This window comes from Hakea prostrata, chromosome 10 (genome assembly GCF_041222555.1).
Source record: "Hakea prostrata isolate BN-2017 chromosome 10, UWA_Hpros_2, whole genome shotgun sequence".
NCBI lineage: Eukaryota > Viridiplantae > Streptophyta > Magnoliopsida > Proteales > Proteaceae > Hakea > Hakea prostrata.
In genome coordinates, this window is record NC_142609.1 from 43,863,066 (window position 1) to 43,993,646 (window position 130,581).

General features: G+C 37.2%; 10 protein-coding genes and 2 pseudogenes across 15 annotated transcripts in view; 9 read left to right on the forward strand and 3 right to left on the reverse strand.

Moving 5' to 3' along the window:
* Positions 1–3,651, reverse strand: part of LOC149003263 (tryptophan synthase alpha chain-like) — a 7,261-nt gene extending 3,610 nt beyond the window's left edge. Inside the window, exons 1-5 of the mRNA XM_089137568.1 lie at positions 3,369–3,651; positions 2,733–2,879; positions 2,573–2,638; positions 1,933–2,041; positions 842–918 (exon numbers count right to left, since the gene is read on the reverse strand). Of these exons, the coding sequence (XP_088993694.1) occupies positions 842–918; positions 1,933–2,041; positions 2,573–2,638; positions 2,733–2,879; positions 3,369–3,554 (585 nt within the window). The 5' untranslated portion in view covers positions 3,555–3,651. The remainder of the gene's footprint in view (positions 1–841; positions 919–1,932; positions 2,042–2,572; positions 2,639–2,732; positions 2,880–3,368) is intronic.
* Positions 3,652–5,314: 1,663 nt separating this feature from the next.
* PNSB5 (NAD(P)H dehydrogenase 18) lies at positions 5,315–7,800 on the forward strand. Its single transcript, XM_089138936.1, has 5 exons — positions 5,315–5,605; positions 5,693–5,753; positions 6,471–6,533; positions 6,617–6,675; positions 6,772–7,800. The coding sequence occupies exons 1-5, from the start codon at positions 5,333–5,335 to the stop codon at positions 7,000–7,002; spliced, it is 687 nt and encodes a 228-aa protein (XP_088995062.1). The 5' UTR covers positions 5,315–5,332; the 3' UTR covers positions 7,003–7,800.
* A 327-nt stretch (positions 7,801–8,127) lies between these two features.
* Positions 8,128–16,282, forward strand: LOC149003265 (transcription factor UNE12-like). The gene is made up of 7 exons (XM_089137435.1): positions 8,128–9,201; positions 9,487–9,582; positions 10,156–10,281; positions 10,997–11,062; positions 13,502–13,567; positions 14,708–14,785; positions 15,318–16,282. Exons 1-7 carry the CDS (start codon positions 8,914–8,916, stop codon positions 15,546–15,548), a joined length of 951 nt encoding a protein of 316 aa, XP_088993561.1. The 5' UTR covers positions 8,128–8,913; the 3' UTR covers positions 15,549–16,282.
* Positions 16,283–20,880: 4,598 nt separating this feature from the next.
* On the forward strand, positions 20,881–25,803 carry LOC149003266 (protein WHAT'S THIS FACTOR 1 homolog, chloroplastic-like). Its single transcript, XM_089138359.1, has one exon. It carries the CDS (start codon positions 23,809–23,811, stop codon positions 25,078–25,080), a length of 1,272 nt encoding a protein of 423 aa, XP_088994485.1. The 5' UTR covers positions 20,881–23,808; the 3' UTR covers positions 25,081–25,803.
* Positions 25,804–32,697: 6,894 nt separating this feature from the next.
* On the forward strand, positions 32,698–40,074 carry LOC149003267 (uncharacterized). The gene is made up of 8 exons (XM_089138150.1): positions 32,698–33,064; positions 33,409–33,538; positions 33,647–33,774; positions 34,079–34,217; positions 34,765–34,879; positions 36,263–36,326; positions 36,417–36,797; positions 39,516–40,074. Exons 1-7 carry the CDS (start codon positions 32,921–32,923, stop codon positions 36,744–36,746), a joined length of 1,050 nt encoding a protein of 349 aa, XP_088994276.1. The 5' UTR covers positions 32,698–32,920; the 3' UTR covers positions 36,747–36,797; positions 39,516–40,074.
* A 1,957-nt stretch (positions 40,075–42,031) lies between these two features.
* On the forward strand, positions 42,032–83,850 carry LOC149003268 (Glycosyl hydrolase family 47 protein). 3 transcript variants are annotated; one of them, XM_089136668.1, is made up of 17 exons: positions 42,032–42,372; positions 48,712–48,831; positions 48,916–49,008; positions 58,921–59,007; positions 66,277–66,367; positions 66,580–66,635; positions 68,713–68,785; positions 69,657–69,766; positions 76,781–76,831; positions 78,143–78,231; positions 78,324–78,405; positions 78,519–78,632; positions 80,244–80,323; positions 80,674–80,809; positions 81,489–81,559; positions 81,704–81,938; positions 82,039–83,847. In XM_089136668.1, exons 1-17 carry the CDS (start codon positions 42,247–42,249, stop codon positions 82,255–82,257), a joined length of 1,833 nt encoding a protein of 610 aa, XP_088992794.1. In that variant the 5' UTR covers positions 42,032–42,246; the 3' UTR covers positions 82,258–83,847. The 3 variants fall into 3 exon arrangements, with proteins under 3 accessions (XP_088992794.1, XP_088992796.1, XP_088992795.1); XM_089136670.1 differs by having other exon boundaries at positions 81,704–81,927; positions 82,039–82,156; XM_089136669.1 differs by lacking the exon at positions 58,921–59,007 and having other exon boundaries at positions 82,039–83,850.
* Positions 83,851–84,876: 1,026 nt separating this feature from the next.
* LOC149003269 (auxin-induced protein 22D-like) lies at positions 84,877–86,815 on the reverse strand. Its single transcript, XM_089136671.1, has 3 exons — positions 86,442–86,815; positions 86,124–86,326; positions 84,877–86,012 (listed from the first exon to the last, which is right to left on the reverse strand). The coding sequence occupies exons 1-3, from the start codon at positions 86,651–86,653 to the stop codon at positions 85,840–85,842; spliced, it is 588 nt and encodes a 195-aa protein (XP_088992797.1). The 5' UTR covers positions 86,654–86,815; the 3' UTR covers positions 84,877–85,839.
* Positions 86,816–94,728: 7,913 nt separating this feature from the next.
* On the forward strand, positions 94,729–97,094 carry LOC149003270 (auxin-responsive protein IAA16-like). Its single transcript, XM_089137650.1, has 5 exons — positions 94,729–95,223; positions 95,346–95,569; positions 95,663–95,798; positions 96,048–96,109; positions 96,652–97,094. The coding sequence occupies exons 1-5, from the start codon at positions 94,922–94,924 to the stop codon at positions 96,687–96,689; spliced, it is 762 nt and encodes a 253-aa protein (XP_088993776.1). The 5' UTR covers positions 94,729–94,921; the 3' UTR covers positions 96,690–97,094.
* A 3,187-nt stretch (positions 97,095–100,281) lies between these two features.
* Positions 100,282–101,228, forward strand: LOC149003271 (pathogenesis-related protein PR-4-like; annotated as a pseudogene). Its single transcript, XR_016170291.1, has 2 exons — positions 100,282–100,699; positions 100,795–101,228. The product of XR_016170291.1 is annotated as a pathogenesis-related protein PR-4-like (transcript).
* Positions 101,229–105,390: 4,162 nt separating this feature from the next.
* On the forward strand, positions 105,391–106,183 carry LOC149003272 (pathogenesis-related protein PR-4-like). The gene is made up of 2 exons (XM_089137687.1): positions 105,391–105,727; positions 105,810–106,183. The coding sequence occupies exons 1-2, from the start codon at positions 105,461–105,463 to the stop codon at positions 106,017–106,019; spliced, it is 477 nt and encodes a 158-aa protein (XP_088993813.1). The 5' UTR covers positions 105,391–105,460; the 3' UTR covers positions 106,020–106,183.
* Positions 106,184–107,814: 1,631 nt separating this feature from the next.
* Positions 107,815–116,055, forward strand: LOC149003273 (TMV resistance protein N-like; annotated as a pseudogene). The gene is made up of 5 exons (XR_016170174.1): positions 107,815–108,668; positions 111,145–112,252; positions 112,924–113,202; positions 113,290–114,561; positions 114,653–116,055. The product of XR_016170174.1 is annotated as a TMV resistance protein N-like (transcript).
* Positions 116,056–116,572: 517 nt separating this feature from the next.
* Positions 116,573–119,867, reverse strand: LOC149003274 (P-loop containing nucleoside triphosphate hydrolases superfamily protein). 2 transcript variants are annotated; one of them, XM_089136549.1, is made up of 12 exons: positions 119,517–119,867; positions 119,166–119,293; positions 119,022–119,071; positions 118,812–118,889; positions 118,378–118,567; positions 118,077–118,107; positions 117,922–117,980; positions 117,727–117,800; positions 117,400–117,486; positions 117,218–117,279; positions 117,081–117,109; positions 116,573–116,982 (listed from the first exon to the last, which is right to left on the reverse strand). In XM_089136549.1, exons 1-12 carry the CDS (start codon positions 119,569–119,571, stop codon positions 116,884–116,886), a joined length of 942 nt encoding a protein of 313 aa, XP_088992675.1. In that variant the 5' UTR covers positions 119,572–119,867; the 3' UTR covers positions 116,573–116,883. The 2 variants fall into 2 exon arrangements, with proteins under 2 accessions (XP_088992675.1, XP_088992674.1); XM_089136548.1 differs by having other exon boundaries at positions 118,378–118,570.
* Between the last annotated feature and the right edge of the window lie 10,714 nt (positions 119,868–130,581).

Consider the following 130,581-nt stretch of genomic DNA (forward strand, 5'->3'; position numbering starts at 1 on the left):
AAATCAGTCAGGTGCACATGAGATTTTTGTTTTCCTTCATGTGTTTGCCTGAGTGAGTAGATAAGTGAGAGAACAAAATAGAACAAGAGAAGGTGATCTCTTGGGTTCCTCATACAAGTATTATGGCATGATTGGCATGACGATGTGCATTCTGAAAAGGGAAGAAATGAAGGTGCCACTACTTTGCGCTTTGCGCATTTGGTAAGGTGTGCCATCTTGGTCTTTAAGTGTCTAAAAGGGGTAACCATTCTTGAAGCTTGGCAGCCTTTATTTTGACCATACAAGATACCTGTGATCCCATTATTTATCATAGGGTTGTTCTCATGAAGGGCTTTTCCCTCTTGCCTTGAGAAGGATTTTGCAGCTTAAACTTGGTATGTTCTTTTTCAGTGACTTGATTTATATGTGTTAAAATTGTGCATTTGTTTGGCATCTTGTTTCTCCATTAACCTGCACAAAAAACGGAAAAGGGTTTCTTTTCCCAACACCTATGTATAATTTCACTGCTTTAAAAGAACAAAAATATGAAGTTAACTACCAAAAATATTCAAGTATCATCTAAACAGTTATGCCATATTGATAATCGCACATACAGCCAACATGGAAGACGAACTGATTGGTTGTGTTACCCACTTGTTTGCAATGTAAGATTAAGAAAACTAGGAATAAATATGAGTTGCTTAATTCAGTAATATTGCAAGATAATTAGCAATTTTAATTTTCTAAGCATGTATTTAAAAAATTAGCAACCTTATAAGCCAAAGATTAGTGTTAAATAATTCTTCCTACTGCATAGAAAAAATCTGAGAACCTTAAAATAAATGAAAATTGGAGGACCTACTAATTCAATATTGTTCTTAGCTGCCTCTTTCCTCAATTGTTCAGTCTCCTCCAGAGGAACATCTGGAACTACAAGCCCTGAAGAAAAAGAATGGATAAACAAAATTAGATTTTCAATCAGGTGAAAAAGAAAACAAAGTACAGGGAGGGATGACACCTAGTTTCAGAGTTTTAAGTAATTCATATGTTGGAAGAAACAAGTATGACAATATTTAAAAACTGTAGCCTCTACAAGCTATAGTTAGCAGAAAGAAGAAAATTTAGTTCTTCCCCTTTTTCTTGTTTCCTGTAACATAAGCAAGGAAAACACCAAGGAAATTGTGAAGGAGCATCATTGCACTAAAAACTACTATATTTGGAACACATATAGCTGCATTCCCATATGCTACAATCAGCAAGTCTCCTAAATAAAAATTCAAATCTGATGGAAGAAATTGAACAACACTTTGTCAATCAAAGAGGAGACCATAAGTAGTTATTCATTCCTTGAGTTATACTTTTGTTAAACATGTACAGGAAGGATAATATTCACGTAGCAATAAACAACGTAATGGATATGGTTTAGCTCCCATTTTGAAGTGCTCAGGTAGGGCATTCACCATTCACTGGTTAGATTGTGGATAAAATACCCGATAACATACTGCATAATAGAGTATCAGCACAAATCATTGAATGCTCTAGACCAAGCAACTTTTTTTTTTGGGGTTCGAAGGGGCTTTATTAAACCGGGGGATGAGATATTAATATGCCTCAGTGAGAGTCGAACCCACGACCTCTTCACTAAGAGGTGTTGGTTTCAACCACTAGACCAAGCAACTTAACATCATAGTTGTCTATGCAGCACCTTGGCATCCATGTGCTTTGCTTCAATTTGGTAACCTAGGTGTGCAACTAGCATTACAACTTGGTTTGCCTAGGCAACGCAACAACTACACCTACCATCAATTCTGCTATTAAAATATCCAGGCCTATAGGAGAGAAACTGCATATATCTGTCAAGGTCCATCTTATATGTATATAAACAGATGTAAAATGTACTCAAACATTCAACAAAGCATTAGCATCTCAGACAGGAAAGAAGAAAAGCATTACCATGTGCTCCGGCATCTCTTATAATGGACATGAACTTCGCAGTGCCACGTTTGAGTATTGGATTGTAATATGTAAATAATGCAACTGGACAAGATAATTGTGGGGCCACCTAAAAATTTGTAAGAAAAAAGGGAAAATTTCTAATAATGTTTCTTTCCAAACACCATAATAACTTTGTAGATCACAAATTCAATATAATATATAACAATCAATAAATAAATAAAAAGAACACCATAATATAACCTTTACTTTTGGACAAACCATAACCCTAGCAATTCTAATACATGCAATTGTATCTAAAGAAAAATTGCATCCCCACATATGTTCATGCATAGACCCACATACATGAACTTAAGCATGTACTATATGCTTACTCCACTCATAGAATAAACTATGTAGTAATCAACATTCTAGAAAAATCCCTACCCTACTAATCATGATATACTACTATACTAGTAGTACATCCAATGCTGTTAACCAGATGAGGAATAGAAACGTAATTTTGAAGTTTAAGTCAGGCTAGTCAACCACTTTGAAGTACATGAATTGACAGGTTTATGTCGGTGCATGTCATGTTATATTGAAGCAGTGGGTAAAAGAAAGAATAAGGGGGAGAAATGCAGTAATATGGGTGACTTACCTCCTTTAACATAGAGATGACTGAATCAAAATCAGTCCCTTTCGCTAAAGCACGCGTAGCAGCAGCCTATAATATCAAACAGAAGGCAATGCTATGAGAAAGAAAACTGTGATGTAAATAAGAAATGAACAAAAAAAAAAGGTCTATCGTTTCATTAAACCTGGATAACTGGGCCATCCGCCAAAGGATCAGAGTATGGTACGCCCAATTCGATTATGTCTGATCCACAGGAATCAAGCACTTTCAGTGCTTCAGCTGTTGTTGATAAATCGGGATCCCCAGCCGTGATGAATGGGATAAAAGCCACCTTTGAATAAAACACACATCTCTGTTATTTAAAGCATTATGAAAAAGGACGCAAGATTTTTTAAAAGTATCTTCAGATTGCATTAGACAATGTAGACAACTTGGGATCAGCTCGTTTCATAGCGATCTATTATTGGATATGACAAGTGGATGAAAACCTATCCAGAAAAGAATTTGCAGATGTTGGCAGGCAAACTGATTACAACAAAGAGGCAATGAGATAAGTATCAACCGGCTAATTCAATCTTCTATTTTATAATTATATACATTCTGTGTATGAAATAGCAGACACACAGATAGAAAATGTCATTTTCTGAAAGACATCGTATTTATATTCTCCTGGAAAAGGGTTCTAAACACGAAGATTAATCACGCAAGTTGATACAAAAACAAACAATTTCCCGAGAAATGGAGACGGGAAAATATGAAAAACACATAGAAGAATAAGGATTTGAAAAGGAAAACGAAACTAAGAGATTGCAGTTCTTACTTTGCCCTGCTTTTTCAGTCTGGAGAACGTCTCAGAAAGTCCAACAGACGGAGCAACACTAAGAGTTGCCATTATTACAGGTCGAGACTTGTAAGAGACGGTGAATCGTGGAGCTGAAAACCGAAAACAGTCGCTCTGAGATTGCCTGATTTGCAGAAAAGAGGTTGTTCTCAGAGCAACAGCCATTACACTTCTCCCAAAGAAATTTTTGTTAATGCGCGAAGGGAAAAATGGGTTCTTGTTTTGGGTTTACGTCAGCGAAGGGCTTAGGCAGGGTTCTTGTTTTAAAAATGAAGGGCTTTTAATATAGACGAATTACAATGAACACCACAGATTTAAAACGCTTCGTGAAATATGGACCGACCATGCCAGCTGGACTGGTGGAATCTCTGGACAGTCGCACGGAGTACAGCAGGGGTAGCTTGCTAGCGAATTAGCTTGACAGGATCATCAAGCCGAAATTTTGATCTTGACCGTTGAATTTCGACGGTCGAAATCGAAATTTCGATCCCACCGCCCTAAAGTGAATGGCTTGATGGTCCTATGCATTTTTTGCGCAGGACTCAAGCAACGTCCGCTTGCTAGTGCCATAATAGGAAAATCTCGTCTTTATTCTATTTATGGTAAAAGCAAGCTAAGTCCTAGAAATCTACCAAACCTACAAACAAATAAGCATGGAGCTAAACAATCATAACAATACCAACTCAACACTTTATTTTCTATCTTAGTTAATTTTTTCAATTAACCCATTCCCAATAAGAGTGTCCATTCGATACGGTATCGGTAATTCGGTATGGTACGGTATGAAAACGATATTTAAAAAAACAAGACGGTATGAAAATCGGTACGAAAAAAAAGCATAGTTCGGTTTTGTTAAGATATGAAAATCGGTATAAAACCCACTCTTTTATTATGCAATTTTTATAGAAGAAAACAAATTAAGAAAAGAATAAGGAAATTGGAAACTATTAAAACAATTCAAGGGGCACCCCTCGCCCCTGCCCCTTAGTGGCTCCGCCTTCCAGATAGAAGTTTGTACTTCCCTCGTACATCTCTACCGCATAAGGGTGTACATCTCTACCGCATAAGGGTGTCAACTGCATACCAAAACTGTAACCATGCTGTCTAAATCCGCACTATACCGCACCATTATAAATTCAAGACGCTATGTATCGAAACCGAATTTCTTTGGTACAATTCTGGTTTTAGGTACTCATACCGTCGGTATATACCGAAACCGTACAGAATTGGTACCGTACCAAATTAAAAGATATAAATATAATTTTACAATGAAAACATTTTACCTTTATCCTATCCATAATTCCCTATTTCAGTTTTTTTGTTTCATCCTTCACTCATTTTCTTATATTTATTTGTTATTGTCTCTATTAATTAAATTTACTTGTTTTGTCTTTGTTAATATCAAATTCTATCGATTGTTTGGTCACAATTTATTAGGATCATAATGAATTAATAACAAAAGTGGCATGAGTTTGTTCGAACCAAAAGTGTACCGCATTAGATACATTGTTTAAATTGTTTTTCCATACCAATGTAATATTGAAACCGTACTAAACCGTTTTTACAAATACCGAAACTATACCGTACCGTGTAAATTTGGCACGGTACGGGATTGGTTTTCGGTATTCAAAGTTGGTACCATACCGAAATCCGATTGACACCCGTACTACCACACAATGGGGGTGTAACTTACGTGGAGTTCAATAAGATCCTATCTCTCATTCATTTTGTTTTGGTTCAGGTTTATTCAAATTATAATTAAGTGTTGAACCGTGAATTTGGGCCAGCAATACATTAAACTGGAGTCAGCCCGGTTTTGGTTCGGAATCGAGTTAGACCCGGTTTGTTGGACAATCACCATTTTTTTTTTTGTTGGACAATCACCATTCATTTATAGGATAAGAGGAGAACGGCTCTATTTCGTTGCTAAGATTGAAAATAAAATGGCGGGCAGTGGAAGCGCTTATCAGAAGGCGATAATGGCGATTTCTTCTACACCTTCGGTACTCTCCAACAATTCAGTCCAAAGAGTCTTCTCAAAACCCGCTTCTGAAGTTCTGGCCAGTGTTCCTTTCAAAACCTTGAGAGCTTTTCACCTCAATTTCAGGCAAAATAGCAACGGTTCCGCAAGATTGAATGCGGCAGGATTGTCGGAGATAGAACCGGATCTCAATGAAGACAAAATTGATCGTTGGAGAACAAATGGCGTCAGTCCTGTAAGTGAACGGTTCATCTGTAATTTTTTTCTTTTGCATTCTTTTGAGTGGAAATGTTTAGATTGTTTTTTATGTTCTGAAATTCAGGAAGATTTCATTTACGGAGAGTACGATGATCACCACACTTATCATGAGAGTGATGAAAAAGGTTTAACTTTCGACCTCAATAGTTTTTATTGATGAAAATTCTCTTAACTCTTTTCCTGGTATCCTGGAGTTTGTAGTGTTACAAAATTTCAATGAAAGCTCGTTGTAGCATTCATTGAGTTGGAATTTCCATCAGGGCGAAGGAAAAATTTTCATTTTGTGTAACCTAAAGCGTAAGAAATTCCAATTTGTGTAAGTCAGTTCTTCAATTTCATGACTCGGGAGATAAAAAGATTTCACTATAAATCTCACCATACTACCTTTGAAAATGTCCTTTTTTTCTACTTATGAAATCTAAAAACTTAGTCTTCTTATAATTACAATTTTATCCGGGAAAAGCTTTCTCTTGCTCAACAATATATTTGTCATTTGATCCAACAGCCTTCCGTTAGATAGAAACAGATTTGATAAATACTGATAACTTTCTGTTGGAGTATTAGAACGGAAATATCATTAGATAATGAACTATTGGTTCTCCGCCATCTCTGGCCACAGGATCAACAATTCGAAGTGCTTTTCTTGTTTATTATTGATGAACCAGAGTTTATACATAGATGTAAGAGGTTTTGTTTGGGAAGTAAGAAACCCTTTGACATCTTTTCATCTCCAAAGAATTCTCGATGTGTTTTAATTACAAATAAAATAAATTTGAATTATATAAATACACAAAGTACAAGACTTACCAAACCCAACACAATTTTCTTTCTTTTGAGTGCAGGAACTTTCTGGGGAGCAGTTGCTGAAGATTTTGCAGCTGTAGAGCCTCCTACGGGTTTCCAGGGTAGTAATACTCAGTAAAATTAATGGCTGACCTGCAAGTGATTACAAATGGTGCTCATTTAAATCCCTTCTTTTCTTTGGTAGGGTTCATTTCATGGACTTTCCCTCCTGCAGTAGCTCTTGGATATGCATACCATGTTCCGGTAACAAAAGAACTAGTTTTATGGAAGAGTACTGAATCAAGTTTATGAAACATTGCTGCTATATATTTTTTAAAATTCTGATCTGCTGTTTTGCAGGGAGACTACATTTTCATTGGAGCAGCTATTTTTGTGGTGGTATTTTGTATCATTGAGATGGGAAAACCAGATAAACCCCATAACTTTGAGCCCCAAATCTACAATATGGAGAGAGGAGCTCGTGATAAATTAATGTCTGATTACAACACAATGGACATATGGGATTTCAATGAGAAATATGGTGAACTTTGGGATTTCACTGTGAAGAATGATAACATAGAGAAAATATAAAACATTCTGCATTGACAAAGCTTGGATGTACTACTGAGGCTGTTTCTGCAGATGAATACAGATGCACTGGGGAGCAGTTTGATTTAGATCACGAAGGTTCATTGTTACATCTGTTAATATTGAATGATCTGTTAAGGAATTGTTGCTGGAGCTGCTAATGTTGAATAACACTGTTCATCAGCTGTATACAGAAATTCATACAGTGAAAAGCATTGTAAATTATGACAGGCAAAGACTGATTCCCATTCAGTTCTATTAGTCCAAGCTTCCATCACAGATGAACAACAAAACACACACCTGTCGGCTATGGGATGAATTAAATTAAAGATCCCCACCCCCAACTAGTATAAAAATTGGAGATGATTGAATAGAGAAGTTAGTGGTTGGAGATATGGGTTAGAAGGCGATTTAGATAATCATCAAAATGAAGCTAAGTGGATTAGAGAGGTGGAGGGTTGTTGTATGATATAGAATGGAAAATTGTAGGTGAGAAAGTTAGTACTGAGATGAGTGTCTGCCAAAAATGGGGAGCAGGGGAGTGAAGGGGAATTATTTTACGAATTAAGAGAGAATGTAGAGTAGGTGGTGGATGCCATGGATAGAGTAATAAGAAGAAATAAGCTCCAAAGTTTGGTTTGGGGCATTTATAATTGAGAGAAGGAAAAGAAACCACAAAACTCCAAAACCCATTTCATTTAGAATCATATATGTGGTTGTTACATTCTTTTTTTTTTTTTTTGAAAAGATGGGTTGAACTGTTCTCTTGTATCCTTTGTGTTCCTTACATGTTATTAATGAAAGCTTGGAAATTTTTTCTTCTAGGTTCTTCTTAAGATCAGCATGAGGCATTGGTAAGATATGAGAAAAATCAAAGTATAAATTAAACAGAGTCAAAATCATATTAATTATTTTTCTCACAATAACAATTTGAATCTCCCAATAACACCCAATTTGGCCCACCACAAACGAACAACACGGGCCCCAACTAACATCAGCGAACTCCCGGGAAAAGTAAACAATACAAACCCCCGCAATAAGCTAACAGAGCCAGGCAATCCGCCTCGGATCACCATTTGGAAACCATGCCAATCATTTGATTGACGAATACATTTGGTAAATTAGACTTCAATTTTTTATTCCAGGATTTATTTCATACATATGCATTAATAACTTTTGCATAGAATAATGGCAATATTGATACCCCATCTCAACCGTCGGATGGCTTGCTTTATAATCGGTTGGTTAAGAAGGAAACAATGGCAAGATTCGTAATTTTGATACAACTTGCATTTATTTTTATTTTCTTTTAGCTCCTGAAAATATTAGATTCGCTTTTAGATTCTTCCCCTGGCCCTTCATCTCTCTCTGTGTCTTCCTTTGCACTCAACTAGAAGCGCGAGTAACGATTTCAGAACAAGGCGATCGAAGAAGAGAATAATTGAGAGGCTTTCGAAGGCCACCGAGCCATCGCCAGCAAACGCTTTTGTGTTTCTTCCTCTTTTTCTTTCTGGTTCAACGCTTTTGTTGTCTCACTCCCTTCCTCTGTCTCTGAATCCCATCATTCGAGTTTTTGAGCTATTGAGAAGGCTTAAAATAAGCTATTTTTTTTTTATAATATACAAGATGGGAATTATGTAGAGCAATCCCTCGAAAACATAAAATCTCTCCGGTTTATCGGGCGATGTAGCTGTAACCTCTTCCGCCGACAACCTCGCTTTTGGGTTCCTCAAACCTTCCTCCACTGTCCAGGCTCCGCACTAGCTCAGACGTCTCCATCCCTTGCACGTTCTTTCTCTCACTATATATATATGTAGATTGTAGATGTTCTTTATAATTACAAGCTCTTGCAGAAGAATCCAGTCTTCGTATATCTGCTGCTGCACTTCATCATCACACTAGAACATCTCCGTCATGACAAACAATCCTCCAGAAGCCTTAGGTGACGATTTCTTCGATCAAATCTTAGGGCTTCCAAATTACACAGGAAACGAGTCTGCTCTGTCTGGAACAGCAGCAGGGTCATCCTCGATGGTTCTGCAGTTGAGTTCCGGTGGTGGGTATCAGGGGACAACTCCAGTTTTTCCCTTGGGGTTGAGCTTGGAACAGGGGAAAACTGGTTTTATGAAACCAGAGGAAGCTACTGGAAGCGGTAAATTGTTCAGAGAAGGTGTTGATGCAAAGATTTCTACGGGAAAGGACGTAAGTCCTCTCAATCTTTGATTGCAGTTGCAGGAAATTCTCATGCATGTGCATGTGAAGATGCTAGATTGCATTTAACATTTCCAGTTTCGTTGTCGGAAATTGTGTGGGAAAGTGTGGGAATTTCAGAAGTTATCTTTTTTTTCTTCTTCTTTTTTTCCCCCGGGTATTCCGGGAGAACAGCGGCGACACAACTGCGTGAACGATGGAGGGGCATGTCTGTGAATATAATGTAAACGAGGGTGGTGTTGGGTATTTAACTGCTTGGGTTTGTTGTTTTTGCAGGAAAGAGACTCTGTGCAGTTGACGACGAGTTTGTTTCAGGGGTATGGACATGCACAGGCACATTCGTTCTGGCCTGCTTCATCTCAGGTCCATCAGGTGCTTCATTCATATTTTCATTATAAGCCCAATTTCCTTTTCCTTTTCAGTTGGAAAATAATAATTCTTCATGACCTTTCTTATCTCCCATGGGCAACTTCACTTGGAAAGTGTCCTGAAAATTTGTTCTGGGGCAGGCATGAAAATTTTTCCACTAATCTGAAAATGCTTGCGACTTAGTACACCTTCTTGTAGAGGAGAATGGATTTCCTTCTCGTCAGGTTACTGTGGCCTGGAGTTGCTTAAGCGGGAGATTTGACTTAACCTAACCTAATGGTTACAGAGTGATTGTTAGGTAAACCCATTTGCCCTTTGAATGATTAGACCTAAATGTGTGATGGCCAATTTATGAACTTGTAGTTGGTAGTAGTTGCAAGTGAAGTGCTAGGTCTGACGTTGAACAAAGGTTGTAAATTTGCCTGAACCCTTGTGAACATGGTCATTTTCCTGTGATTCATGGGAGCCCATATGCTCTGGTGTCTTGAGTATGAACATGTTTTTGCTTCTTTCAGTAGTAAGTTCTAGCTCGAATGAAATCCTGTAAGTTTATATATTCTTTCTTGTCTAATGCAGCCCTTCCACGGTCAATCTACACAGCCTGTGGTTCCTGCTGCACCCCCTTTACATTCACCCGGAATCCGTCCAAGAGTGCGGGCTAGACGAGGGCAAGCCACTGATCCCCATAGTATTGCCGAGCGGGTAATCTTGAATCCCATGCATTATGTGATACTTATGAAACCTATCGGATAGAAGCTGCTGAATCTGGTGCTTAGTTGTACAAATTTAAGGTTTGACTATGGTCTACCATAGGAAGGCACAAGCAATGAACTGCTTCTAGTGAGCAGGTCAACCGATTTCAACTGCTCATTAAATATTGTTGAGAGCAACCTACTGAACTTATACGTATCATAAAACTGGCAACCTCTGTCTTCTTTTTCAAACTGTTTGATTTAATGAAGCCATTAGATTTGCAAACCAAACCCCCAACCCCAACCTAAAGAAAAAGAAAAAAGAAAAAAAGAATAATAGTAATAATAGATTCCAGTAATGTACTCAAGTAAGTACAACATGAATCAACTCAATATGTGGTGGGTAAGTTGGAGTTGGACCTTTCGGTTGTCTCTTCCTGCTTGGAAATCTCATAGCTCTTGTTAATAATTGATGGTTAAGGGAATCAACACACTCTTCATGTTTCTCTGGTTCTTTACTATTGAAAGGATTTCTGTTGAGGAGAGATGCCCTTTGGAAAACCTTCAGCATTGACTAGGATCATAAAATAGAATTCTATCTAGAAATATTTAGTTTTTAGTTGGTTACTCCATGAACTACCCTCAAATTTGTTGTTTTTTATTTTATTATTATTTTTTTTTTGTGGGAGATGCTGTACACCTTTTTGTTTTTCCTTTCAATGCAGTTGCGTAGGGAGAGGATTGCAGAAAGAATGAAGGCTTTGCAGGAACTTGTACCTAGCTCTAACAAGGTCATTGTCTCATCCTTTTTATTGCTTCTTATGTGAACAGTTGGTTTATTCTCTTTCTTACAATAAATTGCTTTGCGTGTAAAAGTTGGTTACAACTAAAGTTTACCATCCAATGAGTGATAAAGGTGTCTCAATACATCCTAATTTTCTTTGACTAATGAACCATGTTTGTGGACATTTCTCTATGACTTTTAAATAATCAGTTGCTCAGAGAGGGAGGTCGAAGACAAAGCAGGAAATGAAAGGGTCAGATGTGTCATTCAAGGATTTTTCATGATATATGTTTTGCTTTGTTTGTCTCCAACTTTGAGTACACTTATAGCCTTTTTATCATCAGATGGGCCTCACAAATTGCTAATATTGGAGCCACAAGTTCACCTCTGAAACTTTCTCATAACTGTCAAGCCAACATTTGACTACATATGTGCATGGATTTTTTTTTACTAGCAATTCCTTTAAAGAATTTGAGGAATTTTTCATTTAGAAACTATAGGCCCCAGTGGATGAACTAGGTCCTGAAACTTCTTGGATCCCTCTTTTAGGCCCTATGAAGTCAATGGAATCCTTACATTTAGAATAAGAATTTTAAGAAGAAACATAAAATAAGAACAGCATGAGCAATAAACAAAACAGAATTGGTTTTTCTGAAGGATGTCAAGTTAGAAGTTTATAGGCGAGATTACTCATAAGTGTACCTAGTCTAAGATCCCAAAGACAATGTCCACAAGGGCTAAGAGATGGGGGGAAAAGAATCCTGTGAATCAGAGGTTTGAGTGTAAAGAATCATGTAAGAATGCAAATTGTGATGTTATTTGTTAAGATTATTCCAATTTTATGGAGGGCTTTTCCAGCTTAATGCAGTCATGCTGGTATATCAACAGAATAAATGTGTTTGTGAATCAAAAAACTTTTGGTGCATCCCATTCAGTGAGATTGTTGGCCAGTGATAGTTTTTTATGTTTTTCCTTTTGACTTCCCTTAGTATCTTTGAATTAGGATTGGATGCTTTGACTTCTTTGATTTGGTTTGGAAAGTTGGTACTTGTCATTGTTGTCTTGGTGCCAAGGCAGTGTCTGAGGAGCAAGGCAAATAGTCAATTTTCTGTCTGCAAATGGGGATTAATAACAGAAAAGTGTTAAAAATGTCTGAAGGGAACAGAAGAGGTTAAGGAGCATCATCTTCCGCTGAAGAAGATTGAAGCTGCAGCAGCCGTGGTGCCACAGAAGAAAAAGTACTAGGAAGAAACAAAAGCAAATAGCGGCAGAACTGTTTAGCAGTAACATGTGAATTATGATCGGATAGTTTGACTTCTCTGTATAGAACTGTTTAGTTAGTAATAATATATGAATTATGATCAGATAACTTGACATCTCTGTTTCGATTTGAAAAGTCACTGCCGGTGTCATAGTTGTCAGGGCATCACCTCAGCACCAAGGCAGTTTGTGAGGGGCAAGATCAAATCCACTGTTCTGTCTAGGGAACATAATTTAAAAACAATGAGCTCAGGAAACAGGGCCAAAAACTGGAAAAGGTTTAAAATGATGGAAGACATAAAAGGAAGAGAGGATTAAGCAGCAGAAGCTTCTGCCAGAGAAGATTGGAGCTGCGGCAGCCTTGATGCTACAGAAGAAAAAGGAGTAAGAGGATGCAGAAGCAGTAGCAGAAAACCAACAGCCGATGACAAGGAAGGTTGCAGGGCTACTGCCGCTGCTGTTGAGTAAGAGGAAGAGGGCAGACCTGCTTATGTATTTTCTAATGCTGAGGACCTTGTATCCCTTCCATACAGCATCAAGAGGAAGAAGACTGAGTTGCTGCAACTCATCCTCCCTATCCAAAGCTGTGAAGTCCTAGACACATCTAGCTTACAGTTTCCACATTAAATGTCTAAAAGTGACTCGCTTATAGTCTTTGTATTTAGAACCAAATAGAAACAATTCTTATATTTACACGTAAGCCCTTTCCCTATATGACAGACTAAAATAAGTTTTCTATGTCATATATAGGTGTTTATCTATGTCTTTCTTTAAAATTGCATTGTTTAATAATGTGTCACCTAGGCTCCTAGCCCACCATAACACTATGGCTAGTGTAGTCCTTTGGTGATCCTACAGCTTAAAGGCCAACAATGAACATCTTAATCTGAGATTGGACAATTTTCATGAGAAATTAATGCTTATTGCAGCAGTTCTGCCTTGAACAGGCTTCCTCAACATGTATTGCCTCGGATGGCTTATGTCCGACCCTTTTATAATCATATATTCATGTATAAGAATATAAGTAAGAAGATAGCATAAGGCAATATTTCAGAGATTTGACAGATATATGATTACCAAGTGCCAAGCTTGCAGCAAGCTCTTGATGGGAAATAATAGGCTTATTTGTAATTCAACTCACCATTTTACTATCTCCACCCGTTAACAGTCTGATTTGATTTTGCAGACAGACAGGGCAGCCATGCTAGATGAGATTGTGGATTATGTAAAGTTTCTCCGACTCCAAGTAAAGGTAAACAAGTCATACTTTTCTACCCCCCTAAAAAATTAAAAAAAAAAAAAAAAAAAAAAAAAAGGAGAGAGAGAAAGAGAGAGAGAAAGGAACAGGTTTCACTTTCACAGTTGAGCTATAATTTATTTAAATCCATTCACAGGGACAATTGCTTAGAGGTAAAAGGTTTGAACTTGCCCTGGTTTGAGTGTTGAGGGTAGCCACTCAGCACAAAAGTATCAAAGGTTGGTTCGACACCAACTCTAAACTTGCCTCTCCCAGGGCCTCGCATAGGTGGAACCAACAGTAGGGAATGGTCCATTATTTGCCATATGCATTTGTCATGGTGATTGATTAACTTTTCTTTTTTCCAACTCCAACATTTGTGGGATATAACCTCCATGAATGTTGATACTTGTTTTTACACATTTACACACAAAGACCTCTTGACGTTTTTGACTAGAGATTTGGAACCTTAAATGGTTGTAAAAAGAAAATACAGAGAGTAAGAAACATTTCTCACTACTAATGAAACTTACATCAACCAAAACCTCCTTATGGGCTCATGATGTGCATTATATGCATTCAGTATGAGTGTAAAGCACGACCTATGATATAACTACCCAAAACTCAGGTTTAGCTCAACCAATTGGAATGCTGAAAGCACCTTGTGGGCCCAAAGGGCTTGCACTAGGCCTCATATGTGATCATGTTGATCCAATCAGTATAATGCAAATGCATCAAGTAGTTGCTGTTAATGTTTTGTTCAGTCATTGTCAACTTTACTCCCTTGGGATTTATCCAAAATTGTATGCCTTTTGTTTATTGCCATGCAGTTTATAGGAAAACCTTATCATGGGTGGCTACCTGGAGTTGTTGTCTTGCTTTAGTCTGTGGAGGCGGACCCCCACATAAGTCATGCATGCAAGTTTTGGTCACCTTTAGGAGCTATTAACCTGATTCTCAGCTATTTGAATCTCTAACATGTTAATGTTCTGAAATATGAGCTAATCATCTTTGAATTGGAAATTGGATTCGATGATTGATGAGAATTACTATCTTTTGCACTCCTTAGAATATGCATCTTTGCATCATCAAATAACTTTATTGTGGTGCTGGTAATTGGTGAATCTTTTTCCCCCCTTCTGACCCTATTTACAGGTTTTGAGCATGAGCAGACTTGGGGGAGCTGGCGCAGTAGCACAGCTTGTAGCTGACATCCCACTAAACTCAGTCGAGGTACTTTCTTCTTTTTGGATGAATAAACCACCACTACCAAAAAAACCCGAAGGGCAAGAAAGGAGAGAATTTACAAAGGGAAAAAAGAAAAAGAGGGGGGGGGGGGGGTTGAAGAAAACAGTCTTTAAGAACTAGGCTGAAAAGAAGAGCTAGACCCTAGGTAACAACAATGAGTCTGTTCCTTGGTGAATCAACAACTGGGGGTGTGGGGGATCTACTCGAGTTTGGAGGAGATATCAAAGTAGATGGCTTTCAAATTGTGTCTAAAAAAACTCAGTTGAGGTATAATAATGAATAGGGTTCCATATGTTGTTGTAAGAGCTATATTGATGTAGCTTTGCAAGTTGCAACCGTGCATTCCTAGAACTAGTTTTGCTTTAATTTGTCCCTTAACATCTGTATGAATTAGTAAATTGTTTCGCTTTGTTCCATCAATGTTTATTGCAGTCATTGAGTTTCTTTGACCTCTTCTGCAAGATACCTTTCTTTTCTGTTATCATGGTAACTTGACTATTGACTCTTTGGGTTGAAGGGGGAAGGCAGTGAAGGTGGAATCAACCAACAAACGTGGGATAAGTGGTCAAACGATGGCACAGAACGGCAAGTAGCAAAGCTTATGGAGGAAGATGTTGGGGCAGCAATGCAGCTCCTTCAATCCAAGGCACTCTGCATCATGCCATTATCACTTGCTTCAGCCATCTACCACATGCATCAACAAGACGGCTCATCACTAATGACAGCCGAGTCCAACACCCCTTCATAGGTTTAACGGCAAGGCAACACAACTGCACGTGCCCTTCAACGCAATTCCCAACATTCTCCCATGGCCACTCATCCCTTATAATGGTCTTATTAAGCCTACCAACTTTATTTTCTGCTGGGGATGGTTACCACTGCACCACTTGCCTGCGACATTGCAATCAAAGTCAGAAACGATAAGATCACTTTTGGGTTCTCATCCTATATCATCAACCCGGTTCTCATGTCATGCTAGAAGGGAAAAAGTTGCAGGCGCCACAGGTGGCATGCGGGATTCGAGTCAAATGAGATTGTCAAGGCTGTCCTGTCCTATCTCTCAGCTATGTTTTTGTCTTTCCTTTTTTTAGTTTATTATCAGTGTAAAGGTAAAGTAGTGGTTTGTAGAAGAAAAGACCTTTGCGGTAGGGACCTATCCTTCTTTATTAGCTGTTTTCTTCTCCATTCTTCCCTGTGTGGTGGTTGTGTGGGACATTCTGAAAGGGTTGGAACCCACATATGATGTATTTGGATAAAGGAATCGGAAAAAGGATGGTTGTGGTCGCTTTGGAAAATCCTGCTGGATGGTTAGTCTTGGCAGAAATTCATTGTGCTTCACTAGTGGCTTGGTTTGTGTGATGGAGTTGGATTTGGATGTCCGTTTGTATATTATTTTTGTCCCTCCATTTTGGATGTGTTTAACACTGATTTCTCTAGGGGACCAATCTACATCATTTCCTTTGGTTTTAAATGGTGAGGTAGATTTTACCCCTAAGCAATCATTTATAGAGGGAAGGGGAGAAAGGTTAAGGCTGCGTTTGTTTGTTGGAATAAAGGTGGGATGAGAAAAAAGGGGTGGGAAAATTCTTGAAAAGAGTGTACAAATTTTTTAATTTTCCCTTAAATCCAAAATGGTAGATTGTTTGGTTGCTTGGGGTAGAAAAGTGAGACAAGGGTAGAAAAGTAAGACATGTCTGTTGATGTGGCAGTTTAATTTTCTCACTTCAAGCCATTTTAAAATTTCACATATTTTGATGGGATTTTGTGGGAAAGTTGGAAAAAGTAAAAAGTGGGACCCATCACTATCACTTTTTCACAAAATTCTTTTCTTTTTTTTTCTTTCTCTCACCCCACTACATCACCCCACTACATGGGACCAACATGTTTTTTTTTTTCCACCCTAACTTTACAAACAAACGCAGCTTTAAAAAATGCTATTATTACTAATATATTATTGGAATTCACTTAAATCCCAATGATTTTCTGACATAATCTTTTCTTTGAGGGACAATTATTGTTGTTCTTCCATATTATAGCTTAATTTTTATTTAGTAGAAATATTATAGCTTAATTACTAAAGAGATCTTAGTACTGTTGTTTTCAGTTTTAACGGTGTTAAGTGATTCTTAAGGTTGGATGTTTTGTGTTTATTTGCCCTTCTAGAATTAAAAAATTAAAAAAATATATATTATCATTATTAAAAAAAAAACATATGAAATATTAATTTTATACTTGTATTGTTATGATTTTGAATTTCAAATTGGTTACATCAAATTTAGAAAATAAATAAATAAAAATCTATTGCAAGCAGGGTAAAATATGTTGTCGAAATTCACCAAAAATTTGACAAATTTTGTCCAGTTTGAATATTATTGAAATAAAAACTCACCGAAGTCAATATTCACAAAAATCATTGAAAAATGAACTCGCGAAAATTCTGAAAATTTTGCAAAACTTGAGATCTTTTGCGTAGCTACCACTGCCTCAGCCCTTGCCGGCATTTATCGCAGGTGGAAGTGCAAACATTGTTGGTTGTGCTGTTGCTTCTTCGTTGCCGTCGCCATCACTGGTGAGAGATAATATGGTTTCGAGTCTTCTCACAATCGCTCTCATATTGATTGCCTGTTCATCTTCTCCATCATTCTCCACCTCCTCCTCTGACACCAAAGAGGTTGTTGTTGCAACAACACCAGGTCTTCCTCTGGAAATCACATGACGGTCACCGATCACTCACATTTCTCTCATCGTGTCTCTAGTAGACGCATTTCTCTCGATTCCTATACCTTGATTAACTGACTCCCTCTCTTCTCCTTCTACTCGGTCACTGGACTTAAAAAACTATCTCTGCAAACTTGATAACCTTCAAGTTTCACGTCACCTACAACGATATTATAGGGCTAATATCAGCTGAAATTTTAGCGAAGGTTGTTGTTTCTTGGGTTCCGCCACAGGGTGAAACAACAAACTTCGCCAAAAAGTCACACCTGATTGGAAGTAGGAATTGTTTAAATTGTTAATGTTAAATTGGAAAAAAAAAAAAAAAACACCGAATTGGAAAGTAAGTAAAAGCTAGGGGGAAAAAGGAAAAGAATTACCATCTTTTTATTACCTTATATTTTTTGGATTTTCAATTTTGGGTTAAGTGTAAGGAGGGGGAAGGAATTAGGTTTAGGATCACTGAGAGTACGAGAGAAAAAAAAAGACCCCTTTTTTTTTGCAGGGTATTGGAAGAAAACAAGATTTGTTTTTTTCCTCTTCTCTTTGTAAATAGTTCTGTTAATTTTAAATTTTATTTATAATATTTAGATAAATCAAAGATGCCATATTTTTACTTAACTAACGAAACTTAACGACAAATGAAGGATCAGTAATTACATGCAAATTCTAAGGTTCAATTAGTAATTTCAAGAAAAATAAGAGTAAAGTCATAATTAAGCTATAGCACAGGAGGCAATAGTAATTATCCCTCTTTTAAAAACAAAAAAAATATTTTCTTTATTCTCTCATTTATTCCTGAATACCATACCCCCTTTGCAAATAGAATCTTTTTTGTATTCCTATGTTTTAGGTTTAAGGAGTTATATTTTGGATGGTCAATTTGGTCTCTGTAAAAGTGGTGTTTAAATACCTGAAGAAGAGTACAATTGTCTATCCCGATTCACCTTTTTCATATTGTTGTTATTGGATTGCTTTGTGTTGCTATAAATGGGCATGTACACAAGATTATCTTATTATTATTCTTCTTTCCTTTCTTTTCTTTTCTTTCTTTCTTTCTTTTCTTTTTCTTTTTCTTTTCTCTTTTTATTGTTTGGGCGGGGGAGGGGGAGCGACTGCAATTTGCCCGAGCCAACTTCTGCGCACCTTGACTCTTTTTCCCTATTCTGTCATGTGTTGATTAGTTTTACATAATGCATGATGTATCATGTACTTAACATAGTTCTGTTTGTTCATTCTATCAAGGGTAAATATCACTTACCTCCCCTTTTAACTAGACAAATAGCACTTACATCCTCCTCTTAGTTGGATAATATCAATTATCTCCTCTCTTATCTAGTAAATATATCAAACACCTCCTCCTTTGTTAACTTTCTTGGTTATATTTAACTTTTACCGTTGACTAAAAATATTTTTTTTATTTTAAACACTAAATTATTTTTAGATAAGAGGGGAGGTAAGTGATATTATCCAACTAAGAAGGGGTGTAAGTGCTATTTGTCCAGCTAAGAGAGGAGGTAAGTGATATTTACCCTTCTATCAATGATAATGACCAACAAGAGCAATCTAGTCTTACCAATTGACACCCTCATGTTAAACCATTGGATTGGTATATGTCATTAGTAAATCTTCTCCTAACTAAATAAGGTCGTTGTGGATTTACTTCTAGCACAATAGTGACACTCATAAAAATACACAATATAAGTCCTAACCGTCCGAGGAGGGCAAACCTCTGTTCTTGCACACCTTACCGCCACTTTCCTCTCACCTATGTCTATGCCATTATGGGCCTCAATCAAAACTCCATATAGAACGACGAAAACATGGATATTGCAATATTTCTATTTAGCTTAGGAATCACTTGCTTTCAATGGATGAGTAGCCTTTCTACTATTGTGTGGTGAAAAAGTGACAAGAAAGAAAGACGCGACACACAAATGGAGCTATGCGGCTATATGGAAGCAAGAAATGATTATATTTCAGCCAAAATTCCTAACTTCAAAGTTAAGCTCCCAAAGTAGGGAATGGATGCAACGGCCAGGGTGACCGAACCGGTAGATAGCGAACAGCCAGGAGCTCGATGTCCCGAACATCAGCTGTCTCCCAAGGTGCCAAAATACGGATGGTCATGGGAGGACAAGGGGGGAGGAAGAGCGGATTATGGCAACCAATGGCGCCTAGCGGCAAAAATCAAGCGGCGCGATCCGCAACCGGGTTGAACTAGAGGCATAAGGGATATAATCAAATTGCATGGACACGGGATTAAGAACCGTACACGAGCGCGCGAAGTCTCTTAGGAAAGGAGAACCATTAGATTGGGTTTGTCTTTCTATCTCCGAGAGCATTAGATCCTTATTAGTCGTTTGACTTGTAGAATATGTTTTGTTCCTAGATCAGCTAATAGTAATGCTGATTTATTGGCTAAAGGATCTAGATTATTAGGTATTTCTAAAGTTTGGTGGTTGCAACCACCTTTTTGCTTGTTCAACAATGTATCTTATTCTGCTGGGTACTTTAACCCAGCTTGGTTAATTTAATGTCATTGTTTGATCAAAAAAAAAAAAAAAAAAGTTGACAAGAGCATAAACATTCCGGATTCAAACTCCTATTTTTACATGGGTAGCCCAGGATCCGGCAATCAAGTGCTTCGCTGGCCCTGAACTGTGGATTGGAGTCCGGTCCAAAAATACTACAAAGCAAAACCTCCAATTTGATCGAAATGGAGGCAGAGCTGAAACGCAGCGTGTCTTCTTGTGGACGCTTCTGGTTTTAGCGGCAAAAACATGTATGGTAAATTTGTTCTAACTTTTCTCTTCTGGTTTATCTGCAAAAACGTGCTTCTGTTTAAAACGCGCGGGCAGAAGCTTGTCGTTGACGGTGATCAACGCTATCGATGTCATTTCCATTAAAACCCTAATGTGTCCTCTCTCTGCACTGTCGTCTCTCATACCTCTCGTTTCTCTCAACTCTCTCGACTCCAAAACGAGTCTCTCCAACCGATCTCTGTGTGAAGCATCTCTGCAATCGATCCTCTATTTGGAAGCGTCACTGCAACCGATCCTCTGTTTTGGCGTCTCTGCAACCGATCTCTTTGTTTTGGAAGCATATCTGCAACCTATCTCTCTACCAGAAGCCGAAGCCCTCCTGTGCAAGCAAAGCCCTGTCTTCTGCAACTGATCTCTCTTCAACCCGAAGCCGTTTGCAATCCACTTCTTCATCTTCGTTTCACTGTGCTTTTTGTTCCCAGTTCAGGTAATCTGGAGCCTATTAATGGTGACTCTGTTCATCAATTGCATTCTTCTCACTCTACTAATTCTATTTATTTTATCAAAGTCTCATCAGCTGCGTGTTTTTTTTTTTTTTTTTTTTTTTTTTTCTCTCTCTCTAATTCTGTTTGTTTTCCAATAAATCGACCTCCACCGATTCGATTTATGGAAATATAAAGTTTTGGTGTTCATGATGAGTCTTCGAAGGTGAGCTTTTAGTTAGCAATATATAAGGAGGGGCTGCTGTTATCAGCCATGAGAGAGTCTTGGCCCTTTATTGTTGATTCTGATTTCTTAGAGGCGATTTCATGCCTCTGCACTACAGTAAGGGTTTATTCGGCTGGTCTGCTGTTAACCCCATTGATTTTCTTCTTGGCTTGAATATATAATTATTCAATGTGGAAATTTACCTGGGTGATTTGGGGAATAATGCAATCTCTGATTCAATTAGATGATTTGATGCTGTCTTGCTTTAACAGGTTTCTCTGTGTCTCATTTATTGAAAGAGTTTCAGTTTTGGTGAGGGTTCTGATTTTGGGTTTGCTGTTCTTGAACTTATCTTCGTTTCTAAAAAGAGGTGCCATTAGATTTTTCACTACTAATATTTGTTAAAAGACAAGACAGATGGACTGCAGAATTGATCCTCCTATGTCAATTGATTGGGAGAAGGAATTGACATGAATGGCATTGGACCGGTAGTTGAAAAATGTTGCCGAGAGTTAGTAGAACTAATTATTTGGTAAACCACATTCTTTCTTAAAGATCAAAGTTGGTTTCCACTAGAAACAATACATAAAGTGAAAATTAGTATATAAAAATGAACAGAGCAGTTCTCTTCCTAAGAAAAGTAATTTGAACTATTTTCAATTCTTGGCTTGTGGGATATTTGTATTGATAAAAAAGTAAGTTTGAGTCCACATCCTTTGCCTGCAAGGGAAGAAGATTGTGCACCTCTACAGTTTCTAATTACACAGTTAGAAGAGTTAGAAGGGTAGAGGTTTCAAACTAAGTTTACTAACTGAAATCCGAAGGTGCGGTTCAAAGCTAGTAGCAATTTCATGCCTAAATCAAATAGTGATGAAACACTATCATTGCAATGCTTGATTGATAATTTTGTGGGTGTGGGTAGAAATATAGGTTTATGTAATATTGAGTTTGTGGGCTGTAAAATGTTTGATGTAGAAGAATAAATTAGTTTTGTCGACTTTGAAATCCATCATTCATTACCTCTTCTTGTTGATCTCCACATTCCTGAAAGTTTCAGAGACTGACAATGTGAGTACTCTACAGACTACAAGACATTTTTTTGAGAATCAACAGTAGTATTGAATGTTCATCAGAAAAAGAAATCAGAATAAAATGTTGAATTCTATTGTTACTAAACATTGATGTGAGAGGGTAATATGTCTCACATTCAATCATTTCCCAGTTTCTTCCTCGAGCAAAACCATTAATTTCTTTGTTGAACAAAGAAGAAGAGGGGTAGATTGGTTGGTTATAGTCTAACCTAGTCCAGATTTTGTACATGGGATCAACTTCAACAACAAACCTCTCACATTTCAGCCTTGGGTTTATAACCTGAGTGAGAACATGTCATCTAGGTTGACCTTAAAAGATGTTTATGAGTTCATGACAAATTTTTTATTCTCTCTTATTATGGTCGATTAATCGATTAATTATTGGACTTATGATTGATTGTTCGAACTGTCAGATGTTCAAGCTAGAATTGTCATTGCTTATTGTGCTATTCATAACTTCATCCGCGATGAGCAAATTGCCGACAAAAAGTTTGAAGAATTCAGAAACCCGAATTGGATATCTGAAGAAGTAATATCGGATCATAGAAGAAAAACTATTTATTTTATGGCTATTTTCATAATAGGGACTCTTTTGGATTCATTCAACATGTGTTTTTGTAGGTGAGAATCCTTAGCTCAAATGGAAGAGCACCTAGAAAGTTTCTAGGGTGTGATGGTTCGATTCCATCAGAATTCATGTTGTTAATTTCGTTTTTGACAAATAATGAAAACCATTTTTCTATAAATAGATGGAGCCTTTGGTGATCTTTCCTTTAGTTTTGATGTTCTCATGTGGTATTTGTATTTAACTTAGTTTTCTTTTGGTTTTATTAAAAAAATAAAACAAAGCATGCCGATTTTGTACTCTGACTTTGTATATACCATACAAGATTCTGTGCCAAGATGAGCCAAAGAAACGTGCCCATCAGTGACCAACCATACAAGATTTCGGTACAGATTTTGTGGCAAATTTGCCCACTTCAGCACAGGAAGCATAAAAAGTGGATTCTGTGTCAAATTGAGAATTTTGGCACAGAATTGTTGCCATACAACCCCTAAAGCAAAAAGTTGAAAGAATCTCCATTGCCAGTGTCATCAGAAGAATACTTTCTTCGAATTTATATAGTTTTGAAACCTAGTTCCCCGCCACGGCATCTTATGCATCTCCGTTCTACTTGACAACAAATTTCCGAGGTTATTGAGTGCCTCCATCCTTGACTTCTCCGTGTCGATTCACAGTTGACTGCACCAGCGTTTTCTTTATCCATCCAACGCTATCGAGCTTCGTGCTGCATTTCGTCTTTTTGTCCCTAGTCGAGCTGTAAGTATCTCTCCACTTCACTGGTTATCTAGAATTTTTTGCGTGTTTTAGAAGTACTGTTACTACTAATTAACAGATGAACACCATTGTTCTTATTGAAGAATAAAACACCACAATTTTTATCCATCCGGATGAAATTCTTACAGAAATGAAAACCAAGCTAAGAACAACTTCTAATAGAGTATTCAATGTTGGTTTGTGAATTTGAGAACAAGGTTACTAGTTAAGATTCTAAAACAAGACATGGATCATGAGCAGAATCGAGCTTTTGATTTATTTCATCAAGTTATATGTTATACATTTGTCTTTGTTTTAAATATTGCTTTTAGTTTGATATTTTGCATTCTTTAATTGTACCAGTTTTGAATTGGTCTTGAGTTCGTCTAAGGTTGGCCATTGTGAGAAGGTATGCGTTTCCTCAATGGATCTTCTATATCTTGTTATCTCATGAGCTCAAGAGGCGGGGCTGGTCTGTGGAATTGGGTTTCTGCGAGAAGCTCACCATCTGTCTTAGTTGATGTGGGTTCCAGAGTTAGGGTCTGGAAGCAGTTTGCTGTTTCAATGTCAAACCTTAAGGTTGTGTGGCGTAAGGATCATGATTTGGATGAGGCGATTGAAAATGATAAGGAATGGAGGCTTTGTAGCAAAGTTGTGAAGGAGGTTTTGAATGAACCTGGCCAGGTTATTCCGCTTCGTTACTTGGAGAAGCGAAGGGAAAGGTTGCATCTCCAAGTTAAGGTCAAGACATTCCTCAGTAGATACCCTGGACTCTTTGATACCTACCTTGATCGTATCAAACCTAAAACTGAGCCTGTCCCATTCCTCCGTGCCAGCGAGCACCTCTCACGGTTTCTTGAAGAAGAGAAGCATATCAAAGCTGAGAATGAGCATTTCTTGGTGGCCAAGTTGTGTAAATTGCTCATGATGTCCAGAGATAGGGTGGTAAGTGCTGATAAATTGGTTCATGTCAAAAGAGAATTTGGGTTCCCTGATGATTTCTTGTGTAGTATGGTGCCCAAATACCCACAGTTCTTTAGGCTGGTTGGAAGCCCTGGTGAGGGAAAATCATTCTTGGAATTGGCCTCTTATAACCCGGAGTTCTCTCAGTCAGTTATAGAAAAAAGAGCAGAGGAAGAGTCCAGCTTAACAGGCATCCGAGTCAGGCCTGCCTTTAATGTCAAGCTTCCTAAAGGTTTCTTCCTCAGGAAAGAAATGAGGGAATGGACCAGAGACTGGATGGAGCTTCCCTATATATCTCCTTATGCTGATGCTTCGCAGTTGGATCAGGCTTCGCCAGAGATGGAGAAGAGGACAACGGGGCTTCTCCATGAGTTGCTTTCGCTGTCCATCCTCAAAAGGATGCCTGTGCCAATATTGGGCAAGTTCTGCCATGAGTATCGGCTCTCCAATGCATTTTCTGGTATTTTTACTAGGCACTCAGGAATCTTCTACGTATCCCTAAAAGGTGGAATTAAAACTGCTATGCTTCGGGAAGCCTATGAGAAATCTGAGCTGGTTGATCGTGACCCTTTGCTTGTTATTAAAGATAAGTTCACTGAGCTTTTGGCTGAAGGGCGCCTTGAAAGAGCTGAACAACTGAAACTGAGGAAGGAAGCAATTCAGAAGGATATGGAAATGGCAGCAGTTAGGAATCTGGAAGTACCTCCTGATGGTCTATGATGAGGACCTTTGAATACATAGTGCATCTTCACTTGCGTGGTATGGGATTTCTTGTTTGGTATGAAAGCCAAGATGCTTTTTCTGAGAATTTCCCACTGGAAATTCCTTTACTCCAATCATCCTTCTACCTTCAAATATCAAGCAGCCCAGTGCTACCATCCAAGGACAGACTTGGAGTACTGAAATGGGAAATCCCTTGCTTTAAACAGAGATGAGGTGCAGAAATAGTTAAAAGATGGAAAATGGAAGGAAGATGGGTTGCAGTTTCTTCCTCTGCTTAATGAAAAGTGCATCTGTGGAACACATGAAAACCTTGGCTATTGAGGTTGTCAAGCATCAGTACTTTTCCAAAGCTTGAAGCCAGTCAGAATCTTTTAGTGGGGCAAATTAATTTCTGCAAAGTGTCTAAGACAGAGACTGTCTGTCCAATAGGGACAATCTACTAACTGAAAGATCAAGCACTGTTGCTAATTATGGCTCCAAAAGTGTGTAATTGTTCCTGATCATGAAATGTAGTGTGTAATAGAAGAAATGAATTGAATTCACTGCCACAAAACTGATGCTGTACTCAATTTTATAAGTTTTGACCTATATCTTGCTTGAATTTCTTTTCAGTATCTCTCTTTGTGCTCATTAAAGTTTCTGGTTTTGCAAGGTGGTGGTTCATGTGGGTTCAGAATGCAGGTGGAGCACACTGTGTCAGTGTTCCCTGCCCCTCTTGGGTTCTATAGCCAATAAGTACTGTCAATGGCTTTGTCTATGTATTAAAAAGGTTGCCATTTCAATTGCTCATTTGTCATGCATGTCCCCCCCCCCCCCCCTTTCCCACAAAAAAGAGAAAATTTGAGCTTAGATCCTCATTGCAAGGAAAATGAAGAAGGAATACAATGGACTTTCTTGACAAACCAGACAGATAAATCACTTCATGTGTTGAAAACAGTTTCACAAATATAGAAATGACTAAACTCACAATCAGAAATCAGAAGTGAAGGACAGAAACTAGAGGTTTAGGGTATTGAGTCAAAGCAGCCACATGCTTTCTGATCAGGCCTGGTTTTAATGGAGCTTGTTTGTAGGTGAGGCACCTGTGCATGTTTCACTTGAATCTAATGGCTGGATTGGAAGTTATGACAATGACCCCAAATTAGAAAGTAGTTTCAGAAAATAGGAAGTATCAAAACCACCCAGCTGATGGCTCACAAACTTAAGAAATGGAGGTCTAAGGGAGGAGCTGCTATGCTGCAACTTTTTGAAATCATTGTGGTCATGGATTCTTAATTATGGGGGAATAGGGTGGTGGATTCTTAGTTATGGGGCGCTGAAAATAGAAAGTTCTGGTTTGATGGAGGAGCGGCTGGTGGATAGATTGAATGGTGGATTGAATGAAGGGGAAGGTGAGACGTATTCAAAGGTCAATACCTAGCAGTATTTCTGAGATAGAGGAGGAGGAAGAAGGTGCAGCAATTACAAATTACACGGTCACACTGCTGTTTGAATCAGAGGATCAGCAGCTGGCTTATAAGAATAGTTTGGGAAGGAAGTTAACACAATTTTTTAGGTCTTCACGAGCAGCATCGGCACCACTATAATAGCTTCCATCGAACTCCAGTAAGAGAAGAAGAGATGGACAGATGGATTTAGCCCTCTTAGCAAAGCTCCTGCAGCAACACTGTCCAGTGTTCAACAGAAAAGTTCCTCAACCCTTCTTATATCACAACTGGGGACAAGAGAATTGGAGACTTGAAGCAAAGATTCAGCAACAATTTCATAAACTTGTGGGGGGTTATAGTGTCTATACATATGTATAGATATAATTATTTAGCAAATCTTCTCAGCATTAACAAAAATAAAAATTTACTTAGGAACTACTAGGCTTTATAGTTCAGTGACTTGCATGAATGAATTGAAAACCTAACTAAAGTTTTAAATCACCAAAAAATAAAATCTTCATGTAATCTGATCTTAGGTCCCACATATATGTCAAAAAGCATTTCTAAACAAGACAAATTTTGGCTATGAAACTTTCACGTGAACAGTCTTCTGGCTTCTTTTGGTCCTTCTAGAAAACCTGATGGACTGGTTTGACCTGGTCCAGTTTTGATCCATCTGAAGGCGGGTTTGGTTCCGCCCAGGTTCTACATCAAATAATTGATCGAAATAGCTATCTCATACTCATTTATTGAAATTATATCTCTGCAAGTAGGAAAAACATATAAGGAAGCTTGGGGGCTTGCAAGTTCCAATTTGAGGACTTGAGTTGAAATCCACTAGTATTTAGAATCTTCTGTCGTATCTACTGAATTGTTATTCTTCACGACTAACTTAGTTGCATGGTAACATCAGTACCAAGTTTATTAAGGTGTTACTTTATGCAGGCTATGTTAGATATGTTTTTTGCATTATACGGGACAAAAATCCTAATAAAATTTTGGAAGTAGTTGCATAGTTGCACTAGAACTTTTTCCAAGATGTGCAAGACTTTCTATGTTTTCTTGGTTGTTTTTTGGTTAGTTTCTTATCATTCAAATTGCAGATTCATCCAATTCATGTTTATAATGTTGTGCAGTAACCTAGCATGAAATAAAATATCAACACTGATCATGATATTTTATAGAATGTTTCTTATTTGTGGACATTTAATTGGAAGTTAGAATGTGTGAAACTAATACCAGAAGCAAGCAGGTAATGGGGTGATTAGGGTCGGGGGTTTAAGTGATTTGTCTCATTTAACATTTGATGAATGGAAAAAAAGTTGGGATCAATGTCATCTGATATATCTGTGTTAGCTATTGATTGTGGTTATACTGATTGAAAGCCTATAACTTTTTTGTTGTTTAACTTCTATTTCTATGGGTAAATGACAGTTGGAGTATCTCATGTTTCACTGATTAAATTTGAGGTTTCTTATTTTTTAGATCCCAATCTTGCCCTTGGTGTCTTCTATGGAAGTGGGGGAAAGAGAGCGGGGGAGGAATGAGGAAGGGGCTATTGCAGGTTGTGGTGTGGTGGAGAAAGAGAAGGGCAGAAAAGCAGAATCTTGTGAAACGAAGCTACCAAAACTTGTGTTCCTCGAATCAACTCCAAGCTCCTCAAATTCTGCAGAGTTGTGGGTATGGTGCAGGTTGTCCATCAGGTATTGATACAGACTGAGGTGGTGAGGGGAGAACTGTGCCCAAAGCAGAGGACTGTGGGTTGTTTCTTGTTTGCGGGTTGTAGAGTTTTTTAAGTCATGGTTCTCAGCACTGTTACTCTGAAAGTGAGGTTGCTGAGCTTGGATAGCAAAGATTTGAGTGACACTTTGGTCTTTGACCTTCCTCCTTTTTTTTTTTTTTGGGGTGGGGGGGGGGGAGGTGGTCATTCAGCCAAGTGTGGTCAATACAACTCTGTGGACAAAGCAAAGCTTTGAGTGACGCTTGGTCTTTGACCCCCCCTTCTTTTTTTTTTTGGGGGGGGGGGGGGGGGTTGGGTTGTTGAGAAGGATGATGTTCATTCAGCCGAGTGTGGTCAATATTCTGACAACTCTGTGGACAAAGACTGCAACACTGGTTTTTCAAAGGGAAACAAAGAAGGTTTCAGCATTTTTGTTGGGCTTGAGGATTTGCTTCTTTACTGTTCAGGTGATGACTTCATTCCACCATTTTCTGTCATAAGAGATCCACTGTCATATTCTTTATTCCTTACCACATTCCTTCTCAGTGTCCATATGTTTTGGATCATTTTGCCTCATTCTTCTTGAATTCTTATATCAGTTATTCATCTTCACTGTTGGTTCTTATTTATTTTTTCTTGTTAGCAGTAAAAGTAGATAAGTGATCAGAAGTTAGAAGTTTGTAGACAGAACCTAAAGCTAAGATTCTGAAGTCACATTTGGAGGATTGTTGGGAATCGATAGCAAAATCAAGATTTAGATGCCCAAGCTTTTGGTGGTTTGATAATCATTATGGAAAAGTATTACAAGATGTTTTCTTTTTCCATACAATCATGTTCTCATTAGAGAGGCTCTAAAAGACACTGATTGTGAATGAAAAGATTGTTTATCGTGAAAAGCAAACATGGATTCGCATTTATGTACATGAAAGTTATATAGGAACAGGAATATTCTTTGATTTCCCTTGAGAACTAAGTTAAATGTATTTGTATTTCTGATGTTGCTCTTTTGGATGTCTAGATTTGGAAATGATGATCAGCTCATCTGTCGGTTCACTGAATTCAATACTTCTTTCACGCAGTTCATATTGCTGCTCTTATGACTTTGTTTTTGTTCTGGGGGAAATTAGAATTTTTGTACTTGAAGAACTATTTATGATTGATATAATGACTTCTTCAAGACTCCAAGTTCATTACAACTAAAATGTTTCACTGAAACTGTACACAGGAAGTTGGGCAAGCAAGTAATGCTTCTGTCTCTACCCCCCCCCCTCCCCACCCAAAAAAAGAAGAAAAGAAAAAGGTTTCAAATGCTTCTGTCAGAGTGAATTATTATGGATTGCTTTTGTTTGTGCATATTTACATGCATAACTTAATGAATTTTATTGTGCATGTATAGACATATCACAATGGTGATAACCGGCATGATATCATCATAATAAATGTCGATCACCCAAAAAAAAAAATTAATAAAAAATGTCTTTTCATGCTTACAGATCACGAGAATCAAGCCATCTCTAACATTGCTGCAGAGGAAGCATCGAGCCTCACAAGTGCTCAAGGTCTTCAGTTTTGACACTTTCTCACTATTGTGGATTTTTATGTTCAAAAAACAGTTATGAAGTCCACTTTAAATGACAGTGGCAGAGGCAATCTGAATGAGATTCTGGAAGAAATTCTTACTGCAGAGAGTCATGAAATATATGTGAAGGTAAATGGCTAGCCTTGGTTTCACTGCTCCACTTTCCCAATTTTTTTGTTGGCCACTAAACTTTTTACCTTTCATTAGTTTTGATGATCACGAACACGATTACATAAAATTGGAATCCAGTTTGTGATCCCCGGACACCTCCCTGCTTAACACGTGTCTCTGAAAAAAATAATAAATTATGTTTTAACGTTCCGTTTTTTGTTCCGTTTCCTTCACGATTTTAAAACGTCACTTGTTTTCTTATTTAAAAACTTCTTTTTACCATTTATTAATTTGGTTTCTCATTAAAATGCAAACTTTTCGTTCAGCTTCTTCTTCTTTGTCTCTCGTTCTCTCTTCATCTCTCATGGCTGAAAACCAAACCCAGCAGTGAAGGAACCCATATTTTTGGCTCCATCTACTACTTCTTATCTCTCTTCTCATGGTTGAGAACCGAAGCACCAGCGAAAAACCCATCTTCCAGTTTCCGTCTCCATCTCCTTCTCTGGCTGAAAGTCAAACCATCTACTTCTTCTATGTCATCTCTTTTCATGGCTAAGAACCAAAGCAGTAGCGAAAAATCTATCTTTCCATCTCCATCTACTTCTCTCTTTATGCCTAAAAACCAAACCAGCAGTGACAGAGTTGTGCTTTCATCTCCATCTACTTCTCTCTTCATGCCTAAAAACCAAACCAGCAGTGACAGAGTCGTGCTTTCATCTCCATCTACTTCTTCTCTATCTTCTCTTTTCAAGGTTGAGAACCGAAGCAACAGTGAGTTAGGGACCACTAAACCACCACCCCAGTGTTGAAAAGACATACTTAAATAGTGCAAAACTGAAGATTATACAAAGATGTCAAGACCATGCATTTAGCCTAAAGTGTATGGCATGTTGTAGATACATAAAAATTGCACTTTCATGTTTTCAGAGTGTTGAGCAAATGTGTATGAGCTAAGATTGGTGGGCCTTAAAAGTATATTTCAATTTGCAAAATTTGCATAAACAGAACTAGTTGAAAGAGTAATGGGATGTGGCTCTAATAAAGACATGTGGGCAAGCCAACGCAAAGCTGTTCTAGTGGTAAAACCAACACTTCTAAGTGAAGAGGTCATGGGTTCGACTATTGCTAAGGCATATTAATGTCCCCATCCTCAGGCTTAAAAAAAAAAAAAAAAAAGAAGGAAGAAAGAAAGAAGAATATCTCATATGATGCTAGGATGCAGTTTTGACTCAACAAAAGGGGATTTGTTAATGCCACAAACACTCATATCTTGGGCCCCCGTCTCCTTATTGGGATAAAAGCTACGGGTACTAAGCTAGGTAGTTTGAACTCCAAACTTACTCATAAACATGGTTTAAATAAAACAACTATGCCTAATAATTTCCTTCCCAAATACAAGAAGATCTTCAAATAAAAATGTTAAAGAAGAGCTGGACCACCTTATTGTCGAGAGACCACTAGAATTCAGATCATCTCCCCTAACAAGAGCAATTAGTGATTTAGTACTCCGTTTACACTTATCAATCTCATAATGAGGGGGCTCACAAATAAAAATATTAAAAAAAAATTCAACAAGAGCAATTAGTGATTTAGTACTCCGTTTACACTTATCAATCTCATAATGAGGGGGCTCACAAATAAAAATATTAAAAAAAAATTCAGAGGGGTGAGACCCACAATGGTACCTCGTCGTCAGGAAGGTTTCGGGGAGCCCAAAGGGTTATTGATGAATTTTTATTTGCAGCAACCACTGCTAGCTGCTGCCAACTGTACTGATTGTGCAATATAATCGAAAAAAATGATCCAACCAATGAAAATCAAAAGGTGGGGTATACGTGTAAATATATATTTTTATATTTTTACATTCAAGATGTAATTTTTTTTTTTATAAATTTACAAAAAGAATCCTTGGATCTCCATCTGATCCCAAAACCGTTATTTATCAAGCTTAGGGATTCTTCCATTCTCTAGTTGGATATAAAAGTTGGGACGCAAGCTTGTGACAGTTTTCAAATGGGTGTTGAAGCCTAAACCCAAACGAAATTGCTATAGGGTTTTAGAACATCCATCATCTCAAAGCCTGAAGGATAATATGATTTCGAAACCATTTGATTGGGGTCGAAATTTGAAGCACTACGGCTGCGTTTGTTTACTAGAATAAGGTGGGTGGGAAAAAAGGGTGGGAAAATTCTTGAAAAGAGTGAAGATTTTTTACTTTTTCCTTAAATCCTAAAATGGTAGATTGTTTGGTTGATTGGGAGTGGAAAATAAGATATAAGTTTCTTAAAATCAAGGAAACTTGTCTGCTGATATGATAGTTCAACTTTCCCACCCCAAGTCATTTTAAAACTCCACATATTTGGAGGACTTTGTGGAAAAGTTGGAAAAAATAAAAAGTGGGACCCACCATTATCACTTTTCCACAAAACCCTTTATTTTCCTTTTTTCTCCTTCACCGCACTATTCATGGGACCTACATGTTTTTTTTTCTCACTCCTTTTTTTCCACCCTTTTTTCTCACCCCACCTTTGCAAACAAACGCAGCCTACGTGTTCTCATAATGCTTTTCACCACACATTAGGTCCCACACAATAGAAGGGCTGTTTTGTAATATTCTTAGTGGATTATTTATTCTTTTATTGGCTCTTCTGCTTGACCGTTTAAGGGAGACTGGAGAGACCACACTTATGGACCCTCTCACATAAAAACTGATTCTTATTTTTTAAACAAGAACGTAACGGTTGTAAGTTACTAATGAAGCGTTGAGGCTCAAAAGATTCGACCTAAGAGAATCCATAAGAAATAAATTATAGAGCTATCTATCCCCTCTCACTTTAAAATTGTGTTATCGAGGTTCGTAGTTCTTCCAACTCGGCGAGCTTCAGGCCTCCATATTTCTGTCAATACTTAGTGGGCGGCACTCGCTGCTCGCTACTCACTCCAGGAAAAACCCTAGCAAGAGTTACAGGAGCACCTGCGAGTCCTGTTGCTCTCAGAAAAATGGCCCATGGTGGCTATGGCAAGCGGAGAGTTGCCGAACGGAGACCCGTTGGTCGTAAATCGAAGGGGACAGGTGTCGACAAGAAGCATAAATCCGTGTCTCTCAAGAACCAGATACGATCGACTGAACGAATGCTACGCAAGGTACTTAAATCCGTTTATTCATGTAATCTAACAATTTTTCTTCGGTTATGTCTCGGTTCAGTTCGGTAATTCTGGAATGGCTTTCGTTTCTCTCGGTATGCTTTTGGGGGCAACAGTGAGTTGTTGTCTAGGGAACAGTATTCTGCCTTTGCTCTTTACTATCCAATGGGTGAACTAGGATGCCAGTTCCAAATCGTGGGACTGGTTGAATTGTGTTTTCTCTGTTGGTATTGAACTACTTCGCATTGGTGTGTGATGCATGCAGAGCTCCAGTACTTTACTTTTGGTCTTGACTGTAACAGTTTTGGGATCAGCAAAATAAACTTTTTATTAATTTGTTCCAGGACCTTCCTCCGGCGATCAGAGAGGCTCTAGAGAAGAAGTTAGAAGAGCTCAAGAAGCAACAAGAGATACAAAATCGCTTGGCTGTGGAGCGTAAAGTATTTCTTCGTGACAGAAAGATCAAATTTTTTGGTATTTTTTATATCTTAGACACGGTTAATGTGCAGACTTAGAATAAACTTCTATTTGAGTCTATATTTATCTTTTCTCTCGAATCCTGAGAATATTTCTCTCAATTAGAGAGAAGAAAAATCGAGAGGAGAATAAGGCGTTTGGAGAAACTTCAACGAGCTGCATCTGATCACAACCAGGAGGCAGATGTCGCTGTTCAGCTGTCCAAACTGAAGGAAGATCTTGAATACGTGAGGGTAAGTTCTATTCTGGACGATTTGATGTGCATACATTAATACGTATATGACAATTAAACCCTGAGTTACGGGTTTTCTTTTTTATTTTTTGAATTGAGGGAGAGAGAGAGAGAGAGAAAGGGGGGGGGGGGGGAGTGTTCCAATTACTTAATGATTTCTGGGTGTGGTCGCACCTACATTATAGTTATAGTTATCTAAGTCAGTATCTTTGTGTCCTTTGTGGGAAGACACCTCATGAGAAATATAAACTCTGCACAATGGTTCTTAATGTCGTCTCCTCCCCCGCCCTTTTCTTTAACTGCAGTTCTTTCCCAAAACTGAGAAATATGTTTCTCTATTCATCGGAGGTGACGATGCAGACATGGTTGATCGTAGAAACAGGTTGCGCAAGGAGATTAAAGCCAATATCATGGCTGCAGCAGCTAGTGGCAAAGACCTAGAAGGTAGTTTCTTTACACTGCTCTCAGAGTAACTGTGCAGCGTCACAATACGGTCTAAAATTCAATCTGTCTATCTGTTGCTGCAAGCAGGTCAGGCCAGACTTGTTTGTCTTTTCGGTTAATAATGGAAGCTTTATTGAATGAAATACATCAGTAGAATATAGCAGTTTCAACCTCCATAGTAGATTATTTTAAGGACATATAGATCTTTGAAGTCTTGACCTTTATGGGATGAGATGACATATGAGACACAAAAATGCTCAATTTTGGATGAATGAAATTTAGAGAGTTTTTAGGCAGTTGCATACTCATAATGTTGTATCGGTGGACTTCGGGGAGTTGAAACATGGAAGACTGAGTTCTTATATGATTGAGAAGTACTAATCTGAAATTTAGTTCAAAGAATGAAAGTCAACACTTGTAGCTGTGGGTCTCACACTGAGTGATAGATGCAATTCATCCAATATTTCTTGATCATGATTATAATATCCTCTGTTTGTACCTTGGCTGTTGAGATTCTCATTCATTTTCCTTTTAACTCCCTTAATAGAAACTGGGAGTGAAGATGATGGCCTCCTGGATATGAGTGAGGATGATTTCTTTTTGACTGGAAGCTCAAGCGATGAAGCAGATGCAGATGATGAGTGGACAGATAAGAGTACGAGGTATCTTTTTTTCAAGTGATACATTTTTAAATATAATATACTTGTGTTTTGGGACATTATTAATAATGCAATGAGGGCGTCCACTCAGGCCTATTTGGCATCAGAATCTTTATTCTGCCCATGATTGGTTTTCTTGGCCCTGGAGTAAAATTTGTGTTTGTGACTTTGAGTTTACATGGAATTATTTAAGTGGTCAAATCAAGAATGAATCCTTTTAAGTGAGTGTGGGTTCTGTTAATTTATGTTGGTTTGAACTTTTTAGGAAGATTAAGTTACTGGAGTATATCTCTGTTTTTTGTGTCTTTGGTATGTAACGTTCCCTCTTTTATTACTTAGATTGACTGGAATAGGATTAGCTTCCTTGGTAATTGCCTTCCGTTGCTGCCTTCCTCTCTCTTGATTTGCTTTTCTCATTAACTGGCTCTGTTACTCTCTCCTTTTGCTCTTCCAACTTGTTTTTCTGGATCTGGTATGGTCTCTCTTTGTTATCCTCTTCCTTTTTATCTCAACACCAGTTTCAAATTGTAGACTCGAAGATTATCCTATTTCCTCTGTTTCTCCCTTCTCTTATTGGTCTCATTTTCTAGAAATTTTATTAATTTCCCTCTGACTATCATCATTCATCACCACTTTTTCTTTGTGCTGTCAATTGTACCATATCAATCTCCAATTAATGGGCTATTTAATTTCTGTTTTGTTGCTGATATTTTCTTTGAAATCTGGTAGCTACTTTCTTTATGTCTAGCTACTGGTTTTGACATTAAATTTGATCTGAATTTAGCCTTCAGATTGCACTCTTGGTAATTGGCAGTTCAAAGGATCCAGTTTATTGCTTCAGAATTTGGATTGTCAGTTGCTTTATATAGAATCATAGATGCAGACAGTTCTCTATTATGGATGCTGATTGCTTATTTCCCTTACATTTCTTTTTAAGATGACTAGGTTTTTCTTTGAGATGACATTCTATGATTCTCTAGATGGTATATATTCTTCTTGGACTTAAAAAAAGAAAATGTATGGTAGTGAGAGGTTATCCCAGCTCTACTTCACATTTTCTTTTCTTTTTTTTTTTTTTTTTTTTTTGGGGGGGGGAGGAAGGGGTAACACACCTTTTCATTTTCTGCAAGAACCGTTTTGTGTATCTCTGCCTGCCCAGTTGACTGCTTATTTTGCTGTAGTGTCTATTTCGTACTCCTTGATGTTTGTGCAAGTTCTCTATTAAGTTTGGATGTGATTTTCTCAATTATCAAATTTTGAGAATAGGGAGGTGACTTTTGCTTCTAAGTTGACTTGAATTCCTGAGTTGCCATCGTGTCCATAAAATTTTATGGTTTAATTAAAAGAAGCATATAAAGGATAACTTACAAAGTTATTTTTGGGCAGAGAGCAAGCTTCAAGTGCTTCTGGGAAAGCAACGTCTGGCATGTCTAGTGATGAAAAGAATCAGGTTCTGGTCTCCTGTCTGATTTGCTCTTTGGCTTGTTTTTTTATATGTCACTGGCAGAGCACTCTTACTTTCATGTTATCAATTTTGCAGAAACAAATGACAGCTCGAGCTCTAATGCCACCTCCTCGGCCATCAGCAAATTCATTTAGAAGTAAAAGTCATGCTCAAACAATGGCTGGAAGTTCATCAGGCATGAAACCTTCCATAGAGAAAGTTGGAAATTCATCTAGAATGAAACCATCCATAGAGAAAGTTGCAGTGTCTACATCAAGCAACTCATCTCATGGTAGGAGTGGTACTTCCTCCAAAAGCTGGGGATCCTCCAATTCCCTGACAGGGCATAGTAGTAACCTAAGTTCCAATTCTGATGCTCACAAGCCCCGAAGGAAAAGAAGGCCTAAAAAGAAGAAACAAGTTTGACTAGTAAACTGCATGCAAGTGTTAAGTTCCAATGTTGCTTTCTCCTCATGAGTAAGTATCTCATTTTTATTCGTTGATTCTGCTGTTTACTATGCAGACTGTATTCTGAGTTATTACAACTGTGATTTTGAGATGGTTGCTGCTGTGCCTGTACATACTTAGATAGTCAATGCTTCATAGTCTAGGTTTGTCTTCAATGCTTGCCCTTGCATCCTTGTTAATATTCTTAGTAGGCAACTATCACCCCTTTGCCATCCCACCCCTTTCAGCCCCCGAAACTATTTCACTCACTTCCTGCTTTAGTTCTGAATTGACTACGATCTGAGATGAATTGGTGAATTCGATTAGGTTAAGATAGGGTTTTGGTAGTCACTTTGGTTGGTTCAGTCTTGGAGTGAGTGAGACCAAAACAAAAACCAGTAAAAAAATTTTTGGTTTTCAGTCAGTTTTTGTTTGGGCCTCATGCAGTTTCAGTTTATTTTGGGTTGATATACCAGTTTAGATTGGTCTTTCCTTTTACAAATTGTATATCTATATACACATTCATAACTTGGCAGTGAAAAAGGATTTGATAAATACACTTTGGTTCGAGGCCGAAGAGGCACACAGGGGAATAACCAAGAAGAAAAAGGACGAAAAAGTGAAAAGAAACAAACACACAGCGAGGGATCCACGGCACCCAAGAGCAAGGCCCCAAAACCATCTCAAAACAGCCTCTACCTCCTCCCCTATTAAGTAAACGCCAGAACGGACATCCCATCCGAATAGGACCTCAAAAGACCGATCGAATAGGACTCTCAAAGTACCCGAAGTAGACTCTTCAACAACCTAAAAGGAACCGAATACAATAGGACTTTCATCGCCAACGTTTCCTTCCCTAGAATTTAGGGATTTACTTTCCCTGTCGAGTGTAGACTTGTGTTACTAGGGACCTATCGGTTCACCTTCTCCTCTCAGAACAAACATTCCACCATGAATAGGAAAATTTAGTTGATATGTTCATGTTGCAATCCAAACAAAAAGGATTAGTTGTAAGAGGAAGAATGTGAGGTAACTAATAAATTGAAATCAATGGATAAATTTAGTTTGAATCCTGTAGAGAAATGATTGATTTGTATATTGAACAAAGACATCAATTGAAGCTTGTTAACAATCAACTTCGCCATTTATAATCTCATGCTCATTCATGCAGATTAGCAGGAGGTTTTTATCCCTGAAACAAAAGTGTACGTACATAAATAAAGAGGCTGGTTATGTCCGTCTCCTTCCCATCTATCTTGTCCTAGATGACCCTTCTAGTAGCCGAACCAAATCAAAATGTTCCTTTGCCTCCGCCTTTGATAGTAAAGAGTGATGGGTGGGCATGTGATGTCCCCATCAATGGAGGAGAACACCTCTCAAAGCTAAGCAATGTGCTCTGGCAAGTTCTTATTCAATAATTAATGGCTGGCTCTCTAGAGCTGTTACATATATGAATTGTGTATGGTCCAACTGCTGGACAGTAAATAAATAGAAATTCAGGTTTCATTTGGATTCCCAAGAATATTAGGATCACAAATTTGAAGCAATGGCTCAAAATTTAGACCAAAATTTTCTTTTTAATTAGTATAATTATGCAAGGATTCACTGTTAATCTCCATTAGGATTACTTTTCCAAATAAAAGACAACATTAAATCTCTTAAATAATCCCAAACTATGCCCTTGATTTTGGCCCAGTACAGTGACCCTCCCCAAACCCGGTTAAATACGAAGCCTTGTGCACTAGGCACAGGCTTTAGACATCTTTTTCATGCTGATTGTGAGGCCTTGTAGAAAATCATTTGAGAATGTATGTCTAGTACTGCAGTTCGAATATCAAGTACTACTTTGTCACATACACAGCAGAATACATCCAATGGTTATGTTTCCTCTCACCAATCACAACATTTTTTGGTTTTACTGTTGGATACTTGGATGTATTTTGCTGCTTATGTGGTGTGATCTCAGTGGTTGGCAGAAGCGGCAGCCAGGCATTCTGGCAGCAGAGGATCAAAATCCATACCATGTTCTGTGTTTCCTATGATTCTCAAGAAGTCGGATCATTGACATATGGATTGACATTGTTCCTTGGTGTAAGGCCATTCTAAACATGGATATTGATAGACTCCTGATACTACTGTTCATGGGGGGTCCACAACATCAATTTGGTTGGGATTGATATTCAATCAGGCTTGCGTTTCATCCAAGGCTATTATGGCTTAAGGTCGATTTCCCCCCCCCCCAGCCGGCGGCTGAACCTCTCCAGGACTTCATAGCAGCACAGGATTTAGGAGGAGTTATGTGAGGGGCTCACATGTTGAAGTTGGGTTGGTTGATCCCCAACCAGGCCTGTGTTTTGTTTAAGGCCATTATGGCTTAAGGTCAATTTCTCTCCCTGCAGGTTCAGGTAGAGTGTTGCCCTTGTTTGTCCTCCACTCAAGAACCCCTCCAGGACTTAGTAGCTGCATAGGATTTAAAAGGGGTTATGTGTGGGTTGCATGTTGAACTGGGAATCCAAATTCAATGTTAACCAGAGAAGAGATGAGTTCTTCCCTTAACTTGCTATTAATGCCAATCTGTGAACTTGCTTTCTTCCCTTCACTAACAATTACTTCCCAGCTGTGAACTTTCTCTCTAGCATGAGGTTTACAGTATATGTGTTCTTGTTTTATTATCTGCGGCAACTATTTCTTTTTTATGCATACTGTGCGGTAGCTGAATTTGTGCATCTATTGTCATTTTATCCGCAGGTAAGAGTGGAAGGCAACAGTTTATGAACATTTTGGGACTCCTGGTGTCATGTAACCTCACTTTGACAGACTTGACCAGTTCTCTTATGATTGTATTATATCCAATCATACAGTTCCCATCCATTAGATCTTTTTATGATTAGAGAATTGGATGGCTTGGAACTACTTGTTTCTATAATAGTGACATCACTATCATTGCACTGGTTCAAAATTATATTTCTATACATAGTATAAATATACAATTTTCTGTATTCTTTGTTGTTATGCAACAAGTTTTTGTGCCATTTGATGATGTATGATACGGTTTGGCGCGTCTAATCTATAGCTTTATCAGTATCAAGCTTGTGTTTCGTTAATAAGAGTTGGAATGAAAAATGAATGTAAGCATAGGTGAATGCTGGCATCGAAAAGTTGATTCCCATTGATGTGTTTTCTTCTATAGTGTTTTTACTTATTGCCCATCTAATTACTCTTATTTTGGAGGGAGATTTAACACATCTTTTCTAAGATTTATGACCAATTGAGCTAGTAAAAACAATTATTCTTGTTGTTGGATCCTTGTTGCTTACCTGAAGCCCTCAACAAGTTGGTTTATGAGGAGGTAGCCGGGAAGAGATTCCTTTGGATGTAATTTTTTCTTTTACTATGTTTAATCTATAAAATATATGTCGTCATTTTAAAAAAAAATTATTCTGATCGGAATTATTAACCTTAGGGCTTGTTTGGTTACATGAGTCTAGAAATTTCAAATCTAATTGTTTGGTTAATTGAAACATGTGGAATGAAATTTGTGGATTCATCAGTAATTTTTGTGAATACAAAAATATTTAGTATTTTTATAGTAGGGATGAAATATCTGGATTTCACCTTATGCCCATAAATCTTTAGATTCATGTTTTTAGTGTAAAGAAATGATTCTCTAGATTTCATGAATCCAAGGATTTTCACAATCAAACAGGTATAAATCTCTCATTTATAAATCCAGAGATTTCATTCATGTAACCAAACAGACATGTTTAAATGACTTATGAGAGTTCTATTTTCTCTCTTTCTGTTAATTATTTTTCGGTCAAATCCTTGCAAAGTTGCTTGACACAGAAAAGAAAAGCAATGGAACTAATCTGGTTCCCGAATGTCTAAATTCTGGGACTGATTTTTCAGATTTATTTTATTTTATTTTCTTCTAATTACAACAACCAATTTTAGAAATTACTCACACCATGTTAGTCGAGGTTTTTTTTTTTTTTTTTTTTTTGCTTCCTCCTTTGGGAGTGGGGCGTGCAAGGAAAGCTACGTTAAAAACACCATGAAAGGTGGCGTGGTTTGAGTACAATGACAATTGTGATGCTTGTCGCGCTAAGGGCACCAAGTTTGGATTGTGTTTTCTTCTTATTTTTCTACTCACATTTTGGAAGTTTACTTCAGAGCATTAATACATAGATCATAAGTGAATCCTTTTCTTAAATGTGTAGTGGTAAAGGTGTGAGAGAAGTACAACTTTCTATCTTGATCCCAATTTAGAGCGACAATCTTACAAATGAAACTGATATTGGAAATGCATTCATTACGAAAAAAAAAAAAACTCCATAACAATTTAAAGTTACCATCAATAGGAAAAAAATATGTCTAAATTTTTAAATTGACAAAGAAATCTCCATTATTGAAGATCAAAGAGATCAAAGAGATCCAAGGATATTGTGAAACATTAAGATTGACAGAGGCTATAAAATCAGCGCCATGATTTTTAAGGCACAAGAGAAGGTTCTGATTTAGAGAACTCCCATTTTCCACCAGCTTAGCCGTGATAAAAATTTTGGTTTACCATAAAAATAAGAGCAAATTGCACTGACACCCTAAAATGGAGGCCTTAAAGCAATAACACTCCACTTTATGTCTAAAAAGCACAGAGACTCTAAAATTAACTTTTTATTGAATATATTTGTCCAATTTATCACTGAAAACCTTTCATACACTGTTTATTATAAGGATTTTGGAGTCTATGTGCTTTTTAAACATGAAATGAAGTATCAGTGCTTTAAGGCCTCCATTTTGGGGTGCCAATACAATTTGCTCTAAAAATAAATTTGAGTAGAAGCAACACAGATCAAAATAGGGTGAACACCATGACCCATTTTCCATCTCTTCTCCATTGGTGAAAAGCCTTGGAATGGGAATATGGTATGGAACATGAGTATTTTTTCTTTTTTTCTTTTTTGTGTGAAAACATGAGCGTTGATCTAAAAGGAGGGGTTTATTTGACAACTTCAGAAAATAAAGAGTAGAAGGTATAAGATTTTTTTTGAGTAAGGACATGAGGATTCATTTTATCAGAAGAATCAAATGTAAAAATTTCAACTTTTTTTCCTCGCTATATTTTCACTGCAAATTACCCGCGGCTCCCTGATTTTAGGCTTAATTACAAGCACTCTTAGTTGCAATTTACGGGTGACAGGCACAACGGACGCCCTTGATGACGTCTTCACCGGTCCCACTAAATCTTCACCTTAAAAGCATCGACCACGCCGAGCGGCCATTTCCGTGCATACGAACGAGGAAATCGGAGATGGTCATGTGGTTTAGATCTGAATGAGCCGGATATGTACTTTGTTCTCCACACGCGCTGTTAGCGATCCTGAATGCCATGTCTCAGAGGCGAATTTAGCCTTAAGAGTGACGGCTTTCACTTCAAGAAGATCGCTCGACACAGTTCGATTAATGTCGGAGAAGCGACATGGAGCAAAAAAATAAAATTTTGAAATTAAGTTTTCTCTTTATCGTCGTATTCTCCGACATTTTTATCAATTTCTCAGTTGCAGAAGGCGTTACTACAGATGAAGCTAGACAGCTCAGAGACGAGGTAATCCCTCTATTTCTGCTTTAATTGTTTTCTGTCCATCTTTCTCTTTTGGTTTTCAGATTTGGCTTCTTCTTTTAAGCTGCATGAACTTGGTTGAATCGTTATATGACATCAAATGTTTTCATCCTTTTCACACAAACTGGCTACTAACAACAACAACAACAATAAGCCTTGCCCGAACTAAATGGCGTAGGTTTACATGGATTCTTACCCTCCACTCAGTTCTGTTTAAGACCATGCTAGATACAAGGCGCATATCATTTTCTCACCACTTCTCTTTAAGGTTAGTTTAGGTCTGTCCCTAGGTCTTTTAGTTTTTTCAATTTGGATTATATCACTTCTCCATACAATTTGTAGGCCTCTGTTGAATGTCTCCGTGCCGCCTCAAACGACTTTTTCATGGCTTTATCACTTATGAAAATAACTCTCAGACTAGCTCTAATATGATTATTGCTTATTTTATCCTTTTTAGTTTTGCCACTCATCCATATTAACACCCTCATTTCTGCTATACTGAGTTTATCTATATGATTCTTTTTAACATCCTAACACTTTGCACCGTAAATCATAGTTAATTGAACACGGTCCTATAGAATTTTCCTTTAAGCTTTAATGTAATACGTCTATCACACAAGATCCCAAATGCATCTTTCCACTTCATTCATCCTATTTTGATTCTTTGGGAAACATCATCCTATATATCATTTTTTATATTTATAATTGAACCAAGGTATTTAAAACAATCACTCTGAAGAATCTCTTTATTGTTAAGTTTCATCACCTCATTGTTTGCCCGATCATAGCTAAAGTTACAAACTAACCATTCTGTTTTCGTTCTACTTAGTTTAGAGCTTCTTGATTCCAAAACTACTCTACATGATTCTAACTTTGTATTAATCGCTACTTGAATTTCATCAATCAACACAATATCATCAGCAAAAAGCATACACCAAGGAACCTCGTCTTGAATGTCCATCCATTATAAGTACAAATAAATATGGGCTTAAAGTTGATCCTTAATGTAACCCAACTGTAATTAGGAATTCATTATTTTGCCCCCCACTATTCTTATTCTTGTCATTGAACCATCAAACATATCCTTTACCATATGTCCATGTATTTACTTGTGACCCTTTTTTTCTCTAGTACTTGCCAAATTAACGCTCTAGGAACTCTATTATAAGCTTTTTTCTAGGTCAATAAATACTATATGAAGGTCTTTCCTACACTCTCTATACCTTTCCATGAGTCTCCTAATTAGGTAAATAGCCTATGTTGTTGATCTTCCAGCATATACCAAAATTGGTTCTCTGTAATTGAGGTAAAGTATCTCAGATGGGTTTCAATTACTCTCCCTTATAATTTCATAGTATGTCTCATCAGTTTAATACCTCTATAGTTATTACGACTTTGAATATCTCATTTATTTTTGTAAATTGAAACTACGATGCTTCTCCTCCATTTATCTGACATTTTTCCTGTGCTCATAATCTTATTAAATAGCTAGGTCAACCAAGCTAGCCCATGGGTTCTTAAGCTCTTCCATACTTCTATTGGGATTTCATCAAGATCTTGTGTCTTGCCTATTTTCATCCTTCTTAGTGCTTCTTTTACTTCAGACATCGAAATTCTCCGTATATATGTTCGAAAATTGGTTCCTTGGTATATGTTTTAATTGTTTGAATCACAAATACTTGAAGTGTGCTTGTTTAGTAGACTAGAGAACTAGATTTTTCATCTCTTCTTAATTTCCTCATCACATACTAGTATTTTACCATCTCCACTTCTACTACATCTAACATGGTTAAGATCTGTAGTCTTCCTATTCCTTATTTTAGCTATCTTATAAATATATTTTTTCCCCCTTCCTTAGTGCCCAACTTATTATATAACTCTTCATACTTTTCCTTTTCTTGTCTCATATTTACTTAGCTTCATTTCTAGCCAATCTATACCTTTGGAGATCTTTAACATCCTTAGTCCTTTGCCATGTCTTAAAAGTAGCTTTCTTATTTCCAATGGTAGCTTGAACCTCACTATTCCACCAAGTCTCTCTATAAGAATGGAACTTTCCTTTTGATTCACCTAGGACATTTTTAACCACCTTCTTGGTACACGTAGCCATCTCATTCTATATTGCATAGTATTCCCCTTAGAATCCCAGTTTCCTTGTTTGACTATTTCATTAGCGAATGATTGCTAACACTCTCCTTTCAAGTTCCACCGTCTTATCCTAGGGTAATTAACTTTGCATCTTTTATGAGTTTTTGGGGTTAGGCACATATTCAAGACTGTAAGTCTATGTTGTGCGGTTAAGTTTTCCCCTTGTATCACCTTGCAATCCTTCACAACAATCTATCTGTCTTTCTAGTTAGGAAGAAATCTATTTGACTTCTATGATGTCCACTTTTGAAGGTAATTAAATGCTCTTCTCTCTTTTGAAGTAAGTATTTACAATAGATAGATCAAAAGCAACAACAAAATCTAAAATTGAGATCTCTTCCTCATTCTTCTCTCCAAAACCATAACCTTCATGTACACTCTTATAGCCTCTTTGATATTTTCCAACATGTCTATTTACTTATTTAGATCACCCCCTATGATAGTCTTTTCTCCTTGACGAAACATGCCACTCAAAGACTCTATTGAGACAAAGATGGGCTGTCAAGAACGTAGAGTAGGTAGGATGGGCAGTTGGTCAAATCTAGTATGGATCGTACATGGACGGTAGTTGGAGTCGGCGGCTCTCCTAGGGTTCCCTCATCTGGGATCCCTGGGGAAGAGGATCAAGTTGGCCCTTGCGAACAGCTTGATGCACTATCTCCCTTCAACCCTTTGAGCGAAATGCGGCAAAAGGAAGGAAAATCCATGGACCGACCCCATCGTCTCCACCCCGTAGGAACTACGAGATCACCCTAAGGACGCCTTCGGCATCCAGGGGTCACGGACCAACCATAGAACCCTGTTCAATAAGTGGAACGCATTAGCTGTCCGCTCTCTGGTTGGGCAGTAAGGGTCGGAGAAGGGCAATCACTCATTCTTAAAACCAGCATTCTTAAGACCAAAGAGTCGGGCAGAAAGGGGGGGGGGAAGTCTCCGTTCCTGGTTCTCCTATAGTTGGATTCTCCGGAACCACAAGAATCCTTAGAATGGGATTAACCCCCTATGACAGTCTTTTCTCCTTGATGAATTCCTTGCATTAATCCATCCATATTTTCCCAAAATTCTAACTTTAGACTTTCACCCAATCCTACTTGAGGTGCATATGCACAAAATATATTTACAATCTCTTTCTCCATTACAAGCTTGATAGCAATAATCCTATCACCTACTCTTTTAGCATCTATCACATCATTCTTAAAATCGTTATCCACTATTATACCTACTCCATTTTTATTAGTTTTATCCTCAGTATACCAAAATTTAAAGTCATCCAGCTCTTTAGCTTTTTTACCCTTCCGTCTAGTCTCTTGAATGCAAGCTATATTAATCCCTTTTTTTCTCATAACATTTATAAATTCTAAGCTTTTACTTGTTAAAGACCCTATATTCCAAGATGCCAATCTAATCTTATGTTTCTGGATTTGCTTCTTTACCCGCACTTGTCCACGACGCGGGAACCATTGCCCACTTATCACCTCATTTGGCCCCCGGAGCCTCACTTACAGGGGACGCCTAGTAACCCTTGCCCACTTATATCTACACCGGGCCATAGTCTAGCGCTTCGCTTCTTTTGTCAGGGGACGCCCTAGCATAGCGTTTATCATATAAGGTCAAATCAATGAAAAGGGTTTGGCTAGATTTTTTCTAGTGGTGGACCTGATGCACCTACCCTATTTCAATCATGCTTAGTGTCTCCCTTGAACATATGAAATTGATTTTAGAAAAAAACTAGTTGTTGAGGAATCACTAAAAATAAAATGGCTAGAAGCATTAAGTCGATTTTGGTCCCCAATATTCTACTACTGATATCCAAATAAAACTAGTGTTTGGAGCTTCTGAACATGAGTGAAGATGTTTAGAAGTTCCACAGAAGTAGTTTAGAGTCCAAGTGGTCATTAATACATAGTCAATGTCTATCCAACTTCCTGACCATAGTGTTTGGAGCTTCTGAACATGAGTGAAGATGTTTAGAAGTTCCACAGAAGTAGTTTAGAGTCCAAGTGGTCATTAATACATAGTCAATGTCTATCCAACTTCTTGACCATGCAACATTAATTATCTATTGCATGAAAGACTTTGCAACTGCCACGATCTTTTGTGGCTGTAGGTGCTTGAGATGGTCTCTCTAGGACATGCACAGAAGGTGGTTATGGAGGACTGTGGCATGGTCTCTATGAGATTACTTTATCTCTCTAACTTTTGGTCATGCACAGAAGATCATAGTGGATATTTTGATGGTCATCCATGGATAATAAATTCAGGATCATATGTGAATGTTGACTTAGATTAAAAATATTCCATTTATGCTTGGTCATCCGTTTTTGCTCACAGAAGACCATGGGCAGTAAACTTAAACTCTCTTCTAAGTCTAACTACCTAGTTTCTTGTGTTCCAGCCAACCTCCCCCCCCCCCCCCCCCAAAAAAAAAAAAAAAAAAAAATAAAATAAAAGGAAAAAATGGAAAAAAAGGGAAAGAAACGAAAAGAAAATAAAACATTAAGTTATTTATGATGTCATTATTTGGGCTTTTCAAAATAAAACATGTAAGTCATTTATGATGTAAATGCACAAAGCTCAAGCTTCAATTCATTTTTTTCTATTCCATCTCAATAAGTTGATTACAAGTGTTTGTATAACAAAACAAACATACTTGATACGAAAACAGACTATAATAGGACTCTTGGTAATTTAAAACTAACAAAAGACTAATCCTACAAGGACTCTTAGGAATTTAAAACTAACTAAAACTTATCCTAGATATCTTACCCAAATAAAAAACTTCGATTACATGATTATCCCAATAATAAATAATAAAATTCTAAATTATCTCTAGAACTCCCACGAAAACAGATCCTATTTTATCTCCTTGCAAGCTGGAGTTTGGGCCCACCAAATTTGAATCTATTTCCATGCAAGTTAGACTTGGGGTTCACCAAATATGAAAAATATCATCTAGGTTACTGTTCACGTTACTGTAGCGTGAACAGTAACTTCTGGTTGTGCTGCATCATTGGGCTTTTCAAATCTTGTTGATCATACAAATTAGGATTACAAAGATGTTCCAATATAAACAAACCGTAATGCTTGACTTGATGGAATCTTCCATTTGATGTAGTTTTTAGTGCCTTGATTCTTCAATGTGGAAAATTTTGTTACATGTTTTTCTTTCTATTGGCATGCCTTGTTCTTCCTTAACTGTACCTCTTTAGTAGCTTAGGGATCATCTTTCTCTTAGCAAAGGGGAAAAAAGAAGGGTAGTATGACTGTATGAGGGGAAAAAAAGGTTCCCCACCTCCCTTCTTTTTTGTGTGTGTTGGGGGGTGGGGAGAGCTTGGGCAGTTGAAAATAGGAGTCTAAGCCCTATAGCAACAATTGCTTGTTCCTTGGGTATCATCTATAGAATTCATGGGAAGCAAAAGGATTTTGGAACTAACATTCCTGTAGATGGCTTGCCAAATCTGATTGGAGAATTGAGAGTTGGTGGTTAAGCTTTGAAGGTTGCGCTTTCACCAAGTGTGGGGGATTGTTGCCCCGAAGATCAGCTTGCCAATAGTATTACAAACAGAGAATCCTCTGATGGTGAACGATAACCAACTGGATTCTCTAACAAAAGATTGAGGATGATGACATCATGACCAGATGGAGGCGGGGGGAAGGGACTAGAGTTGCTGGTTGAAGAGGCAAGTAAAGAAGAGGTGGAAGGAGTTTTTCTAGCCTTGTGAACAAAGGATACAAGTGGCCGGTTTTTTTTTTTTTTTGGGGGGGGGGGGGTATTAACAAGAACATTGGTATGCCAAGAACCCCTGTTGTCAAGGCGTCACCCTAGGCGTCTTGGCCCATTTCTGGGTAAAGGCGGCCTGGTGTCATGGTTTTTATTGCCCTCTATCGCCTTGCCTTGTCTTGTCACCTTGACAACTGTACCAGAAACATACTTCTATGTGATATACACACACATACAATGATATTGCTCATTATGAGTTGGGTCTTATTTAGAAGGTAGTCCGTAGTCTTATAATTCTAAATTTCTAATATTCAAATGTATTTGGGAGAAATTTCTTTTAATTATTGTACATCTTGATGGAATAGTAGCCATTATTATTTGTTGGATTCTAGTCCATAAATGGACCTACAGTTTTTCAGTATGATGGTGCTTCACACATTTTGATTTTCCAATAGGTACGGGGAATGTTCTATCATGCCTTTAATGGGTATATGGACCACGCATTTCCACTTGATGAATTAAGACCTCTCACTTGCACTGGAGAAGACTCACTTGGTGGTTATGCTTTAACTCTTGTAAGTTGTTCCACTTTCTTTTGCATTGGATTCTTTAAGGTAAGCATTTTTTTTAATTACTTCCCTCGGTTTTCCCGGAACCAGATTGATTCTTTAGACACATTGGCCTTGCTCGGTGATCGAGAACGATTTGCTGCTTCAGTTGAATGGATTGGTAAAAACCTTCAATTTGACATTGTGAGTATTCTACCAAGACATTTACTTTACCATCCAGGAAATACCAGGTCTTTGTATATTTTTCTGTTACTCAATCCTCAGCTTGTTCAACTAGTTTAAGCATCGGTTGGTACAAACTTTGCAAGCTTATTTGTATTAAATATCACTGATGAGTAATGACTAAGCTGCCCCTCAATGCTGAATTTCTAGGAACATTTAGGAAATAAAAAAAAAAAAAAAACAAAATGGGGAGATTTCTGTAGTAATAGACAAGTTGAAAGAATCTGAATCCGATTATCTTCATTACTGAGGTATTGAGCTTCTCCTTTTAGAATTCACATGTACTTACTGTTGTAGTTCATATGAATGAGATACTGCTGGAATAACAAACTTGATTGCAATGGGGACAATATTTTTCAATTAACTTCTTATTTTTTCTGATAACTGAGCAAAATTTATGGTGGTAAGTATTTAATTCGATGATATGGTGCACTATGTTCGAGAGAATGCCTCTTTTCTCCAGGTAATGCTAGTTACTCTGCTTTGTACCGAACAATTCAGATATTTTCCCCTTTTTTTTTTTTTAAATTTATTTTTAAAATATCAAAAGATTCTTCACGTGGTTATGTATCAGTGAAAGCTGGATACATCCTGAGATCTCTTTAGAATTAACAAGTTTTTGATAATTAGGATGTAGATAAGCTTGTTTTCTAGCAGATGACTTGAGCAGATTTTGTCATTTGTACAATAAGATCCTTTGTATCTGTTTAAATCTATCCATAACATTTATTTTGTAAGCACGAGCGCTATAACAACAGTGGTTAGATGTCTGTCCATGAATCTGGCATCCTTCATGTTCATTTATGTGGACAGTCAATCTAGATTCCACATTAGGTATGAAGATCTGGTTGGCTGCTCCACAGTCCCAGAGCTGAACCATTTTCCTGATAAAACAAAAGAGAGGAGAGTTGGGGGGGGGGGGGGGAACAGGCTTTCTTGTTTGTTGATTCAGCAGAAGTGATGGGAACAATTCTTAGACTGTGAATGGTATTTGTGAACAGTATCCATGAACAGTAACTCTTGACACAAAGAGAGATACAGTATGGATGAGTTCTCACAAGTCACAACTCTCAATTTATATTGAAAAGTATATTCATTCTTAACTATTGACGTTCTTTCTTTTTTCTTTTTTTTCTTGGGTGGGGGGTTTAATTTGGATAAAAAAAAAAATCCTCCTAGTATTAGATAAATACTGAACTAATCTCTAATGGGATCCACCACTAGGTAAATAATTTTATGCATCCCTTTAGATCCCCATATTCGAGCCTTATGATGCATACAGAGAAGGTAAACATTGACCTAGGCTCCTGACACCGCAAGCCTGGGAAGGTTCATAATGTACATAGCCTCAACCTTGCTTGTGGAGAGGCTGTGATAAGAACCCACGAATCGAATGCAAAATTGATATTATTTAATTGATAGAATAACGATGAACAATGATAAATTGGTTACAATGGTGCCAGTCACCCCCATAGCACATTGCTGCCCCTCAGCCTACGGCTGCCCAAACACTCACATAAATAATCCTTTTTTACTACTCACATCTTACCCCTATTTATAACCCCTAATCAACCCAAATCTCCCCCAAATCTTTCTCATTCAGTAGTAAATGTTCTGCTAATCTCTCTTATTCAATAGTAAATATTCTGCAAATCATTCACAATATTCTGCCTGTCCCCAAATCCCTCTTATTCAATAGTAAATATTCTCCAATATTCTACAAATCATTCTCTATTTAGCAACCTCCTTCTCAGGACCATATCTGATTGCCTTCCCTAGATGTTCTTCGTCAAATCCAGCTTTCTTCTTGTGCTTGCGAGATACACACAAGATATGAGGGGCCTATCAATACTCCCCTCCAACAGTCTCACTTTGTGCTCAAGGTGAAAACCAGGAAAGAATTTATTCAGCAATCGCACCAGAATTTTGCCAAAATTCAAGTTGTTTCATCTCTGATGGTGCCGATGAGTCCCCTTCCATCGCTACCACTATCAGCCATGGTGGTTTTGCCGGAGTTCTTGCTTCCCAATCCACCTTACTTTCTATCCAGAAAAGCCGTTGTGGTCCCCTCCTATGTTTCTTCTCTTCTCTCTCTTTAGTGGAAAACTCAAATAAAACTTCCATGCCATTGTTTTGATTATCGACGCAAGCCTGAACAAGTTTTGAAATTAATCACGGCTTCATCTACAATTTTCGCCTTCGTCGATCCGCTTCCTCTTCCCTGTGATTGCATAGCATGGTTGTTTTCACTAACGTTGATCGCTATTTCAGGATTGTGCGAACTCAAAATTCGTTTTGTGTCTCTGCTATAACCAAAATCTATTTTAATGGCTTCTTGGAAACTCACCCAAGTAAATTCCGACCAAGATCTATCATACACCCAATCTAGCACATCTCCTTCCAAATGTTGGAGAACCACACTCAACCTTCTCTCCTCCTCAATTTGGTGTTCCCAACAGAATAACAACACTTCAAGAAGCCATTCTTGCACATTGCCTTCGCCGGAAAACATGGACAATCCTGTGTCCATTTATTCCCGCAGATTGTCACTGCTCTGATACCAATTTGATAAGAACCCACGAATAGAATGCAAAAATAATATTATTTAATTGATAAATAACGAAGAACAATGATAAACTGGTTACAATGGTGACAATCACCCCCAAAGCACATTGCTGGTCCTCAGCCTACGGCTGCCCAAACATTCACATAAAAAATCCTTTTCTACTACTCACATCTTACCCCTATTTATAACCCCTAATCAACCCAAATCTCCTCCAAATCTCTCTCATTCAGTAGTAAATATTCTGCAATATTCTCTGTCCTCCAAATCTCTCTTATTCAATAGTAAATATTTTGCAATATTCTGCAAATCATTCACAATATTCTGCCTGTCCCCAATTCCCTCTTACTCAGTAGTAAATATTTTGCAATATTCTACAAATCATTCTCTATTCAACAACCTCCTTCTCAGGACCATATTTGATTGCCTTTCCCTAGATGCTATTCGCCAAATCTAGCTTTCTTCTTGTGCTTGCAAGATGCACACGAGATATGAGGGGCCTATCAGGCTGTTTCTTGACTTGAACCTGTGGCTACTAGGTTGCGGTCAAGCATCCTTAGTGTTACACCAATGTGCTCCTTCCTGGGCCCTGTATTGTATTCCCTTGAAATAAGCCCCTAGAGATTTAAAATCTCATTCCGCTTAATTATTAAAAGTAGGACCAATTTTGTACTGGTCTGCATTGCCAATACATAAATGCTAATATGGTTTTGCATTTAGTAGACCTATTCTACCATTGCAAAATGAATCTAAAAATTTCCAATTCTCACTGTTTTGCTCTAGCTCTGTTAGAACCAGAAGACCAGAGGTACAGTATAGACAGACCAATAACAGAATCAAGGAGAAACGAATATATAAAGTATACAAAATAATATACCTTATGTTAAAACCACTTAACCGAATGAAGTAGGAAGAGCATAAACAGAACCAGCACGAGCTCGAATAGGGTGAGTTGAGGCGTACGTATCGTACTTTTCCTTAAGGTATTTGAACACCCCTTTTATGCAGACTGGGTTTGACCTTAACGTTCTCACCTCCAAGATACAACAACTCCTTAGATCTGAAGGCTTGCACTCCAACAGAGTCTAATTGCTAAGGAGATACGAAGGTAGTACACAACACAGGAATGAAGAAAACAAAACGGAATTTTCTAACTCTAGATACAATTTTTTTATTTTTTTTTCTCTTTCCAAAATCATAGTAAGTTCTTTGTTCAGAGCTTCACCTCTATTTATAGGCTCGTATGGACACCTTCAGAGAGTTGTGACTGTATGATCAGTCACCTCCCTACTGCAAAACCCAAAACCGGGTTTTCTGGATCCGCGACCCATGTCCCATCATAGACACTTAATATTATTTGTATAATATTATAGTGCCCCATGGCCTGGTTAGACTAGGGTCTACGGACCACTACCGCAACCATGCCCGACTCGGTCCAGCTCGATGCATGCGTGTGATCCACACTTAACTCTCTTCCGGCATACACCCCACTTAGGAGCTATATATGTATATATAAATCATATAATCATTAGCTCCATCCGATGTGGGACTAAACACATATGGTAATCCAAATTACCTAATATATATGTCGAATTGCCAAAACCCTTTGATTGGAATCTATACATCCAGAAGAGTCCTATAGAGTAAGAATAAACAAGAGTCCTAAAACAAAACTAGGGAGATAGGGTTTTAATGTTTTGAAACTTATCTAAATAGTATATTATATTATATTATATTATAATATTATTTTATTTTAAAACAAAAATCCAACAATCCCTCACAAGTTTCAAAATATCAGTAAAACGAAGAAAGTGCTGCATAAATTTTGACTTAGTAGGACACATCGTTGGAGGTGTCTTCTGGACTTGAACCTACACTAGGTCTGATGAACTACGCTACAGAGTATGGGTGAAGTCAGACTTCTTGAACACTTCCTCTTCATCATAGCTGGCTAGCTTACCATCCATGAAGAAATTTCTCCACAGATTGACCAATATCAGGTTCTGATTGGCAAGTTAGCCAAGGAAAGAATGATTATGCCGGATGCTTTTGTTACTCACTCTCTGATTGAGAAGCTTCCTAACTCTTGGAATACTTTTAAGTTGAATATGAAACATAAGAGGAAGGAGTGGACTTTTGAACAGGTTGTTGCTCGAATAAAAATTGTAGAGAGGAATAGAGCAAGGGACAAGAAAGAAAAGGGCAGTGGAGTTCAGAAAGTCAAGGCAAATCTTGTGGAAACCGGAAAGCAGTCAAACTTTAAGAGAGGTCTTAAAGTGAGGAAGGATAAAGACTTCAAGAAGAAGAATAGGAGTTGCTTTACATTTGGTAAACCGGGTCATTACAAGAAGGACTGTCGCGTTAAGAGGAAGGTTGAAAAAACCAAGATTAATCTCATTGAGGAAGACATCTTTACAGTGATGATCATAGAAATTAATTTAGTTGAAAAATCAAGAAACTGGGTCATCACAATATTGGAGTAATGAGACATATTTGCAATGATCAGAACATGTTCTCAAAGTACACTCCAATTATTTATGGAGATAAGGTCTTCATGGGAAATTCAGATTCCTCTTTTGTAGTCGGCAAGGGCCAAGTGACTTTGAAGCTTACATCTGGGAAGACATTGGTTTTGGACAACGTGCTTTATGTGCCAGAGATTAGGAGAAACTTTGTGTCAGGGCCTCTTCTAAACAAGGCTGGGATGAAATTGTCTTTTGATTCTGATAAATTAATTATTACTAGAAATAATATATTTGTGGGCAAGGGATATTTGAATGAGGGGCTATTTGTACTCAGTATTCATGATTCAATAAATGATAAGCCTGATTCTGTTTACTTTGTTGAGTTGTATGACTTATTGCATGCTAGATTAGGTCATTGTAGTACACCTTACATTAAGAAAATGTGTAAGATTGGCTTAATTGAAGGAAATCTAAAACCTTCTTTAAATAAGTGTCAGACATGCGTTGAGGCTAAATTTACAAAGAAGCCTCATAAGTTAGTAAATAGAAAAAGTGAATTACTTGCTTTGATACACAATGATTTATGTGATTTTAAATCTTCTGAGTCTAGAGGTGGAAAAAAATATATGGTTACTTTCATTGATGATTTTTCACGATATACTATGGTATATTTGATCCACTCTAAGGATGAAGCATCCAATGCTTTTATTTCATACAAAACAGAAGTTGAGAATCAACTAGGAAAGAGGATTAAAAGACTTAGAACTGATAGAGGTTCAGAGTATTTTAATCTGTCTAGTTTTCTTGAGAGTAATGGAATAATACATGAGACAACAGCGCCATATCAACCAGAATCCAATGGAATAGCTGAAAGAAAAAACAGAACTTTAAAGGAAATGATGAATTCATTACTTATTAGTTCGGGTTTGTCTTTTGATATGTGGGGAGAAGCTATGCTAACAGCTTGTTTCATTCTAAATCGTATACCTCACAAAAGTACTGGTATGATTCCCTATGAACTATGGTTTAATAGAAAACCCAATCTTAAATATTTAAGAATCTGGGACTGTTTGGCTAAGGTAGCAATACCTGAACCAAAGAAAAGGAAAGTAGGACCAAAGACTTTCGATTGCGTATTTATTGGGTATGCAAAACATAGTTCAGCATATAGATTTATGGTCCTTAAAACCTTAGATGGCATATGTGAAGAAGGGGACATAACAGAATCTAGGGATGCAGAATTTTTTGAGAATATCTTACCTTTTAAGTTACCTTCGATACAAGAAAAGGGAGTTAGTGGTGAGTCTGGTCAAAGAAAGGAATTGGCAACAGAGGTTGCTAGTGATCAAATAGAAAATGATGATCGCTTATCAAGTGATGAAGGTTCGAGCAATCTTCGTAGAAGTAAAAGACAAAGGACCTCTAAACACTTTGGAAATGATTGGATAATCTATTCAATAGATGATAATCCAACATGGCTGGCTTATCTAATAGATAAGGATCCTTTTTCATATAGGGAAGCAGTGACATCAACAGATGTTGTTTTCTTGAAAGAAGCCATCAAAAGTGAGTTGGACTCCATCATTTTCAATCACACTTGGGAGTTGGTTGATCTCCCTCGAGGTTCTAAAATCTTTGACACTAAGTGGATATTCCGCAAGAAATTAAAGGCGGATGGATCACTTGATAAGTATAAGGCAAGACTAGTAGTTAAAGGCTTTAAACAGAAGCAAAACATTGATTACTTTGACATTTTTGCTCCAGTAGCAAGAATCACTGTTGTAAGGATAATGATAGCTCTTGCATCCATTTACAAGTTGGTTATCCACCAAATGGATGTAAAGACAACTTTCCCAAATGGTGACTTAGAGGAAGAAATCTATGTAAGACAACCTGAAGGTTGTGTAGTACTTGGCCAAGAGCAGAAGGTATGCAAGCTCAAAAAATCATTATATGGTTTGAAACAAGCGCCCAAACAGTGGTACGAAAAGCTAGATATGGTACTTCTAGCTAGTGGCTTTCTAGTAAACGATGTGGAAAGATGTTTATACAGTTGGTTCCATCAAGGTAAAGGTGTGTTTATCTTGGTATATGTAGATGACATGCTTATAATGGGAACAAATTTGGACATAGTGCAACAAACTAAGAAACTTTTAATTTCAAAATTTGACACAAAAGACATGGGTGAAGCGGATGTTATTCTTGGAATCAAGATCATCCGAAAGAATGAGGAGATAGTATAATCTTAAGCACACTATGTTGAGAATTTGCTCAAGAAGTATAATTACTGGGATGAGAAAGCGGTCAAGACACCGTTTGATACAGCTTGTCATATTCAAAAGAATTTGGGAGATCCGGTTAACCAGAAACGTTACTCCCAGATTATCGGTTCAGTTTCGTACTTGATGAACTGTACTAGACCGGATATTGCTTTAGCAGTTGGGAAGTTGAGTCAATATACTCACAATCCTGGATTACAACATTGGACTGCTATTAATAGATTATTGCGGTATCTAAAGGGAACCATGACTTATAGTCTATGTTACAGTGGGAATCCTGCTGTGTTAGAAGGATATTGCGATGCAAATTGAATCTCCGATACCAATGAGTCATTAGCAACTAGTGGATATTTATTCACACTTGGCGGTGGAGCAATATCCTAGAAATCTGTTAAGCAATCTTGTGGAACAAGCTCCACAATGGAAGCTGAATTCGTTGCCTTAGAGAAGGTAGGGACCGAAGTAGAATGGCTTCGGAGTTTTATGGCTGATATTCCGTTATAGCACAAACCAATGGCCTCAATATCACTTCACTGTGATAACATGGCAGCAATAGCTAAGGCTAAAAACCGTGTATATAACGGAAAAAGGAGACATACTTGACTGAGACACAATTTGGTTAGGCAATACATAAGTGAAGGAACGATAGCTATCGATTTCGTAAAGTCTGAAAAGAACTTAGCGGACATGTTCACAAAGGCATTGCCAACTTCATTAATTAATGAAGCATCTAAAGGAATGAGCGTGAGGCCTGTGTCGAAGGTCTTGTGATGGACACCCAACCTATGTGAAGAGGTTTTAATCCTGAATTAGGTTAAAGGGTAAAAACGAAGTCACGAGGGGACCTGATTAGTACTACTATTGTTTTGCTCATTTTGGTTAGATGGTAAAGTAGTACCACCACAATGTAAGAGGTTGAGCAGTGGGCTCTTAATTAGCTAAATCCTACGAAATGTGGGGGTGTGTTAACTGTGGTGCACATCGGGCTAACCTAAGTGAGTGTAGAGGGTGTGGCCGCCCTCGATAAGAGTTTTAAGGCAAACTCTTTAAACATTCATGAGACCAAGATAGGAGATAGGGCCTAGAATGTCCCATTGATATAATTCAGGAGATACGGACGTCGACTAGTGGGACATGGATGGTGAGCTAGTCAGCTATGATGAAGAGGAAGGGTTCAAGAAGTCTGACTTCACCCATACTCTATAGCGTAGTTCATCAGACCTAGTGTAGGTTCAAGTCCAGAAGACACCTCCAACGATGTGTCCTACTAAGTCAAAATTTATATAGCACTTTCTTCGTTTTACTGATATTTTGAAACTTGTGGGGGATTGTTGGATTTTTGTTTTAAAATATAAAACAATATTATAATATAATATACTATTTAGATAAGTTTTAAAACATTAAAACCCTATCTCCCTAGTTTTGTTTTAGGACTCTTGTTTATTCTTACTCTATAGGACTCTTCTGGATGTATAGATTCCAATCAAAGGGTTTTGGCAATTCGGCATATTTATTAGGTAATTTGGATTACCATATGTGTTTAGTCCCACATTGGATGGAGCTAATGATTATATGATTTATATATACATATATAGCTCCTAAGTGGGGTGTATGCCGGTAGAGAGTTAAGTGTGGATCACGCGCATGCATCGAGTTGGACCGAGTAGGGCATGGTTGCGGTAGTGGTCCGTAGACCCTAGTCTAACCAGGCCATGGGGCACTATAATATTATACAAATAATATTAAGTGTCTATGATGGGACGTGGGTTGTGGATCCAGAAAACCCGGTTTTGGGTTTTGCAGTAGGGAGGTGACTGATCATACAATCACAATTCTTTGAAGGTGACCTTACGTACATGTGTAGCTCTCTGAAGGTCCATACGAGCCTATAAATAGCGGTGAAGCTCTGAACAAAGAACTTACTCTGATTTTGTAAAAAAAAAAACATAAATTCGTATTCTAGAGTTAGAAAATTCCGTTTTGTTTTCTTCATTCCTGTGCTGTGTACTACATTCGTATCTCCTTAGCAAGTAGACTCTGTTGGAGTGCAAGCCTTTAGATCTAAGGAGTTGTTGTATCTTGGAGGTGAGAACGTCAAGGTCAAACCCAGTCTGCATAAAAGGGGGCGTTCAAATACCTTAAGGAAAAGTATGATACGTACGCCTCAACTCACCCTGTTCGAGCTCGTGCTGGTTCTGTTTCTGCTTTTCCTACTTCATTCGGGTAAGTGGTTTTAACATAAGTTATATTATTTTGTATACTTTATATATTCGTTTCTTCTTGATTCTATTATTGGTTTGTCACTGTGCCTTTGGTTTTCTGGTTCTAACAAGCTCCCGTCCTAAATTTTAATTCTTTCAGGGAAATACGTCAAGAAAGCCTTTATCTTAGTTTATGCATGAAGTATCTGTAAACTTCATGGAATTCATCCTTTCTTGAAGTTTTGTAATGCTGCTTGTCTGATGTATTAGCTATAAACACATTCAAATGTAAGCAACTAGATGTTGTTTGGATCATTCTATGTTCATGCTTATAAACTGAAAACTGTGTTCTACTACACTTGCAGAACAAAACAGTTTCTGTCTTTGAAACTACAATTCGAATACTTGGAGGCCTACTTTCTGCTCATCTGATTGCAAGTGATTATGCTACGGTATGTTTCCATCATGTACATGTAATGGTGAAGCTCTTTGAATTTCATTGTCATATCTTTCTCATTTTTCTAACTGACGAGATCCTGAAACAAAGAGTTGGGAATAGAAGCTTTTATTAAAGTAAATGCCTGATCTATATGTTCTATCATTCAAGGCATTGACAGCTCATAGGAGCCAAGTGGGGGTCCACCATCATCAGACTCTTCCATTAGACAATGACTGGCCTCTCTCATGGAGGATGTGGAGGATAGGATAGAGAGTGAATCCCTGAACAATCAAATTCAAACTAACTAAAAGGTTATGATCAACAACCAAGATCTAAAGAGTAATGATATATCACAATCTAACTACTGTGTGCCGGTGAAATGCTGGTCAATTATGACTTTATATGAGCATCAAGTAACCACATAGTTTATTGATTCCACCGATTGGATTGTAAAATGTCGATCAATCTCAGAAAAAATAAGAATCCCAGAATTCTGGGAACTATGAGGACAACAGATCAGTGGCTCTGATGGGATTGGGGACCATATCTTGGTCAAACAACCTAGTTTGAAGGATGAATAATGCCTTTCAGTATCAGCCAGCCTAATCTAACAGTTAGATTCCATCGCATGATGGAATCAACTTGCATCCAAAACACCCAAAAAACTGTGAGACAACCAAATATGGTTTAACAATAATAATAATAAACACAATTCCAGAATGAAATATGAGTTTGGATTCATATTTGGCAGGTTATTGGTGATTGAATCTCAAAGAAAACTGGAAGATAGTGACATCAGTATCTGTACTTTGTATGACAGGTAAGAAGAAGAGTAAGGAAAGGGAATGGAGGACAGATCTCCCAGTTGATCACCCTAAGAATCCACTGAGGTTGCTGCTGTCTCCAACAATAGCTCTATTTCTCACAGCATTATAGAAGCAAAGCTCAAATTTCATTCGTCAATTCTCCCACAATAGCTCTTAGGCTCATTCAATTAATAGAGAGCAGTTAAAGGAAGAACCTTATGCAGTACAGCCAGAAGTTACTGTTCATGATACATTAATGCGAACAGTACCTAGAGATAATTCTTCATATTAAGTGGGCCCCAAGTCTAGTTTCAAGGAGATACAATAGGTGATGATGTTTTGTGTGGGAGTTATAGAAATATGTAGGATTTTGTTATTTGTTTATTGCGATAATTATCTAATTGTTATAAATAATGTTGATCATGGATCTCCATAACTCCCAAAAAAATCATAATACCATAAGGTGTAATTCCTAACTGAAGATCTCAGCCACCTTAACATGCAATTTCGGCAATTCAAATTTTCATATTAATTGAAGATCATGGCCACCTTAACTCATGATATTGGCTTTCAGTATTTTCATTATATGCACCTTCTATCATGGGCAACATTCTATCCTTCAATGCCAAGGGCACCCTATTGTGTGCAAGAATCAATTTGAATACTTACTTTCTATTGTGATCATATCATATATTGTATTTCCTTATAGACTATGATATTTTCATGTTAGAGAATATATTGTAATATCTTTACTTCCACTATAAATAAAGAATGCACATAACACAATGCAATTGGGAGATTACTTTCATCTTGTCCTAAATTTTTTCTTTTTATCTTTACTATATTTCTTCTACTTATATTTTCATTTTACAACATGTTATCAACATGATTCCGCTCAAAGTACTGAGTTTTTGGGTAAATTTCTTACCATCACCTAATTCACATTAGCTTATACCCAAAGATTATTCATGTTTTATGGTAAGTATTACTAGAGCATTGTTTATTATTAGATTTCATGTTTCCAATGTTTTAATAGTCATTGAGAAATTATGCGCTTTGTTGCTTCAATATTAGAACATGTTGTAGACTTGTAGCTATATATTGTTCATTAAACATGTACATATTACTTAATGTCATATCAAATTTATTTTAATTCTTATTCTTCTTTTATATTAGCTTGCATCATGTCAAATCTTACGAAACTTGAATTTATGGCCCTTGATATAACGGGTAAGAATTGTTTGTTATGGGTCTTTGATGCTGAAATCCACCTTTATGCTAAAGATCTTGGGAATACAATTATAAAAGAATTAAAATTATCCGATCAAGATAAGGCAAATGTCATGATTTTCCTTTGTCATAACCTCTTTAAAAGATTGAAAGCTGAATATTTAATTATGAAAAATTCACCTAAGTTGTGGAATAATTTAAAAGAAGGTATGACTATCAAAAGATGGCAATCCTACCTAGGAAGCTTCATAGCGAGCTTTAGGTAGGAGTACCGTCTTTTGATGGTCATACCTTTCTTTTAAATTATTCCACAACTCAAGTGGATCTTTCATAGTTAAATATTCAGCGTACAACCTCATATGGAGGTGATGGCGAGAAGGAAAATCATAGTCTTTGCCTTATTCCCAAGACCTTTAGCATCAATGTGGATTTTAACATCAAAGACCCACAACGATTAATTCTTGCTTATTATATCGAGGGTCGTAAATTTGAGTTTCTTAAGATTTGATATGATGCTTAATAATATAAAAGAAGAATAAAAATTGAAATAATTTTTTTTGTAACATTAGGCAATGTGTGCACATTAAATGAATAATATATAATGACAACATGTTCTAATGTTGAACCAATGAAGTACGTAACTTCTTGACGACTATTAAAACAAGAAAATTAATGATGAACAATGCTCTAATAATACTTAAGGTAAAATACTCTACCATCTAACATGAATAATCTTTGGGTATAAGCTAATGTGAATTAGGATATGATAAAAAAAATTGCCTAAAAAATTCAATTACTTTGAGAGGAGTCATGTTGATAACGTGTTGTAAAACTAAAGGATACTAGAAGAAAATTAGGATAAGATGAAAGTAATATCTCAGTTACATTGTGTTGTGTGCATTCTTTATTTATAATGGAAGTAAAGATATTACAGTACATTCTCTGACATGAAAATATTAGAGTCTACAAGAAAATACAATATATGATATGATCACAATAGAGGGCAAGTATTCAAATTGATTTTTGCACACAATCGGATGCCCTTAGTATGGAAAGGATAGAGTATTGTCCATAATAGAATGTGCATATAATAGAAATATTGATTGCCAAGATTGTGAGTTGAGTTGGCTTGTGATCTTAATTAATATGGAAATGTGGATTGCCAAGATTGTACATTAAGGTGGCTGAGATCTTTGGTTAGAATCGTGGCCTATGCAGGTTCAATTCGGGTTGATGTCCTAGCAAGACAATTTATATGTACAAATGAAACTAAGCCACATTTAAAACGTCGAAGACCAATCGGTTTTAAGGATAACAATCCTAAAAAAAGAAAGTTGAGAATGTGTTTGGTTAAGATTAATGACTTAATACAATTGGGAAATATACAATGTTCCATTAGAAAAAGGGGTTTCAATGATATTATATGAAGATAATATTACATGCATAGCTCAATTGAAGGGAGGATGCATAAAGGAGATATAAAAGAACATATTTGACCAAAATTCTTCTTCACTCAATGAATATCAACAAAATGGTGAAATTGATGTTTAACAAATTCGTTTATGTGATAATTTGACTGATTTATTTACTAAGGCATTGTCTTCTCCAAATTTTGAGAAATTGGTGTATAAAATTGGGATGTACTGAGACACAAAGATATTAAATGATATTATCATCAGGGGATAGAATATATACTGCATCTTTTTTTCCCTTTACCAAAGTTTTGGCCCATTGGGTTTCCTGATAAGGTTTTTGACAAGGCAACTAGCAATATGTATTATTTAAAAATGTATATTCTTTTTCCTTCATTAAGATTTTCTCCCACAAGGTTTTAACGAGGTACATAATCTATTCATGGACATCTAAAGGGGAGTTTATAATTAATATTAGTTATTAATATTAATTAATTGATGTTTAACAAATTCGTTTATGTGATAATTTGACTGATTTATTTACTAAGGCATTGTCTTCTCCAAATTTTGAGAAATTGGTGTATAAAATTGGGATGTGCAGACACAAAGATATTAAATGATATTATCATCAGGGGATAGAATATATACTGCATTTTTTTTCCCTTTACCAAAGTTTTGGCCCATTGGGTTTTCTGATAAGGTTTTTGACAAGGCAACTAGCAATTGTATTATTTAAAAATGTATATTCTTTTTCCTTCATTAAGATTTTCTCCCACAAGGTTTTAACGAGGTACATAATCTATTCATGGACATCTAAGGGGGAGTTTATAATTAATATTAGTTATGAATGTCCATAACCCCCAAAGAAATAATACCAACAAGGTGTGGCTTCTAACTGAAGATCTTAGCCACATCAATGTACAATCTTGGCTATCCATGTTTCCATATTAACTGAAGAGCATAGTCACCTCAACTTACAATATTGGCAATTAGTATTTTCATTCTATGCACTTTCTATCATGGACAACAATCTAGCCTTTCATACTAAGGGCATCCTATTGTGTGCAAGAATCAATTTAAATACTTGCCTTCTATTGTGATTATATCATATATTGTATTTCCTTGTAGATTCTGATATATATATTGTAATATCTTCACTTCCACTATAAATAAAGAATGCAACAAAATGCAATCGGGAGATTACTTTCATCATGTCCTAATTTTCTTTCTTATCTTTACTATATTTCTTCTACTTGTCTTTTCGTTTTACAACATGTTATCAGCACGATTCCGCTCAAAGTACTGATTTTTGGGTAAATTTCTTACCATCACCTAATTCACATTAGCTTATACCTTTAGTTTTACAACGGTAATCAATTTTATTTAACTCAGGTAGGATATTTAGGATCAGTTTTAGTTAGTTTTGAGTTGCTAAGAGTCCTTGTAGGATCAGCTTTTGTTAGTATTAAATTGTCAAGAGTCCTATTATAGTTTTCTTATTGAAGTATATCTCTTTTATTATTTAACTCTTGTAATCAGCTTATTGAGAATGGAAAAGGAAAAATGAAGTAAAGCTTGAGCTTTGTGCATTTGCAGCCCACCTCCCTCTTTTCTCTCATCCTCCTCTTCTTCTTCTTCTTCTTCTTATGATTCTTCTCAGCTTTCTCTGTCTTCCTCTATCTTCTTTATCCTACTTTCCCCTTTGTTGTATCCCTCATTAGAACCTCATGTAGGAGTGAGTAGATTGTAGTTAGACTACTAATCAAGGTTAAAGTAGAGTGAGTTCCAGACTTCCACTATAAAAGAGACATTACAAAATAAAATAAAACAAAATGATGGCCCCTTCGGTTCTGGTTTGAGTGACCAGAAGGCTCATACCAATGGACTGGCCCAACCTTGCAGTTAGTCGAATCATCAATCATGATGTTCATAAACCATGGGCTACTGGTCTTGTGCCCTGTTCCTTTTATCTTTAATGATATGTTAGAAAGTTGAAACCTAGCTGCATTAATAAGATTAGTTCATCATTTGTGGATAACACACTCAAGATTAGGAGTACCAACAGAATTGCTCTAACCTCCTTTTTATTAATTGAGACCATGGCAAGTCACTTGTAGGCCTTTCACCTGTGGTTTTCACAACCTGTTGATTTTTTTCTTTTCAGATTTCTCCTATTGATTCTGACATCTCTCTTTTTTATCCTTCTCAACAAAATTTTGTTGTTTGCTGATAATGTGACTTCTATTGACAAGGCTAAAGAGCAGGGAAATGCTAGTTAGATTTATGGAAGATTTAGAACAAGAGGTCTTAAGAACAAAACAGCTCTTTTTATATTCTTGTTAAGTGTTAACTAGTTTTTGTTGTTTGCTGATAATGTGGTTTTCTGACAAGACTAATGAGTAGAGAAAATGCCTAGTTAAATTGATGGAAAATTTAGTATGAAAAGGTTTTAACATAATCAAAGTATAGAAATAATTTGTGGAGAGGAAATTGATGAGATAATTGAAGGGTTGGTGGTGGTTCAGCCAAATGACCAGGAGGGGAAGTCACCTAAATTCCATAAATCCCCCCACTGCCCAGAAGAAGAGGGGGAAGAATAGGAGAAAATAACCAGGCAGTGGCCAAAATAGGCCTAGTTTTGGTGTTCATCTATGTTTGGTGAAGAAATTTTGAAAATTGGAAAAATCTAAATGGTTGGAAATAATGGAAAAAAGGAAGGCACCAAGCTGGCAGTCAGTTCTTGGTGCAACAAGTACAAATTTTATTCAGGTTGGTTATGAGTTCAAGCCTTCACACATACAAGCCGGTATTCAGTTTTTTGATTGAGAGGCTTGCAATCCAATCCATGTGGTTCCCCCCTTCCCCACAAAATAGAAAAGAGAAAAAAGCCCCACGAATGGTTTCTACAAACCCATGATGTTTGATCCTGTTTTTAGCAAAACAACCATGTTGCTAGACCGAATAAAAGATAAAGAGGAGGTGGTTCTGGTTCCATGTGGAAAACAACTGGTTTAGTCTAGCTTATTCGACCATGACGATAGCTGAGTTGGTGAGGAGGGAGAGGTGCTTTCGGAATATTATTTAGGAATAGGCTTTTCCCTCTGACTTGCAAGTTCTAATTTGAGTAGATGGATGGGCCCCATTATGAATCCATAAAGTATGAGGCTTTCTAGAGAGACTCCCACCATTTGGATTTGGTCCATACATAAAACAATGTTGAGATGAATGAATGGCAAGAAGAGGGAAAAAGAATGGAGCACATTTGAGCAAATTTAGGAGTAGCACCAAAAGCCAAAATATGCGAAGATGAGGTAAAAATTGGTTGATGTGGTTCTTCCACATGTAGCAATGAGCCAATGATTAATGAACACATGAGTTTGGAGTGATCCTGTGGATGGTGCAAGTTGATTCTGGACTGAATTTATTTTGAAAAGGACTTAAATCCAAGTGGTGACTAGCCAACTAGGGCATGAGTGCTTATGACTTTTGCATCCTTTGAACAGAGATTTATTATGAGCAGAATAAAAATAAAAAGGAACAGACCAATATAGGATAAATCTCAAACAGTTATTTAAGGATGGCATCCTGAAAAAGTAGTGAAGAAAAAGAGAATGAAAAAGAAAGCCTCTTTAGACTCACATACTCATCTGAGATACCATCTGTATCTTTTACTAATGTAAGATAAATCTTTGTAAAGTTCATTGGATCATGTGTACCTCTCCTACTCTCTCTTATTAAATGGAATACATTTATACTTCTAGATTCCCATATTCTTATATTGCTGACTGTTTTTCCTCAAGTTTCCATAGTTCTCATTTGGGTCTTTTGGTTCAGGGCATGAGAATTCCATCATATGAAAATCAGTTACTTCACTTAGCTGAGGATCTAGCGCTTAGACTGATACCTGCGTTTGACACCCCTACTGGTATTATTCTCTTATGCCAACAAAGCTAGATTGATGACCAAAGTAGACCGATTTGAATTATAATGAACTGTTAAAACCAATATATTTTTTGTTCTGTAAATTTATACCCATTTAATTTGAGGGCCATGATAATTTCTGAGGATTTTCAGATTGCAAGTTACAAAATACTGCTATTGAAGTGTCTATAACTTTTAATTGGTGATGTTTTGCAGGTATACCATTTGGATCTGTCAATCTACTTCATGGAGTTGATGAAAATGAAAGCAAGGCAAATCTCTCATTTTCTCTGTCACACAGTCAGATACTGAGTTATTGCTGCATGGAGTTGACAAAATTAAATATCTTTGTAAAAGTCAACCTAGAGGGGGGTTGGGGAATAGGTTGAACTTGTGATTGAAAAAACAACTAGCAATTAAAAATTTAAAGCAATAGAAACAACATATTGCATAAGAGACAAGGCACAAGATTTATTTAGGTTCGACACAACTGAGTCTACTTCGAGAGTACCCAATTACAAATAATAAAAGAAGACAAAAACTACGTTAGGTGTGGGACAAACCCTTGCATGAGAATATGAATCAATGAGATTGAAAGTGCAATGTGTCTCCTAGAAGCTTTTCCTCCTTGAGCTAAACACTTCAACCTTCTATTGAAGAGGGAAGGAACTCTATGGGGGTTTTGGTTTTAGGGAGACAAGGCTATGAAAGAAACTCAAAGTAGGCCAATTAATGCTTCTGTAATTTGTGCTTAAGGGTGTCGTTGAAACCCCTATTTATAGCCAAAAAGATGGGTTTGAATTGGGTTCCAACGGATAGAAACAGTCAGATTTTTTAACTGACGGTAGACCAATACACCCTATCGGTTGACTGGTTGGAACTAGCTGCTGAATTATGGCCATTGGAGGCTAGCCTGGCTTCACGGTCAGTCGTCAGTCGACTGGTACCCCAATCGTAAGCCTAGTGGTTGAGCGACTGGTGAAACATTGAGGTCAATGTGATGATGATGGTTGTTCAGGCTTAGTGGCTGAACAGTCAACTTTCAGATTGATCGGTGCCTTTTAGGGCTTACCAAAAGTAATTTTTTAAATCAGTCTTTTGCCCTAAACTCTGAACAAATAGTACTGCACGCACATGTAATTTGTTTACAAAATATGCGGATGAAAAAATATGCAATTTCAACGTGCCACTTGTCCTGGCTACGTGCATGGTCTTTGTTGCTCGTTCCTTCTTCATTCTTGAGCACTTGGGGCACATCCACTTGCTTGTTATGCTGATGAAGATCTTATGGTGTAGAGGTCTCATTTCAGGTCTTGAGCACCATTCAGATAGTTTCAGTACATTGTATGCTCCCTGGATATACTTGCACATACACCCATTACGTGCCATAGGAGGTGGATCCCCTGGTTTTCTGTGACAAATGCTTCTTGCTAAGGCAAGGCCTGATCTAAAAGTAGTAAAAGAAAATAATATTTCATCCCTTATTAATTGATTACATCTAATTTATATGTAAAATGAAAAATATATTAGTTGAAAGGACCCACTTTCCTCTGTCAGAGCTACTCTTCCTTCCCAAGCCCCAGCAGGGGGGGATGGGTAGGTGGGGTGGAGTTAACTGTTGCTCCCTGGCTCCCTGAAACCAAGAGACTTATAAACAATAGATGCAGCACGAGCCTCTATCGTATGTCACCCATGCACACGTGTGCCCACACACTTGCACACTTTAAATGAATTTTTCACCAGCATATACCCACATGTGAAAGCTTAAGTTGCATTCAAGGTATTTGAGATGATGGTATATGGTTTACCATGATACTGTATTGAATATCTCAGATTCTGTTCCTGATGGTGTGCCATTAATAAATTAAAGATAGCTCCAAATGTGCCTCTACATTAGTTTGTGGAAATGTCTTCCCCTCTCAGGACCATTGAGGACCTATTTGGCAGAAATTGTGAAGCTCTTATAATGGAAGAGGGTAAAATAGTTACGAATATTTTATTATGATAACGTTTGCAGTATAAGTCTTTTTCCCTACTAAGTTTGTTTTGGTTATTTATCCAAAAAAGCAATTTAAAAAGAAAAAGAAAACAAGTCTGCGATTGCTTCAGAACTATAGTAGCTGCTTGTTCTTGGTAATAATTATGTTTTTGAATGAATAAGCAATAATTACTACTCGAAGATTAGACAGTTTACTTTCCTTACTGAGCTAGTCAGAGTGTTCACCCAATGCTTGGGATATATGTTGAATATTTAATTCATACTTCGAAGTTTACTTCAGAACCATCTTCTTCCTTTCTTATCATAGTGTTATCTAGTAGAAAATCCTCAAATGCTGACTCTCTTATCAGATAACGTCGACAGCTGGTGGTGGCACTTTAACTTTAGAATTTGGGGTGCTGAGCCATTTAACGAATAATCCAGGTGTTGTACTGTTCATTTGCCTATAAAATATGCTCACAGTATAATTTCTTCTAAATTCCGTTGCAGCCCACTATTTTTTTTAGATTTAGGACTCTAGAACCTTTATTTGTATTCCATGCTATTATGTAATTTCTTTCCTTTTTATTTGTTGTTTGAAAGCAAACTACTCTTTTTGTCTAAAACTAAAGTACTTAAATCTAGAATTGTAACTAGTGATGGGTTCTTTCCCCCTTTTTTGGTTAAAGGATGGGGGAGGGGGGGGGGGGGTCCCCCACTTTTTTGTATTCCGTAATAGAGTTATTTCCAACTTGTGTCTTGTTTTCTTCTCAGAAAATCTGCATAGCCATAGCTTTCGATTCTAATTTTTCATTGCCACTATAAAATCTTGGTCTTAATACAATGACATGCCTGGAAAACTGATTCCTACCCCAAGGCATACACTTTGTATACCTGCTTGTCTGCTCCAGATGGCCTACTGACACCAAATTGAGTCCGAAATCCAGGCAATCTCATCCAGTGCTCATTTACCATCCAGACTGACTTTCTATCTCTCGATTTCATAAATGTGCATTGGGCATCTTTTTATCTTATTGAGTTTAAAGGGACTAATCAACGTACAGAAAATTTCCCAACACGGTTAAATTATCCCTAAGATCTTTTTCTTTGTCGTCTCTTGTACCATCTGTGATTTTTAGTAGCGCCAATTGAGATCTTTTGGTTTTTCTCAAATTTCGTTTGAGACTTTATTCGACCTGGTTTCTCAAAAATTTCCTTAGCAGTCCCACTCGCTGAAGAAGTTAACTTTTTATACTTTTGAGTGGTGGGAACCAAGTGCTGACAGTGGGGTTGGCCTCTTCCATGGTTTATGCAGTTTTTGAGCAAGTTACAAAAAATGCTGTTCGTGGAATTTGGGCCCGTCGTTCTAGACTCAACCTTGTTGGTGCTCATATCAATGTTTTCACGGGTGAATGGACACAAAAGGTAAATTAATTCCTCTACACTTTTTTTTGTTGCTTCTGTGATCAATTGTGTGCAGTGCAGGATACTTTCATGTCAATAGAAAGTGTAGCTTCTTTTCTTTTTTCCTTTTTTTTTTTTTTTTGGTGGGGGGAGTATGCTTGGCATTAGAAATACGAGAATTATGAGATAGGCAGCCCCATAGACCCCCATGATGAGCTAGAATTATGTAGCTTTGATGCAGTATAAGTGTTGGATGGAGGATTTCTAATGTTAATCTGATGCAGGGGCAACCCTAGAAACTAGGATACCTACAAGGGCTGGTTATAACTTATAAGTCTTTAGGTTAGGCAAATATTAATGGGAGTCTAACAAATAAATAGGGAAAGTGCAGCAACTAATAATCTGATGAGCACAGAAATTTAGACAATCATAGCAAAGTAAGATCAAATTCAGCCCTAATCTAAAAACATAACTAAGCAAGGATCAAATAGGAAACATGGGGTTGGGGATCATGGCATTGTAACCCTAATTTGAGTGCAAGATTGTTTAAGTATCCAAGAAAATAGTTGCTGTCCTTGTCAAGATCCTATTTCTAACATGAAAATACAGAAAATAATAATTTAAAGGAATCTTAGCATAATGTAAGTGTACCTACTGCAAAGAGGGAAAAACTAGGATAGGGAATTACTGATGAAAGATAGCAAAGGAAGCAAAATATCTGCCGGTTCTTGATGAAGCTGCACAACAGAGGTTAGGATAAAAGTTATAAAGAAATATGGGGTAGGGTATATGCAGTGGGAACAAAGGAAACAAAAGTTAAAAGATAAAGACTAAAAGGTAAGTAAAATAATGCAGCTAGCAGAGTTGAAAGAAAATTCAGAATGAAATTTATAAGAACAAAAGAGAAAATGCAGCTAGTAGGGGCAGCAGAATGCCGAAGAGAAAAGAAGAAAGAAAATAAACAACAGAAAAAATTATTGGCAGAAAAAAGGAACTGCTGCAAGAAGAAGAAGAAAAGAAAGCACAAGAAATTCTGGACCGAGGAGTAGAAGGGTGGGGGGATCAGAATTAAATAAGAGAAAATTAAAAAAATGAGAGGAGAGGATTACCATGGGAGCTCAAAAAAGATGCTGGGAGAGAGAAATTCTTGTTCAAGGAATTTCAAATTTTTTTTTTTATTCATCCAAATCATAATCGATCCTCTGAAAAAATGGTCTTTAAGTTAGAGAAATTTCATCCAACCCTACTATTTAAATTCCCAAGAAAACCCTAAGTAACTCTCTATCCATATCTAATACTTAGGGGCAAAACTAGAAACCCCAAAGTACATGTAAGTGAAAATGACCCATGGATCAACCCAAAACCCAATTACACCAAAATAACTCAAAATTGAACTGGACAAAACCAACCCATAAGAGACTCAAAAAAAAAAAAAAAAAAAAAAAACTAAACTCATAAAATTGCCTAAAGCAATGCTCCTCATGGAACTATAGGACTTTGGCAGTCCGGTTGCCTTTGAACTTGTTGTCAACCCACATAGGTGCTTCTGTGGGCTGATCTTTATGCCAGTGCTGGAAGACTCAAAACTGTCTCCTAAGACGGATGTCCTCATCAGAATCTCATATTTACCACTGTAGACACTTTTTTTGTAGGTGTCACCAGAGTTTAAAGTATTGACTGTGTCATTTCATTTTAGCTAATGTGTATTGGAATCGTAGGTCATGTTCATATGATGCAATATGCCTAGTTTTATTTTGAAAAAAAATCAGTATCGACCAATAGCACTGCCTATCGGCCAATAATGGATGATATGATTGATACATATTGATACTCCCAATTCCCAATACAATTGATTTCAGAGGTTGACTTCCCCCCCCCCCCCTAAGTATTAGTTTGTATTGCTTTGTATCAGCCAATACAATGGTACATGTGATACATTGTGATAGGCACATGATTTTAAAATCATAATTCTAGATACCAAAAGCAGCAAGACGTATTCAGGCGGACAAGTTTTCACCTAGAACTTTAATATTGTGACATTGTGCTTCAAACTTTAAGCTTGAGGCTTTGATTATGAAAATGAATCAAACCTATCAAACAAACTGCAATATTGCTTATTTACGTTGTTGTTTTTTTCCTGTTCTGAAAATGCTTCTTTGCCTTGATGTTCCAAATGCATCTGTGGTATGCAATATATATCCCCACTACGATGCCTAGTAATATCATTGCATCGGGGGTCGAATACTATTTGTGACATTGATATTTCAAAACATTGGGTGTCACTTTTCTCTCTCTCTCTCTCTCTCTCTCTCTCCCTTTTTGGGCATTAGAACTTGGTTAATGATAATCATTATTTACCGTCGATTGATTATGATATTCAATGTTGTTAATATAGCCTAAAGGAGGTGTGAATAGGTTTCAACTAGTGGATTAGCCTAATTTTTTGGTTTATTGCAAATTTAAATGAAACTAAGAAATTATTTAATGAAGCAATTTGCAAACAAACACAACACATGAATTTTATAGTGGTTTAACTTTACAAGTCTACATCTGCTCCTTTCTTGGCCTCAAGAGAGTATTCCACTAGTGATTCTCTTTCAATATGGTGGGTAGAGAATCAAACCCTTACAATTTTTGTTGGTCTAAAGGCAAGAGCACTCTCTTACAATCTTTGTTAATCCTAGGGAAGAGCACCCTTAGAGAATTTTAATCTACCTAGATTAGAATTAAAAACACTAGTACAAGATTGGTAAGATATTATCTAATAAGGGGTGTGACACTTTACCCCTTGCGTGTGAGTGATGCAATGTGAAATGAATGCCCAAGATGAATGATTTGCATCACTTTTAAGTCACCCAAATGCCTATAATTACCTCAAACTAGCTCCAATAGGCTTGTTTTGAATCCTTGGAATATGCTTCAATGTTTTAGTAATGGGCAAAGGCTAGAGCACAAGTGATTTCTTATAATTTGAGAGCTTAAGAGAGTGTAATTAATGCACAAGGTAGAGCCTCTCAAATGTGGTGGTTGGGCTTATAAAGTTGGCATTCATGTCCTTGGCCTAACCCCCCAACGGCTTTTGGGCAAAAAGTGCACCCTTGGAAAAATATAGTTGTCAGAACTAGCCATTGGAGTTTAAGTGAGTCAGCCGGTGCACAATTGGGTCCATATGGTGTGTCGTTCTAGGCCACGGTGCACCTTTGGTCCAAATGGATTGTCCATCAGGCATTTAGTGATGCACTGCATTTCTTAGGAGCACCATTTGTGTTCAAACAAGGCACTGTTACCAAATGGTGTGTGTTCCAATCAGGTGGTGTGTCGTTTGGAACAACATGTGGATTTGAAGGGGTTTTTGGTCCTCCTAGCTAACCCTAAGTCCACTCACACTCTCCTATATGCGCTAAGTCAACCTAATGTCATGATGCACATGATTTCATTAAAGATGAGTGCAATTACATTCATGTGTGCATGATATGTGTCGTAGGCCCTAAATATACTAAGTCTTCATCTTGAGCTTGATTTAATCTTCATTATTGCTCTCGAGTCTTCTTGTACTCCATTCTTCATGCTCAACTAGACTTAGTCTTCATTTCTACTTTGACTTGGTCTTTACTTGGGCTTGGTCTTGGGCATCCAGTTGTGAGTTGAGCTTTGTCCATTTACTCTCAGCTTGAATTAGGTACATACTACTCATATAAACATCAATACCTTGTGTTTGTTACTTTGTCATCATCAAAATTAATGGACGCTGATGTGGCAATGCTGACATGCCATTTCCGGTTTCCCCAACAAATGTAATTGCCATACTATATTTCTTTATTTTTTAAGTTATTCTTGGAAAAAGGCTTCTTGATAATTCTCAATTTAGGAGCTTAATTTTGTGCTGCTAAATAAAACTGAAGAATTTATAGGTGAGTTTCTGTTTTTCCAAAAAGGCAAAAAATGCCTTTTGTTCAAGGAAATATTACATTAGATGAATACACAGGATGGGAGGGCTTTGTTCCCATGTGTTGGAGAGGCCAGTGGTATAACAGGTTGATTCTGTCCTCTATCATATTTTTAAAGCAAGGTGAACAGCAGCTTGGTTGATTTAAAATCATCAAGAAACTTGTGGTGCTGGATAGACTGAATAAATAAATGAATAATAAGAATTCTTAGATTATTCATGGTAGACTTTCCTCATTATAGGACACATCAATAGTTTAACCATTGTTATGAGCATAGTTTGAAATCTTGATTCGTCTTGGTATCTTGGTGGGGTGAGACCACGAGATACCAAGACCTGGTACAAATTCTATTAATTCTTGGTGGTATGTTTCAGTGGGTTTTCTATGTTTTTTGGGTCTAGTTCTTCTACGACAAGGTGATAAATTTCCTATTACAGTCGGGCTACATCAAGGATCATCTTTAAGCTTTTTATTTTTACTTATAATGGATGATTTAGTCAGAGACATTCAAGATGAGGTCCCTTTGTGTATGCTTTTTGCTGATGGTATTGTTTTGGTAAATGAGACACAACACAAGTAGGGATGAATAAAAGTTGAAATCTTGGAAAGCTACTTTGGAATGAAAAGGATTTAAACTAAGTAGAATGAACACGGAATATCTAGTGTGTAACTTTGGTCATAATTGGACAGATGATGAAGTGGTGAAACTTGATGAGAAGGAGGTTTCACAAAGCAATTTTTTTAGGTTCCTTGGCCCAATCATAATATATATTTTAAAAAAACATAAAGGTGATGTAGAGGATGATGTTTCCCAAATAATTAAAATAGGGTGGATGAAGTGGAGAGTGCATGTGGGGGTTTTGTGTGATCGTTGTATTCCTTTAAAGCTCATAGGAAAAATCTTATAGGACCATCATATGACTAGTTATGATGTATGTGCATATTGTTGGGCTATTAAGAAGCATCATATAAATAAGCTCAGTGTAGAAAAAGTGAGGATGCTAAGATGGATGAATGGCAAAACTAGGAAGGATAAGGTTAGGAATGACTATACTAGAGCTGGTTTAGGAGATGATAAGCTACTAGAATAACGATTGGGTGGTACAACCATGTCTGATGGAGGCCTTTAAATCTCCCTGTACGGAGAAGTGATTTAATCTAGACCAAAGGAATTAGAAGAAATAGGGGCAGATCTAAGATAAATTTAGGAGAAGTGGTGAGGAAGGTTATGCATTGCTTAGGCTTTGTATCTAGTATGGCCTCAAATAGAGCAAATTAGAAGGCAAGGATCCATGTTACTGACCCCTTTTAGTTGGGACAAGGCTTTTTGTTGTTGTTGTTCCCCCCATTTAGGTGGGACAAGGCTTCTTGTTGTTGTTGCCCCCATTTAGCTAGGACACAGCTCGTTGTTATTATTGTTCTTCTTATTCTTCTTTTTGTACAATCTATTTTAGGGCATATGAACACACAACCATGGTTACTTTGGTGAAAGAACTAACCCAGATTGGTCTATTGGGTTCACACTCTTACCTGCTTCTACGTGATCAAATCTAAATGTATGTTCACACACCTAAACATTTTGAAGTATAAATTCACATTCACGTTGACCATGTTTTAGGCTATGTTAACACATTTAAATGATCATGCAAAGATAGTTACCTAAATAAGTGTTTTGTATTCACCATTTCACCCTTTATTAGTAGTATTTTGTTGAATCCTCATGTATGGTTACACTTTTTTTTTTTTGGGTGAATAAATAACTTTACTAAAAACAAAAGAAAGAGAGAATGTGCAGGGCATGAAAGGGGGGGGGCTTCAAGAAGGAGACCGGAGGGGGGAGGAAAGATCCCTAGTAACAACAATGTATAGTTACACATTTCTACATTGGTTAAGTACTTAAGATCATTAAGAATAAGCAATTTAGAGTTTTGAGCAAGTAACGAAGTGAATCAGTGCTACCAATTGTTCTTTGAGTACCTATCGTAGGATATGGATCGCCAAATTGTGAAGAACCCCTTGATCCATTGTGGTAAGTCATATGATGCCCCAGTGGTAGCATGTACGGCTGTTGGATTAGGTAGGAGAAGATGTCGTCCACACAAATTGATTTAGTACATCCCTTTGAGTGCGAGTCAAACTTAATTTCCAAATTCCTAAGATTTCAAAAATCTTGAGAGTCTAGATTTAAAGATCAGAATTTCACAAGATTTTGGTCGAGACTTCAGCCGATTTCATTTCAACCCCACATCTTGTTTTGGTGGGTCAAAATTTCCAAAATTGACTGAAATTTCAGCAAAAATTTGTGATGATTTTTTCCATGGTTATGAAAGCATTAAGAGCTTTTCAGATTCTTTTTACTGTTGCTGAGGTCATTTCAAAAGTTTTAATTTCATCTCCCAAATTGTTGTTGTACTATGTGACCCACTGAATGATTCAGTTTCAGTCTTTTTGTCCTTAAGTTAACCCCTTTGATATGCTTCAGGTTTACTTAAAAGTGCTTATCTACTTATCGTAGCATTAGGAATTCAACATGATTCTTTACTACGAGAAATTTTCAATAGAGATACTTCACATGACTACGATCTTGTCGTGTATTAGTCATCACAGCTTCTATACGTGTGTCAATCATATCTTTTTTTTATTGAGACAATGCAATTACCATATATAGAAAGTTCTGTGCAAGGATGAAGATTTTGGCGCCGTCGAAGATTTTGACCAGCTGGAGACCGGGATTTGGTCAGACCTGGTTGAAACCAGGTTTTTCCTTGAGGTAAAACTTGAAATGCAATGGGCTTAACAAAACTGGTTGGAACCTTAGAAACTACCTGAACTGGTTAGTTTAAATTGGTCAAAACTTGATGCCTGTTGGTTGGAACTATCAAAATTTTGTCAGCTGTCGAAGTCAATTAAAACATGTCGAAATCTGGTGTCTTTCGGTTTGACCATCTCATCTTGGACATTGAGGAATGATTTTCATTGATGTTTGCTTCCATTGTTCTACATGATTGGATTACATAGCCAAGTGAGATTCAGTTTTATTTTTGTAATAATTTCTAGTTAATCTTGATCCTAAGTTGATATTTTTCAGGATGCTGGAATAGGGACAAGTATTGACTCCTTCTATGAGTATCTTTTGAAGGTATGTCACTTACTGTATATTAGGTAAAACCTTATTTTGACTGCAAGACAGTGTAACAATGCTACATGTTCATCATGCCAACGTTATAAATTCACCAGTTCACTGTTAGCTCTAGTCAGTAGTCACAAAGGGAATTCTGCCTGCATAAATATTGGTTGTATGTATGACAGTGTCCCAAAAAGCCCTCTTGACATCATTAATGTAGGACTCAGATATCTTGATGCTGTTGCTCCATCTATAATTATGGTGAATTTCTAGTTCAGTTCGATGGCATACAAAGTTTTTTTTTGAACAATCTTTATAGTCTTCTTGTTTGAACTTGGGGAGCCTTATTCTCACTAACTGGAGTCAGCATCAGAAGCCTGTTTTGAAAAGCTGTTCTTGCTTTTCGACTGCCTGAGCATGTATCTTCAGTCTCGAGTTTTGGCACCCACCAACCACCCCCCTCAAGAAAAAAAAGAAAAAAAGGGAAAAGAAAGAGAGATCTTCATACTCCCCAAATGAGGTGTAATATTTTGATGCAGGAAAATTACAGGCATGTTCTTATTTTGGTGGAAATATGCACTTGCATGTTGGTAATTTCGTTCAAGGTACAAGGGGTCTTCATTGTAATTGATGTAGCCTCAATTGAATGAAGGCAAGGTCTTCCAAGATGCTATCATAACCAACATTAACTTGAGGTTTAAATTTAGTTTTGGATTTATGGCCTAATGTTTAGGATTTGGCTGGTCAGAATTGGCTGAAACTTGGAAAAAAATATGATATAGGGTTATGATTTTCCATGTTTGGTTGGGTTTGATGACTAAATTTGAAGATATGAGGTGTCTAGTTTTTTGGATTTTAGGAATTACGAGAATTCATGAAAATTAAAAAAGAAAAAGGAAAAGGTGAGTGGCCATGCCTTGGCTGCCAGTCACATGGATGATTCTGTGGAGAGGATGGAATCACTTGATTGAAGGCTGAAATCCACAGCTGTAGAGGAATCCTCACAAGAGACCCTAGCAATACACTTTGAAGATTCCTTATTAATGCTGGAACACCATACTTGATGGACCAAAATGCAGATTGAGCTGAAAAACTGAATATTATTGATATTAAAAACTTGTAAATAATAGCATGCTATGGTTGGCTTTAGAACCTTGCAAATAGTGAAATCATATTAAAATTAGAAGTCCCAAGTGGAATCGGACTACTTGACTGAACTAGAAACTTAATAAATTTGTATGCTTGTACAAACAAATAGAACTACATAACATATTTGTAAGCAAAACCTGGTGAACTTGGTCCTCAATTTTGCTCATTTCATGTCAGGCCTACTTATTATTTGGAGATAAGGAGTATCTATATATATTCCAAGAAGCTTACAAGGCTGCAATGCACTATCTCTATAATGATCCTTGGTAAGCAATACTAATTATTTAGGTGGTTATATAGATTTTGCATCTTTCTCACTTTCTTGCAACTTAGAATTGTAAATCTAAGATTTCTGCAGGTATGTGGAGGTGAATATGAATTCTGCTGCCATTGTCTGGCCATTATTTAACAGTCTGCAGGCATTCTGGCCAGGCCTTCAGGTAGTCTATTCTACTTCAAATCATCTATTGGAAAAAGTTTTCTGTTAATCCTGGCAAAAATTAATTATCATGCATATTGAGATGGAAGTTGATTATATATTAAACTTGGAAAGGTTTTAGCTGGGGACATTGATCCTGCTGTTCGTACACATTCTGCCTTCTTTAGCGTATGGAAAAAATTTGGCTTCACCCCTGAAGGTTTTAATCTTGCCACACTCAACATTCAGGTATGCAGCAGCTTAATTGTCTCACTGTGATATCCAGGATGACTCTTCGTTATTACTCTTTTTTTTTTTTTCTTCTTTCGAATGAGTGAAAAAATTCATTAACCAAAGGGAGAAAGAAGCGGGGGGGGGGGGAGGGGAAGAGATACAAAGAACAATGGCTAAGCCCAACCACGCAAAAAGGCACAAAGCAAAGCAAAACAAGGAATTAAGAAAGAACAAAAAGAGCTTGAGGCCAAAAGACAGACAAGCACCAAGTGAGAAACTCGCATTTTTTATTTTTCTTCTTCTTCGATGAGTGGGGAGCTCCACAACGAAATCCTTGTCGAGATTGTGACAACCTCGAGTGGATTGACTACTCCACCCAGGTCCGGTGGGGGGGGGGGTTCAAAGGATTCTTCCTCAAAACTCAGAATTGTAGGGAGCAATGTCCAAACATGGGTCTGGCACATGCCACGTTCAATGAAGGCCTAGGACACTGCAAAAATTAGAATACTAGGACTCTGCGATAACTACTGAGTTCAACTCAACAAAGCAGACTGAAGCGGCATGACAACATTCAAGGAAGGCCTAGGACACTGCAAAAATTAGAATACTAGGACTCACGATAACTACTGAGTTCAACTTAACAAAGCAGACTGAAGTGGCATGACAACGTTCAATGAAGGCCTAGGACACTGCAAAAATTAGAATACTAGGACTCTGCGATAACTACTGAGTTCAACTCAACAAAGCAGACTGAAGCGGCATGACAACGTTCAATGAAGGCCTTTAAATGCCCCTGTACAGAGAAGTGATATAATTCAAATTGATGGAATTAAAAAAACTAGGGGCAGACCTTAGATAACCTTAATAGAAGTGGTGAAAAAGAATATGCATAGCTTAGGCCTTGTATATGGAGAGTTGATTGGAAGGCAAGGATCCATGTAGCTCACCCCATTTAGTTGGGAAAAGTTGCTTGATTCAGGCTTGCAGAAGAATTTCAGATGAGTAGATACCATCACAGGAGAATAGAATTGAAAATGCTATCTTGCTTGAAGCACCATGACAAGTCAGCACTAATATGCCATGCATGAATAAAGCTCAGAGTCAGGCATATTCCGATCACTCAATTTGCTCCACTTAACATATCAAATCACAGAATACAATATTTGAACGCATCAATTCTTGTTCTTTTATTCTGGCCACCAAAAGAAGAGACCTTCGAGACAAAATACAATAGTTGCACACACCACGACTCTAAAACCAGAATCAATATAGATAAAATATATACAGATTAAACTTGTTTGGGTATCATGTAACTAAATCAGATCAAGAATGATCTGTTTGTATGGTTGCTCAAGAGGAGAAAAGGGAACAAAAGAATAAACCAAGAAGAAAATATAAGGAAAGAAGATATCCCTAATTGGCTGCCAAGAATGTATGATCTAAAATCATTTAACTTCAGTAAATTATAATAGGTTTCCCAACTTGTGTGTTACACATAATTCCTAAAAAGATAAGCACCATTGTGGAAATCTCCCTGCAATAAATGATTAACCTTTTAGCAGGTTATGCATGAGGTGAGCATATACATATATTTCTCAGTAAAATATCTTTCATTCTGTGTTTCAGCAAGGTCAAAAAAGTTACCCACTGCGCCCAGAATTGATGGAGAGCACCTATTGGCTCTACAAAGCCACCAGAGATCCAAGGTAAGCCCCCCTTTGCAGCTTTTTGCAATTGTTTTTTGGGGGAAATTGTTTTCTATAATGTTTTAATTCTTCTCTTAATGCATTATAATTCTAGGATTGAAGAACGTCATGTTGCAGAATATAGCTATTGCTAGATTAGCATCTTTGGTGGAAAAATCATCTAGATTCTCTTGAATTTTATGATGGAGATCCTGAACCCTTTCCCCCCCCCCCCCCTCCCTCCAGCATGTCTGACTTGTTGCTAGGTTTATGTTGCTAATACTTACTTTTTGGAAATCCAATTTCAGCTTGCTAGGAGTATATTATGTGTATTCTGCAACTTGAATCATGTGTAAAGATGTTAATTGCAGATATCTTGATGCTGGACGTGACATGGTTGCTAGCCTGCAGTATGGGGCTAGATGCCCTTGTGGATATTGCCATATATCAGATGTGGAATCTCACAAGCAGGATGATCACATGGAAAGCTTCTTCCTTGCAGAAACGGTAAGAATCACATTTAGATAATTAGTACCAAGCTAGCCAAATGTGTGATCCTCCAACTCAGTGGCTTCCTATTAGCATTCAAAGAAAATGAATGTGACCTTGTAACATCCATTGTTGCTCCATATGGGGAATGTTCTGAGTCACCCATAAATTTATGGAATTCTGTTCATGGATATTTTTACCCATGCATTCACCCGATTCATCCTAGAAGGCTGAAATTACTGAAAAATGGTGTATATCCTGAACAGTGTATGCATGGATAAGGATTTATTGATCAAATTGCCCTGAAGATATATTTGGCGATCCAATTGCCTTACCTTGTTCTTTGACCCTTCCAACAGTGGCACAGGTTACAACCAATATTCAAGCATGTGTGCTCCCTTTTACTATGTATTTTGTGTAACGGAAGGCAATTCGATCCATTTAGTGAGTCCAATTTAACATGTACTAAAATGTAGAAGTTCACCTACTTGGGTTTTCCCAGGCATAGATTGGATCGACATAAACCTGGAGGATTTCCTACTTGGTCTGTTGGGAGCTACTTTCATGTGTGCCATCTGTAGCGCTACCAATTTAGGACATTAATTTTGGTACAGTTGTCCTATTTTATGGGGGTTTCTTTCTTCTCATTTCCCTTTCTTTACCAACTTTATTAATTACCTGACAACACACATCTCAGGTTAAATATCTATGGCTTCTTTTTGATTTGGCTGCGGGCTCAGACAATCTTGTTGAAAATGGGCCGTACAAGTAAGTTATGGATTAAGTGCTCTTTGATGTAGAAAGTAGTTAACATTCTGTACTCAAGTTTGAAGTTGTGAACCAGATGCTGATTACCTGCATAGCAATTGTATCTCTTATTTTACCATTCATTGTGGAATTTATCCTTGGCAGATATATCTTCAGCACTGAAGGCCACTTATTGCCGGCAACCCCAGAAATATCCCTAGTGAATGAACACTGTTCTTACTTTGGAGCATTTTGCAGAAACGAGAGCATGAGAACGCAGTCACATTTGTCAGGTCTCTCATTTGGCTCTCAAGAAACCGGAGGGATTGAATTCCAAAAAGCTCGTGATCCTCCTAGGTTTCTCTGGGACCGAGTATCTCATGATTCAGGTTTGATCAAGGTTTGTTTCTCATCCTTAAATTATATGTGCAAAATGACTTCAAATTATCCAAGCTGGACCTTAATTGTTCTTTTGTTTGTTTTCAATTTTCTATTTGCAGGGTGTCTGCCAGGGATTAACTTATGAGCAAAAGCTTGGAATACCATTTGTGGCTGCCATGGGTAGAACTCAGACAGAGGAGCCTAGAGACCAGCAAGAGACTAGTCTGAAGCCAGAAGGGATGACGAAAGTGTTTATCAGTCAAGCCCAGAGAACTCCAGGAGTTAATCATCTTGGTGATGACATAGTGGCTGAAAGGAAGGCAGGCACATATCTGTGATTCAATTTAACAATGCTCATTTAGTGACCTTTGAACGCCTGGGTATTCCTGTTCTGCAGAATCACTGGCCATGACAAAAGAAAGATGCGTGAAGATTGACTGAAGTTTTGGTGGCAATTTTGTTGCAGTACAGGTGCCAAAGAAAGCCCAAGAGCTCTTCGTGTATTTTTTGTCGCTATTAATGACAAATTTGTGGGCAGGTATGATTAATTGGTTCCTAGGAGAAGAGGTTTCTGAGGCAGGGATGGGGTGATTGGGTGGGGTTATTTGAATCTGGGAGGGGTAGGGACAAACATGCTCCAAGTAGGTCTACATTCTTTTTTATTATTATGTGATTAATTTTTAGGCAGCTTGAGGATATAGACATGATAGGTCTATTTGATTATACAGATTGCCAAGACGAACTTCATTTAGTTGCCCTATCAGTGAAGGAAGAATGGCCATTGAGATATGTAGATCATGTAGTTAGGGAGATTACCTTGTACCTAGAAAATGGTAAGATCAGGAATGGCAATGTAGTTTGGTATTTTCAGAAAGTGGCAAAGACCAGGAATTGCAATGTGTTTCGTTTCTGCATGCTGCATTGAAATTACCTCCCCATTTACATCACAGATAATATGTGCTTCCTTTTTGCATGTTACATCAAATTGCTGTCTACTGCACTAATATGAAATATGCTTTTGGAGTCATTCACCAAAAGAATTTTTTTTTTTAGTAGTATGATTACCTTGTAGATCCTGGACCGTATTGCTTTTCCATTTACTTTTTCTTATGAGATTTATTGTGAGATTTTCGTGAGACTGTCTAAACTCTAGAGTATTGTAAAGAATCCTACAAGTTGTAAATTAAATAAAAATAAAGTAGAAAGTTCATTTTCAACCAAACACAACCTAAAGATTGTTCTGTGGAGAAAACCTAAAAGGAAAAATGTGGTGGGTGTTAGATATATATAAAATGAGGTGAGAGGACATAAAAATTTGTTTGGAAGGAAGGTAGGGAAAAAAGAGATTCCACTGGGTAGGGTAAGTTTTCTTTCTTTCTCATCTGCACAAAGTTAAGTAATTTATGTGAGATTTTCTCAGGGCATGGGTAAGGGGAAAATAATCACTGCAACTCCAATAGACAAGCTTTTTAACTTCATTTTGTTTGTTTTTGAATGCTCTAAGCTTATTTAACCAGATCAATTAATACTGGTGTCTTATGGGAAATAATGCACTTACATCATCCTTTTTGACCTTTTCATATTGAATATTTTTCCTTCAATTTCAGATAGACTAGGAAAAGGAGAATGAAGTTTTGAGGCTTTCATAAGTTCAATGAATCAACATCAAGTTCCATAACTGTTGATTATTAACTGTACATTCTATGCAGCTACAGTTTTGTTATAATTATGCATGCATTCACGGAGTAAAGATTTTCAGTCTACTAATTTGTTGTCAGAGTGTGTTCCTCCATCAAAGATTTTAGGGATGACAACGCTTTTAATAAAAAATTTCAAAAGTGTTATTTAAACAAGCACAATGAGAGACATGCTTTCTACCAAAAAAACAAATAGTATTGATAGAACATGCTAGTATGTATGGCTTATAAGATCTGTTAAAAGTATTAAATCTAATTCCAGAAATGACCCAATTCTTGGATTGGATTTAATAATTGATCCAGACAGATTGACACTCTTGGCTACATCACCTTCCACTAGTGATTCATATACAGTAACTTCTGCCGGAATTTTTTTTTTAATTCATATATACAGTACCTTCTCTTATTCAAAATTGTGATGTGCATGATGGTCAAGCAAAATTTTAGATGGTCAGTTTCAAAATTTCAATCAAGGTCGAAGTTTTAACTAAGATCACGATCCAACAGAGCGAGATGTACAGCATGATGGTCTTGCAAATTACCCAAGCAAGGTCCTCTTAATGGTTCATATTCCTTTCCTTCTTAAAAATCATGATATTTCCACATCCTTCTCTCTCTTTCTCCCCAGCATGACAAGCGTCACGTCAAGCTTTGTCTGTGTTGCATGAATTTCAACATTCACCTCGTTCTTTTTCAGGGAAAATGACCGGAGGTTAATCTGATTTCTGAGACCTCACACTCACACCAGAGACTCACAATTGGCTCTTTTCCACCTTATATTTACTGACCAGACATGAAAACAGCTAGCCAGAATACAACTGAAATGACATTATTGATATGGATACACGCAGACATAGCTAGCCAGGACAGGTCAACTTTGTCTGGTCCACAGCAATTCCTTACCTATCCTTATCTCTGCAAGGCTGCAAGCCATCCCCATTGGTTCGATGGATTTTGAACTCTTACCTAAATAAGAAAACATCTTTTTATGTTCATGCACTGGTGAGGAATGACAATTAATTGATTGAACAGTAAAATAGTGGTTGAAATGCATGAATGACGATTGCTTCTGAGTTCTGACTTTTATGTCAAAACCCAACTTGAACCTCTTCTTCTAAATAGAACCAGTCACCCTGAAGGGCCTGAACCATGCCAAATCTCTAAGAACCTGTTTATTTATCTGTATTGAGGGATTTCAAATCTCTAAATTTATAAATGGAAGATTTATACTTGTTGGTTGTAAAATATCCTAGATCTATGAAATTTAAGAGTTCTACTTTTTTTTTACCGAAAAACATTGAATTAAGCCATTTTGAGTATTTCTAAGTGTAAAATTAATGAACTTTGTAGATTAACACAGAATAATCCAACAAAATTCTATTGATAAATTTGAGGCTAACCAAACAGTTCATTTTTTGAACCACGAATCCATAGAATTAAAATCTCATCTAATTTCAAATTCCTGAATTCATGTAACCAACCACACCTTAAATTAGTAAAACCCCACCATTCTTCTCATGTATCCATTTTTTGAGGAACCAAAATCAGATCTCAGGTAGAGACCATAGAATCACTAAAGAGAGTCATTTGATTGTCTGCTTACTAATTGAGTAAGCAAGCAATTCTTCTATAATTGAAGAAGAGAATTGGGAACAAATACGAGAGATTGTTACAGATGAGATAATTTAGGGAATTCGAAAATTAAAATTTGAACTCATCTACAACCTGAGAGTTTCCCTTCTTGACTTGGTTTTCAAATCCAGATATCAGCATGATTCCACATGTCAGAAACAAACCAGGTAACATAAACAGAAGAAAACTAATCCACAAGAATTTCTTTTTCTTCTGTTTTTCAAACTTATAATTAACTTTCTAAAATTGAATACAATAACCAAAACTTGGAAGAAATATATAACACCCTGTGTTGTTCTATACAATTGTAAAGGAAGCAAGCATCTTTATCTCCACACCCACAGTTCCTTTAATGGGATTATTAAAGGACAAGAAAACAAGCTGAACAAACTCTAGTATGGCCCTTATCCTTTTTTTTTTTTTTTTTTGGATTTTCAATCCCTCTTTTACCTCTTGGCACCCTCAATCCATCTCCAGAAAGTACCAAATCCAGTTACCCTTGGAGAACCCAAGCAGAAAGATATGCCTGTTGTGTTGATATGAGATATACAAGGTCTTCTCTTCCTCCCTTCTTTTGTGGGTTTGTGTCTTCTATGCACAACCCAAACCTCTAGCCTCTGATCCTTTCATGATTCTGAGTCTCTTGCAAGAGGAGATGAACATATCCCAAGGAACATCTCCAACCAACATCCAGTCACCATCTTTGTCTTCATAAGTAGGTGCATATTCTGAACCATTGTATCCTTCCCTCTCAGAGTAATCACCTGCAAAAACCAAAGAAAGATACATGAGAACATGATCACTATCCCAAAACAATCCAAGTCAAGAACAGAACATGATCACATGAATGAAGCATCTGCAGAAATGAAGCTTACCTATGGTAAATTTGAACATGTCCTCCAAGGCCTTGAGGAGTTCAGGGTACCCCTTGTAGATTTTGAGGTCAATTTTTCTTAGGTAAGGAGCTCCATCCATGCTCACTTTCACATAAATCCCGGCAGCTTCCGAATCTGTCTTCTTGGGTTGGAAATTGTTCTTCCTGTAGGATCGGATTGGTGGCCACCCAACTACTTGTGCCCTGTTCACATAAATCCACAACCCCATCAGGACTCAAAACTCTGAAACGAAAATCAAGAACGAAAAACAGAACCATCTAGAAAAACCCAGATCTAGGGTTTAGTAATATGACTTACTTGGCAGCCGGAGCAGTTTCCTGTTGACAATCTCTGACATCAGAAGCGCTCTTTGACTCATCCATCGACTCAGCCAAAGATCGCTTGTTGCTCTTCACTGGAACAGGATTGATGGGTTTCTCTCGCTCCAAATCATCCGTTCCTGGTAACCCTAATCTCAACTCGGTTGCCTTGAGGTTGAGATCGGTCTCGTATGTCACTTTCCTTTCCATCTCTTCCTTCACTTTCTATGACAAAACCTGTTTTGTCTCTTCTCCAGGTAATCAATCCTTCAATTCCCGATGAGATTCCGGCGATTTCGTTTTCTTCTTCTTGAACTCGTTGTGAATAGAATCGAAGCGTACAAGAGCTGAAGAGTTGCAGGGATGAAACTAGAAGATATAGAGAGGAAGAAAACGATAATGGAGACAAGGACACGAGACGAGGCTCATCGCTCATGTCCCCACGCTGCCAGTGTTTCGGGGGACAAAGACAACGATGGTGTCGGGTCACATGACAGCAACTTCGAGATGGTTGTCGGGTCGGCCAGGGGACAAGCCACGGACAAAGCTCAACCGCCCCACACCATTGGCTAGATCCGACCCGATGAGTTTACCAGTTGGACGGTCTTGATGCTATTTTGTCGAGAAATTAAATCGGGATCGTCTGATTACGAGGGTTTAGTATCTAGCATCCCATGTTAGGGCCCCACATGGATGTCGGCCTTGGGGATGGCATGGGCCATGTTGATAATAGAGCATTAAATGAGATGATGGAAATGCGACATGTGAGATGCCCATGTGAATATCAAAAGCTATGTGAACCATTAATTTACACAAGAGCCATCAAGTCATCAACCCAAATAAATAAATAATATATATATATATATATGGTTGAAAAAAAATATATATATCCATGAGCCAAACCGCGTAAACAATGATTAGAGTGAAACATAAGATTTTTTTTTCTTTTTAATTTTTTAAATGGAGGTTATATTTTATTTTATTTTATTTTTTTAAATAATGGATCTATATATAAAGATTACAATGTAAAAGATTCAATTTATTTATGACATTTCTAATTTTCAAAATTTGAAATGATGAAATCTAGATCTCTGTCACAAAACCTTTGAAATCTAGAGAAGAGAAGGTTATCTGTCGCAAGTGATCAAATTTTTTACCTTTTGCCAACGAAAATAAAGTGTGATGTCAATTCTAATACTAAATGTTGGGTACTTGAACAATATATCAAATGCATTAAAGCTGATATAACGAGTTGAATCAAACCCTTTAACCTATCTCATATTAAGATAATCTAATCTAACATCTACACGTTAGAATGGACCCCTGTCAGCACATAACGTTTATCCACTGGTAGATGCAAATATAATCAAGGTAAAACCAATAGATATTATTTAGACATCTAAAGGTGTATGCACACATTTGTCTAAATATTTGAACACCTCCTAGCTTACCACACATTAAATCATTCCCAAATTTTCTTCTACTAGTAATCATCCTTCTTAGCATGAAGAGTATTCTTGGAGTATTCTTTCTTGCTAGACTCAACAACAAGCCCATCAAAATTCAATATCCCAAGGCAGTTGCCTCAATTGGCAAATGCCCTTTACTTCACGAGCAAGAGATTATGAGTCAATCAAATCTCTTCGGGACCTCCCCTAAGTAAATAAACTCTTTCTAGTCGACATGCATGTAAGCTATTCAAGAAACCTCAACTCTTAATATATGGTAATCCCAAAATCTCCTCCAAAGTTGAAATTATTCTTCAGAAAAATTCTCTAATGAGAGATAGGGATCCATCACAAAAACACTCAAAAAGAAGGAAAACCCCATGGGATGGTTATGTTTTTACACCTTAGTGTATATATGCAAATAGAATTTACATTGTCACATAGATATATTCAAGCAAAGACACTTACCATATATCCTTTTCTAGAGATACATCTCCACCAGCATCAAGGAATATAAATGTAACATGAAATTTCTCCAACTTTTTCACTAATTAATGCTTAATTCCCTGGAAGCCACTAATCACATGTGTTTGAAATTAAGGCAACGTGTACCAGATATACAGATAACTCTAAGGAGTCGAACACTCTTGCGTGGTTAGTGCAATAACTGCATATGGTGAGCCTTGTAGATGTACATCTATAGACATAATTAGCTTATCAGACAACAGGAAGGAAGATAGCTATGGTTGGCCTAAATCCTAATTAAAGCTGACCCAACTCAATGTTTTTGCTATATTTTCATCCTCAAGTGCAAGGTTGGCCTGAGTATTATCAACTCTGCAAGATCTGTACAGCTAGCCGTGCTTCATTATGGATTGAGACATAAAGAAAATGCAGATGCTACATGACAAACCAAGAAACTTCTTGTTCTAAGCCTGAGAGATATGATTGGGATAAGTGGAAAAAACCACAGAGACCTATTTATAAGATGTGGGTCCGTTCTTGTTTTGTGGTTCTGTGAGATGTTCTCACCAGGAATGCAGTTGGGTTTCACTTCATTGTAGTGGGATGGATCCAGTTGCTTTGCAGGGTAAGTGTTCGATTAAATTCCTCAATGAAGAACGTTGAAGTAGTCCAAGCAGCTTCATTGGCGGTGACTTATGCCCGACCGCCAGCAAGGGTTAGGTTTGTGTGACTGTGATGTCCCACAAACACACGTTTAAAGAAATTGAATACTTCACTTTCTCTCTTACAAGGCAAGAAGAGTACAGGACAAATTAGATGCCCAAAAGAGACACCTTTTCTTCTATCAAATCCGTGGGCATTCTTTTCTCAACACAACTCATCATGCCTGGACTACAGACACAATGGTCCTACCATTTTATCTTCCCTGTCATCTTCTCTTGCCTTCAAAATCTGTTGGACACGGAATGATGATGAGTTTAAGTGTCTGACCAGCTCTCTTTCTAAAGTTGAAAACAGTCTCCACTGGTTTTTTGTCTTTGAGACACTGAGTTCTAGACTTGTGGTTTAGGAGAGCTTAGTTGTACCAAATGAAGCTGCAAGCTGTTAATCGGTGCACAATGACAAATAATCCAAGTTAATCGTCGGCATCGGCAGTGTTTGCTTGGAAAGGAGGCGATCTTAATGGTGTTAGGTACTTAAAATGCGACAAAAGTTCTTAAGCTCATGGAACGAGTTTAGTCAAGCCCTTTAACCTATTCCATATTGAATTGGTCAAATCTAATATATAATTAAAGCATAGACCTTTGTCCATCAGATAAAAGATCTGAACTCAACTCGAGATGTTTTCACGTTCTACCATGAAATTCCCAGGTAGAGGATCCTTCATTTAGCATCATGACAACTCAATTAAGTGAGATTAGGGTTTACCCAGAAAAAATAAAAGTGAGATAAGGCCATAAGGGACAGTGTTTGATGAAAAGACAGAGTGGCCCTTGAGGCCTTGAAGAAGCATAAATTTCTATAACTCTTTTGGTGGGCAAGACGGTCATTTCGTACCCCAGTTTCTAATTGCAATTTGATTAGGGATCTCAACTGGGTTTGATTGAGATTGGGCTTGGCAATATTGGGAGCAATGGATCTCAATTGAACCAGGCCCAATTAGTAAGGCACCAGTTTCTCCTCCTCTCAGACACGGACACGTGTGCAGTTATTAAAGCCGTAAAGGTTGCAGGAAGTAACCTATCACTGTACACGTGTGGTGCCATGCATGGACAATAAATTGGTGATAGAGAGTGATGCTTGACTGGGCCTGGATTGGGGGCCCACCCCACACGAGGAAGGATTGGCTTTGTATGGAAAGGATGGGGATGTCGATGTCTCATGTCCTCTTCATCCATGTTGCCACCGTTGTCAGCTTTTAAGAGAATAATTCTATCCCAACTCCCATGCTGCTTGTTGGTCAAGCCATATATGTTTGCCACATCCATGCATGAATTTGCAACCGTCATGATCATAATCAATGATACAAAATATCTATATTTTTTTTTGGTACGAAATTAAAAAAACTTCATTAACGAACTGAAAAGAAAATACAGAGACAACAAAGAAAAAAAAAATACAAAAGATAAATGCATGAAAACACAAGGTTCGATCCAAACCAGGGAATGAAAAGTGACCAAAAGTCAAACATGCAATAAACAAGGTCATTCAGGCTAAGGAATGGGTCAAACCCAAACTATTAGTTTGCTTTTGACAATGAGAGGAAAAAAGAAGAGTGGAAGATGAATCACTACTGATATATTTTGATGGGTAATCTAAATGACCTAATTTTGGAGATTTATGATAAAAATATAGAAGTCTATCATAGATCTCCGAAGATAAAAGGGGTGCGAGAGAATGGCCCAGTCCTATAATATGACCCGAACGAATGGATTGACCCATTTATCCGATTGAAGTCTATATATGTACCTCATGTTCGCATCTCAATTGAGATTTTTCGCCTCAGAGTTTTGGATGAAAGCTCTTTTAACGTTGTTCTGGTGGTTCGTAGAACAAAACGTCACATTAGTTTATGAACCATATTAAATTCTTATTTATTTTGTTTATGTTTCTATTTGTGTTTTCTTGGTGTTCATTCTAATACAAACTCTCATGCGCCTCGGTGCATAATTCCTGTGTCACCTTGGATGCAACCGATATTGGGGTGAGTTGACCCATCCACTTATATCGGGTTGAATCGGAGCCGGTTCGAGGTAACGTACAACGGTACTAATGGCTCATTAATCGTAATTCTCTAGCATGTTCAATTAATGATAAATTGTGATTAATTAATGAAGACAAGGACGATGACCAGAAACGACAATACGCTTATACGCCAAAACTCGCGAAATTACAAAATCCTTTCCTTGCAGCCAAACAAACCAATAACAGTGAACCTACATGCTCATGAGATCTTATCGTTTTCTGTAATACGATCACGTAATCGGTAATCTTCTTTTGTTAATCACAATTTTAGCCGTATTAGAAGATCCTTCCATTGTCTCTGTCTTCCTTAAACAATAAAAGCTGTTACTTATAGACTCAAAATTGACCAATCGTTGAGACTCTCTGGATCAAAGTTTACTTCTTAATCTAATCTTATATACTCTTAATGGTGTAATACTCTCAGATAAACAAAAGTTAACAGTACTGCAAATTAACCATTTTTTCAAATATTCCCCTTGACCTTACTAATTAAGGAAACGTGGTTACAGTTCTTCGGAAAATGTTAAGTTATTAATGTATCAGACATTAGAATGGGACTTTGTCGCTACTTCAGCAAACATCTCGAATATTGTTGTTGTGATTAAGAACAGAAGATTCTCAACTATTGGATCCATAGCCACTAATCTTAATTAAATGCAATAATGCCTTGAACCCCATTAATTACTGCACCAGGTCCCTTCCTAACACAGCCTTTTGTTGACAACAGAAGGCCTTTCGGCCCAACTAAAGCATGCTCAGTGTCCATATTCCCAATACCTGGGTAGCTGGAAAAGCATTAGGTTGCTTCTTTGCGGCATTTCATCGAACATGTTATCGGCAAGAGTTTTGTGATCACAGATGTCATAAAATGCTAGGGATGGCTGGAACGGTCTGACCAAATGAACCACAAGATGAAAAGTTTTCAAGATCATAATACAAAACCTGGGAAAATAGTTTCTGATCAAAATCAACTACAACCCTTCCTAGCTTGCAAGAATGCCAACCTAGAAACCTAGCATGAATCCAAGGAATAATTCTACATCTTTGTCATTGGAATAGCTTGATAGCACTGGTTTGACATTTGAACCAGACTCCACTCACATCATGGGTCAACCACAACTTAAGATGAAGCAGGACCATTCTCACCTAGTACAAAGGTTTGGGCATGTCTGTCAAGTAATGACAAATGAAAATAGCTTGGTTAATCACAAGCATCTGAAGAGTATCTTTTAATTTAGGTATAGCTTTCAAAATAAGATTCACTCTCCTGAAAATTTGTTTGTTGTTAATGAACCTTCATTGCCATAGGGTCAGAATTAGAGTTAATCAGGCCAAACACCCCCCAAGACCTTTAACCCTTTTCATGTAAACGTGTAAGTGAAAGGAGAAGTTTGGTGAAAAAGTTTTTGGATCAAGAACAACAGCAGAAGAGATTTCGATTCTTTTCATAAGGAGATCTTGGAAAGTTCTTGGAAATCTACATATAATCATGTCCTTCGAATGAGATTATGCCCCATGATATAATCAATTAATGGGGGTGTAATCATTTATAACTGGCTAAACAATTTATTCTCTTTTGTGGCAAAAAAATAATAATTTATTCCTCACTTTAGGGGTTGTTGCCTCCTGTTCTCCTCTCCAGACCTTCAGAGAAGCCACCGACCCCATTAATGGAGGGTGAGGGGCCGGAATTCATGCGTTCATTCACATTGGTTTCATTTGCGTTTTGGGTGGGGAGGGTAGGGGTGGGGTGGGGTGGGGTGGGAAGGAAAGGAAGGGGAGAGGGGAGAGGGGAGAGGGGGAGAGGGGAGAGGAGGAGAAGCGGAGGGCGAGGCCCTGAAACGGCGCACATGGGTGAGGGTTTGAGGGGAGGAGACATGCCAACAAGGTCACATGGTGAGAAGGAGGGCCCCATCTCCTATGAATCTCAGCACATGCTTCCAATCAGTTGACTTGTCCCACACCATCAACATCTGGGTCCCACTCCTTCCCTTTGAGGTCTTTGATTTCTTACTTAGTGAGAGAAAACAAAAGCTGCTGCTGCTGCCGACGATTCCCTCCCGATCTATTAACAGAATCGCTATCTCACTTTTGGGGATGGTTACTCTCCTCGTGGGTCTGGATCCTCTGTCATGACAAAACGATTCAGAAGCTGAACCCCCAGTGAGCGTTACGTGAGCCCCACCTTTGGATCTGGATCTTCTGTCATGACAAAACGATTCAGAGACTGAACCCCCAGTGAGCTTTACGTGACCCCCACCTTATTTTGTAGTAAAAAAATATGAAGGGGGTGCAAACATTTCTCTATCAAGGTAGAGAATCCAAACTCCTCTCTTTACATTTCTTTATCATACATTGAAGAATGGGGTCTATCTTTAAGTAATCACAAAGAAGACTAAAAATAAATTTCCTCCGAAATATACGGTGAATGACTGTAATAGAAACACAGTCCTCTACCTGAGAGAATGGTTTATTGATTGTTGAATTAGCATATTGCTATGTGGCTCATCCATGGCCATAGGACATGCGAAACTAGGAAGTAGGGGGTTAATAGTGATAAGCTACAAGTTCAAATACCATATTAAGGTTGCAAACCTAGGAGACATAACTAGCTTACCACTTGGTCATGAGAATATGAGATGATACCTCAGCAGTTTGAGTTGATTAAGGTTTCTAATTCCTTATTGCTGATTACTTGATTGTTCTAGAGATTCCAAAAGGTTCTCAAATAGTATTGTAGACAACCATGGGGTCTATTTCCTCCCCATGTTGTTATTAGTTGCTTTCTCCATCGTAAGTGTTAGTCCTACGTAATGCAACCTTCATACTTTTGTGTTCTCCTTGTTCACGTGTTATGAAATTTTTTAAAAATTATTTTTGGCAAAGAGTTAGGTAGCATGACCACCATGTCTAAACATAAAAGCCCCATGAAATTAAAGATGAACAAAATGAAATGTATGCCAACCAAAAAGAAAATGAATAAAACTTTATCAGTTTCATTTACATCCGTGCACTTCAACATTCAACGATAGTTACTTGTTTAGTCGGTGAACTAAAGCTTTTTGAAATGCTATTATACAACTGTCTTATCTTCATTTGTGTTGTAAGGCATGCTTTAAAAAGAAAAAAACTGGTACCATAAGGTATGTCATTTCTTGATCTTTTGAAGATTAATGTTTTAGTGCTCCACTAGGTACACGTGAATTACTTATTTTGAGAACTGTTAGGAAAAAAAATTAACTCAAAATTTAATTAAAGATAACAAGTCACAAAAGCTATAAAATCAATCTTCCTTTTGAATGATGTTTGGTGCATTGTGATGTATAATGCATGAGTATACTTGCAATGTATATGTATGCTAAAATTCTCTCATTTTCCTTGTATAGGATATTATTTTATGGGAAAATTGAGAAATCGGGAATGAATCGGCGATCCATGGAGAAGAGATGTCTCGGTCCATGCCACCACAATCATTCATATCGGTGACGCTATCATTCATGTCATCACATTTGCACGGCAAAACGCCTACGGAAGATGAAGCACAGCAGGGAGACACGTGTCAAGATCAAGGCGGTGGAAACACGTTAAAACGGTGAACCATTCTGTATTAATACACGCGGCGCCAAATATACGGATACCTTCTTCCGTCTCCTTCCCATCTCTACACCATCACATCGATCGCACACACCACGCGACCCAACAACGCAACCAAACAAAAAGCTGTGCAACTCAAACGAACAGGGAGAGAGAGAGAGAGAGAGAGAGAGAGAAAGGATAGGTTGAGAGATCGTCTTCTGCTACTTCCATTGCCGGAATCTTCATGGAAGTCTGCCGGAAAATGACTACCATGCTCACTGGAGCAGCGGAGAAAGACAAGTACAGCTTGAATTTCGAAGAGACGGAGCTTCGTCTCGGTTTGCCAGGTGGAGGTGGAACCACCACTGATGCTGAAACCACCAACAAGAACGGCGGAAAGAGAAACTTCTCGGAAACTATGGATTTGCAGCTCAATCTTCCGTCTGAGGAGTCTCTGTTGGATTCAACTGAGAAAAAGAGCCAAATCAACAAGGAGACTAAGAATCTTCTTCCTTCCTCGAATGATCCAGCCAAACCACCTGCAAAGTAAAATTTCTCTTCTCCTTTCTAGTTCTAATCCTTTCTCTGAAAATCTCTTAAACATGTTTCTTGATTTTGAATCAGAATTTCCTGATCAGTTGAACTTGCTAACTTTTTTCGGTTTTTAGGGCTCAGGTGGTGGGATGGCCACCCGTACGATCGTTCCGAAAGAATATCCTATCAGTCCAGAAGAACAATACTGAAGAATCTGAAAAGGTAAACGGCAGCGCAGCTTTTGTGAAGGTTAGCATGGACGGTGCACCTTACCTTCGTAAGGTGGATTTGAAGATGTACAAGAGCTACCAAGAGCTTTCTGATGCCCTAGGAAAGATGTTCAGTTCCTTCACCATTGGTACGTATTCATCATTATCTAATAAACAAAGCCACAGTATTTTTTATCGAAGCATTTTGATCTAATCTTTTTATTGTTGATTCATGAATGAAGGTAACTATGGTCCACAAGGAATGAAGGACTTCATGAATGAAAGCAAGTTGATGGATCTGTTGAATGGCTCTGAGTATGTGCCTACGTACGAAGACAAAGATGGAGATTGGATGCTTGTTGGAGATGTCCCTTGGGAGTAAGTCCTTTGAACCCTTTTTGAGTTCTTATGCTTTTAATATACATTACAAGCAAGTACCTGCTGCTTCTGTCTCTGCAAATCTGGCATTTCATGCATGGGCTGTCTCTCCATTTTTATGAGGAAGAGGAAAAGTAATAATTTCACATGACACAGTGAACAGTTAAAATTCCTGGAGAGTTCATAGATGATTACATACAATTCAAGCGACTTACTTCAGTTTCTTCTTCTTCTTCTTAATTTCAACAGGATGTTTGTCAACTCATGCAAGCGATTGCGTATAATGAAAGGATCGGAGGCAATTGGACTAGGTTGGTATCTCGATAAACAATATTTTCATCTATACTTTGCGTAGTTAATTCGTAATTGAGCTGATTAATAATGCAAAACTCGATAAGATATGCTGAGATTAAGTAGATGATCAAGTGATCGACTATAAATTATAATAAAATACTTTTCGGTCACTCCCTAGTCTTTCGGGATTAGCCCTTGAAGTAAACTTTTGGTTTAGCTTTTCTCATTAAAAAAAATATATTCCACTTGTTGCCATTGTTTCAAGGATTTTTGTATTCATATCTGCCCACTTGAAAGCTGCCTTCTGTTACAACTTGAAATTTTTTTAATAAATCCAATAGAAGAGTCCTAGGAAATATCTTAGCAACTGGTAATCTCACCTTTCTTAAATTTAACTTTAACCACCTAAGGGGCTAGGTTTCATCTGCAGAGATTGAGGAAATAATTTGTTTTTAGAATGGATTTTATCTTGTAAAGGATAAACCTCTGAATTCAAATTCAAATTTTTAGGTACCTGATTGCTCTTTTGTTTTCTAATTTAATTCGGTGTGGATTTCAGCACCAAGAGCCGTCGAGAAATGTAAGAACCGAAGCTAAAGAAGCAATCAAGACCCATCTGGTCATTTGATCTCTCGAGTTCCTTCCCCGAAGACTAGTTCGTGACGAAGGATTAACGAGATGGATCAACCAGGGGGCCATGGTGTATCTGTACTACTTTTTGTGTTTTAATTATACAAACATAGATATTAATTTGTTATATGAAGAAGTAATAACATTTGTGTCCAAGACCCTGTGGTTATGTGATCTAGAGATGAGCTTGTTTATTGTTAATGGTGTGCTTAATAATCACCAAATTTGTTGTTGTTGTTGTTTAATTACTTTGTTAATCTTGTTGAGATTATTGTAACTTGCCTTGTTTCTGTTGTAGTTTTCTGCTTCAATTTCTTTCAGTTTCACTGTTACTTATCTCATGAGATTGTTGGGACTCTTTTGCTTTTTCCTCAGTGAGGAAGGGAGCATGGCCATGTGGATGTTGCTGAGCATTAATGCAGCTCCATTAGTTTATGCTCTTTGTTTATAGTTTGGAATCAATTATTATTCTAAATAGAATAGTGACTGTTGTCTCTGGTTTGAAGATATGCTCTTTAATGAGTTGGAATTCTATAATGAGCCATGGTGGAGGAGGAAACAGCAGCCTGGAACTTAGCTTGCATGCTTGAGTTATTTATGAAGATGAGAAATGAATTTCAACTTAAAAATAGATAAATGGGTTGTGCAGATTCCTTCTCTTACACAATGATTCAGTAAGGGCCGGTGGAAATTGACCTCTTCTGTGTAGGGAATAATAAATTCACCAACCAAGTTATATAAGAATCAATCAAATTAAAACAGTTATCTTGGATCTGATTTTCTGGTCTGACATTGTTTGGGTCTCATGTTACATTTCTCATTTCCTTAATAGGATTAATCTTATTTAACTACCTAATAGAAGTAAAATGATAGTTCCAAGGACATTTCCAATAATAGAAAATTAATTTAAATTGAGGACTATCTCACAAGAGAATTACATTGAAGCTTCTTTAGTTGTATATTTTATGCGACAAAATTTTCTATTAGATTGCAATATCTACCACATCATCTTTGCTGGCAAGGTTTTATAAATTTCAATAGGGTTTAATATTTTTTTGAGACTTTCATGGTATCTTGTCCTATCCATTGAGACTCTTGGGTACCTTCTCATCTACATTCAACACTAGTGTTTGCATGAAATGGATTTCTATTAGTTTTGGTGGAGAAATATTCTCATTGCTATGTGACTAGTAGACCTTAATTGGTAACCCATTATCTATGTCTCCCTTCGCTTTTCAGTTGATAGAATGTTTTTTACCAAAAAGTAAAGTTAAAATTTTTTATTTTTTTTTTCACATTCAGGATGGAGCCAAGATTCAACATCAGGCGGAGAGATCACAATGACCTTTCTACCCGTGTGTTTACCTCTAAAAATTTTCTCTAATAAGGGAGGTCTAGTACTCATATTTCACATATGGAAAGAGGCACAACTGACTAAAACAAAAGAAAGATGATCAAAGAGCAAAAAGTTTTAAAAAAAATTGAAGTGTTGGGTTAGGGGGGGGTGAGAAAGGAAGGAGGGCCATGGCCCCCCTAACCATGGGGCACCTTCGCATTGTTCATATCCATGTTAAGTTGAAACAAGTAGAACAAAAGGCAAACTAGGTGTCATAGGCTTATGCATAAAGAGTGTTTAGGAGAACAATTTTCCCATAACAATTTTTGTTGAAATGGTGTTTCAATAAGTTGACCTTAGACTATAACTGTGGTCCAACTTAGCCATTACTTTTGTCAATAATTATCTTTCTTTCGACAGTTCTATGGTGTATGAAATTCTAAATGGGTTACCAAAAAAAACAAAAAATGAAATTTTAAATGGTGAGTGATCTTTACACCATAGAGAGCACTATTCAGCTACTCATCATTAACCCTTTTAAAATTCTTAGAAAAGATGTCAACTGGTATACAAGAATTTGCAGCACAGATTTTCTAGGTTCAGAGCCCCTCCATAGGACCACCAAATCCATGAGATTCTAATATGCTGTGGGAACAGTAATAACAATGTTTGATTTGGGACCACTAAATCCATGGTATTAATAACCAAATCAAAGAGATAATCTTGTTTCTGTTAGAACCTAAACCTACCCAAATCAAAGAGATAAGCTTGTTTCTATTAGAATCTGAAACCTACCCAATAGCAACAACTCCATATGGTGTTTTTGAGGTTTGAAGGATTTGCTCCAAGGTTGGAAGCAAATTGTTTTGTTAAGTTACTGGAATAGTGGTCCATTTGGTCGGCCAATTCTGAAACATGAGACAAGGGACATATTCCCAAAATTTTCTCAGATCTCATTTCTTTACAACCCAAAATCCGGCACCGAAATTTTGTGATTCTTTTAAAGATTTTTTACTATTATTATATGTCAAACTTGATAATGCAGTTCAAGAAACCAAGTAAAAAAATAATTGACTCTATGTATGGGTACAGTTTATGGGCCCAGATATTGGGTTCCAAGAAGTTGAACAAAAAGGTGGTTCTAGTAATAAGCCCAAGAAGCTGGAGGGTGGCAGGACTATGGGCTTGTGGTTGAGTAGGGGTGGTAAAGATTTCAAACCCAAGAATCCTATTGGGCCCAGATAGTTCTAGTGGTAAGCCCAAGAAGCTGGAGGGTGGCAGGATTATGGGCTTGTGAGACACAGGGTAGGTAATGATTTCAAACCCAAGAAACTTATTGCAGTGTTTGATAAATTGAATAAATGAATCATATAAGGGTATTATATATATATATATATATATATATATATATATATAGAGAGAGAGAGAGAGAGAGAGAGAATATATATTTTTTATCGTCATCAAACTAGTCATAATGACCGGAAGCTCAAAGGTTGGGGGAGGAGCAAAATATGTAAAGACGGAGAATCTAAAACCTTTTTGGTCTTACTATCTCTACATAAAGATTATCACCATATTAAAAGCACAATCACTCCTTTTCTTTTTTTTTTTGGTAAACAGATATTTAATTAAAGACGGGCAAGAAAAGCCCAAGACATCCTGATTACATAATTCAAGAAGCCAAATAGTGGAATTAGACCAAACTTGCCACGGACTGGGCCTTCCTAGCTAGGGAATCGGGTACACAATTAGCCCACCTAGAGACATATCGAACCGACCACGACGGTTCACGATCGAGCAAACGCCGAATATCCTCCACCACACGCAAAGCATCCGAAGAAAAGTTTGAGAGGTTAAAAATAATCCTTTAGCTTTTCAATTTATTATTGTTTACATTCCCATTTAACTATTTGAGAAATTGAAATAATTTTTTTACTTCCGATTTGAATATTTAGATCTATTTAAGACATAAAAAAAATATTTTATAGAATAGAATATTATCTAAAATGAATTATAAAAGTTAAACAACATTATTATTAATTTTTTTTCAATATTATTATATTTTGGGTAATATTTACTTTTATAAGTTGAAAACCATTAATGGAATACACGTCAAAACATTGATCAGCCACCATTTCTAACCTGACTTTTTGACCAATAAAACCAAAAAAAAAAAACACCTGACTTTGAAATCTTCTTCTATCCAAAATCTCAACCTTTCCAGCTTTACTAGTAGCCGCCTTACCTCACCTGGTTCTGGACTCTGGAGAGCAACAGGATATTCCTCACCATATGCCTCTGTGGATTCTATAAATTCCATGCCCTTTCTTCCAAAGAATCACATCACAACCAAAACCACACTGTAAGAATTAAGATGAGAAGCACATACTACCATCTTGTTCTTGCTGTATTCCTGCTGGGTTTAGCAGCAGGTGCTATGGCACAGAGCGCTTCGAACGTGAGAGCAACCTACAATTACTACAACGCAGCTCAGATCGGTTACGATTATAACACTGCAAGCGTTTATTGTGCCACTTGGGATGCTAGTAAGCCCTACTCTTGGCGCAGCCTCTACGACTGGACTGCCTTCTGTGGCCCTTCTGGCCCTCAGGGCCAGGCATCATGTGGTCAATGTTTGCTGGTAAGAAAGACTTCATTAATTAGTAATTTTGTCGAACAGGTAGTGGGCAATCTTTACGTTGCAATAATTGATCGACAATTAATTAATGGTTGCAGGTGACAAATACTAGAACTGGTGCTCAGCTAACTGTGAGGATCGTTGACCAGTGCTCTAATGGTGGGTTGGATCTGGACTGGAGTGCTTTTCCAGAAGCTGGATACTGATGGCAATGGCTACAACCAGGGCCATCTCACCGTCAACTACAACTTCGTCAGCTGCGGAACAAGCACTACTACTGTCTTTCCCCTGCTTCCAGAGGCAGTTGTTTGATGCTGTGCTCATACATCTCATGTGTGTTTCAGTTTCACTACGGAACTAGTCCATCATCATGAATAAAACTGAAAAATAAATTTCATCTTGTCTCTCTCTACCCAGGTGACCGATTCTCCTCATACATATTAAGGCGTTCAAATACATATCTTGGTTTTTCCATTTAGGTCAGTTGATTGATTGAAAGGTCATCAAACTGTCCCTGGAACCACTTCACAATGGTATATATATAAAAACCAGGATCTTTTCCCAAACAAGCAAGAATACTTAGTTAAGCTCTATCAAGGCCATTCCATTGTCAACTACAACAAGCTCCTCAGCTGTGGAATTAACACCCATGGATCCTCTCCCTGCTGCCACTCCAAGTCATTCATTTGTTGATCAACCTATTAATTAATTAACTTGATGGTTGTGTTAATGAATGCCTCAATGAGCTCTCAGAGAAAATTGAAAAGTTCTATCATATCCCAAATGCATAATTTCATTTATTGGATAACCCACTAACCTTTTTCTTCTTATACGTCATTTCTCATGAGTTTCTCGAGTTTGGCCTTTCCTCTGCCCAGAAAGTCGCACAATTGTCCAAGGATTGGGCTTATATATAAGTAGGCGTTTTCTTGCTTCCATCCGCCTATCAGCTCTTTTTAACTGGCCTGAAGCTTAAAGACAAATGGCCACCCGATACAATGATCTATTAGATCGTGTTCTTAGGCATCGTGATGCAATCATATCACATCTCAATTGGGCATGTATATTTCTAGTCGCCCCTATTTGAGTTAGCCCTTCTTTGAACGTTGGCCTTCAATCTTTGGGATCTAACATGTTTGGTCTTCTACTGGTGTGAGCATTTAAATGCTTTCCTTACCACAACCCCTTTAAGGTTATATTATAAGTCTACCGTTAGTTCTTCTAATTCCTTTAATTTTGATTAAATGTTTCTTTGCCTGTGAGCATTTAAAGGCTACCGTTGAATGTGGCAATGCTACGTCAATCAGTGCTTTTTTGTAGCTTATCATTTATTGAAACTAATTTTGGATGGTTGAACTAATAAATTTCTTGCCTTACAACAAGTAGTTGTCCATGAAAGTTCTTTTTTTATCCCTAAGTTCTTAATTCGAATAAGTTTATTCATGGTTGATGTATGGGAGGGACATGACAATTTTGAGTATTTAAAACGATGTGAATTCAGCACAATAACCATGAATAGGTTTTTTTTGTCGAAGATAACCATGATAGTTCCATGAATCAAGATTCCCACAGCCGGGGGTTGCGGTTTGAAGATTAGCTTAGGGGTAAGGGAGAATTTACTATTTAAGTTATGGGTTCATGGTCTCGGGTACCTTTATAGACCAATCCCTATCGAGATCAATTCTCATAACACTCAATGGTATGTGATGAGAGACATGAGATCCACCACCCTCTGTTGCTCTCTTTAAGTCTTTAAAGTTTAGTGTTTTATGTGTTATTTGGTTTTGAGTTTAATGAAGAATTATTATGAATGGTCCAAGAGGACTAATATACATGGTTTCTTTTTGGAATACAAGTTTTAAACACAAAAAATTTTGACCAAAATATGCTAAACATATTTTATGTTCGATATATTGGTTACCAAACACTTTTTGCATTTTAACCCAGAATGATTTTCAGTTTTAATTTAAAAGATAGATTAAATTAAAAATAGAAACATTTTAAATACTACCTTAATAGTCAAGAAATCTCTACGGCTAGCACCCCATTGTTGAAAATGGTGATAAACTTTTTCCTATTTGATAAGAATCTATCAAAAGAAAAATGAAAAAAAAATAGACAATTAAAATACAAAATTTTATAAAAGAGGGAGAAAGTAAAAAATAGAAAAATAAAATATACTCAATTTGCTAAGCATAAATAATAGATTTTTATTTTAAAAAAAATTAATAAAAAAATTACTTTGAAAAATAGAGAATAAATTAACCTTAAAATATCTGAAGAGGATAAAATATAGAGTTTTTTACATGAATCCCCTCCATTTTCATGGGAAACAAACTGCACGCCCTATAAAATTAAAACCTTGCAAATACCCCCTCCACCATTAACCCCGTTACTTAGGACTGTTAAATAATTTTAATATAACCATATTACCCTCAAATATGGTAACGTTGAACTTCATTTTGAAGAGTTTTTTACATGAGCCCCTTCCAATTTCATGGGAAACAAGGCGCACCTAAGGGTGTCTATTCGGTACGGTATTGAATTTGAAAACCTCAAACCATAACCGTACCATATGTACGGTATGAAAATGGTATTTTTAAAAACGGTACGGTATGAAAACGGTATAAAATCGGTATGGAAAAATGGCACGGTTCGGTATACAGTGGTTTTTTTACGGTATTGTATGGGAACAATTTTTCTTTTTATGATTGTTCAAGTATGGAACACACAAAAAACACAATGTGAATTATAATAAGCATACATCAACAGTGTCTTATACAACCACAACCAATGGCCCAGTGTAGCAATTCATAACATCCTTCCCCGCCTAAGTGATGTTGGTGATGCTGGTGTTGGCAACTGCTTGACATAATCACGTTGGACACACTCAAGGACTGTTGAGACAGCAGCAACCTTTGGAGGAAAAACTGCAGCAATGAGCAAAACCTATACTCCATATATTTCCAAATTCCAAGAGTATAACTAAACAGAGAAAAACAAACCTCAGAAAAGGTTAAAGATGCAGTTCTTTGCTTCTTCTGGCTAGCAAAAATAAGTGCCGACACTGCCTCACTCGAGTTTGTAGCCAACGGCAGGGCTATGAAAGAGATGAAGAACGAAGGAATACTTGTAGCGCTGGAGAACTTGTCAACCGCATCAACAAGAGGGTTTGCAAGGAGAGATGCAAGGAGCCCTAGTTTTGTAGTCGAAAAGAGTTGCTGACTTGCTGCTTACCCCTAGCTGGCTTCAAGGCTTCAACCTTCTGTTGTAAAAAATTTGGAGACCAGAGCAATCATGAAGAGCCACAGAGCAATCGATTAAGGAAGAAAGAAGGAAGAAGGAAGAAGGAAGAAGTAGGAGGAAGGAAGAACGAAGAAATAGAGAACGAGGAAGTGAAAAACGAAAGACAGAATGGTGAATGAGTCTCTGTTGAGTCTGCTCAGTGTTCTCTATCTTTGTGACTCTTGTCCTCTGAATCTTCAAAGTGAAGCGTGACTCTCTGAGATAAGTTTAGGGTTTAAACTTTAAAAGGGTTAATATCTTTACGGTATACGGTATAAAATACGGTACGGTAAATGGTAATCGGTAATCGGTAAAACGGTACGGTAAACGGTATTTACCGACGGTATGACCTTGTTTACCGTAACCGTACCGTACCGAATTACCAAATTTGGTAACGGTAAAAACCGTACTGAATTTGGAAACGGTTCGGTACAGTACGGTTTAACAGTTTTTTAACCAAATTGACACCCTTAGGCGCACCCCCTCTAAAATAAAATAAAAACCTTGCAAATACCCCCTCCACCGTTAACCCCCGTTACTTAGGATTGTTAAATGATTTTAATATGACCATATTACCCTCAAATATGGTAACATTTGAACTTCTTATTTTCAAAGCCATACCACCTCATTCCTCACATTTACTCATAGTTGCTCACGATGCCTCGTAATCTATCATCACCACTGCCAATCAACGCCCACGATTACCATCGGAGGAACATTTGAGGAGAAGCAGTGCGTACCTCATCTTAAGGACAAGAAACGTTGCAGGAGAAGAAGAAGAAAAAAATGCAAGTGAGGTACACACTGCTTCTCCTCAAATATTCTTCCGATTGATTGGGTATTTGCAAGTTTTTTATTTGAGATGGGGTGTGCCTTGTTTCCCATGAAAATGGAGGGATTCATGTAAAAAACTTTTGAAAATAAAAAATTTAAACGTTATCATATTTGAAGGTAATATGGTCATATTAAAATTATTTAACAGTCTAAATAATGAAATTAATGATGGAGGAGATATTTGGAAGGATTTGATTTTAAAGGAATTGCTGTTTGTTTTTCATGAAAATGGATGGATAATGTAAAAAACTCTAAAATATAAGAACTCACCTTTTCTTTTTTAACTTTTATTTATTATAGCTGCCAGCCTGCCAGTTTAGGCAGCATTAATGAGGTAGACGCCAAGACTTTGATGTGGCACAATTCCCTGAACTTTACTATGAAATCTCCTCGATTCCATTCAAATCCAAACCAATTAATGAATGGCCACGTTCAAATGTGTTATCCTTTTTGATTTGGATAAAAGATCCTACTTTGAATACATGAATTGAATTCAATAATTCATTACCCAAAAAAAAAAAAAATTGAATTCAATAATCTTTACTAGCAGCCGCCTCACGGGACCTGACTCTATAAATTTCATGCCCCTTCCATCATCTTCTTCAAAAGAATCACAACCAAGAACTTCCAAAATCACAGTGCAAGATGAGGAGCTCATATTGTCATCTTGTTCTTGCTGTATTCCTTCTGGGTTTAACAGCAGGTGCGATGGCACAGAGCGCTTCGAACGTGAGAGCAACATACCATTACTACAACGCAGCTCAGATCGGTTACAACTATAACACTGCAAGCGCTTATTGTGCCACTTGGGACGCTAACAAGCCCTACTCTTGGCGCAGCCGCTACCCCTGGACTGCCTTCTGCGGCCCCTCTGGGGCTCATGGCCAGGCATCCTGTGGTAAATGCTTGAGGGTAAGAAAGACTCAGTTTGTAATTTTGTCGAACATGTAGTGGGCAATTTTAATGATTTACTGCGATTCACAATTTGTTGCAGGTAAAAAATACTAGAACTGGGGCTCAGCTGACGGTGAGGATCGTTGACCAGTGCTCTAATGGTGGGTTGGATCTGGACTGGAGTGCTTTCAAGAAGCTGGATACTGATGGCAATGGCTACAACCAGGGTCATCTTACCGTCAACTACAACTTCGTCAACTGCGGAACAAGCACTACTGTCTTTCCCCTGATTTCAGAGGCTGTTGTTTGATCCTGTTCTCATCTCATGTATGTTTCACTGAGGAACTAGTCCTTCATAAATAAAACTGAGAAATAAGTTTCATCTAATGAATGGTTGTCTCCACTCAGGTGATTCTCCTTATACATATATTAAGGTGTTCCAAGTACCTATCCTGGATTCTTCACTTAGGTCAGATGTAAATGAAAGATGATCCAAGTCACTATATAGGGTATGTCTCTTTTTGGTTTTCCCTAACAAGCAAGAATATAAAATTCTTTACCAAAAAAAAAGCAAGAATATTTAATTAAGGTCTACACACATGCCCTGCATCAAGATAATTTAGTTTTAGCATCAGTTCACAATCAAAAAAACAACAAGAACTCAAGCAGCAATAGAGGCTAATTGAAAGAAGTGAAGAAGGCAAGATTTCAGAGTAGGTAATTGTTTTCAGTGAAGAAAAAGCTGCAATTCTGATTGCATAAACCGTTGCAGGTGAGCAACTCTAGAACTGGGACTCAGTTAATGTGGAGATTAATAATGGAGGGTTGAATCTGGACTGGAGTGCATTCAAGAAGCTGGTCAATGCTGGCAGTGGCTTTAACCAAGGCCATTTCATCATCAACTAGAATTTCTTCAGCTGTGGAATAAGCACTCCTTGATCCTTTACCTGCTGCCACTCTCAAGTCTTTTATGTGTTGATCAAACTAGTAATTTTATGGTTGGGTTCATGAATGCCTCAATAACCTCATTAAGTTTTAACAAAAGAAAAAAAAATGAACTCATAAAGAAAATTGAAAAGTAAGTTTTATCTTATCCAAGATCCGTAATTTTTCTTTTGGATAATTTATTACTACCATTTCTAATTCCAACAAAAACAGTAAGAAGCATTTTAATTTTTTGGATAGAATAACAAGCATTTTTTTCCAACTAAATGGGACGGTTACATTCAGCTCTTGTAATTCTTCTTCTTCACTGAGCTTTAGATAAAAAAATTGTATCAGTATCACTCCTCACACAATCAGAAATTCTAGATTAATGCAAACCAAATTGATTTTGTAATTTTGTATACTGACAATCAAGAAGAATATGTTCAGCAATTTTATTTAGGGGTGTAAATGGATAATCGAAATTTACTTTCGAATTTGTATCCGCATCCGTTTAGTGGTATTCAACTCCGTTCGATTACTAATAAATGAGGATACGGTACACCTTTTTCTTATTTGTTATTATCCGTCCGATAAAATTATTTGATTTAGTTACTGATTTGACTTGATTTTGTTATCTTTATAGAACTTTTACTTGAAATATATGACTATTTTTTTAGATTCTCTATTAAAATAATACAAAGTAACTAAATTCTTAAATTTCAAACTTAACCTTTGCAAATAAAATAGTAAAGATGTCAACAGGATAATCGAAAACTTATATTCAATTTGTATTTATACCTATTTGGAATAATTTATTTAAGAAAATAATTATTCAATTATCATTTGAATTCGATTAAATCCGTCCGAAAATCGTTAGAATATTATCAGAATCCGATCTGTTTACACTTTACACCTACCCATAGGGTTTCATGACTTCATCAACTCTTCCCCCGTTGCTACCCCTGTTTCTTCCCATATTTTTCATAAGAAATTTTTAATTTTACTAACGGTCACATCATTTTAAAATTCTCTTCCACATCGATGCCTTCTTTCCTTCTAGATGATGAAGAGGGCTGTTGCTGCATATTAAAACTTCCCCCTTTTGCAGTTTATGAGAAGATCTAGCCTTATTTAAATGCCCACTAAAAAAAACACTAAAATAAAATCGAATGACAATTCATAATCTTATCTCAACTATCAAGTGGAAGATAGTAAGCAAAGAATCTCAACTCTGTACATTATCCAGAAACACGCAAATGCGTTGAAAATCAGCTTCCTTGTCGAGCTCTTGTCTTGTCTGGGGGTGTGCCTAAAGACTCTTCCTTTCTTCCACTGTTGAGTTTGAAAATGTGGAATCACCCAAGAGAACTTCACCATTCGCTACCTATTTCTTCTGGGTTGCCTCGCTTGGTATTGAACCTGAAAATCTCTCTCTTTTCCAGCTTGAGCTGTCCCATTACGCCGAGAAGAAACAGAGTTACCTCATCAGACCCAGATTTTGTGCTTATCCATCATAGCTCTAATATATGGGTACCCAAGAAGAACCCTCTTCTTCGGACTTCATGCCCCGTCCATGGGTCCACGAGGTCTTCGTTAGCTTCAGCGTTGAAGACACGCGCAAGGGCTTCACCGACCATCTCTACGCCGCTTTGATCCGGGCCGGAATTCACACATTCAGAGATCAGAATGAATTCAGGAGGGGAGAAGATATCTCCTTGGAGGTGCTGAAGGCCATTGAAGAATCGAGAATTGCCATTGTAGTTTTCTCGACCAACTACGCTTCTTCCATTTGGTGCCTTGATGAACTTGCGAAGATCCTCGACTGTAGAAGAACTCTCGGCCAAACGGTTCTGCCGGTTTTTTATGATGTGGATCCATCAGACGTTCGGAAACAGGGTGGGACATTTTCGCAAGCATTTGCTAGGCATGAAAATCAGTTCAAGTTGGAGATCGAGAAAGTGCAACGGTGGAGGAAAGCTCTCACTGATACAGCGAATCTGTCTGGCTGGGAGTTAAGGAGCATTGCAAATGGGTATGTACTTTGAGATAACTTTCTCTGATTTATTTGATTGTGTACATAAAAGCTGAATCTGGAAACTAGGTGGAGAGTTTTGAGCTTCTCTTGAGCCATTGTGGTTCTTAAGACTCGGCTAGACAAGCTAAGAATTGACCAATCCTGTTAAGATCTTCAAATTTCTGATAGAATTTCTCAATATGATCTATTTGTTATTTCTTTGTAAAGATTGCTAACTGGATTTTTAGCGAACTGTCCTCAATTCATGCGAATATTTTTCATGTTAGACTTTCAATTGACATGACGGTAGATGAAACAAATGACCCCACAACTACCTGAGTAAATTTCTTATGGGTAATAAGTTATGCAAGTTATGAGTTGTTGTGATCCCCAACATGTGATCTTAAATATTATTGGCCTTTTATTTTATTTCAATGCTTTTTATATATAAATTCAGGTGTCATGTTCATAGCTGAATTTTTAGGTTTTGGGTCTTCTGTTTTAGTGAAATAATCCATGTTTTTTCATGTGGCAGGCCATGACAATTTCAACAAAACAGTATTAGTCGTTCTACTTCTATTTATGAACCTTTTGTTTTTAAATGAAACAGCTATTTTATTGATTAGATAGATGTAGGCATCTGAACATTAACCAGTAAAAACTAATAGCATAAGGATATAAATACTGGAATTAGTTACATACACACACTTCCCTTTGAAAACAGAGAAGTTTTGTAGTCCAGCATCAATATTTTCCAACTTGGCAGGTTGTATAGAGCTGAAATTTTGTTAATAGATAGATCTCCAGACCTCCTCACATGTTAAGTTTTTTGTCAAAATGAATTTAGTCAACAGCGACAAATTAAACTCCGCAAATCAATTGTAAAGAATCATAACTTCTTTAAAAGGAAATTGACTGCTACCATTGAATATGAGGCTGAATTTGGTAAGTGGACAATCTAGACCATCTCCTGTGTGTACATATGGTCAAAATTACATCTGCTTTTCACGTAGCAAAAAGTCAGTGCTTAATTAGAGGAACTCCAGGTCTTCCAGACTAAGAAAAAAATTTCCTTTGCCAATGCATGGTTGGTTAAGTGCTAAAGATCCATACTTCTCAGTGGAGAGGTCTTGGGTTCGACCCTTGCGGATGGCATTTGATTTCCAGTATTAAAAAAGCACCAGTACCAAAAAAAGATTTCCTCTTTTCTTTTTGTGCTTTTCTGCTGACTACTTTTCCATTCCCCTTACATCCCCAGACCATCAGGCCTCATCCCTCTGAGTTAACAGCAGGATTCAATCCCAAGACCTGACAACTATGGGTATGGGTCCTTACCAGCTCACAGCTTCGTACTAAGTATATATTGGCCAAAAATGAAGAATCCTCATTGGCTCTATAGGAACATATAGATTCTAGTAACTGAAGGCAAATGTGAAAAGGGATTTATGTTTAATATCCCTTTTTATTGACAAGAAACTCTGTAGGATTCAACACTAAGGTGAACTTTTCCAAATTTCTTTTTTCTTGGTACTCTCTTATTAAAGGTTATGTGATAGAGGAAGTCTCACCCATTGCACTGGTCAGCTATCAGCGGAAAGCAAGTATTGGAAGTGCCTAAACCAGGTGGAAGGTAATAAAAGAATAACAACAGCCGCCTAGTACAGTTGGTGATGTTGTGGTACGCTAAGCCCAGTCACTCAAACCTCCTGGCTGTTACCTTCCTCCCCTTGCCTGTCAAAGGTTTTAAAAAGAATAAGGTGACAAGAAAATGACAAAAATGCATCATTTTCCATTACAATAAGAACACAGTTTCTTTATTATGGAATTTTTAGCAATTTTTAAGCTGCTTCCTTGTTCATCTTGGCTGAAAATTACCATTTCTGAAGCCCTTAAATGGGCACATCCATGTCAATCCATGTTTACCACATCCTGTTCGAAACTTGGATGAACTCAATGCAAGTGAACTAGTGAACTGCAGAATTTATAACCTCTTTTAATATATAAGTCACAAATTTTCGTTATTGACATAGCCTTCTAAAAAGGCCATGTAGCAACTCCTTTGTCACGTACAGATGTCTGCTTGACTATTTGCTTACTGGGTAAGTATTAGAGCAGAAAAATCTGCCAATGCCATGGTAAAACTTTAAGAATTGGTTGAGAGGTTAATCTTGAACATTTTGATTTAACAGGAAAAAAAGAAAACATTGTCTGTGCATATTGGCAGTATTTACCTGCATTGAAAAAATTGTTGAGTTATACTTGGAAGGTAAATTATTAAGCCTACAAGTCATTTGACACCTTAAGGGGTGTCAATAGGAAGACCCCATACTAAAGATAACCTGTTATTTTTGACTTATGCCCTTACATGTTATTGTAACTACGAATATAAATACTATCAACAAATTTATTCCACTCTCCTCTTTCTTTTTCTTTTATGTATCATTTCAAACTAACTTTGTCTCACTGTTGCATTTTTTTGTTAATTTGGTCGCAGGCATGAGTCAAAATTTATTCAGAAAATTGTTGAAGAGATCTTAAGTAAAGTAAATCAAACACCATTGTTTGTTGCCAAGTATCCAGTTGGGATAGCTTCCCGCGTGGAAAAAATAAATGATTTGCTAGATTCTGAGTCAAATGATGTTCGCATTGTTGGGATCTGGGGCATGGGTGGAGTGGGTAAGACAACCATTGCCAAGGCCTTTTACAATGTAGAATTTCGCAAATTTGAAGGCAGCAGCTTTCTTGCCAATGTTAGGGAATGTTCAGAACAACCTAGTGGTCTGGTCCGTTTGCAAGAACAACTTCTTTTTGATATACTACAGAAAAAGACCCTACAAATAAATAATGTTGCTCGAGGAGTCAACATCATCCGAGAAAGACTTCGATGTAGAAGGGTTCTTATTGTTCTTGATGATGTAGATCAACTGTATCAGTTTAATGCATTTTGTGGAGGTAGAAAAAATGATTGGCTTGGCCCTGGAAGTAAAATCATTGTAACCTCTAGGGATAAGGAAGTGGTAAAACAACTTGAAGTTGATGAAATATTTGAAGCTGCTGAATTGAGTTTTATGGAATCTCTTCAGCTTTTCAGCTGTCATGCCTTCAGAAGAAACAGTCCACTAGAAAATTACATGGAGCTTTCAAAAAGTGTGGTGAACTATGTTGGAGGCCTTCCATTAGCTCTTGAGGTCATTGGTTCTTCCTTATTTTGCAAAAGAAGCATACTTGAATGGGAAAATACCCTAAATAAATTAAGAAGTGTTCGTCCTAATCAGATTCAAAAGATACTGAGAATAAGTTTTGATTCACTTGATGATACACAAAAGGATACATTTCTTGATGTTGCATGCTTCTTTATTGAAAGAAACGAGGATGATGCCAGTAGAATACTCCAAGGTTGCGGTTTCTTCCCAGAAATTGGAATTAAAGATCTTGTCCAAAGGTCTCTCATAAAAGTTGATAATCAAAAGAAGCTGCATATGCATGATTTACTTCGTGATATGGGAAGGGAAATTGTTCATGAAGAATCACCAAAAGAGCCTGGAAGGCGCAGCAGATTATGGTTTCTTGAGGATGTCTATTATGTTTTGACTAAACATAAGGTAAGAATGGATTTTATAAATATTTTATTGCTCTTTTTGTTTTTTGTTACTGAAAAGTAATTGTGGTCCACATCTTGTGTATTTTTTTTTTCTTTTGGGGGGGTGAACCCATCTTATATATTTTTCGTTTTGAAACTTTTTGGTACACCCACCCTCATGCTTAATTTGGGGAAAAAGAAAAAGAAATAAGGGAGCCTGATTCTTATAGGGCTATGGTAGGAACCCCTTCCCAAAAGCCCATTTTAAATGCCAATAATTACCATATGGCAGATAATTTGGGATTCAGATTTTGTGGAAAGATAGGTTCCTGATACATCAAATTTCAGTCCTATTGAACTTCTTCACATGTCAGGATGGAAATTTGAAATTCTAGATTATGGGAGTGTGAAGAGTTAGTGGTCATGGTAACATAACGATGCACGTAGACACATAATGGGGTGTGCTAAGATAAGGGAGTTAACTGATTGAAGTAGGACCTGAAATTTGATGGGTGGCCAATACAGACCTGGTTATTTCTAGGAAGGCCATATCTGTCCACATGGTAGAGAGAATGAACCACCTCTTTTTCCTTGGTATGTAGGGTCTGTGATTACACAATTTCTTTTATTTATAAGATGAATCTTGGTTGTCTTGCCATCGCAATTTAATTATAAGAAACTGTATGTCACCAGGGAACAGAAGCAGTTGAAGGCCTTAGCCTAGATAACTCTTCTCAATTAGTTGAAGTGCCTTTGAATACTAAGGCATTTACAAATATGCACAGGCTAAGGTTGCTCAAAATCAATTATGTACAACTCATGGGAAGTTATGAACTTCTGCCTAAAGAGCTAAGATGGCTATGTTGGCATGGATTTCCTTTGACATCCATACCTTCGAGTTTTAACTTTGATAAACTTGTTGATCTCGACATGCAACATAGCCGCGTTAAAACTGTTTGGAAGGAATTCAAGGTATTGTATGATTTAGCATTTATTTTCTTTACTTTCTTTTGTTCAGTTATATATTTAATGGAAATTAATACTTCTTCTCTGATGCAGCTGGTCCAAAATCTGAAAGTCCTTAACCTCAGCCATTGTAGTTGTCTTATCAAGACTCCCAACTTCTTAGGGCTGCCAAATCTTGAGAGGTTGATCCTTGAGAATTGCAAGACATTGGTTGAGGTTCACCACTCCATTGGGCATCTTAGTAAACTGATTTTCCTGAATCTTCAGGATTGCAATAACCTTATAAACCTTCCAAGCAGCATTTCGAAGTTGACATCCCTCGAAAATTTTATCCTCTCTGGCTGTACAAAACTTGAAAATTTGCCCGAAGATTTGGGGAATATGGAATCTTTAGTGGAACTTCTTGTGGATGGAACTGCTATAACAGGATTGCCTCCTTCTATTAGAAGTTTGAGAAACCTCAAAACCTTATCTATACGTGGATCTAAAAGACCCATATCAAGATCATGGCCTTCACTATTTTCATCGTGGAAATCAACAAAGCAGGGTTCTAATCTTACAACTCCACCATCTAATCCCATAACCTCACCACCATTGGCTTCTTTTTCTGGTTTATGCTCCCTAAGACAGCTAGATCTTGGCTACTGCAATCTGTCAGATGGTGCAATTCCAAATGATTTTGGAAGCCTATTGTCATTGCAAACCTTGAAATTGAGTGGAAACAATTTCTGTAGCCTGCCGACCAGCATCAAGCAGTTGACTCATCTGGAATCCCTTACTTTGAATAATTGTCCAAGGCTTGAACAACTCCCAGAGCTTCCATCCAGTTTAGTGATGTTGACAGTAAAACGTTGCACATCAATGGAAAGATTGCCAGTCAACATGGGCCTACTCTCAAAGCTCTATATGGTTTTGCTGAATGACTGTGCAAGGTTGCAATCTCTCCCAGATGATCTTCCTTCAAGTTTGGCTACTTTGAATATCGAAGCGTGCAAATCATTGAAATGTTTGCCTAATTTTGAGAACCTACCATCATTACATGAATTACATCTTTGTAACAACAATTTCCATTGTCTACCAGCCAGCATAAGTCAACTTTCTCATCTTAAAACTCTTTATATGCGTAACTGCACAAGCCTTCAATCACTTCCAGACTTTCCAACAAGTTTAAGGAATCTGTTTGCTGATGGATGCTCTTCATTGTTGCTTACTGAGAGCAAGAAGGTAGTTGAGGGTGCAGAGATGGAGAGTTCAGAATCAGCATTGCTTACTGAGAGCAAGAAGGTAGTTGAGGTTGCAGAGATGGAGAGTTCAGAATCACCATACAAAAAGTTGCCAGACATTGTTAGGAAAAGCCTTCTCCAGGTCTCTCTCTCTCTCCCCCCCGGAGGTTTCCTAAATCATGCTGAATAAAGATTTAAATTTATTGTTGAACCTTATGATTTCCATGGTACAGGGACTTTTTGGACAGTTTGACATCTACCTTACTGGGAGTGATGTTCCAGAATGGTTTGAGTTTCAGAGTGCCGGATCTTCATTATCTTTTAAGGTCCCCCAACTTTTGGTCTCTAAGATTCAAGGCTTGACTGTATGTGCAATTTTTGCAGCCGAAGTAGAAGGTAATGAGGTACTTGCAGGTCCTTCAATTACTTTTAGTAATAAAACCAGCAGTCAACGTTGGTCCTACACTGTAAACCTACATGAAACCCGAATAACACGCCAAGATCAAATCTGGTTTGGCCATATACCACATACTGAGTTCAGGAGTCGTTTCGAATGTGGGGATCAATTGGAGGCTTCAGTAAGAATAGAGCAATATTGGGGATATTTTCCAGATATTTTTTCTGGGAATTTTTCCTGGAATAGAGCATTCAATCGAGGTGAAGAAGTGTGGGGTGCATCTAGTATACCAGTCAGCTCAGGATGGTTCTTATTCAAATGTTGATGAAATTATCCATGATATTGATTCTCCATGTGATAGCATTGTTGATGATAATATTGGTTCAGTAGTAATTACTGCAGGGTCTAAGAGAAGCCGGAATGGCGATGATGTGAGTACTATTAATGATTTGTCAAGTGAAGACCAAGGCCCTAAACGTTTGAGGTAGAAGCCTGGCATGAACAGCACAGCCTGAAGAGGAAGATGAAGGAAAATAAAGATTGTTTTGGTCATGAAAAACTAGTGATGAAAATATGTGCACCCCCCCCCCCCCCCCCCAAACAACCATGCCAAATAAGGATGTAGTCATTATTTAGCACTCTTCTTATAAAATGTTAACCAGTCTCCTTTGAGTATCTTTCAGCACACTCTTCTTATCAAAATATTAACTAGTCTAGTTTTTCTGAAGATTATTTCTTGCACCATGCTTGTATCTCATTGTAGCTAATCTCATCTTCGGGACTGATAAATATTATATTTCAACCAATTGAGATTCCAAAGATTTGCTAGAATAAAGATTTAATGGCTACATGGATGTGGAAGAAGGAAACCACATATCACCATAGTTTCTCTTGCTTCTTGCTTCCTTGATTTCTCTTTGTTTGCCAAAGTTAATCACCCATTTGGGATGTGAGCTAGAAGCCATGGATGGAATAGAAGAATGGCATAAAGAAGATGAAGACGGATAGAAGGGTTTGGCCATGGTTTTCATCAATTTTGGTCCTAGAGGCTTACACTTCTGGTTAAGTCACTGGGGTTGTTAAGCTTGTGCCACCAAATTCATGTTGTCTACTACCCAGAAAGTGAGTTTGCAAAGGGTCAATGTCAATAATTTTTTTTTGGAGAAATTGGTAAGACTTGTGCTACATCAGGGAAAAATTGAGCTGCCCAACAGCCCAAGAAATGTCGTCAAGGGGTTAGTCAAGATAGTGTGGTAGGTTCTCTTCCACTATTAAGTTGCCTACAGATGAAACCCACTATGATTATAAGCCTTGAAGGTTTGGATGAAAACGTCAAGTTCCAGAAAAGGAATTCTTGCTTTGTCTACCTACAAGGGTTGCAGTTCTAAAATACCTGTGATATCGATGACAAATGACGAATCTAAGCAGAGAAAGAAAGGGAATAATTATATATGAATTTCCCAGTCAAGAAAAAGTATGAGTGCCTTTCAACACGGTTTTCTATAACTAACAAAGATTTAGTCAAATATGAAAAAACGTAATCAAATGCCTTGGCCGGTTTGTCTCTGAGAACGACCGATTCCTGAGTCAAAAGCCTCCACAACACGGCACTGTCACTCATTCACTGCCTTGAGGAATCGTTAGCCTCTGTAACTCTCTCTTGCCATTAGCACAATGAACACCAAGCCAGTGACGGGTATCAGTTTCTTTACCTCTTATGATTTGAATACAAGCAACCAAAATCTGAAAACTGGAATGGTAAGTACAGAAGCGGATCAGACCGATTCTAAATTTCATAGAACTGCCCCCAGAAAAAAATACAGGGGATGAATTATTTATGTACATGTATATCTCACTACAAGGTGGATGAACTCAGATCCACAGCTTTCCCAATGGAAGTGAACAGTACCCACCCCTTAAAAGAAGCAAAAGCCAAAAACCCAGAAAGAAGAGAAAGAACAAAAATAAAAATAATAGAATTAATAAGAATATAGATAAATAATTTTTTCATCGGTAGGCTATGCTTGAATCCCTCTTTTTGCTCCCACTCCTATTAAGCCCACAGAATCAGCAAAATCTCTTATCCTCTACTGACTTGATTACAAGGTCTGCATATTTCTTTGATTTGTTGATGAGCTCTGCATTTGGCCGGTCGTTGTAATCAATCTGAAGAGTTAAAAGAACAAGAAAGAATGATTTAGCTAGTGCTCCAAAATCTCAAACTGGTGAAGTTGCAAATACACAGTTTGAATGATAGACCTTACCCTCCATTGAGCCACAAGAGGAGCTTTTCCTGCACATCAAACAAAGACAGTTTCAGATAACTGATGAGGTCACAAAAGAGACTTCCATGGCTGGAGAAGAAAAATGGGATGGTTCATAATCCAGGACTAGTATTTACCAGTCGCAATATGCCTCTTTAGGACTCGTTGCATTGACGTTTCGATATCAAGTTCAACAAACCTTCAGGGGAAAATGAAACATCAATGTATCAAATTTAATCCCACGAAAAAGAATTCCAGATTTACATTCATTTCATTCTCAATTTTTAAGTAATATTTCATTGATGGACCTAAGAATTACCATTTCTCATCAAACATAGGAGCAATCTCCTTCCAGACGCCCTCATCATGGAACAAGTAGTTTCCTTCTACTATTACTATTTTGTGCCTGAAAAGAAATAGAAAAGCCCAGGAAAAATGTAAGTAATCTCCTCTAAACTCTGTTTTCTGCAATCATCAAGAAAACTGGCTATCTTCTGGGTGGACTCTGGTAAGTCTGGTTCTGATCCCTTTAAATATCCTTGCTTTTGGGACCAGAAATCAAAACTGAAACCTAGTACATGTTAAAATATCATGACATAATTCATTGAAGTGAAGCCATAAGAACCACAATGGATAGGTTACTCACTCAGGGCCAACAAAAATATCATCTTCCACTGGATCTCCAACACCATGGTTGAATGATGGAACACTGACTGATCCCTGGCAAATTTAATTACCTATTAGTTCAGCCTTCAAATAAATTTGTAGTTATACATTCAAAACAGTGTGCTAGACCAGCTCAAAAATTCAGCCAAGATGAAGAAACAAACCACAAATTTACCTTAGTCTTAAGCTCCTTGAGGCATTTCAGCAGTCTTGCAGGATCAAATGTCCATGGAGCTGAATTTGCAAATAGAGGATATCAGTTAACTTGTTACAAGATCAATGACAAAATAGAACGACCAAACCAAAAACAAATTAATAATAAATCCTCACCTCCTCTTCTTGCATAAGCCTCCTCTGGATTCTGATAAGAACAGAAAAAAGCAAAATCAATACAGTAATTTTAGACACATATTGGGGTTGGAGGAAGGTATAGTTCTCACTGTGGTTTTCTGAAACTGCAGAAAAGGGTTTTTTTTGGCTTCACAACACAATCCCCTCCAAAGACCTAATGGCTTAGCAAGGAGGATTATGGCTTTGTACCCACAGTGAGTTACACCTTTTTCCCAACCCTCTTAAGTTTAGCACTGGAGATTCACTTTCAACCATACAAGAACTAAAGGAAGGCACTAACCTCCATTTGATCAAGTTGAGAACGGTAAAGATGGAAACCATCCATGGGAAGAACAGTAGCCACAGTTGAAGACCTTTCCTCAAGCAGAGAAGGTGACCTCTGGGGCCACATCATATTTACTCGTTTAACTACTTCAGCTGAAAGCGTAGACTTCCCAGCACCAGGTGAACCGACCAAACCCACCAAAAACCTGCTACCATATGAAGCAAATAATTCGTTTTTAGCGATCAAACTTCTCCACCCAGACCCAATACAACCCCAGTCCATGACAAAAATTGAGCCAAGTTCCGAAAATAGAAGAACAGAAGCTCATGCTATCTGGTTCAAGCTAGGACTTGGCCCCATAACAAGGTGAAGAACGAATCTCCAATTCAGGAAATACCAGAATAGAACATCTAAAAAGAAAAGTGAGAAAGAGGAGGGCTGCAACTTACTTTTGGTTAGGATCTGATGCCATGTTTGCTGTAATGAGAATGCGTTCAGCTAAAATATCATAAATGTCATCAATTTGCCTTCAAAAGGGAAAATAGAATTTCAATTTGTATTGTTAAATAAAAACATAACGTTTTAAATTAAAAAGAAAAGGGTGGGAAAAGTTGTCTGGCAAAATTACAGAAAAATTTCGTAAGGATTCGACTTGCTACCTGGATTCTACAACAGGAACGTCCTTCTGCTGTTGTTGACTTGAGAGAACCTAACCAGAGAAATAAAATATACCAAATTTAAGAATCTTGCACCCAAAAACAAAGAAAAACTGTGTTTTCGAGATGAACATAACAAATTTTTACCACGAAACGACTCTTTTTTTGAGTCACAAATCCAACTTGATGCCGTAAAGATTGTCCAATTCGTTTGTTCCGAGGAATAGCTACCCAGCTTTGACGCAAAAGCTTCTCATTCTTAAAGAACCCAACATCTGCAGTGAAAAATGCCGATCAAGAAATTTCAGCAGAGAGTAATGAAGGAAGATTAGAATCACCGGTCAGATCATTACGAAAAACGAGAAAAAAAACCATTCGCAAATTAGGGACAAGCCCATTGCAGGATAGATTAAAAACCCTCTAAATTACAGACAGAGCAAACCCAATGAAAAAATTAAAAAAAAAAAACAGAGACATATCAAAGACAGAGGAAGGGACCTGAAGTAGAACCAGAATAGAGTCCAGTAGCTGAGGAAAATGCAGCAACCTCCATTTGTGAACAAAAATGTGAGTAGATCACCAAAATCAATGAGAAGAAAACTCAAATTGTTGTCTGCTAGGGTCGTTCAATCGTCTCTGTTAATGAGTTGGTTTGAAAGCTTGAGATATCCAAATCTTAAATACCCAGTTGGGATAAGATTGCCAGTTGCAATCTGAGAATGAGACTGGATTCTTTAACGCTAAATAAAGCTGTCGTCGACCGCGTCGTTCGTATTGGGAAAACGATTCAGAAGCCGAATTGCAGGGAAGGTGAACAAAAACTATTGATGGCTATGCCTATGTTTTGTTTTAGTGGTTCATCGTCCTTTTATTGAAGCCGTAAGGGTAAAGTTGGAATACCATTTTCTAGCGTCAGATTAGATTTGGATAAGTGACAGTTTTCGCCAGCTTTGACGGCTGGAAATGTTAGTAACTGACGACCGTCAATTTGAGGGATTTGGTTTTCCTGGGTGTTTGGGCACTTGTTTATTTTTAATTTCTATTTTACAAAACACATGTACATCATGCACCATGACCCATGCAACATCAATGCTTAGCGTTTCTGACGTGTATCTGAGTCAATGTTGTTAATGACGTGGATGTGACTCAGTAAATGTGCCGGTGAAGACAAACCACCCATGAGAAAGTCAAGATTTAACGCCCACATTAAAAATATTCTAATTAAGAGGATAATTAAACCGCGTTTAAATGCTAATTACAGCCTCGTAAGTAGGGATTTAATTGTGGATAAGATGAAATTTGAATCTTAGATGATTTTTTTCACTTTGGATTATTTACAGAATTAGCATTGTGGTAGTTAGGTTACGTGTTGAATAGTTATCTAGATTAAGAGAGAGTCAAGCGGTTGAACAAGCGGTTAAGAGGATAAATGGAAAATTTGAATTCCTTTCAGATTAGGTAGTTACCATTGTTATAAGTTAGATAAGAAGGCAACTTCTATATTTTCTTAATTTTTATTATTTTATTATTTGTGTTTTGATCTTTTCTTGGATAACCATGATAGGGTGGTGAGATTAGGGGTGTATGGATCGGATTTGGATTGGATAGTGGTATATCCATATCCGCATCCTATTATATTCAGACAGATTTGGATAATATCTTATCGGTTTTCGGACTAATTCTGTCCGATTCAGATGATAATCGGATAGTTATTTTCTTAAGTAGATTCTTCTAAATGGGCATTAATATAGATTGAATATAAGTTTTCAACTACCTATTTACATATTTACCTTTTTATTTGTGAGGGCTAGGTTTGAAATTTAATAATTTAACAACCTTGGTAGCTATTTTAGTAGAAAATCTAGAAAAATAGTCACATATCATAGGTAAAATTTATAAAAATAAGAATAATAAATCTAAATAAGTAACTTAATTAGATAATTTTATCGGGATAATAATCGGTAAGAAATGGGTATACCATATCCGCATCCTATTAATAATCGGATGGATCGGATACCCCTAAACGGATGTGGACCCAAAGCGGATTTCGGTTATCCATTTACACCCCTAGGTGAGATATGGTGACCAAGATCTCGTAAGAAGTCTAGAGTTTGAATTTCCTTTAGACGAGGTTTCGATGTCATATATTAGGAGGGGGGCCATTGGAGGACTCACTTTTGATTTTCTTGTCAGAGTTTAAGGTTAGAGGACCCTAACTTGAGGGTTCTTCTCTATCTTCCGTTCAACTTCAATGTTGCACATTAAATACGTAACACTGTACTGCCAATGGTCGAGATTGAGATTTCAATCCCGACCGTCTGTCTCGCTTTCAACTACCTGCAAGACGGATGGCTGAGATCGAAATCTTGATCGAGATTTCGATCTTCACCATTTGGCAACAGTTGCAGCCCATTTAATTCGCAGCATTCAAGTCTCACTACTATATCTTTCCTAATTTTTATTATTTACATTTTGATCTTTTTTTGCATAACCATGACATGTTGGTGACCAAGATCTCATAAGAGGTCTAGAGTTTGAATTTTCTTTGAACCAGGTTTTGATGCTATATAAAAACTAACTTCTCTATTCCCCAAGTTGGGGTCCTCTAAATCTAAACCCTAACAAGAAAAGTTAAAAGTGGGTCCTCCTAATATATGGTTAGAAACGTGATGATGAGCATATATAGATTTCTACCCATCAAGGTAGAGAATCCAAATCCACCCCCCACCCCCACCCCCACCCGCACCCCACCCCCTCTCTTCACCACAATGAGTCTTTATTAGGCAGTAGGGACATCACTTTGCCAGAACAATTGCTCACATTCTTTTCAAGGAGAAAAGGGAGTTAGGTGTTGACATGCTTGAATGCATTGTATCCACCTACTTTCTGAATTAATCAAGTTTCAATCTTTCTTCCTTTTTTGAGGTGTGGATGGAGCCCTTATATGTTTTGCTATTATTTCAAAATTTTCTTAAAAAGAAGATTTTGCAAGGAGATTTTCTACTATCATGAATCTAATGAATGTAAGGAAATTGATCAGAAAAGAATACTCACGTATCATGAAAAAAATCCACTTTCATGTCTGTTTGGCCCTAAATGTGTAGAACACTTATTATACGTGTTTCCATATGCAAAGTCCAGCATTAAAGAGAGGTGGGTTTCTTTTGTACAAGCAAGAATATGATCTTATCCTCTTCTGGGTAGTTATTAGTTGCAGACTTGCAGTAGATAAGACTATAATCCTTTGACCAAAAGATATATATGACTTTAATCTTCTTTCTCGTGTATTCATTTATCATAATCAAGTTGGGTTGGTTACTTAGAAGGAATATTCTGGTTTCAGTGTTTAATTTAACTAAACCTAAATTAGGGTTTCCTTGTTCTACTTTCCAGGTTCTTTCTGTTTAATTGACTAAGTATGAATTAGGGTTTCCTTGTGTTTCACCTAAAATTGCTCGATCTGTTTCTGCTTCACCGTCTCTCCAGAAATAATTTTAAATCTCTTCACCATTTGCATGACAGAATCATGACAGTATGAACTGGAAAACTGAAACAAGGAAATCCATGTCGCTTTTGGGTCAAGTTGAGTTCTTTATCAGAAAGTGTCATCTAGTTGTGTAAATCTGCCGTTTGATCCATTTTGGAAGTTATTCTCTATTATTATTTCTGTTTTCAAAATCCCTTTTTTTTTTTTTTTTTTTTTTTTTCTCAGAGATAGAATTTAAAACCCTTTGACTCAACTCTAATGAACCGGCCGACCTGACCGACCAATTAACCAACCTTCCAAATCTGGACACGTGTATTGAGTAAGGATTGGGTGGTCATTTTGTAAGTTCGTGTGGACCCTACATCCTTCGACCTTCGTTTTCCTTCTAGATAACTCTTCCATCTGGTTTGACTGCTTGAAACTTGAAAGAACATGGAAAGTGCAAGTTGGGTCAGGTTGAATCTGTTTATGAGAATCTCAGGATTGAATTGATGATATCAAATCTACCTGGATTTGGGTGATATTCCATTTCTATCCCTGAAGTTTTGTGTGATTCAATTGGGTTTAAACTCGAAAAGGGCGCCTTACGTCAAGTCCAGATCCTCTACTCCTACGTCTTTCAATTTCCTCTCACAGTTCACCTGACACATACTCCATATGATGGATTGGTGGGCATGATATAAAATTTGGGTCCATTAACGGGTGTCTCTATCCACAAGTTGGCTTCTCATCGTATCAACTTGGTGGTGAAGACAACTTGTCTCAATGGATCCAAAAAAGAATCATAAGAGTGGATTTTGAAATTTTTGTGGAAGAAATTAAGAATATTGTTTGTTTTTTCTTTTGAATCACCTATGTCATGTAAGAAAAGATTATCGTATTTCAATTGGTTGATGTTTTGTGTATGTTGTCATTCGAACTGTTGGAATTATAAGGTGATAATCTTGCTTGTTGATAGTGAAAGTATTCTAATTTTGTATATGAAATGACAAATTATAGACTAGAGGGGGGGGGGGGGGGGTGCATGATATAAATTTAGGGTCATGAAAGGGTGACCTTACCTGTGACTTGGCTTCTCATGGTACCAACTTGGTGGTAAAGACAATTTGTAGAAATGGTTCCACAAAAACTCACTATAGTGGATTTTGAAAATTTTATTGAAGAAATTAAAAATGTTGTTTGGTTTGTCTTATATCACTTGTGATGATCGAAAAGAAAATCATATTTTTATTGGTTGATGTTCATGTTTATGGTGTCATTGTAACCGTTGAAGTTTTGATGATGATGAGCTTGTTTGTTGTGTTGATAGTGAAAGTATTCTAATTTTGAATACGAAACATTAAATTACAAATTGAAGAGCAAACAAGAAACACGAAAGTCTTACATGTAATAGTATAAGCGGACAGAGACTTGTGGGGCTTAGAGGCGTAAAGTATACCTACTGAAGAATTAAATTGTCGATAGTTACAGAAAATTTCAAGACATCCATTTTTGAGAGACACAAAAACAATTATGTATGTGAAGTGACCTGCACTCGAAAAACTTATGGAGTAATTTTAGAAGCTCAAGAGTTCAATGGTTGTTCTGAAATCATAAGTTAATGATGTGTGTATATATATATATATATATATATATATATATATATATATATATATCCATTGAGGATGTAATCGTGGTGCGCATAAGCTAGCCGGAAGAACCTCATCCAAAAAAAAGAAGAAGGGCAATTTGGACATTTCACTCTTACTCCGTGCGAAGTCTTTGGACCCCAAACCCCTCGGTTTATTCCTTCTCGTTTAGGTGTAATGGATGGAAGAGCATGGGGAAGGTGGAAATTGGACCATGTTGGATCATGTTGATCGCTAAAGTGACGGCTGACTTGGCGCCTAGCTGGCAAGTTTATCCATTTCTATTTTAGTAAAATTACGTTCTTGCCCATGATTTCAACTTTAAATGTTATCTATTTTTTTGTGGTTACTTTTCATAAGAAATAGTATCTTCTTGTCTTCCATAAGATTTTATTTAAATATTTCAGATCCACATTTTCTTTTTGGAAATTTTCTGGTTCACTTTTTTCCGGCAAATTGCTTTGGCGTTGTTTTCATCAAATCAAATCTTTAAAAAAAATGATTCAAGTATATTTTCATGAAAATCTACCAAAAAAAAAAGTATATTTTCATGAAAATGTTGGGATTTCTACTTTTCATGTAGATAGGAAAGTTTTGTTACACCATCAGGTGTTAGGTGCACGAGATATGCTTCTAACAAAATCCTTTTCCAACCTACCAATTTGATTAAAAACTCACAACAAGTTATACGCCAACATGAATGCCGACAATATAATTAAAGAAAAATGGAAAAACATGAATAGAGGTGGACCACATCTAAAGAACTATAAGGGTTAGTGGTGATAGAGTCATTTGACCTCTACTCATATCTACTCGGAAAGGAAGGAAATCATATGACTCACTCAATTTATTCGAGAAAAGCTTGAATAGAAAAAATCAATAACCCTAAAAAGTGTATATTATTAAATAGAAATTTTGGGATGCCCTTGTATGGAAGAATGATTTTTTTCTTTTTTTTTCGTAATTGTAGAAGACAAGAAAAATTAATAAAATCTAAGACGTGAGAGTCTACCATCTTTAGAAGTGCACGCATTGTTCTGATAAAGAAAAATTGCATCACAATTTGTCAGCAATGAAAACTCATTTGAATGACACCAAAATAGTCTTAGCCAAAATTAAAATAAAATATGATTCACTATTGCTGACTAAGAGTGTCGTCAGTTATAAGGTCACTTGCACTTGCTCTAAGTTAAATTTTTTGGTTAAGTAGTGCAATCGCATTGAGATGTTATGTTATTATAAATTTATAATATGACAAAAAAAAATTAAGGTACAAAGGACCATTACTTAAAGAAATTTATGTATTTTTCAATTAAGAAACGTGCTAAAAAGGTAATGCAGTTTTTTAATATTAAAAAAATGATATTTGTGGTAGTCAGTGTAATATCATTTTTTTCTTCTATTAATTTGTGATTGGTATTATATGATTTAAATTTGGATTCAACTCTTTGAAATGAGTGTGTCATTTGTCTTTATCATTAAGTTGGCTTGGAGTAGAGAACAGCTTTTCCCAATCTGTGCGCCTATCTTCCCCCACTAGGGCTCTGTGTTAGGCCGTATGTGAGAGTGGACAAATGAGGCACGGGTAGGATGGGTGGAGAGGATCTAGATTTGTTGGTTTGTCATTATAAAAATCGTGATTTGATAAATTTTGATTCAATTTTGGATCCATAAGAGGACGTGTTTACCACAAAAATTGGCTTATCACTTGATCGCACAGACATCATATCTGGAGAATGGACCCAAAATAGTGGTCTCCAAGATATTTTATGGGAAAAACGTATTTGTTTGGTGGATTTACATCTTTTACAATAATCTATGTATATAATTAGACGTGGTTGGATTAGATCAACAACCTGTAAGTAAAAAGTCAAGAATTCAAATATCCTTAGAGCCAAGCTTTGATGTTGTATGTAAAAAGTATATCTTCCCTCCATGTATTATATGTAAAGCTTATTCGAACACCTCAACTCCAAACAAGAAAAGACATGGTGGAGACAGAGGTTAATTATGATGTTCACTCTCAAAGAGTCTTTATTAGGGAGTGGGGACATCACTTTGTCGAAAAAATTGCTCACGTTCTCTTCAAGGTAAAAAAGTGGTAGGCGTTGAGATGACAGTGCATGCATGTTTGGATGTGAATGTATCCACCTACTTCCTGAATTAAGCAAGCTTCAATAGTCTCATCCCTTTTGAGGTTAGTTTTATGCATCAGTATTCAAAAGTGGATTTCACTCACATTGTGTGATAAAAAAATGTGAGAGGAAAGCAGAGGACTCTATCCTGACAAATAGAGAATCTAGATTCCAGTGCATCCCCTTCTTGATATATATAGTGAAAAGGTGTGAAAAAAATACTGTTGGGTTCCTTTGTGTAAAGGATAAATCTCTGAATTCGAATTCAAATTTAAATCCACTGTAACTAGCTCTATCCTCGATTGATCTTATCTCCAATCGATCAAAAAGAATGTAAGATATAATTAAACACTTGAATGTGTTTCCGTAAATGATGAAAAGTCTCACCATTAAAAGGGAAGTGGGTTTCTTGTCAGCATTTCTGGGCAGTAGAGTGCCGCTTGTACAAGGAAGACTATGACCTTATCCTTTTTCAAGGGTAGTTATTAGGTATTAGTTACAGTCAATAATAAGTCTCTATAATCTTCTTTTCTAATAAGCAAGTTGGGTATTTGGAAGGAATATTCCGGTTTCAGTGTTTAATTGAGTAAACCTGAATTGAATTAGGATTTCCTTGTTTTACTTTCTGGGTTCGTTCTGGTTCTGGAAGGAAGAAAGGAAGAAGATGACAGTAGCTGTTGAAAGTTATTAGGACATCATCCATATCATATGTGATGTGAGCCTAGCTAGCTCTGTTTCACTAATTTCACTTCAAAAATAATTTTAATTATCTTCACCACTTGCATTCCCTGTTTTACTTATCGGGTCAAGTTGAGTTGTTTCTCAAAAGTGTGATACAGTTGTGTAAACCTATCGTTTCATCTATATATTTTGGAAGATATTCTATTATTATTTTTGTTTTCCAAATCCAAATTGTTTTTTTTTGTGTTTTATTTTGGTTAGAATGATTAAAATCCGATTTCCCACTCATTAAAGTCTCATGATGAGCCGGCCGGCCGGCCGACCTGACCGACCATGGACCACCAACGTACGTTCCAATCTGGTGCTGGGCATGTGTTTAATCAAAGAGGGATCGGATGGTCATTTTGTAGTGGGGTTGTGTGGACCCTACACATTTGTTTTCCTTTTCAGACAACTCTGTGCCTGTTCTTCTTCTTCTTCTTCTTCTTCTTATTTGACTGCGAGATGAAAGAATCTGGAAAGCGCAAGTTGGGTTGGGTCAGGTTGAATTTGATGAATTGGTATTGCTATCCACCTGGCTAGTTTGTCCTTCTCAGTTTTTCTTCTTCTTTTTCTTCTTTTTCTTCTTCCATTTTTACCCCTCCTTGAATCTGGTGGGTCCACTCGTTCGTACTCCATAGTCCTTACCAACAGGTTGCCTTTTATCATTGAGAAAAGTTTGTCTGTCAACATGACCTACTTTGGGTCCATGAAGGTGGGCGGGTGGGTGGGTGTGTTCTTACATGATGCAACTTGGCTTCTCATCATACCAACTTGGTGCAATGGATCCTCAAAAAGTTAATAATAGATTTTGAAAAAATTTATGGAAGAAATTTTGAATATTGTTTGGTTTGCCTTCTAGCTAGATCACTTGTGTCATTTCACAAAAGATCGTTACATTTCCATTGGTTGATGTTTATGTCTTATATCTTGTCATATTTTAACCGTTGGAGTTGTGGTGATAGATAGCCTTGTTTGTCGATAGTGAGAATATTCAAATTTTGTAAACGAAGCAATAATAGATTGGAGATTCAAATACAAACACAAAAATAATATTTTTTTGATCAACTGGATACCAGTCATCATGACTGGAGGGCCCATAGGCCATTTGGGGAGGGGATGAAAAGAGGATATGGAGGGAACGGAAGATCAAGCCACAGATCTCCCAAGACTTTAGGCTCTGATAAAGAGGCTGCCTCTCAAGGCACTAGAAATTCACCCACAATGCAAAAATATTAGATAAATAAAAATAATGATACAAAGAGGTGGATACTTGTGTGGCACAAGGGAGGAATGAGGGATACCCATAAAAGAATTCATATATGTGTCATAAAATTTCAAGTCGTCCATCTTCAAGAGACACAAAAGCAATCATGTATGTGAAAATGACATGCCCTCAAAACCCATAGAGTAATTTGTAAAAGCATGTAAATGTAAGATAGGTTTGGAGCTCAAGAGTTCAATTGTAGCTCTAAAAGCATGGGTGGACGATCGACATTATCTTGTTATTGGTTGTAGTTGAAACTTGAAACCAGTTTGCATGGAACTATGGTTGTATTACATGATATTTATTGAATAGCGTATTGGCTATCAAAATGGGTTTCTTAGCCATCTTCACTGAGTCATTGGTAGATATATTTTTAACACAGTAGTGGTGGCAGCCTCCTGTATATAAACAATAAGTTCAAGGACCATGAATGGAACAAGTGAAGGATCTAGAATATGATCCGTATCACTCCGAATTAATGATTCTGTTGAACACATCATCTCTAATTCATCGATGAGAATGAATTACAAGTGAATATAACCATTAGAGATAGATCAACTTTTCACATAAAGGTTAAGCATATCCAAAGTTTGTAATCTTGATAAGGGGTTATCTGGACATTTACTTCATGTGGACCCCAAACCCATCGCTTTATGGATTCCTTCTAATTTGACTGTGATAGATGGAAAGAGCCTGGCCGGGGAAGTTGGATCAACTTGAAAGCTACACTGATGGCTGACTTGGCATCTACCTGGCTTGTTTATCCACTTCTGTTTTAGATGATATTACGTTATTGCCCCTTAGCTTCAAGTTTTGGTGCTGTGTCATCACTTTTTTTTTATGGGGCAAGGCGGTATCGCTTCCTTAAAGCGGTTTTGCTTCGGTCCTGCATAATTAATTTAATACACATACCGTCCTGTAGCCATTGGATGATAAAAAAATAAAACAAGACAAAGGGGAGAATAGAATGCCACACGAGTAAATTAGCCAAAGAAAGCCAAATTTGTGTGGGGATTGGAGTACAAAGCAAGATATATCCTCTTTCATATGCTTTCAAAACATTAGGTAAAGGAGATCCCGGGTTGGGCTTTGTGGATTAGGACAAATGCCTTTTGTCAATCCTTGCTTGAGGAGTTAGCAAACCAAAAGAAGATTGCATGGAAGATCAAATAAGGCAAGAAGAGAAAGAACTAGAAGTTGGCGCCTACATAACTGGTGATCCCGGCAAGCTCCTCTAGTTCAATTATTATTCTTAACTTTTATTATAAAAGCTACTCACTATTCAAATGAAAGACGATCAATTATCTATCCAAGAAGATAGAGATTCCCACATACGAGAAAATGTCACAAATGGAGCGGGTTTAAATCCAACCACTCGTTTTTATTTCATTTCACTTTAGTGGTTTTAAGCAACGAGTGTTTAGGATTTAACCCCTAACCACGTGGCGACCATCCAACAGCTACAGGACGGTTCTATGTATAAAATTATGTAGGACTAAAGTATTTAAAAAATAGGAAGTTGCATTAAGATTATCTGGTATTTGGTGACTATATTTTTCTTAACTTCCACAGTGTTTTATTTAAATATTTCAGATTTATCTTTTGTTTTGTTTTCACATATAAATTTCTAATAGAGATCTCTCCATCCAACCTATCCCGTCAGACCATCTTCTCACACTGTCTAAAGATACTATAATGAATAAATTGGGTAGAGAGAATGTAAACTCACAAATTTCTGATTCACTTTTTTTTGATAAATTTCTGATAACAGCCATTGGCGTTGTTCTCATCCAATCAAACCTTAAGTCTTTAAACTCCATAGCTTCGGGTGTTTTCTTTGGAAGGAAATAGATAACTTAAAACCCAAGTGCTTCATATGTATTTACGTATGTGAAAGTGATTTCGCATCTCTGAATGACTTAAATAGAGTTTTATTTCATCACCAATTATCTTTTTTCGATTCTTTGAATATATAGTCGAAAAATTAACTATATGTATACATCTAATTGAAAAAGGAATAATGTTGATATCATACTCATATGTGAAATGACTTTAAAGATGGATTTCCTATCTTTCATATAGGTGCAAGAGTATGCTCCCAACGAAGTCTTTTTCTAGCCCACCAATTTGATTAAAAACTTACAATAAATTCTTCACCAACATTAAATATATATTAAGAAAAAAAGAATAGACATACAAGATTGTTTGATGTGATTTGGTGGAGTTTTCTGTTTCTTTACACTTTTCTGCCATACATTAGGGGTGAGATCCACTTCTAAATACTAACAAAAAGAATGGATTTTCCCATTCAATATGTGGAAAGCAC

Bases quoted from the DNA above. Each gene is read 5' to 3' on its own strand.
- PNSB5 (XM_089138936.1), top strand. From the start codon at position 5,333: ATGGCGGGCAGTGGAAGCGCTTATCAGAAGGCGATAATGGCGATTTCT. The intron at 6,534-6,616 runs GTAGTAATACTC...TTTCTTTGGTAG, and splicing joins GCCTCCTACGGGTTTCCAGG to GGTTCATTTCATGGACTTTC. The intron at 6,676-6,771 runs GTAACAAAAGAA...GCTGTTTTGCAG, and splicing joins GATATGCATACCATGTTCCG to GGAGACTACATTTTCATTGG.
- LOC149003270 (XM_089137650.1), top strand. From the start codon at position 94,922: ATGGAAGTCTGCCGGAAAATGACTACCATGCTCACTGGAGCAGCGGAG. The intron at 95,224-95,345 runs GTAAAATTTCTC...TTCGGTTTTTAG, and splicing joins CCAGCCAAACCACCTGCAAA to GGCTCAGGTGGTGGGATGGC. The intron at 96,110-96,651 runs GTTGGTATCTCG...TGTGGATTTCAG, and splicing joins ATCGGAGGCAATTGGACTAG to CACCAAGAGCCGTCGAGAAA.
- LOC149003265 (XM_089137435.1), top strand. From the start codon at position 8,914: ATGACAAACAATCCTCCAGAAGCCTTAGGTGACGATTTCTTCGATCAA. The intron at 9,202-9,486 runs GTAAGTCCTCTC...TTGTTTTTGCAG, and splicing joins AGATTTCTACGGGAAAGGAC to GAAAGAGACTCTGTGCAGTT. The intron at 14,786-15,317 runs GTACTTTCTTCT...TTTGGGTTGAAG, and splicing joins TCCCACTAAACTCAGTCGAG to GGGGAAGGCAGTGAAGGTGG.
- LOC149003266 (XM_089138359.1), top strand. From the start codon at position 23,809: ATGCGTTTCCTCAATGGATCTTCTATATCTTGTTATCTCATGAGCTCA.
- LOC149003269 (XM_089136671.1), bottom strand. From the start codon at position 86,653: ATGGAAAGGAAAGTGACATACGAGACCGATCTCAACCTCAAGGCAACC. The intron at 86,327-86,441 runs GTAAGTCATATT...TTATGTGAACAG, and splicing joins GAAACTGCTCCGGCTGCCAA to GGCACAAGTAGTTGGGTGGC. The intron at 86,013-86,123 runs GTAAGCTTCATT...TGGTTTTTGCAG, and splicing joins CATGTTCAAATTTACCATAG to GTGATTACTCTGAGAGGGAA.
- LOC149003268 (XM_089136668.1), top strand. From the start codon at position 42,247: ATGGAGCAAAAAAATAAAATTTTGAAATTAAGTTTTCTCTTTATCGTC. The intron at 78,232-78,323 runs GTAAGCAATACT...AGATTTCTGCAG, and splicing joins TATCTCTATAATGATCCTTG to GTATGTGGAGGTGAATATGA. The intron at 78,633-80,243 runs GTATGCAGCAGC...TCTGTGTTTCAG, and splicing joins TTGCCACACTCAACATTCAG to CAAGGTCAAAAAAGTTACCC.
- LOC149003272 (XM_089137687.1), top strand. From the start codon at position 105,461: ATGAGGAGCTCATATTGTCATCTTGTTCTTGCTGTATTCCTTCTGGGT. The intron at 105,728-105,809 runs GTAAGAAAGACT...AATTTGTTGCAG, and splicing joins CCTGTGGTAAATGCTTGAGG to GTAAAAAATACTAGAACTGG.
- LOC149003267 (XM_089138150.1), top strand. From the start codon at position 32,921: ATGGCCCATGGTGGCTATGGCAAGCGGAGAGTTGCCGAACGGAGACCC. The intron at 33,775-34,078 runs GTAAGTTCTATT...CTTTAACTGCAG, and splicing joins AAGATCTTGAATACGTGAGG to TTCTTTCCCAAAACTGAGAA. The intron at 34,218-34,764 runs GTAGTTTCTTTA...CTCCCTTAATAG, and splicing joins TAGTGGCAAAGACCTAGAAG to AAACTGGGAGTGAAGATGAT.
- LOC149003274 (XM_089136548.1), bottom strand. From the start codon at position 119,571: ATGGAGGTTGCTGCATTTTCCTCAGCTACTGGACTCTATTCTGGTTCT. The intron at 117,981-118,076 runs GTGAGGATTTAT...TTGCAAATTCAG, and splicing joins GGCTTATGCAAGAAGAGGAG to CTCCATGGACATTTGATCCT. The intron at 116,983-117,080 runs GTAAGGTCTATC...TTAACTCTTCAG, and splicing joins CTCTTGTGGCTCAATGGAGG to ATTGATTACAACGACCGGCC.